At 44.7% G+C, this 144,179-nt stretch overlaps 6 protein-coding genes across 7 annotated transcripts in view; 1 reads left to right on the top strand and 5 right to left on the bottom strand.

Moving 5' to 3' along the window:
- Positions 1-31,261, bottom strand: part of LOC118771198 (matrix metalloproteinase-16-like) — a 40,114-nt gene extending 8,853 nt beyond the window's left edge. The window contains exons 1-7 of one of the 2 annotated variants that reach the window (XM_036519107.1): positions 30,752-31,261; positions 21,139-21,287; positions 20,576-20,590; positions 19,600-19,722; positions 16,360-16,664; positions 8,386-8,547; positions 5,031-5,245 (exon numbers count right to left, since the gene is read on the bottom strand). In XM_036519107.1, coding sequence (XP_036375000.1) covers positions 5,031-5,245; positions 8,386-8,547; positions 16,360-16,664; positions 19,600-19,722; positions 20,576-20,590; positions 21,139-21,287; positions 30,752-30,877 — 1,095 coding nt within the window. In that variant the 5' untranslated portion in view covers positions 30,878-31,261. The remainder of the gene's footprint in view (positions 1-5,030; positions 5,246-8,385; positions 8,548-16,359; positions 16,665-19,599; positions 19,723-20,575; positions 20,591-21,138; positions 21,288-30,751) is intronic. The other variant, XM_036519108.1, reaches the window with a different exon arrangement.
- Positions 31,262-86,536: 55,275 nt separating this feature from the next.
- LOC118771522 (C-C chemokine receptor type 4-like) lies at positions 86,537-87,475 on the bottom strand. The gene has a single exon (XM_036519529.1). It carries the CDS (start codon positions 87,473-87,475, stop codon positions 86,540-86,542), a length of 936 nt encoding a protein of 311 aa, XP_036375422.1. The 3' UTR covers positions 86,537-86,539.
- Positions 87,476-88,829: 1,354 nt separating this feature from the next.
- Positions 88,830-89,870, bottom strand: LOC118771521 (chemokine XC receptor 1-like). Its single transcript, XM_036519528.1, has one exon. It carries the CDS (start codon positions 89,868-89,870, stop codon positions 88,830-88,832), a length of 1,041 nt encoding a protein of 346 aa, XP_036375421.1.
- A 9,486-nt stretch (positions 89,871-99,356) lies between these two features.
- Positions 99,357-100,918, bottom strand: LOC118771406 (C-C chemokine receptor type 4-like). The gene has a single exon (XM_036519390.1). The coding sequence runs from the start codon at positions 100,471-100,473 to the stop codon at positions 99,445-99,447; it is 1,029 nt and encodes a 342-aa protein (XP_036375283.1). The 5' UTR covers positions 100,474-100,918; the 3' UTR covers positions 99,357-99,444.
- A 798-nt stretch (positions 100,919-101,716) lies between these two features.
- Positions 101,717-102,835, bottom strand: LOC118771519 (chemokine XC receptor 1-like). Its single transcript, XM_036519526.1, has one exon. The coding sequence runs from the start codon at positions 102,833-102,835 to the stop codon at positions 101,717-101,719; it is 1,119 nt and encodes a 372-aa protein (XP_036375419.1).
- Positions 102,836-113,540: 10,705 nt separating this feature from the next.
- LOC118770968 (FYVE and coiled-coil domain-containing protein 1-like) lies at positions 113,541-142,530 on the top strand. Its single transcript, XM_036518766.1, has 18 exons — positions 113,541-113,611; positions 116,654-116,737; positions 118,348-118,454; positions 118,927-119,052; positions 122,491-122,597; positions 123,956-124,099; positions 126,270-126,363; positions 127,172-129,223; positions 129,588-129,680; positions 130,595-130,692; positions 131,339-131,506; positions 132,096-132,239; positions 133,776-133,975; positions 134,722-134,875; positions 139,698-139,799; positions 139,968-140,178; positions 141,050-141,159; positions 141,311-142,530. Exons 2-18 carry the CDS (start codon positions 116,680-116,682, stop codon positions 141,384-141,386), a joined length of 4,044 nt encoding a protein of 1,347 aa, XP_036374659.1. The 5' UTR covers positions 113,541-113,611; positions 116,654-116,679; the 3' UTR covers positions 141,387-142,530.
- Positions 142,531-144,179: the final 1,649 nt, after the last annotated feature.

The following is a 144,179-nucleotide window of genomic DNA, read 5'->3' as shown; positions in this document are numbered from 1 at the left end:
GAAAGAGTTTGTTCAAAAGTGCTGTTCTATCAGAACTGGAAACCCCTGAAAAATTGTTTCATAAATCAGCCTAGTAATGGTGCTCGGCACGTCCAAGGAAATCATTTATGGAGGATTAATTTTCAAACGTGTTCTTGTTTCCCCTAGAAAGTCTCATATTAAATGTCAGGCTCCAATTAAATGCACCTGGCAAATGAATATTGTAATGTACATAACCAAAAACTGATTCCTGAACAGTACAGGGTAGCCTTTAACATGATATCAATATCTATAACACAGTATCAATAACACAAACCAATAAGCCCATCCAAATGACCTCTGCGACCTGTGAAACTCCTGTTCCCTGGTCCAGAGGAGCCCGGGGGTTTGTGGCTCTCTGTAAAGCAGCCCCCTCAGAGTGGAGCCGGGGAGAGGCCATGTGGTGCAACCTGCTAAAGGTGAAGAACGGGAAGGTGAGTCAGACCGGGAGGCTCTTCGGTGCGAGGAAACCCCCACGGCTGCCACAGACTCTCCCCCTGCCAAAAGCGAGCTGCTGGGTAACAGTGCTCCCTTCCCACTCCCACTTTCTGGCTCTCCTCCTCTCTGTTTTTGCTGAATCGGCTCGTTGCTCAGGGCGGGCGAGTGGAAGCAAGGAGACGATAATGAAATGGCAGCCCCGAGTCTAAGGTGTGTGTGTTTTTTTTCTTTTTTTATTTTGCTGTTGTTCTGCAGCCAGCGTGGGGAGCTGAGGCCAAAGCTCACAGGAAAGAGGAACCACAGCTGGAAAGTACGTTTTTGGATCAGCCAAAACCTCCCCGCCCTCCTGGCCTCTGTCTGGAGCTGGGAGCCCCCGAACGCCCCGCAATGTCCTGGGGACGTTTTGTGTCCAAATCGGGTCACACCCCTGTCCCACCTAACCTCACGCAGGCAGTTTTAGCAGCCCGCTGGGTTTGAGTTGAGAGCTGACCGTTCTCAGACGCTTTCGCTATTCCTGGACGAGAAACCGCAGGATAACTGAAAACAGATAACGTGGGTGAGACCCAACACGATTTTTGTTCCACCGTACGAAAAAAGCAGGCTCCTTTTATGCATTTCAGACAAAACAAAGAGCTCAGGCTCTGTGAAAAGGTTCTTCTGAGTCTACCGCAATCACAGAAAAGCCACACAGAAAAGCCTGCTTCAACAGCAGCAGACAACCTAAACACAGAGAGACTGTCCTGTGTGCGTCTGGTACAACTTGTCTCCAAAAGTCCTTATTTGGGTCATCACAGACCCTGCACTGAGCACGGGACACAGGTGTATCTTTCCCCCTGACCAGCCTAAACTGAGGGGTCACATCACCAGGTAAAGAATTCCACTCTGATTGGTGTTACCATGACGCCACAGTATTACCCGGGGTTTTCACACCTCATGCTGCCTTTGTCAGTGTTTTCTCAGAAAATGGCCATGGCTATAAAAAAAATCACACACACACACACACACACACACACACACACACACACAGGGCTGAGGTGTTGACAGTCATTTTACACACAGTGTCTTTAGAGCGTAATCCCATTGAGAAGCTGCATTGAAGACAGAGGGCTCAAGGTAAAAGCGAGTTTAAGGTCTGAGCTATTGTGGGGGTGGGGGGGGGAGCATTCAGCAGCTGCATGAAGGACATACAGAGTTTAGCAGTAGCTTTGAGGCAGTAGAGAGGTGGGAAGCAGAGTTGAGGTGGGGCAGCATTTAGCAGTGATGAGCTGGTTAGCAGAGTTAAGGTGGAGCAGCATTTAGAAGTGATGAGCTGGGCTAAATTACGGTAGAGGAGCATTTTGGCAGTAGTGAGCTCAGCAGCTGATTTAAGGCGGAAGAGTGTTTAGCATTAGTGAGGTGGGCACACAGTGTTAAGGTAGAGGAGCATTCAGAAGCAGCTATGTAGAGGTAGAGAGCTGGGCAGCTCAGTTAAGTAGAAGAGCATTTAGCAGCAGTGTTGAGGTGGTTTGGTGACAGTGTGGCACTACCCACCCGTGCCCAACTCGCTGGCTGTTTGGCCATTACAGTGGCAGGTGTGTGACCGGGCAGGCCTGGAGGGGTGCCCACAACGCCTGCCCGAGGCGGAGCTACCCAAAAATAGAACAGAGCTACAGTGGGCGCCCCAGAAGTCTATCCTACAGACACCGCACTCGGCGAGAAAAGGTTACCCAAAGAGAAGGAAAAAAAGAGAGAGAGAGAGAGGGAGAGAGAGAGAGAGAGAGATTGATGTTGTATTGAGAGGAGTAGGGGGACAAGCTGGAGGACAGTAAGGAGGTTCGGAGAGACTGCCACAGTGACAGACACCTTCCTCATCATTTCCCCATAAGCAAGCCGGGAATAAGCTCTAAAATCAAGTACTGCTGGCAAAGGCGTTAACAGCTTCGGTTGCGAAGGTGTCTTGTTTCCAGATCTCTCCTCACTCTGCTGACTGACGTGGATCCACACTGTAAACTGACAGAGCTGTGTAAACAGACAAACACCAGGAACGCATCGCACACGTGTCACCTGACAGGAGAACAGTGACACGCCCGTTGCACCGTGAAGCAGAGCTGTTGGTTGAGTTTGTTACTACTATCATCTCCGCTGTATGACACCGAGGGGACTGTGTGTGCATGTGTTTTTGCGCTTCTGTTTGTGTTTGTGAGAGAGAGAGAGAGAGAGAGAGAGAGAGAGAGAGAGAGAAGGTGTGTGAATGCTGGAGGACTTTGTGTATTTGTCTTTGTGGAGGGGGAGAGGGGCGTTTTTGCTAAAATAATATTTCAGTCTCATATGACCAAGGGCTGAGGCATGTTGCTCATGGCTGCTGAGCGAGGAAAAAGTCAAAGCCTCCTCCAAACACAAGCTCCAGCTCTGTGACAGAGCGCTGTCGCCCAGCACTACTCAGCTTTGATGCCTGGACACAGCCTGTCAGTCATATCTGCTAAACGCGATCAGCTACGGATGCTGCAGGAAAAAAAAGAGACAAACGTTTTTAATTAAAATCCTTGCTCAAAACTGGCCCCTTTTCTCTTGGTCTAATCCTTCCGCTTTCCACTACCGTGTGGCCCCAATTAAATGGTGGAGCTTGAAAGGCAAAAAAAGACAAAGAGAAAAACCCCGAAACCAGCCGAAAATTCCATTGCTCATTAGAGCGACATGACGGTACAGAAATAAGCCCTAATTACAGGACTGTAAAATCTCCTGCCTCCCGTCTTTCTTTCCGCCTGTTAATTGACCGCTGCGTGAACCTGCTCCCTGCGATTAGATTCCCTTTAAAGTTGCGGTCAGCCTTTGCAGTGGGAATTGCACCTGTGTTGCTTTCTCAAAGCCTGCATCCAAACCTAAACCACGCCCTTCAACTACAGAGGAGGCGGGAGAGTCAGGAACTAACTCAAAGGAGCGGGGCTCGCAAAACTAAAGGTTGCTGGTTCGATTCCCCGCTGGGGCACTGCTGGCGTGTCCTTGAACAAGGCACTTAACCCCGAATTTCATCAGTAAATGTCCAGCTGCATAAATGGATAACATCTAAAGGAAGTAAGTCACTCTTGATAAGACTGTCAGCTAAATGATAATAATGTACTGTAAAGGGAGGCTCCAAGCTCACTAAAACCGGCAGTGAAAACAGTAAAACTCTGTTCTACACAGCCTGGCTCGATGCAAACCTAAGAGACAAACAGGCTCTGCCGCACAGGATTCGGTGAGTGAGATGATTCAGGAGATGACTCCAGCTCTCCACCCCAGAGGCAGAGAAGGCCCAGGGTGGGTGTGGGCCAAACCGTGACCATCCCACGGCACGTCCCAGATGGAACCGTCTGCTCCCGAGCGGAGGGGGGGGGGGACACGGGAGTTCAGGACGAAACTCTCGCTCTACATGTCGTGTAAATCAACGATCCCCCCCCCCCCCCCGACCCAACACCCCTGTGCTCGGGTGCTGTCAGCTGAAATCCAGCAGGGAAACCGAATCCATCCCTAAGCCACGGGTTTGGATTAATACAGCTATTAAATTTCCTGAATCTCCTCTGCCCTCCCTCTCCCCTCTCCCCTCTCTCTCTCTCTCTCTCTCTCTCTCTCTCTCTCTCTCTCTCTCTCTCTCTCTCCCTCTCTCTCTCTCTCTCTCTGGCATTCTGAAAATTCGGCATCTTGAGCCTTTCTGGCTGTTCCAAGTACCAGGGCTGCCACAGGAGATGCCATGAGAGTGATGAGGTCGGAGGTTTCCATGGAGACACCAGCCTCAGGGGCAAACCCAGAGCACCAGAGAGTGCTGTTCTCTTTTTTTTTTTTTCCTTTTCCCTCCTGAAGTGAGTCGCCAGTCAGTACAGTGGACACATATCTCCAGCTCCGACCCTGGAACCAAAACACACACAGGCTAAAAGACGAGAACCCTCACTGTATGAGCGGGCCTTCCTTCCAGCGCTGTGCTGCTCGGAACGCCGAAATACACGGCGTGATCGAGGAGACGTGACTCAGAAGAAGCGCGGCTGAAACAGGCGTGTGTGTCAGAGCGTGATCGATGACATTCAGAGAAGGACGTGCCCTTTCCCTTTCACGCAAGTTCAATCCACCTCATGTCGCTAACCACCGTCTTCATAACCACACAAACACACCAAAGCTTCAGTTTCAGAGAACACGGGTAGTTAATATTTGATGTCACCTGGAAGCAAGTGTTTCTCAGTGTTAGCTGAACCTTGCCTTCCTTCAAACACATGGACAAAAGAATACCAGCAGGGCTGGATTTTTGAGGCCAAAAGTGTATGCATATTATGTCAAAAACTTAAAAGCCATCAGGGCAGATCAGTGGAGCTGGTAGCCTTCAGGTAGACCAAAAAGTTGTATCAATGCTACGACAACACAGTCAATCCAGGCCATAGCCTCCTTGAAGACTGGTGGGAACAATGCCTTGATACCCCGCCTCTGCCTGGCAAACAGTCAATCCCCTAACCTGTAACCCATGTCACTCCTCCCACTCTGACCCACCCACTGTCATCCCAGTGTCTCTGTGCGGGTCCCCGCCCCCCTGATGACCTCAGCAGCAGAACGCCCTCCCATTGGCCACGTACCTTGAAGACGAACATCTCTCTGCGCAGGATGGCCAGGGTGTTGAACCCGCCGTCGCAGATGTTGGGCTTGGCGTTGGGGTGGGTGGGCTTGTCACCGGCGGGCAGCCGGGGAGGGCGGGTCTGGCGGTCGTGCTTGCGGGGGTCCGAGGGGGGCGAGCGAGGGGGCGGGGCAGTTGGCAGCGGCCGGGTCGGCTGAGGGGCCTTGTCGGGGGGACCTAGAGGGAAAACGAGCACAAAAAATAGTCACCACATTAATCATGATAAACAAAAGCTGCGCGTTTAACCGTATCGTAGCAGTCGAAGGTTGGGACACACCTGATTAAGACGAGGAAATGTGCATTTTGATCTAGAGACTTACGCTTAAATGCTTGAATTTGCTTGAATGCTTGATGTCTTTACTATTATTCTAAAATGTGGAAAATGGTAAAAATAAAGATAGAGAAGTGGGTCCAAACTTTTTACTGGTACTGTACACAACCTACTGTGTGCAACCTCAAGGGTCAAGTTTGTTTCCTCCCAAAGGCAGGACAGGGGCTGATGGCTGTGGGCAGCATTTTACCCAACGAGACTAAAGGTGCTGAGTTTCCGAAGCCAAGAGTCCCTTAAGATAGAGAGGCTGGACAGAGAGCACAGAGCCGAAGACCTTTAACTGAACTGAAGACTGGCAGCTTCTGCATAATTTACGTCCTGAGCTTCGCGAGGGCCACAGATACACAGAAGTACCCGCTATATTCTGCTGTGCAAGGGTGCGAGTCAGTTTCCGAGACAACCGTGCAGGATCCCATTGAGTGCACATGTAAGGCACAGCTCAAGGGCCGGTTACCTCCCAGGAAGCTCAACGCTGAAATGGGGTCACAGTGAACCATCTTATAACCAGTAACAAAATCTCTGCAGGAACTCATTCTGTCTCTGACTCAACAAAGAGAGGATAAGGAACTGAGGCCAAAGCAACTATAAAAAAAACATTAAGCAAAACAAAGGAAAATAATCAGTAAATAAAAAAACCCTCATTACTGAGCAAATAAAAACAGAAGTGATTCTAAAACTTATCAGAACTGATGCAGGACCACAGAGCTGCAGAAATTTATTACAAACCCAACTGTCTGCTCACTGTAAGATAAGTGTGGTAGGAAAAAAATGTCTTTAAAATGTACCATCAGGGTTTTCAAAGGCTTTTTTGCCCCAAAGACAGCTGCAGAGAAAATCGTTCTCGTATTAATTTTTTCGGAGGAATAATCCACATGCGGAAGAAACATAATTATGGTGCAAAAATGATATTCGCTAAGAAAAAGTCATTAACCGTGTACAGAAAGCTGTTAATTGCATTGCAAAATCAGCGCAATGATTTACATATTCACCTACAGCTGTGTATTAGATATCATCTCTCTCCTCTCTGTCAAAAAGGAAAATATTCTCCTAGTAGTCACACCGAGCAGGCTGTGAAAACAAAGAGATCGTAATCCCAATCACATTATAGCTCTTTGGTGATAAAAGCATGCAAGCTGTCATCATATTTAGGAGAAAAAAAAGTTTGCTTGGGCTAATTCCTCATTCACGTTTACGGCTCAGGCGGATAAAGTACTGTAACTACGGTGTATATATAACCAAGCCCCAGCCAATCACTCAACAGGGATTACTACCAGTCAGAGAGATGATTAACACAGCCAATCGCTATGGTTCATTTATAATAAAAGTGATGATGTCATGCTGTGGACTCACTATGAATGAATGTATAATCCTCTTGAGTACACCTCTGATATAACACCCAAGGATTACATTTTAGTGTAATTGTTACTGTACCAGTGTTTTCCCATTGCCTAATTGATCAAGCAAGAAAAGGGATTTTGTTATTGACTGAAGTAAATCTCCTGAAATGGAGCCCACGTTACACAACGGGGAAATACAAAAGTCCTCTTTGTCTGACTATTACTGAAATCCCTCCAAATAAGAACTCCAAAGAGTTCTTCTTTTTTTTTTTTAAACCTGCAGGGCAAAGTGAGATGACGCTTGTGCTTTTGTTAACTGTGAAGCGCTGTAGGCTTGTGCCAGGAAAGAGAGTTTCTGAGGTGATGGCGGTCTCTTACTGAGACAAAAGAAGCACAAACAAGGCTCACTTGGAGCTTACTTGGAGCCCAAACTGAGCTCAGGCTGTTATCCCACTGGCCTAAGGCTGGTCACGTGCTGACTTGAACGTTAGCTCACACAAAGATCTTTCCACAGGTCACTCTGTCCCTCCTCCCAGCCCATCCTCTCTTTCTCTCCTTCTCTCCCTTCCTGCCTCTATCTCCCTCTCTCTTTCCACTACTACCTGTCTATCTTTCTATCTATTTCTCTCTCTTTCTTTATGTCTGAACCTCTCCACAGCTGCTTCTGCGTCTGTAACGCTCTCATTCACTGTCTTACTGCCTCCATCTCTCTTACCCACACTCAGCCTCTCTCTACCTCAGTTCAACTCTCTCAATTCCTTCTGTCTCTCCTTCCTCCTCTCTCTCTCTCTCTCTCTCTCTCTCTCTCTCTCTCTCTCTCTCTCTCTCTCTCTCTCTCTCTCTCGCTCTCTCTCTCTCTCTCTGTCTTTCTCTCTCCCCTTGGAGGTTGCGGGCGTGCCGCATAGGTCATCTCCGATCTTCTGTGTTATCTTCCTCCGCCACACTTCCCCCAACTCCACCACGTCCTTGGAGAGGTGGGGGGGGCGGGGGGGAGTTGATTGTGACGCTGGTGGTGTCGCCGCAGCGGACAGAAGGAACCCTTATCTGACCGGGGGAAGGAGCCCAACTCCCAGGAGGCTCGGGGTCCAGATTTTGGGAGAACCGTTCAATTTTCCCTCCGTTTGTAGGGTCCATCTGACTGTACCGTGTGAAACAGCGCTACTCCACTACAGCCAGCAACAGCAAGCTTCCTTTACCTCAGGAAACATGGCAGACGCTGTCCCTGTGACAGCCCTAGGCCACACGCAGACATTTTGAAAGCGTCTTGCAAGAGTTTGTCCTGAGAGCGCGTAGGCTCGCTCTCTGTAAATCGATCAGTATGTTACTTTTACCATTATGAGCTAAAATGTCTACCTAATTGGAGGCTGACATTCGTTTTCAGTTTACAGAAGGCCCAAGGGTATGACAGCAAAGTGATGAAGCCATTAACGGCAGTGTGAACGTGCTTACAATTTGGAGGTGTCTTTGGAGAGGGAGAGAGTGCTTTAGGGAATGGGAAAGCAGATTCATACTCAGCTGCATTATGGGAAACAAAGCCCCACCCCACTGAGCCTTTTATGCACTCTCGAATGAGACATGTCGTTAGGCCCCACAGACTCCTCCCGCAACCCCGCCCACCACCCTGTGACCCCGCCCACATTATTCCGTACCATAGATCTTCTGGATTCCCTGCAGGTCGTCGTAAGGCAGCTTGAAGTTCTCTGTGTCCATGTACTGGTAGAAGGGGGCCATGATGGCGGTGGGGTCGTTGGAGTGCTCCAGCCCCAGAGCGTGGCCCAGCTCGTGCACCGCCACCAGGAAGAGGTCGTTTCCTGCGGGGACGCGAACGCAGCGGGGTGAGTCCCACACAGTAGCCGCAGAGACTACAGCAGACGACTGGAGACTCAAAGCACACACATGCACACACCCCTCACACTCAGGCTCACACACACACAAAGGAATGACAAACCCACCACAGCTATGGTCATTCACTGAGCACATGAATCTAAAAAACAGTTACAGTCTGCCATGGTCACTCAGGGAAGCCAGCAGGGCCAGGACTCGCCTTTGCACGCACAAGACCTGCCAGAGGCCGTAAAAGAAAACACCGGCATTGTATTTAAATTTTAAGAGCCTTCCCGTGCTGCTGTAATCGAGCCCTATGTTTTATAGCCGGTGACCCAGTGAAATGGGGACAAAAAAGGCCTACAGATGGCACAGAAACACTCCATATGCCCTTCACTTCCTGTTCTGGGCACAGAATGTGAGCTCTGCTGGAGCACGGCGAGAGGAAAGAGATCCACATCGCCAGAGCTCCACCGTCGTGATCCCGGCCCACTCCACACCCCGGCAACACCGCCCCCCCCCCCCCCCCCCCCACAAAACACTCCCCGACTACCATCATCCTCACCCTCACTACACAGTCAACAGAAGTGGAGCCCGGTAAACTGCTGGGCCTCTCAGAGAGCAGGGCTGGGTCACAGACTCTTCTGCGCTCACTCAGTGGAGAGTGGAGATCACACTATTATCCGAAGCGATTGCTCCTCAAAACGGAACCGGCTCACATCATAACAATGGTTGATCCTGTGAACATATTATTGTCTTGCTCAAGAATAAAGCAACTTCTTACGCCCTAAACACTGTTTTCCTTAAGAAAAATTAATGGCTTATTGCACTTGTGTCTCTACCTAGCGTGCACCTTGTCTGGCCAACTATTGAAATTTGGTCATGCAGCACTTCTAATACTGTGACTCCATGCATAGCGTTTTCATGTGTTGCACTCTGCCTTATGCGTACGCTGCTTTGGATAAAAGTGTCTGCCAAATGAATAAATGTAAATGTAAGAATAGCATGACTAACCACATCACAGAGGTTTGACTTTCAGTACGCACTTACAAAAACATGAACTTTTTTTTTTTTTCTTAATTCTCATTGGTGTGTTCTGACACACCATCCTGGAATATGCCATGAATCATACATGATGTGCAGGTATGTCAAATGTATGAAAATGAGCGCCTGGAACCTGTACAGTAACGTTACACCGGCTGAGGAGCGTGGCGGGATTATGCAGGCGGTATTTATGGAGACGCGGAGAGAAAAGCGCGTCTTCGGTGAGTACACACACCGTGAAATGAGGATAAGCTTTTGAGGAAACAAAAAGGGGACCGAGGGACACATCTCCGGGAACGGTGAAACGGGGACACATTTCTATGGAGACAAACCCCCCCCCACCACCACCACAACCGGAGTGGCTTCTCCAGAGCCCGGGAGGAGCTCGGTGCGTGTGTGGATGAGCGAGGAGGAGTTCTCGTAGACCTCTTCTCCTCGCCAGCCCCGCTCTCCTTGTCTCCTCGGATGACACGAGTCGAGGGGGGGCCTGAGGACGCTGGCCCAGCCCTCCCCTGGGCAGAGAAGTCCTCGCGCACGACACACGTGACGAGGACACAGACAGCCTTCTTGCATCAGGCCTTTGCTTAATTAGTGCCTTTGCTGGGAGGTTATGAGAAACACAGTCCTGAGGGGTGTGTGTGTGTGTGTGTGTGTGTGTGCGCGCGTGTAAGGATGTCTGCTTCATTTTAAGAAGGAAAGGGAAGGAAAAAAACAGAAGAAACACGAGTTCCACTGTCATATGATGGGCTTGATGATTCGGGTGATGTTGTTGTTGATTTTTTTTTTTTTTAAGACCCTCTCACCTCCCGTTATCAGTCTCGTCTGGGCGCTCTCTGGCGCCCCCGCAGGGCGGCGTGGGTCGGGCCGTTATTAATGAGGTGAGCGTGAGCAAGGACGCTTCAGGGAACACCATCAGACCATTAATCTCCCCTGACTCACTGGCGGCACCGCGAGAAACACGGGCCCCAGGAATATTTATGATCCGCGCGGCTTATTTATCTATTCCATTGATTTAGTTATGCATTTATGAATGCCTTTATTCATGTGCTCATGCCGGATCAGGCTCTGACAGGGGGGAGAGGAGGGCCTTGTGTCCTGGATTCCTGCCCCAGGACCGCAGTGGCAGGCAACGGCGAGGCTTCTATTGCCACGACAACTTCTAATGGCTACACTGGCCCAATTGTAGCTTACCCTTGCACCTTCAGCTGACCCAAAAGAGCTGGGGTACCTGAAACAATGACAGGGATGAAGGGACACAAAGGGTAGAGCTCAGTGAGGACTCTGGGGCTCTGAGTCTCCCCCCACAGCAGGAACATCACACCAGGCTTAATCCAGCACACGCTCACTCCTCCATCTTTCTGTAGTATTCAGAAGCAGTTTGTGAAAGGAAGCACAGACCTCTTTCTATCTGTGGTATTCAGTAGCAGCTTATGAAAGGGAAAAGAGACAATGGTGGATATAATTGGGGGATTCAAAAAAACCAGATGCTTTATCCTGTCCTTCTTTTGTCAGGGAGTGAAGCTACCAGCTCCGACCGACACAGTGGCATTCTGTAGTTACTTTTCTCTTAGGCTTTGAAACGCACACAGCCGCAGCTGAGAAGCATTTGTTGAGTGTGCGGGACCGTCCCGTCAGAGCTCACCCCGCTCACTCTGAACATGGGCAGGGTTGCGGACTGAGACGCAGGCTCCGGATTGGTTGGATCGGACCCAGGCGCTTTGAGCACGGGCAGAGGCGAGAAGGACAGTGGAGATCAAGTGCGGCGTTTCGCCCTTCTCAGGGTCTCATGTGCGTCAAGCGACCCGCTCAGGTGACCTTCTGTGGATGAAACCTCACGCAAATGAGGGGCGTCCTGCTACCCACAGTGAATGATAATGGGGAACTCTGGCCGGTTTCAGCCACAGCCACAAACCCGTGTCACCAGCTAGATTCCCTCTGTCAGCACCTTACCACGGCTTTCAACCGCACATGGGCCTGATTCAAAACACCCACCCTTGGGTCTCAGTAAACCTTTTACATTTGGCATCCCCAATGAATCACCATTCAACCCTTTCTTAGAACACATCCATCTGCCCATCTATCCACCTGCCTGTATGTCTGCCTTATTATTTATCTCTTTCATAAAAAAACTGCTTATTATCTGTGCGTTAGGTTTTGCCATAATAAGCCGTGGATGTGGTCCAGAACGTTAAAGAATGTGGCTATCAGAGGCCTGAATCTGCAGCAGCGAGAGCAAGAAGCGAAATGGATGTAAGCAACTAATGAAGACACAGCAAATTATAAAAAGTCATTTCGAGGATGGATCGTGCCTACAGTGTACAGTGACTGCAAGGGGGGGGGGCGGCGGCAAATGAACCGATTCCCCAGGCTGAAATTTTGCCTGTGATGCAGTGCTATGAGTGGTCCTTAGAGCTGTGCTCTTCCTTCACGCCAATGTCTGCAGATGGCTTCTGCTATTACCATTACATTTACGTTATTGTCTGTGGTCATGAAGCTGGCCTCACAACATGCCCGGGGACAAACCGCACTCTGAGATAAACCTACGCAATCGAAAGCTTCAGGAGAAAATGGAGGCAAACGGAACAGAGTCCTGGAGGACAGCGCTCGGCTGGAGGCGGTGCGGGAGGCTGTGGCCACGCCTCGGGGTGTGACTTCACTGCCATGCCCCAGGGGGCGTGTCTACAGTGCAATAAATCTCCTCCCCCCCTGTAACCCCCTCAAGCCAGGGACGGGAACGTGGGGAAAAAGATGCCGCCTCTTTGGTCTCTGAGAGGTGATTTGTTTTTGAGGCTTTCAGTTAATTATGAGTTAATCAAAAGCCATGTCATAACTTTCTCTGGTTGGACACCCTGTGCAAGTGGAGACTCTAAAAACTGAGCCAGGGAGATCCTTGGTGGAGATAACACTGAGGAAACCTCTGAACTATCACCCCTACCTCACACACACACACACACACACACACACAAACACACACACACACACACACACACACATACGTACCCACCACCACCACTACCATAAGCTGAGGAGTTATTTCCTTTTATTTATTTTTGTATGCTGTGTTTTTCTTTTCTTAGCTGAAGTATGTGGAAGGGGGGAAAGGGGGCCTGATATCATAAAATCCCTTCACAAAGGTATGAAATCTAAATCAAAATAGCTATTCTCCATGAGTCTTTGAGAGTGCTCAGCACTGAAGCTTTGAAGCTCAGAAACATAGCTGGCATTGCTGGCTCATAGAGAGAAGAGTTCCTATGTTGAAACCAAAAAAATAACTAACCAGTTTGCAAACATAATGGCACATTAGCATCTGTGAGCAGCGGATGACCCCTGACCTACACATGCTCTGTAAACGAAAGCAGCGAAACTCCCAACCCCCTGCCCCCCGGGAGCATTTTTACCATCCCAGATCTCGCTCACGGAGATCGACTTTACCCAAAGCGCCCCAGATCAGCAAAACCTGTCTTATCATACAAGCTTTACGAGATTCCCAGAGCTGCTCAGGATGCAGGACAATCCCCAGCTGAACCGCTATCGGCCACAGACACTGCCGCACCCGCCGCTACAATGGCAACAGAGGGAACTGGGGAAATCCAATGAGCCGCAGCACGTTATCAGAGTCAGTGCGCTATGGGGCTTTGAGCTCCAGTTTAGGACCCGGGCTTGAGAGCAGTTTGTGTGTGAGGGATCTGCATTAGATGCAAAGAATGGGCCACTACTGCTACTGCTTACGGTCAGAAGTTTGGACACACCTACTCAAGAGTTTCTCTTTATTTGTGCTATTTTCCACAATTTTAGAGTAACAGTAAAGACACCAAAACTATGAAATAACACAAATGGAATTATGCAGTGACCAAAAAAACGAATCAAAATCTTAAATTACAGATTCTTCAGAGTAACCGAAAAATATTTTTAAAAAATTTTCTTGGAAAGAAGTTCATACATAGGCATCATGTCACTATGTTTGTCTAGGAAACAAATGTCAAGCATTTAAGTGTGAGTCTTGAGATCAAAATGTCTTTCACTGCATGCTTCCCATTATCTTAATCAGGTGTGTCCAAACATGACTGGTACTGTGTAATAATAGCAATTATGATAAACGGACTGACTGTTTTTATGGTCCAAACAGCAGCAATAAAAACAGTCACAGTGACAGCACACATCGATGCCTGTATCTATGATCCACCGTGCCGTAGGCCAGGCGTTTCAGTGGCCCACGCCAAACCTGCTGTCTGATAGAGCCTGAACCCTGTGGCAGAGAGATTCGCTCGGGGACAGGCCAGACACCTCCGCCCTAGCTACAGCTCCCTCGCGTCACCTAGCACTGTCATTCTGTGTCCCGCCGCTTTTTCTCTCGCTCTCTCCCCTCCCCCTCTTGCTCTCCCCGTCTCTCTGCTCCCCCCGATCTCTCTCTTTCTCTCTCCATCTCTGTCTCTATCCTGCTTTCCCCTCTCTCTCTCTCTCTCTCTCGTTCCATCTCTGTCTCCCTCTGTCTCTCTCCTCCTCCCTTTCTCTCTCTCTCTCTCCTTCTGTGTCTCTCTCTCCCTCTCTCTCTCTCTCTCCCTCTCTCTCCTCCTCCTCCTCCTCCTCCTCCTCCCTCTCTCTCTCTCTCTCTCTCTCTCTCTCTCTCTCTCTCCCTTTCTCTCTCTCTCCCTGTCTCTCTCTCCCTCCCCCCCCCCCTCTCCTGTGGGATTTCTGGCCGTAGCAGATGAATGAGAGGTCGTGCAGAGCAGCGCTCTGCAGTAAACGCTCTCAAACAGATCCCATCCGTACGCCAACAACCACTGCTATCACGGGAGCAGGGACAGGGACCGACCTCGTCCAATCAGATCAAAGGGATTAATGCAAGCGGGATCTTAACTCTGGGGAAGAGTGGCGACTGGATGCCTCACCATTCCCTGCAGAATGGGACTGTGCTTTCAGCGTAACATTACACTGTGATTTTATCCTCCTAACGCCCAGCGCCTCTTTCTCAGTTTTACTCAAGCCATAATTACCTGCAAAATAACGTGCGGAGAACTCAGATCTTCAGACAGATATGCTCTGCAGTTTAAATGGGCCGACAGCATTTGCGTTTGTTTGGTAGCTGTGCCACGTCATCACCCACATGTTTATGTCCTAACAAAGAGGTCCATGTAAAGACCACAGAGAAAAATCCATACAGACACGACAGGCCTAATAAGCTGGAATAATGACTCAGCTCAGCATCGATCCAGCCAGCAGACACCGTCGTGTTTTTTGCTGACAAATGTTTGCGCCACAACGCATTTATTACCTCTACGGCTTCATTGGACATGCGACCGCGGGCTTCCCAGCACAGAAACGGAGCAGTTACATACACATGCCTGCCCGCACATGCCTTCTGACATTTATGTTCTGAAATGTATTTCATATGTTTCATTCAGCATGTTAGCGTGGCTTTGTGAGTCACCAGTGTGTGAGGTATAACATTTTTCCAGGCCTCAGATCAATTCCCTAACAGTGACTCGTGCCATTTGCTCGCTTTAATGAACTAACCCCAGTGCCCTCCCCCCCATCCCCCCACTCCGTCCCCTGACTAACCATCTGTTCACACACAGCTATAGGAAGGCGCTACATGTACTGTGTGGACAGGTGTGTGTGTGTGTGTGTGTGTGTGTGTGCGTGTGCGTGTGCATGCTATGCCTTGCAATGGCACAGAAATTTTGCAATAATGTTATTCGCTGCTTGTGCTGAACAGGAGGGAAAACTCACATGGCAAACCCCGCTCAAATTCTATTTTTGGACCTGCCTCCACCCCCCTCTCCCCCCACCAAACACCTCGAGAATGCCGAGAGTGAAGGTTGCCACGGGGATTCTCTACAGCCCAAATCAGGGGGAAAGCTCTCCTCTTTGAAGTGCGGGGAGGTTGTAGATCGGCGCAGGAACAGCCTCTGCGTTAATAGACTACAGCGAGTGCGTTATTTCCACGGCCTCTTTACGCTCCCTGCTGCTGGGTTCTCGGTAATCGCGTCTCCATGATTCACGAGGTGCGGGACCGCGCTCTGTGTGCGGAGCACCGCGAGGCGGGTGTGCGTCCGCATTCGGGGCGCTCGGGATGAATTCGCCATTTGTTGCGGGTGCGTTACGCATGTTCGTCTCTGCTGCTGTGATCGCTAGCCACCCCCCCCCTCGCCCCCTCCCCCTGTCCCCGCCCCCATCCCGGCGGGGAGGGGTGCTCTAGACTGGAACGATCGGAGCTCCAGACACTGCCGGCCACGTGTAGACTGATTCACCGCCTGTCCTCGGATCGCCCCGGCCGGCCTCGCAGCTTCAGCCGCAGCCTACTGCCGTCTCCTTCTGCTGCTGCTCGGAGATGTGCCTTATCACCCTCCTGATCTAGCCTGTCTCCCTCTCTCCTCACATCCCTCCATCCAAAACCAGCCTGTCTCTCTCTCCTCATATCCCTCCATCCAAAACCAGCCTGTCTCTCTCTCCTCACATCCCTCCATCCAAAACCAGCCTGTCTCTCTCTTCTTACATCCTTATCTTCCTCTTCTCTTTCTTCCCTTTCCTAATCTACCCCCTCCCCCCCCCCCACCTTCCCCATAACCCTGTCATTATTTTCATGTATTGACCCCACCGTTCCGATTGCCATGTGTTATTTTTTTTAAAGCCCAGTTATACAGCTGGAAGTGCCCTGCTTGAGGCTGACACCGTGTCCCATCTGGGAATCAAACCAGCAACCCTCTGGTTATAAGACATGCTGTCTAACTACTACACTGAGCTGCAACACATACCGTCGTGGTTGGGGTTCCCCAGGGTCCAGGGCTCATCCGAGTCGAAGTGCGTGTCCCCCCCGATGCCCGGCCCCGGGAAGTAGGCGTGCGCCAAGAAGCCCCCCTCCCCGTCGAAGGGCGAGCTGTCGCCGTGGAAACCCGAGGCGAATATGATTGTAATGTCCACGTCCCGTTTGCCGTTCTCCAGGGCGCTGTAGGGGACGGCCTCGAAACGCAACGGGGTGACGTTCTGCCACACATCGAAGGCACGGCGGATGGCGTTGTGGGTCTCGGCCACGCCCACTTTGGGCGTGACGTTCTTTATGCTGTGGGGAGAGAACAAGGAATTGCAACATAAGGGCCCTGGTGGCGTTACGCATCACGGGAGTGTGCATGCAGAATGAGTCACTAGTCATTTCTAAAGGCATTACCCCAGACAATCATGTGGATGGCTTGCTCCATACACCTGACCACTGCATTAGCCTGTCCCCTTGCCATCAAGATCAGCAAAACTGTTCAGCGTTTGACTGTCACACATAACTGATACAACTGTGCATCATAAAGTCAAACCAGCAAATATGTCAAATTTTGCCAGAAGTATGGTGGATTAATAAGTAGGCTTACGTCAGAATCACATTTAACGTCACCAAAAGCATATGTAAGGCAGCCTGAGTTAGGTATAGATATGAATTACTCCACATACTCTGTTATTATTCTCAAAACAATTAAAGGGGAATGTTATATAAGTAATGACAATACTAATGTAATACTAAACTAATGCTGCTTTAGAGTTGTGGTTTTTTTTTTCACAAGGAGTTTCCAGTTTGCACTGTTTAAAATACACTGAGAATATAATGAATTTGGCTCGTGGAGCTGTGTCAGGAATATTTATGAGGACCAACAAATCATTCTCTCAGTCTAGTTCGCTCAAGTGTGATGACTTTTAAAACGTAGCTTTTAAAACTCATCTTCTCAAGCAGCTGGGAGAGAGGCCGCAATACTCCCTTTTAAGATGAAAAAGGACACATTCCGGAAATAGGGCTCAGTTCCTCCTCGACCCCCCCCCCCTCCACCCCTTTCTTCCCTCAAACCCCCCCCCCCCCCACCCCAGGCTTAGGAATAAACAGCACTGCATGCTCCGATCGGAGGGAAGAAACGGAACGTTCAAAGTTTTCTTTTAGAATTGCAATCCCGCCGGCCCGGGCTGAACTTTAGCATTTTGGTCTTTATCGCTCGCTGGCAGACCCGCAGGGGCGGAAATACTGCCGGCCCCGGTCGGCCATCCATCACGGAACCAGCCCGGCTTCCACTGCTATACGTCTCATCCAAGCAGATGAGCGTCCGATCGAATTAAACGAGGGCCAAATTTGAATAATGTGTTTAAAAAAACCCCTCATCCTCTGTCACTGCGGTCATTCATCAGAGCTAAATGGGGCAAAGAATGCCCCCCCCCCGGCGGTCGCGCCCACCAACCTGCACAAGACTGGTGCAGGAAATGAGAAAAGAGCTGCTTCCAGCTCGATGTGTGGTCAACACCTTTCCAATGCGCATCTCAGAGGTCCACATTGCTCAGGTTAGATTTTTATTTACTCGTCCTTATAAGGGGCAGCCTGTGGGGTTTTCATTTTTGTGTTTTCCTTTTAAACATACATGGCTGGGTTATTCACTGAAGCTATTCTGATCATGTGCCTTGTGCAAAGGCACAACAGCATTGCCCCCAAGTAGCTGTCATTGGAACCTGTAACCCTCTGTGTGCATGTGCAGTTGCTTGGCGACCACCTCACAGGGACGGTACGTTCACTGGTTTTATGTGATTCACAGTTTCACTGTGCTCTCTCATATCAGAGGAGGCGCTAGATGCAATGTTGCTGAGGTTTTATGATTCATTAGTGTTTCAGTGTGAATTACAAGCAGGGCCACACACACACACACACACACACACACACGCATACACGTGCACAGCAACAAAAACATTTAAAGCAGCAAAGCAACAAGCTCCACGCCAGTTGCTTATGGGTTAGCTCTAGCGCCTCTGGGAGTAAACTGGACTGGCTGCCTGTTTGAATTCTGTTTTCCTTCCATGAGCTGAATTCACATCTGCAGTCTAAGCTGCAATGTTATTTCAGCAAAACACACATTATATAAGTGGCTCTGCTCCATTGCTTAGCGGTAGGTAACATTTGTCTTTTTTAGATTGCATTTAGCAATTACATAACTGATTCAGATCATGCACAGGTTTGATTCAAAATAATCTTTAAATAGCAGCACGTGGCTCCATGGAAAAAAATCACTGAAAATTGGTGACGTGGGAAGGAAAAAGGTAATAAAACAGCAGAATGAAAAAAAAAAACAAAAGAGATTAGAATAAGAAAAATGACAAGGTCTCAATTTGCGTGCTGGATGAGATTCAGGGACTCTGAAAACACAAAAAAAGGCTCTTAATGAGATATGCTGGGCTGTTTGTTAACTTCCATGAACCAGACATGATGGCACCTTGCCTTTCTCTAAATGCCCTCGCTGCAGTTAGAGCCTGCAAATGGTCTCCGAGTTCAGAGGAGATTCACCACAGACCTACAACACTGCTAATGACATCATCCTTTTTGTAACCTCACCTAGCGCTGTACCATCATGGCCTACAGGGTGAAGGGCTGGAGCTCTCCCTTTGGGCAGGAACCCAAAGAGCCTGCTGTTCCCGGTCCAGATCAGCGAGACAGACAGTCATGTTGCAGTAATATCTGGAAAGGGAGCCTGCAGGGCTTGTAGTGTTGGATCCTATCCCACTCTCTGAGATATGCAGCAGCTTGACATTAAAACACCCCGCATAAATGTATTCCCAGTGCATTATAGGAAAATTATTAATAAAGTGGGAACAGGCAGTGAATGTAAATTTTAGAGATTTTGGTGCATCCCTTTGGCAGGAGACAGAACCCACAACCTACTGCCAGCACTCACCAGCCTCTACACCTCTAAGGCTTGCAGACATTGCCCATCTTCGCAGTAGGTGCTCTGATGGACAGAGTAACACGTGGTCTAATTGCTTAGGTTAAACATCATGGGTCATGGGTTCAAATCCCAAGTAGGACAGTGCTGTTTTGCCTTGTGTAAGACGTGTTCCATCATTGAAACATTCAGAAAAGTTTGGAAGTGTTCTAAGCCACTTCTTTTTGAAAAGGAAATAGATAATGTCTGGTGTTGTGGTGCCACGGAGACCGCACACCCCTGCCGTCACGCGTGGCGCACTACGCCCCCCCCCCCCCTCACCTGTACGTGATGTGCTTGTGCTGCCACTTCTGTCCCGTCAGGGCGTAGCGCCGCCTCCGCACGTTCAGTTTGGACGCGCCCCCCTGCTGGTCCGGGACGCCGCACCGAGGCCTCTTCATCCAGCTACGGGAAAGGGGCAAAGAGACAAGAGCGCGCGGTCAAGACACGGGGGGGGGGGGCCCCCACAGCTGACACATCAGGATGACATCACATCACTGACACCCCACCTGTGCGCTCATGTTACACCACCACAGCACTGCAAACCCACCCAGGCTAGGCCGACACCACACCCCTGCCCCTAACACCAATGCCAGGCAGTACAAGTGCTCAGCTAGGTAGAGTGCAGCGCTTTAATTTCACCACCCAGAATCCCACACATAATAAAGCACTGATTCCCCCACTGGAGTACTTGGGAGGTGCATCACAGGTTAAAGGAGGTTTTTATCCAGAACTGTAGTGCTCATTAGATTCTTACCTATGAGCAGAAAAGGTTTTGGTCAAACCTTTTCAGTCAAAGTTTCGCAGCTGCTTGTACTCCCACAAGCACATTGAAAACACGCACATGTAACACAATTTTCACATGCACATTATTTGGCCACCAGCCTCAAAGATTCATTTTTCTGTTTGTTTTTGTGGGTACACAGGGCAATGGTGGAAGTTTAGTGGGATATAAAAATGTTTGGGCACCTCAGGCTTAGAGAATAAAATGTGGTACTGTTTCTAATTCAAACAGAACATGGGGTAAGGATAACACCACCAACACAAAAGCCAATATTACAACCACTGCAACTACAACTACAATACAACGTATACCCACGAAGGCCTGTCCTGTTATATCCAAGCTAACACCCAACATTCTTACACTGCTACAACAGCATATTGTAAATGGGGTCAAAGATCCAGCAGGGAGAGAGATTAATTTCTACAGCTCTGTTTTTACAGCTATGAACACACATAATAAAAGACAAGGTCTCACCTCAGTGTGATATCACTACATCAATATACAGAGGCAAAAAGGAAAAAAAAAATAGCAACGATTAAGATCTTTCAGGGAGACAGTGTTAGATCGTTGAGGAAATTAAACATCAAATACAGGAGAAAGCAAATATATTCAATGTTTGATTCACACCCAGACATAACGTCTTAGAGCTGGTGACTTATCGTTTTCAAGGCTGCTTGGCTAAAACTGACTGATTAACTTTGATCATAGCAATATATTAGGGGCCGACGAACACCAGCAATTCTTCTCATTTTGGGTGTGTTTCCAAAGTAATCTTCATTAATGAAGTGAAAAAGACTCAAATGATTTCTGTCTTAAAACTGTTGAAATAAACTTCAGACAATGTGTAAGTGACACACGCCACTACACCACTGGCACACCAACGTGACCGTCACACTCCGGTCAGTCTGCGGTCATTCACATGCTGGGACCGTCGACGTCCCACAAGGTGACCGTGAGTCTGTGAGTCCAGGTTGTTCGGGCAGCGCAGCAGAGACACAGTGATCAGGATACTGGGGGTGCGGGGAGACGGTACTCACTCTATCGTCCTCCTGTCCAGCGTCCCGGTGACGTTGAGACCGTAGCGGCGCTGCATGGCAGAGATAGCGGCCTGCATGGTCTGGGCGGAGCGCAGCACGGACATGCGGTGGTCAGTCGGGGGCAGGTAGCCGTACCGCTGTAGCCAGGCCTGGGGAGAGAGGGGACTGTCACAGAGGGGAAGGAAGGCCGGGGTGTGCTTCTGTCCCACAGATACACGTGACCACACGGAACCACCCGCACGCGACCGCACACACGCGACCACACGCGACCACACACAGCCACACACAGCCACGCGGCCACACACGTCCACACATGACCACACACACGCAACAAACACACAACCACACACAGCCACACACTACCACACACTACCACACATGACCACACACAGCCACGCGGCCACACGCGGCCACACACGTCCACACATGACCACACAGCCACACAAAACCACACATGCACACTTATGGGTATACAGATGGACGAATGCAAACACGCAAACACATACAGACTCACACACCTGTACACACACACACACACACACACACACACAACCATTTTCACAAAATTTTCAACTGAACTTGTTGCACGGTATTTGATGAGCAGATAACTGACAACTTTCTCAACGTGAAGTTAGAAGCTCATAGGGACATATTCTATTTTGTCATTTTCCACTTGAATTCCATATAAAAGAACTCCACACAAATGACACACTTCCATCACTGGTGACATGACTGACAGTGAAATGTCTTTTCCCTTTCACTCCTGTGATATCTAATCTCCCCGTGTTGCGAGCGCATCACTACAGCAGGTTGAAGAACAAACACCACAATTTTTACACCTACTGACGTGGACAGAAATCCCCATTCTCACACGCTCGTATGGAAACGCGCAACACGTCGACACTTTTCCCCGGGTTTTATTTTCTCACTCTGAACTTGTAGGCAAATACTGCGGGAGGGTAAAAAATAAAAAGGTGTCCGTATCCACACGGGATGCAGACGCTGTTACAGCTATTACGGAACGCTCAAAACAATCCTCACAAGCATAAATCAAAATCGTACACGGCGTTAAAAATTTATGTCCCTCAGAATCAGCACAAAAAAATATTGCAAATGTCCCAAAACAGTCACATGGCCAAATAAACTCCATTCTCCTGGATTCTGTGCATTTCTCCTTTCTAATAACAGCACGCAAACAGCTGACTTGGCTTTTTTTTTTCCTGTGCTAAAGGATGCACAAGGTAGATGCAGCTGTGCATTCGCAGAGGCGCTGCATGCGGGCTGGCCTTGGGGCAGCTGGCTGCGCCAACTGCCAAATTTACACGTGATGTCATCGCAGCGTTGCCATGACAGCGCTGCCATTGCAGCAACGTGACAGCACTGCCCCAAATAGCCAAGACACTACGCGAGAAGCTGTATTTTTGTGCTGGATTTTTTTGGTCCGGGGTGTGATGTAGGTGGTGCTTCCTGCCTGGTCTCAGGGAATTCTGGGTAGGCCCATGGGCTGGGGTGTCTGCACTGAGATTCTGTTCTATCATGGTCCACTGGGGCACAGAGACAGAGCTTCCCTCACGTCCCCTCAAAATGACAGCCGTCACAATAAAAAAAAAAACAGATTTACAGAATGCATCTGAGACAGAGAAAAACACACATGACCTCTCTGGAGTTGCCATCTGAATGACACTCATGGCTCAAAGAGGCTCAAAGCTATTGCACACGTGCTCATATATTTACACATACTTACTATCATACTCTGACTAAACACACACACACATACACACACTTACAAAAACCCACTTACACAGAGGCACGAACACATTCAACAACCTCTAACACAAAAATACACATATACAGTGATACACAATGTACAAACACACATATATATATACACACACACACACACTCACAACACAAGCTGCTCAGAGCCATGTCCTCTCTCAAGTGTTGCCATTTCTATTCCTCCACTTGAGTAGAGATGAGCCTTTCATGCCGTGCTGTAAGGCCCTCGTTACGAGAGGCCTGGGCGGGAGAGAAGCAGCACACCCACACAACATTAATACACAGATTACCAAACGCCCACCACCGGGAGCTAAGCGGCGTGCCACAAAGGGGTGTTCAGAGGAGAGTCCTTGCCCCGCTCTTTGGTCTCAGGGGCACAAGTGCCAAAAATAAAGTGACTGCATATTTAAAAATTTAATTACGCTGGCAAAAAAAGGAAAAAGACGATGGGCATGTGCAGATACCGCTGGCATCGATGACAGGTAATAGATGAGGAATATGAGTAGAGGAGAGGGGAGGGTTGTTTTGGGTTGTGTTTCCTACACATATTGGGTGTTCTTTCCCACCCCCCCCCCCCAAAAAAGCCACCCGTGTCAGGCCTCATTTGCGAGCAAGATGGGATGATTTATTGGGCGTACCTTTGCGTTGCCTGAGAAGCAACATGGCTGACACACACAGACCCACTCAGAAAGGGCGCGGGACTTCCTGAAAGCAATGTTTTATGTTAACCTGAACGGGTTCCTACCAAGATGTGCACACTGGAGCAGGCCTGGCAGGGGCATCGCTGAGCTTGTATCTGCCTGACTTCGGGCTAATGAACCGCCATGTTAAAGCCTCAGTCCAAATCAGACTGTAGGGGAGGGGGGAGGGGGGAGGGGGGAGGGGGGGTCAAACCGTTAACGAGCGAAATGGTCTAATTGGCCTTGAGGAAAAATTACGGCGAAGCCCCCACTGTGAATACTTTATTATCTCTGAGGACCTTCTCAGTGCCGTGTCCATGGCAACACGGAGAGACTTGTTAACAGTAGTGACAGCATGCTCTCCAGTGACAACGGTGGGCTGTCAGCCTCTTTTGCTCCGGGTCACCACTGAATATCGGGGATAAAGAAGCAAAACTCTCCCAATACGGAGAGCAGCATTGTGGGACAGAGGGTGGAGTGGACGTCAAATTGGAAGAGTGGCTCAGAGAATAGGTGCCGTATCAAATGACCACGTTCCTAGCTGTAGTATAATAGCTGACAAGAGTGCCACTGAATGGCAAAGGCACACTCACAGTGACTGCTGAGAATCGTTACAGCTCTGTTGAAAGGGTAGTGTTTATGAGGGCATCAGTATGTGAGGTTGTGTTTGTGTGTGTGTGTGTGTGTGTGTCAGAGGCACTGCCCGATTAGCGCCCTTCACGTGTTACCCCTGCCCTCTCAGCTCACTGAATCTCCAGGAGATCTCGCTGCTAGATTTGACTAATTCAGCGGGAGGTGCTGCCAGGGTCGCCATGGCAACGGATTGCCTCGCCCTCTCCAAATGTTCCTCTTGCGTCACAGAGGCATTCTAACGCAGACATTCTATCATGACCAGATATTCAGCTCCAATGTTCCTTCCATCCTCCGTACAGGAATTTAGGGATCGGTAACAGGAGGCTCTGGCTCTGTCTGTGCTTCTGTATTGACTACGGATGTTCTTTTTTTTAAAACCGCACCCCTTCAAGAATGAGCTAGCCAATCAGAACACTTCTGGCTTCAAGCAATGGTACAGGCAGAATTTCTATGTATGTATTTCTGTGTATTAATAATCTGTAGTTTGAATGTGAACAAGCTATCAGTTGAGCCCATCAAACCATCCTAGACTGCTTCATGATGCTTCATGATGCTTCATTTGCTGGTTTCGTTTGAGGTTGAAGTGCCTACAAGCGCTTGCTTTTTCACGGAGAGAAAGAAATGAGCTCAAAAATTCCTTACTTCAGACCTGGAAACTGAAGCAAAAACAAACCACGCTGTGTTAACCACGCAACAATCAGAACCAAGGTTGTGTGGGCATCTCCTCAGACATTACGAAACCGACGCTTTGGTCACCACATGCTCTGCGGCTACCAACCTGATCCTTTCTTTCTAGAGAATACAGAAACACAGCATTCATCCAAGAAGGTTTATCTAAAACCTCCCCTTATCTCAGCCTGAAGTCTCTGTCATCGCTCTTTGCTGGTGGAGTAATGTGAGGTAGATGTCAATATGTGTGTGCTGAAGTCAAATCTCTACCTCCTAATGAACAGAAACCTCCAGCCTTCTTTTCTTGGGGGGAGCAGTGCTAGGTCATTTATTATATTAAACAAGTTTTGGCATATGAGTTCGTATGAAACAAACAGTCTCACAGAGATTGACACAGCACAGCAGTAAAAAAATGTTCAGTTATTCCTTGCCTGCAAACAGGCGGAGGAGAGAACACTGTTCTCCCGAAGGGCCAAAAAAAAAAGCGCAGATCATAAGAGCGAGTCAAACCCGGGGTCTGCATTAAAGATCATAACACTCCATCAATCCTGCCTTAGAGATTACAGAGGCCAGTCAATCCCAAATCTGCATTAAAGATCATACGGCTAGCCAATCTTGCGTCTGTAGAAGAGATCAGAACGGTCAGTGCTGGATCAGTGGTAAAACCACTTATTAGGCACCCTTCTTTATATTTAACCATTTCAAAACAGGAAAAAGACCCCTCCCCTCCCCACCCCCCTCAAAAAAGGTCCTCTCACTCTAGTGAGGCCTACGTGAGATTTCGGCATTTGGGTCTGGGGGCTTGGAATCTTTGCGCGGCATCATCGCCAATACTCCAAAGGAGAGGCTCCAGTTAGCATGGAGCACAATGTTGCTTTAATGTTGCTTGGACGTTACCTCACTAGCCTGGGTGGGAAAGAATAAATAAACAGAGGCCCTATTCATTTAAAAGTAATTAGGAAAGAGGCCGCTGTTGGCCCCTGTCTCTCTCTCGTGCATATCCATTGGCCGGTGTGCCTGCACCAGGTTTCAATTATTCAGCCTGGCTTTTGCGGTCTGGGTCTGCGAGGGAAACACGAGCGCTCGGCGGCATTCGGAGAAGTCGTCTATTGTTATGCTCGCAAAAAAAAGGAGCTGCAGGGCCGCGGCCACCGGTCTCGCGAGGTGCTCGAGTCGACAAATGCTGTCCTGCTGTCATATTTACGCACCGAGGGCCCGCCCGCCTGGCCCCTGTTTCGACTCCCCGCTTCACTGCGGAAGCTCGTCCGAGTTTCGCAGCCAGGCCTGATTAGAAGAGTCATGCAACGGCTCCTTCTGGCGCGTCCTGGTTTGAACCCGTTGACCGTGAAGGGCGAGGGCCTGCACGCGCGCGTGCACACTCTTTCTCTCTCCCGCGCGCGCGCTCAGTGCGGCGGGAGATTACCTGTCACCGCCTTCTCTGTCATCTCCTGTTGGGAGGGTTAGATGAGAAACGGCACACCGCTAACATAAACACTGCTTCGCTGGGGTGCGCTCATCCAACTGGCGTGGCTTTAATAACAGGAGTATGCTAACATGCAGCTGTCCAAGGGCCGAATGACAAAGGGGAAAATACAAGAGTCCCTATGCAGTTCTGCAAGCCCATTCACTCTCTCTTTCACTCTCTCTCTCTCGCTCACACACACACACGCACACACAAAAGAGATCGAAGGCACCGCCCTCTCGGATCTGATGCTGCTACACCTCTTCCCATTCAGAAAAAAGCCGGGCTTTGCAGCTAAGGTGCGGAGCCGTGTTCTCTTTCACACCGACAGCAAGGAGGGAGTAGCACAGCTGACTGCTTAATGCAGCTGGATCTCTGATGTGCTGTCGGTGGTAAGGCTGACAGGCCGACCGGATGCGAACGCTGCTGCCATTCCTAATGGACTGATTCACATTCAGGTCACTGTGGTGGACCGTACCCCTGACCGGGAAGACAAACAGCAGTTTCGGCTACTGAATGTATCCGTTCTGGCAAACACAAACAGCATTCGAGTATGTTTGTGTGTGTGTGTGTGTGTGTGTGTGTGTGTGTATTTGTTTGCCATACTGCAATGTAATAATTATACAGCCTCTAAACAAAAACAGAACATGAGCCTTATACAACTGCATGACACTGGTTCTCACTCATAGCAATATGATCAAAGGGGTAGCTGGCTGACAGACGGACAGGGCCACTGAAGAACTGTGCATTATTAATGCTGTTCGCCGAGCTATCGGCGCGTTTCCTTTTTCACACAGTGAGGAGCGGCGTTCCCTCACAGATAAGGCGAAGATCACATCCCCTGGACTGTGAGTGTGAGTGCGAGGGCCGGGCGGGCGCGCACAGAGATGATGCCCACATGCTGATTAAAAAAAACAACAACAGCAATGAAAAAAAACAAAACAGAAGCCTGCTGTCTTTCGGCAGGTCACGACCTCAGCCTCTCCTCCAATCACTGGCCAGGGTTCTCTCAACCCCCCCCCCCCCCATTCCTCCCCGCCACCCATCCCTTTAGGGGCCCCCTGTTATTTGGATGAGAGGAGACATCCCATCATCCCCCAGCTCCCCTCAGCGACACAAGAGAGCAGCAGCGCAGTGGGCTTTAGCCAAAGGTCGTCGTCTGACTCACCCAATCCCGGCCAACTTCACCCGGGGGGTCGCCGCCTGAGTCAGCCAATCGCGGCCAGCGGAGCCGCGGGGCGGCTGCTCTGCCCGCAGCTGTCGCTGTGCTAACCAGCTGGCGCGGCCCTTTTCGCCGTCACAGCGAGCCGCGGCGGTGCCGAGCTAAATCCCTGCTCTCCGCTGCGCCTGGCAGGACCCGAGCGCCACTTTTTTTTTTCTCTCTCTCTCTTTCTTCTTTTTTTTTTTTTTGTGTCGCCTGAGTTCATTTGTTCCTGTGAGCTTTGACGTCCCTCGGCGGAGACACTTGGAAGGGAAAAGGCACGGGGAAAAAAAAGGGTACTTGGCGTGCTAACAATGGCCCCACACTGCTGCAGGAACGCTAACGTGCTAACACGCTACAGTAACGTGAGGACACTGGGGGGGTGGGGGGTGGGGGGGATGGGGTGGTTACAAACAGTAGGGGCCTGTCCCGGTCAGCCAGCACGGGGGCAAGGGGTGAGGCGGGAGGGGGAAAACAAACCAGTCTGCCTTAAGTACTCCTCCCCTCGGCATCCGGCGAAAGGAAGCCAGGCCTGCTCCACACCACCTGACGGGCCGTTCCTATGCATTCGATATGTTAGCTCACGTTGACAGCGTGACTCACGGCCAGATCACAAAAGTATGGCCATATGGTGAGGAGTCTGTCCATAGGGTGGGAAGCATGCTCATGTGGTGATGTGTTCCTCTTTTTTTCCCACCATCTGTGTCACACTGCTATAGAATCCTGGCTTTGCGATGATGACATTTATTGGCAAAACAACATGAAAACAAACCTGACGCAAAAAAAAAAAAAAATCCATTAAAAAAAAAAGGCAAAGATGCATGAATTTACATAGTTTATTAGCTAGGCAGAAAAGGGGCATTTGCCAGTAGCTTATCCAGACACATAAAATTGATGATGTCTGGCGTTGCACATCTTACTCCATCTGTGATCTCTTCCTGTGGGGTGTTCACTGGTTGAATAAGGGTAAAATAATACCTAGCTCATACATTAGGTACAACAGAGGCGCCTGCCCCCCCCCCCCCCACCCCCACCTGAGAATCAACCCCAAAACGTACAGAGCGCAGTGCACGCACCACCAAACACAGCCGTCCGGCTCTGCATGACCACATGGGGTGCTGATGCAATGAAGGAGACAGTGATGTTGGTAATGAGGTAACAGCAGAGAGCGAGCGGCATCCCTTTTCATGGTGCTGCCTGTCAACGTGATACCCCAGGTAACCCGAGCACCGCCACACGTGACACTCGACGGCCTGGGGACAGTTGGCGTGCGTCGGGCCGAGCTGGTGGCAGCCCCGGTCTCTCTGCCCGCACGGACACGGCCGACACTCTCCCGACGCAGGCGGCCGTTGGTTAATTCAAAAATAAATGACGGGGAAAACGTATACCATCAGCTGGGGTGTCAGCGGTATCTGGTTTCACGTGGCTCTGGTTTCTGTCTGTCACAAAGCTGATGCGGGTCCGGTGCTTACAGCAGAGTCTGGACCCTGTGTACCTGGAAACATCATACTAGCGTGTGTGTGTGTGTGAGAGAGAGAGAGAGAGCATGTGTATGTGTATATGTGTGTGTGTGTGTGTGTGTGAGAGAGAGAGAGAGAGAGAGAGAGAGAGAGAGAGAGAATTTGTGTATGTGTATATGTGTGTGTGTGTATGACCATGTGTTTCTGTATGTGTGTGTGTGTGTGTGTGTGTATCATTAGTTTCTGCATACATTTCACTCAGTGTACTAATATGCAGCTTTTTACAGAGCCTTATGGCTACGGCAGCGAGTCCCTCTGTGCATCGGAAGTTTTGTGTCACCCTAAGTCTTAAATGAGGGCAGGACCGCCATCTGTCATTACAGTAATGCGTTTCTGTGGCATCCGAGAGCCCGGGGCGAAAACCAAGTTATTCCCAGACAGAGGCAACGGACTGTCTCTAACTGCGTGATCTATCCAACTCAATCTGCGCAAAATGAAATACTGCCTTCAAAGCGCGGCCATGAATAAGTAAATGGCAATATCGCTAATTGCTCAATTAGGCTGGAGAATGCATTTATTGAGTGGTTTGCACAGCAGTTGCCCACTTCATTTACGACTTGCCTTCGCATCGCGTATTAGCTTAGCTGGGGACCCTGTTAAGGGCCACTCGCGTCTCTTGCTTTTGTCATTTCACGTTGCTTACGTACCTCGCAGTAGGCTGTTAAGTTCAGCCTGGTGCATAAACGGGTTAAGACACTGAATCAAATCCAGTAAATTACCCACACTCGGGAGCCAAGCTCCTCAGTCCCGCCCATGAGGTTGCTAGCCCCAGCACCGGAGCCTAGTGCTCTAACCATTACTCTTTTACTTCTGCATTACAATGTGACATGCGTCGCGCCACGAGTCCCAGTGCAAATATGCTCCAGATAAGGCTACCTCCAGGGTTACCGAGGAATGCTGTCACCACCATTACAAGGTTTGGTTTCACCACAACATTTAACTAAACCTGCATGGTGCAATGCTGTATACTCAGTTAAGTGTAAAATATAACAGGGCACAGTTTGCAACACGGAGGTTTCATCTTCGTTATAAACTCCATGACCTCACAGTTTATACACACAGACACACAACGCAAAAGGCAATTCAAATAACCAAGATCAGACACGTTTCCGAAGCACACTGATGTTATAACACGTTTACAGTAGGGGTACAGTAAGTGTAACTAATACAGTCCAACAATGAAGACTTATTCACAGACATGCCAACGTGAGCGTGCTGTTATATCGGAGAAGACAGAACGGAGCAGTTCATTTACAACCTAACACGATTGCCGGTTAAATGTAATAGAACAGAAGGGAAATACTGACAGTATAAGATTCTAAGTCTTACAAGAGTGAGTGAAAAGCCATCCAATCATTTGGATTACAACACATGCAATACTTGTTATTTTGAATCAATACGTGCCGCTAATTATTTTAGCTATACCGCAAACGGCACAGAAAAAGCCTCGTGTTAGAATTAGTCGTAGTTACACCACTGTTGGTGCATTATTCAGAAGTGGGGAGGTCATTCGGCTTTTGCATCAGAGGAAAACTCAGTCGGCATAACCCTGTTTGCATGCACAAGAACATGGATGTCTGTCTTCAGGCAAGCACACTGGAAAAAAAATACACGAGTTTTACTTCATTTGAGCGAGAATGGCCGATCCGAGCATCATCCTCCGTCTTACCTCCACGCTGAACGGCTGCTCCTCTCCACACACGGCACATAATATCCACAGCAAAAACTGCAAGCACAACACCCCTGGATAAAAGCTATTCAAATGTCTTCTATTATGGAATGTTAACAGAATCATAATGACCCCTTTATTGTTTTTTTATTTACAAAAAAAGTCAACAAAACAAAACTAAAATTGATATATAAATCCCCCGTGTTTCAGATGGAGAAAAACATTGGTCAAGAGAATGGTATCGCTGCCCAGGCGAGTTTTCGTCGAGGAGGAGAGGGATGTAACCGATATCCCGAGGATACGATGTCGCGAGGTTCGCCGCATAAATTTCTGTCCTCCTCCTCTCTCTCCTTCTTTCTTTTGTCCGCAGTCGATACTGTTTCGGCGGTTGCAGGTTCGATGTTGAGATCAGTCACATTTGGCAGCTACTGTTTGGTTCCTGTACTCCGCGGCATAGCTGTCCGTTTTCAACCATACCTCTCCTCACAGCGCCTGCGCTCTACGCTTCCGAACCCCCAACAGCGCCGCATGTAACAACACTCCCCTTCTGGACTGCGCACAAGCTCGGCGTCATAAAATCTTGGCTCATGAGCCAAGCTACTGTATATGGATTCAGCAAGGGTGGAAATCCGACATATCTGAAGACAAAATTTGTACTTCCGAAAAAAAAGAGAAAGCCTATCGCTACGGTCCTCATAATGCCGGTTACATCATGAGAGAAACTATTTGCAACTTCATCCTCCTCTTTATGAGGCTTTTATAATAATAATAATAATTATTATTATTATTATTATTGTTATTGTTGTTGTTAAATAGTAGTAGCCGTGGCAGTAGTATGTGTGTGTAGTAGTTGTATTCATCTCATTGGATGTTAAACCTGATGTTGTAGTTTCCAATCTTCAGGTATTGATAGAAAACAGAAACTGATTTGATTTGATTTGATGTGGAGCTCACGGTTTCATTTGTTTTTAGCCATGAGAGTACATATGTTCTTTTGTCTGTGAACACTACGCTTTTGAAACATACAGTGCGATAAGTAGAGAACACAAAACCTTGCTTGTGAGTACAGAGCAAAGCTTTGTGTGATCGGATATTTCTCACATTGTCCACTAGAGGGCAGCGATACTAAACCTTCCCCGATTGCCTAGGGGAAGGGCATGATATATCCATGACATATCCACACATTGTTTTTTTTTTCATTTTCGATTCCTGTTTTGGGAGGGTATGATTGAGAACATAAGAGAGGTGAGACCTGTCATAGGCCATTGAATGCACACCTCTACAATACCTTTTATGGAAAAAACAATGCATACTGTACATATGTGCATAGATCATTTGACATCAGTTTGGCTGCAGTCAGAACTGGGATTATCACAGATTCAAAGGTACAGATGTATGCTTAGCAGATCAGACTTCATAGTTCCTCATCGCCACCTGCATTGATTATTCTAGGAAATGTAATGTAAAATGTTGCAGCTTTTGCTCTTTGATGTGGGGGTGACAGTGGCTCAGGAGATAGAGCAGTCGACTGGGGATTAGAAGGTCCCTGGTTCGAATCTGGCTCATCCTGGCAGAGTGTCGAAGTGTCCTTGAGCAAGACACTGAACCCCCAGCAGCTCCCAGTGGCCAGTTGGTAAGCCTGTATAGCAGCCTCTGCCACTGGTAGGTAGATGTGAGGCATATAACTGTAAAGCGCTTTGAGTACTCAAATGAGTAGAAAAAGCGCTATATAAATGCAGCCCATTTGCCATTTACCATCTTTTGACCTATTAACAAGTCTGTAAGACCTCTGGCTGTCCAGTGTTTATAGACATATGTGAACATGCTATATTACCACATTTGTGTAATAATACCTTATATGAGTAATCAAAATGGCTGTCTCTGTGTATGCTGGGCATTCTGTGCTTTCATCACAAAGTAATTGCAAATGAAGGCTTTATCCTTAGGCTTTTGGGAGTGTTGTTAGCCTGGTCTGATACTGTTGCTCATCCAGCTTGAATGGATGCAGTTCTGTTCTTTTGTGCTGGAAGTCACTCTGGGTAAGATCCTCTGCTAAATGAATGTAATGTAATGTAGTGGAATATTAACAGTCAGAGGGAACCCTCTGGAAGGCAGATAAACAATTTAGAAATCCCCCTGAATTTTTCCAGACAGGGTAATGCTGCAACAAGAAAAAAAATGCTCCAAACGGCCACCCAGAGAAACAGGCAATAGCCTAGATCCCCAAAATCACCACCCTGGAGATAATGAATTCAGTGAGTGGGTGAAGGTTTCTGACTGCAGCTGATATGATAGAGGTAGTTCAATCTAAGGTAACTGAGAAGGGAAAAAACACTGTCAAAAGTCCCAGTTATGAAACTTGCGCTGCATGTAATTAACTACTCCACTTCCTGCTCAGAGAAACTGAGACAACTACAGAATTCAGGACTGCAAATATTTATTGCCACCCCCAGATAACTGTGTGTAATAATACAATCTGAGGTGTGTGTGCTTATTGAGCAGTTCTGCACACGGCTGACAGACGACCTCATTTAGGCTGTCAGAGCAGTAAAGCTGATAATTAGAGCCTTTTTGGGAATGACCAGAGAGGTGCCTGAACCAAAGTCCATGCAGTTCTGGCAAATTCAGCATGACCAGCAAATGTTTAAATTCCTGCATTTTGGGACCATTCTCACCGATTATGCTGTTGGACAAAGACAGCAGTAATTTAACAGATATTGAGGCTAGAATATTACATTTGACTAGGCTGAGATAATCTGGCAATGAACAGGGGAACCAGTTATCCAGGGACACGGAAGCACACCAGCTCTGATGTTCTGTCCATCTATCTAGATCCAGGTCCTGGAGTACATCAGATTGCAGGAGTACTTATTACTGTAAACGATGCACAGTATGTGCTTTTGCGTGTGATCATGTGTGCCTTATAATCCGTGTCTGTGAGGTCAATGACAATCCCGTGTACTTTGCAATTTTAGCCTGGTAACAAGAGGCTCATCCACTCAAGTCGGGTCTCATCCAGCACATCCAATTATCTGCATTCTCTTTCCCCGGGCAGACATCTGTTGCATTGCCAAAGCCAGAAACTGTGTGCGCCCTTTTCTCTCGTCATGTATGATGCATGGTTTCACTTCCATTCTGATGAATTCGGTGATAACCACGTGAATGTGCATCCATATTCCAAAAATGACAAAAAATCAAAAAATCACGATTGCCCTGACAGAGTACTAACATATACCAACCTGTGATGACTTATGAAGTCCAAAATTAAAGAAATGCTTTTTTTTTTAACATCAAACAAGATACAATATGCATTGAAACAGCTCTTACTACCTTAATATACATAACATTTATACAGACATTCTGCATTGTAGAGTATATTTTTCAATACATGTCATTATAAAGTTTACTTTACAACATATGCATACAATGCTATCACCGTGATATATTGGTTATGTAATCTGAGAGACTCAATACAATCAGGCCTAAATTTAGAATGCCTTCCTTAGATTTAAGATTTCACATTATAACGGAGATTACTTTTTTTGCAAGGACACTGGAAGACACAGCAGCGAGTTTTCTTCAGCTTAGCGCGATGAGTTCAGAGGGGAAGAGAGATTAATTTAAACAGACCACTGATTTAGTGCTTTAAATAAATGCAGAGGAGGCAGAATCCACAGCGGGAGATAAAGAGGCCATTAGCCGCAGCGATGAGGTTTCCGTTCTCACGGCTCTCCGCACGGCGCGGCTGCCATGTCCGTGCAGACCGGACTCGATTCCAGCCCCTCGCTATAGCATCGCGCTAAGCGAACGCCGGCCAGGTTTAGCGTTCGGCTAAAAGGGGGAAATAAAGACAAGAGAAGTGTGTGCCGTTTAGCTCCTGGCTGTCTGTGGGTTGCGCAGAGGGAAGGATAATGGCACGTCTGTGACACACAGAGACAGTGCGTAAACACACACGGGCTTGAGATGTTAAAGAGCCACTCATGTGGATCTGGGTGGGTGAGGATGAGCAAATAGGTGGTGAAAATGAAACAGTTAACGAGGTCAGTTAACGAGGTCTCCTTTATGTTGGCAACCACACAGGTATCAGTGATTTTTGTAAAGCCATCTGGCATAATGGTAATCCACACATAGGTATATGATGCACTTGCTGCAAGACTGGATAACGGCGACAGCGTTGCATGCTGTGGTTAAGGAGCAGGACTTGTAACCAAAAGGTTGCCGGTTCGATTCCCCACTGGGGCACTGCTGCTGTACCTTTGGGCGAGGTACTTAACCCACAATTGCCTCAGTAAATATCCAGTTGTATAAATGGATAACATTGTAAAAGAACTATAACCTATGTAAGTCGCTCTGGGTAAGAGCGTCTGCTAAATAATGTAATGTAATAACAGTCCAGTATGGCTATGGAAAAGTGGACATGCTTTGCAAATTAAAGAGCTATCAAAAAAGGACACTGTGTGCCTGGGGTGTCGTGTACCATCTTTTTTTTTTACGGGTGTGTAAACGTCAGCACACGATTCAGAACAACCCATGTTTTTCTTTCTGTCCTCGCCCCAAATCCCATCTGCATCTGTCTCCTGAATCAGGAACTGCGCGGTCCAAAGGACGCTGAGGCCGTATTTTCCTTATGGTTCCATAAACAGCGCCGAAGCCTCGGCTGCATGTTTGAATGAGGCCGTGGGTAATTAATGAGACTGCGATCTGCGTCTGAGCTTTCTCACTGAAGGGGGCCCCGATAGCTGTGAGGCGGGGTCCAGGATAAATCAAGGAGAGGCATGTTTTTGCTTTGAGGGGGTGTGTGTTTGTGTCAAGGCCCAGTCTCGCTGAGAGCTCTACAGCCATGGCTTCACGTCAGACGGATCCAAAGTGTCTGAACAAATGAGCCACTGACCCAAGGACACGGCGCACGGGGTCAAGGTGGGCAAGCAGGCCGTTGCACTCTAGGAGGCAAAGTCAAAATTACAAGAAACTGTGTTTTTTTAAAACATATATACAGTATTTTACAACCAGACGACAAGACAAACATTCCAGCACTTGAATCTAGATCAGTGTGTGCACAATTCAACTACAGTGAGTCTTTAATGCAGATATGCATATGTTCAAGTGATAGCTTATTCACATTACAAGAAGACCAACCCCCATGAAAAAAACAGTGGACCATGATTTTTAAGTGCTTTTCCTCATTATACGATCCAAAATAAGTGTGACAGCACTCTGCTGAAAGACACCTGGAACTCCTCGGACATGGTAGCTGACAAAATGTATGGAAATAATGTGTGCTAATATGTTAAGCTTATAATGGAGTAGCTGGTCCTTCTACACAGAATAGAATGAAGACTGAAATTAGACCACACCATTGTTTTCACATTTCCAAAGAGAAGAGAATGCACAGAACAAGATCCACCATGAAACTAAAGGAGGAGAGTACAAACTAGAAAAGAGAATTCCTGGATAGGACAGAAGTGTATTATATCTGTATTATCTGGGTAATGATGGCCAACCGTACGTGTTGTCGTTGCTGTATGAAGTCAGAATGGGTTGAGGAAACATCACTTGCGAGATGTTTCCAGAGGCTGAAACTCGGCTGCTTTGACCTCTAGATTCGCGACTCGTCGTTCTCTGTTTCTGTGCACGGAGAGATCACGTGAAGTACCTCTGCAGAAGCAAAGCTGCTGAGCTAAGAGAAGGAGAAAAAAAGGCCATCAGCTTATCTCTGCCCCTGAATCCCTCCGCTTCCAGGAGTCACTTCGCGTGGTAGAGCGCAGCAGTGAGCCGGAGATGGAGTCTGGGAATGGGGTGCTGGGCAGAACCGACCCCCAGCCAAGATGGGGGTCCACCAGGACCTGCAGGAAGCGCAGGAGGAGAACCCAAATCCAAATCACATCTGAACCCCTATCCTGCTAGGAGGTAGTGTTCCACCACAGTGTCAATCTCCACTGCTTGAAGGTTGACATTGTTACAAGGTCAAACTCAGACTCGCTGTCATATGTGTGCTCTGTTCACTGCATCCATTGATGTTCACGAGCGTCCAGTCTGGTCAAATGTCACGAGCTGTGCAAACGTGGGCTGGAAAAACCTGCATCCAACTGCGCATTCAGGACTGCGAGACGTCTGCGCAGGGCGGAGCCCCGGCGGAATGGATGGACACAGAGGGACACGCAGGGAAACGGTTGAGTGAAAAAAGCGCTCTGTGGTCTTTATTTGGTCATCCTGAGATGCAGAACAGGTGCGACGAGGCCTGACCCTGTTTTCGCGAATGTGGCGGTGACAAACCCAGCCTAAAAAAACTGGGGCGCTTCACATCGTTTTGTTTACATTTCTTTATTTACTGCCAAGCCATCTGTGCGGTTTTGGGCATCTTACCGTTCCGCTCCCCCCTTTCCTCCCCCCCACCCGCCTTTTTTTCCCTTCAGTCTCCTAATGATTTCCTTTTTAGAGTGTGAAATTTGGAGTGGAGGGTGTATCGCCTCTCTCTTCCTCCTACATCCAGCTTCCAAGTGCCTCCGAGCTTCCTCTGAGAGCGCTGTTACTTTCTGAGCAATCGCTGCATCTGCTGCTCGCCTCTCCAAACCCTTCCCCCTGGCAGCAACCCCCCCCCCCACACACACCCATCCCACAGTGAGCCTCTGTGGCAGGAGAGAGAGGGTCACATGTTCGGGTCAATCGAAGACCGTTTATGCAAATAAGTTTTTCGCAAGATTGCCGGAGAACTGAGAGTGTTCTCGATATTTTGGAGAATTGACTGTGGAAGTAAAAAAGAAAGATCTTGATAGAAATTTTTTGAAAGGACATATTTATTGGGATAGTGGGATATTTGGTATAGAAACATCTGCATGTCCTAGACTTGCTTAAGTATTCATACTGGGAAATGGCATGGATGTAGTGTATGCAGAAGAGAAATGCAAATTATTCTTAGTCATTTTAAAATGATTTACAAATTATTTACTTTTTATGTAAATTGTGAAGATGGCATCTTCAGCAACATGGACAGTTTGTTTTCCTTCCTGGTTTGAATCGGTGAATGTGTGCAATTGTGTTGAGAACAGACCTGTGTGTCAGCATTTTACTGCTCTTGCCATAAGTTAAGCTTTTTGTCATTATTTTCACCTGTGTCAGTTTGTGTGCATGAGAATGCCAGCGTGCATGAGAACCTCTGCTCAGGGATTGGATGATGGGTTTATTACTTGATTGGCCGCACCTCCTACCAGGTGACATAAATGATGAGGATTGATGATCAGGGTAGAGCTAAGGAGGGTTGCTTGTGATTTTGCATTGGTGTAAATTTTATTTTTTTTAATTTTTTAATTTTTTTTTTTTTGGTGGGGCCTTTTTGAACTATTGGTTTTGTTTATGCTGGTTTTAACCTATATTTATAATTTAAGTAGTTTTGACATTTCCTCTCTTTTTAAAGAGAAGCATTCTATGGGAATTCTGCCAGCTTCACATGTGGTGCAAGCTGGAAACCCACCGCTTTTATTCAGTGAAATGGGCATGCAGTTTTCCCTGCAGATGCGACGCTAGTTTCCATTCGAGTACTTTTGAGTAGGTCCCTGCACGATGAATGTGCTCACTTATAAAGGCCTAAGCACTCTTCTAATGTGCAACCTCTCTGGCTGCTCATTTACATGTGAGGTGAGCTGACTACGAAATCAGGAGCAAAGCCATTTCCTCCAGTTCTTTCAACTGTCGCCCTATGTATCCGTTGCCATATGAAGATGTGTGTGTGGCTGTCATTAAAATGCGACAACCTAAACTGAGAAATGTAACAACTATATGCAATTAGTGTGAAATGCAGTGTCTGCAAATTGGGCACAATATTCCAAGTGTAATATTCCCCCAACGTGATCATCTTGTTTTGATTTGTACTTCAAACATAAAGATCAGCTGGTTAAAGCACAAAAGCACTTCCTGGACCCGGGTCTGAGTCTGAGCTGTGTCACTGGCTGAGAATGACCTGCATTGTATGCAATTGGCTCGGGGGGGGGGGGCTTGTTCGATTCCTCGCAGGGGCACTGCTGCTGTACCCTTGGGCAAGGTACTTAACCCAGAGTTGCCTCAGTACATATCAAACTGTGTAAATGGATAACGTAAAAATTGTAAGCTACATAAATGGCTCTTGATATGAGCATCTACTAAATGACATGTAATGTAACTCCAGTCTGAACATAATTTTAAATTTTCTGAAAGATCAGTGTTACCAACTGCAAATTTTAACCCTGGGGGTGGAGTGTATTCTGTAGGTTCTGCCCCCGAGCAGTGACCATGGATCGGTTTTGTCTGTCTGATATGTTTGATAATATTTTAGGCTTTTTTTTTTTTTTTGCATATTTGATCATTCGGATGAGGCATTGGTAAGCCTACGGTGGATCAGTTGTGGGGAAAAAAGCGCTTGGATCAAAAGCCCTCTCCTTGTTGTCTGTGAGACCCTGCTACAGGATGGAGCCAGACTTTTTCCTTTCAGCTCCGTCTTTCATATTTTCCACAGTGCTTCCTCATGAATGAATAAAAGGTCCACCAGGGATACACATACGGGCAAGGCGTATGACAGGCTGGCTAGGCAGTCACAGTTGAGAAAGGGAGGTGACTGAAATCTAATGCCAAGAGGAAGGATAAAGTCACCCAGGAAATGACACGTGCAGAATAGCTAACGGCCAGGTGTGGCCACTCTTATTTGGATATGCACAGGAATCGCATCTATGAAACAGTCCATTAATACAACAGCATGACGGTATTCAAAGGTACTGCTGAGAATCTGTACCAGTCAAAAGTTTGGACACACCTACTCATAGAAGGGTTTTTCTTTTTTTACTATTTTCCACATTTTACACTAATAATGAAGACATCCAAACTACAAAATAACACAAATGGGATTATGCAGTGACCAAAAAGTTTTGATTTTTTTAAACACATCTCATATTTAAGATTCTTCAAAGTAGCCAAAAATATTTTGGAAAAAATCTGGAAAGAAATTGATACATAGGCTTTGACTTCACTATTTATATTTGTCTAAGAAAAAAAAATTCAAGCATTTAAGCACAAGTCTTTAGATCAAAATGTCATTGAATGCATGTTTCCCATTATCTTAATCAGGTGTGACCAAACTTTTGACTTGTACTGTATGTAGGCAGTGGAGCTTGAGTGCCAGCTCAATACTTCCTTCTTTGTGTTCTCTGAGGAAAGATAAAAATGTCTGTTTGGTTCACCCCCCACTGCCATCCCCCGTGGCTAATAGAGACAAACAGGTTGCCTCTTTGGGTTGACCAACAAGGACCAAAAATAGACCCTAAGGCATCGCCTAAAAATAACCGGATCGCAATAAGCCCACGCGTTCGGCGGCGGCGGCGGCAGCAGCGGCGTGCGGAACAGACTGGGCTCTTACTTTTATAAGCCGATCCGTTCGGCAGGGATTTGTGGGCGCCATCCCTCCAAGAACCCAGCGAGGGTCTGAGGAAGTGCTGCGTCGGCCATCTGTGGCGCCGAGGTGAGGTGGGGGGGGCGGGGCGCCCTCCAAAACGAGAGGACACAGGGCCGGTGTCGGTGTCGCGGCCGAGGGCGTGAGGACACCCGAACCTGAGAACGCGGGGACCGCGTGGCGGGGGTGGGGGGGAGAGCTGAGTCACTCGGCGAGGGCTGCCTCGGGCCTCCCCCTGGGGTGATCTCCGTCATTCAGGAGAACAAGACAGGAAACTGCCGGGAATCACCTCGCATCCTTCTGCCTGGTCTGAAGGAGGTGCGTGTTTTGTGTGTGAACTTTCAAATCTGTGCACTAAAAAAGCGGCTTTCCCGCTTATCATTCAGTCCTGTGCCAGCTGCATGTTTGTAAGCTTCATTTTATTTTATTTCAAGCTTTATTTTATTATTTATTACCCTGATTAAATCCTCTCGCGCTGGACAACACATTTAATATTATTATTTTATGATACACAGGGTCTCTGTGTAAATGTCCCCTGAAGCTTGTAAAGCATTGGTCCCTCCCTCAGGCTGGGGGAACAGGAATACAGACACTCTTTCAGAAACAGAACCCGTTCACTTTTTCCCTTTTTTTTTCCTGTCATGCTACATCATCAAATCCAGGTGCTGACTGTTGGCTCGGAAGATTAGGCATGCGTCCCTACTCCCTCGATTCCTCTAAAGGAAATGCGTCAAAGCCCGTGTGTCACAGCACAGGAAGTGTGTCTGCGTTTCAACATCCCTGTATCGCCTGCAGGGCTGGTCTCTGGAGTGGGGCTGAGATGTGCTCTAGTGCACACCAGTCTAGAGTAACAACATCATAGTGCACAACAATTGAGAGACCAGGAAAAGGGGAGGACACTACAGTCAGTGTACCCTTTGTTTGCCGTGACATTTTGCTCACTATATATATATATTATATTATATTTATATATTTATTTATATATTATTATACATTACATTACATTATTGGCATTGAGAAGACACTCTTATACAGAGTGACTTACGTATGTTTCAGTTTTTTTTTTACGTTATCCATTTATACAGCTGGATATTTACTGAGGCAGTTCTGGCTTGAGTACCTTGCCCAAGGGTACAACAGCAGTGCCCCAGCAGGTAAGCGAACCGGCAGCTTTTTACGAGTCCTGCTCCTTAGTGTTTTGCTACACTGCTGCCCCAAAATGTAGCTATCATTTCAGGATGTCTTAGATTCTTAGGTACACTGCAGCTATATTAACTTCATCCTATATACATATGCCAAAAAATAAGGGAACATCAAATCTTTTAATACGAGATATCAATCAATATATACATCTATAAAAAAAACCTAAATACCTAAAATGCCAGAGGCTTTCATAAACAATATCCATAAATAATACTCAGCAGACTGAAATGGAAAACTAAGGGTAAGGTTGCTTAGTTACAAAAAGTCAGTGAGGAGGGATTTTTTTTTTTCTGGAAGGTATTTTATAAACGATCTTGTGTAATGGCTGGCAGGTTGTTGGATTACGTGGGATTTGATGGCAGAACTGGGAGAGAAGAGCTGGGCCTAAAAATGGTTTTAACACAACCCTGCCAAGGTCTATGGTCTGCCTGATTCTAATAAGTTGAGGGATTATTTTACATTTTATGTTGCTTAGCATGGATCCATACTTTTATTACATTTATTAATATGCTTCAACGGCCCTGTGATGGTTTTAATCTTATACGCAGTGTTAGTACCAAGCATCTGTGAGTGTGTAAGAGTGTTGTAAGGGTCTCTGAAACAGCAGATACATGGCACATCTAACTGCTCCCCTTGATGTTTATTCTCAAACATGTATTGAAACTTTAATTCATTTCAAGCACCAATTATTTATACATATCAAATGATAACTGCAGTGTAAATTGCCACCTGTTCAGAGATTAGCCCTGGATACCCTTGAAGAACCTAAGCAAAACGCTCAGTATTGAAATTGCAGTTTCAGCAATATGAAGTCTTTCACTAAATGGTTGTTGCTTAGTTGTACAAATTTAACGTGCCTCACAAGTACATTTTTTTTAAATTTTGCTTCTGTCTTGCAAACAGAAATGTTCTCAGTCAGTCCAGTCGTAATGTTTCGCCCATCAAAGCCTGAAACAGTTATAAGCAAGAGTTCTTTTTAATTTTTTTTTCTTTTTTTAACTGTCAAACTGGTGATGCCTGCGTAAGCATATAGAAATACCTTCAGAGCTGCAAACGAGCTGCTGACAGGCCAAAGCACACTGCAGACAGATTAACACAGACTGCAGTCATCATGGTTCAATGGGGGCAGAGGAGGACACTACAGTCAGTGCACCTTTGTTTGCAGTGACCTTTTGTTCACTAACCCCCTACCCATTCCCCCTCCCCTCACCCTCATGTCTCTTGTAGCTCTATTACATTACATTATTGTAATTTAGCAGATTCTCGGTTACAGTTTGCACATGTTATCCATTTATACAGCTGGATATTTACTGAGGCAATTCTGGGATAAGTACCTCGCCTCAGGGGTAGAGCAGCAGCGCCCCTACGGGGAATCAAACCAGCAACCTTTTGGTTACAAGCCCTGCTCCTTACCACTGTGCTACCCCTGTGAATGCTCCCCCTCCCTCCCTCCCTCCCTCCCTCCCCCCTCCCAACCTCAGTCCCCACACCCCTGCATATAGGAATTCCGTGTGAGGGTTCTGACCATAGAGGAGAAGCCCCTTGGTTACAGCGCATGAATCCTGGGCTGGATGAAGACATCCATCATCAAACTGAAGCATGCCCAAAGCATCATGGGAAGGAGCCACTTCCTCCTGTGTCAGGATGCAGAGCTGTGGGATTCTCACATGCTGCAGGATCCCGTAGCTGTTCTGTTCCTCCTCCATGATCTGCCTGCCTCTCAGTCCATTTAAATCTTTATGTTTTCACGACAGGAGGGCTTGCCAATCATGAGATTGAAACTGAAGAATGATTTGAATGTTTGCTAACGTGTGAAATATGTGTCAGATATGAAACTGCGCAGAACAGCAATGCTTGCCGCTGTCAGATGGAATGTGGCATGGAATTTCATGCACATTCTGGAACGCACTGGAATTTGACGATGCATCTTTTAAAACGTGTTCATAACAGAATAGTTTCATGCCAGAAATGAATGCCTGCATCTTATTTATGCCACTTTTATGCCTGCATTGGGAAAAAGCAATCAAAAAAAAAAAAAACAGCTCCCTTTTAAAGGTAATTTAACTTGCGAGTTTTGAGCAAGAAAAAACACTGCTCAACTCGTCGGCCGCGGTTTTTCCAGACCTAGTTTTGTGAAGTCCTGCATGCGGTTTTTGCAGCAGATAGCCCGCTTGGATGCGGACGCCTTCCGCGGCTTCGACTGCCTTAGATGGCGCGTTAGCGGCGCTGTCAGCTGGCCCAGCGCGTTACTCACCGCGCAATGTGAAAGTTTACTCCCACATCAATCTGCTCCTGGAGGAACTGACTCTCCGCCGTTCCGCCTGCTGCCAAAGGCAGCGTCTTATTTCGCACTTCGTCCTCACACCACTCACCCACAACTTGTTTACGTCCCCAGATGGACTCTGGTTTCAGACAAATAATCACTGTACTCTTTGAAGTTGTGAGGACGCCGCAACGTATAAGGATACGATTCATTTTTGTTTTATGTTACACATGTCTCCAGAAAGCATATAGACTATGTGCATGTGTGCATATGTGGGTGTGTGTAAGTGTAAGCATGTTTGTGTTTACTTGTGTGTGGGTGGGTGGGTACATGCATTTGCGTGTGCCTGTGTGTAAACACATGCAGGTGTGTGTGTGCACGTGTGTGTGTTAGGGGTAGCTGTGTGTGTGTATGAGACAGTGAGGTGTATACTTGAGATGTTATGATGTGTGTGTATGTGTAAGTATATTTGACCATTCTGCAAAACACGACACACACGTGTCTTTGGCTATCCTGTGAAACAGTATGTTAACATTACTCTCGATGGCTCCATATAAGATCAGCAGAACAAAGAGAGACACTGAGGAAGAACACACAGGCTTTAACAATGTGCCTCAGAAACAACCCAAACGGAGACATGTCCGGGTACCTGTGTGTGTGCTGGAAGCCCTGGAGATCAGAGGGAGCCGAGGCGACATGGCGGACGTCACAGGCATCCTGGAGGGGAACTCTGAGGTGAGACCGCGGGACAGGAGGGCGAAGATTTCACCCTTGGCGGTGAGAAAAGGTTTCCGGAAAGACCTCCCCGGGCGAAGTCGCACGTCCTCGGCACAGGCCAACCCATCCATTGCGATGGAAAAACGCCCTGCGACCTCTGACTCAGCCCCACGCACGTCTCACTTCCTCTCCACCCCCCCCCCCCCCCCCCCCCCACCACCACCACCACCTCGGCACGACCTCACTCCTCTTCCAGCAATGACAGGAATTCCAGTCCGGGAGGAGACAGAGAAGCAGGTCTGACTGAGAGAGGGATCCGCAATGTGCCAGACGGAGTGGCTGTGCCATTTCCCACATACCCAGGGTGAAATATCTGTGCATTTCCATATTCACACAAAATCTATATATACCTGCCTGCTGCGGGTGACATATCTGTGCATTTCCACACAGGTACAACATCTACATATGTCAACATGCTGCAGGTACAGTACCTGTGAATTTCTATATATGTACAAGATCTATGTATGTCTTTAAACTGCTTGGGTGCTAGCCATGCATTTCTGTACGCAGACGTCATGAAACCATGCATAATTCTTGACTGATAACCTTATGACCAATGATGAATCAGTGACAGGGACGAAACATGTTTCGATCTTTTGCCATTAAGAAAATTAATGTGTCTACTTCTCCTACAATGAATTGTTGTCAGTGAAATAAAGCTCATCCTGATGAGATATTCATCATCTCAGACAACAGTGTATACAGGGCAGCAGTGTAGCATAGTAGTAAGGAGCAGGGCTCGTAACCAAAAGCTTGCTCGTTGAATTCCTCGCTTCGGCGCTGCTGATGTACCCTTGGGCAAGGTACTTAACCCAAAGTTGCCTCAGTAAATATCCAGCTGTATAAATCAATTACTTGTAAAACTGTAACCTACGTAAATCACTTTGGATAAGAGCATCTGCTAAATGACAATAATCTAATGTAATGGCTCCTGGCTTCTACCTCCTGCCCAGATGTAAATATATATGGCTACTTAAGTAATCAGACCAGGTAAGTCAGAGGAACAAGGCTTGCCCTCCATCGGCTGAGTTTGGTGTCCATGCCATACAAGATTTGACAGAATATCTCATTTGGTGAGGTTGCTATGAATGCAATGACATCGCCCCCTAAAAGCCTGTTGATTGGATCGATCCACCCACGTCGGGTCTGAGACCAGAGAGGGGGAAGGAAATCGATGGTTTTGAGGTTACCACAGAGGAAAGGTACGAAGGGCCTCCGTTTGGAGTTGCCATTAATCTGAGTCTGTTTCAGAGGAGACGTATAGGAATGGGGTGACCCCAACAGCGGAACAGTGTGTCCCTGAAAGCACCGGAGGGGCTGTCTCTACGACCCCCTGTGTCAGAACGGTCCTGGGAAGCACTGCGGAGGTGTGTTGATGTTTCAAAGTTCTGCACTGGGGTGATTTACCCTAATCACTCCGGAGAACTCCACCCTTGAGCAAAGTGATCTATCCCAATGGCTGTGGGGAATTCCGTCCTGAGCCAGGTGATGTATCCTAATCACTCTGGGGGAACTTCACCCTGATGCGCCTCAGTCAGTCTGGGTAACTCCACCCAGAGCAAACATGCTGGATAACTTCCTCCAAAAGGCAGAGATGCAGTCCAGACCAGAACGTTCACAAACCTGACCAAAGCCTAGCAAGCTAAGAGCAAGACCAAAGACCACAAGACCACAAATCAATGGTGAATATAAACATTTTATTTTGACATTTCTTAGAATATAAATTTGGCCATGGAAGGCATTTAGAATTAAGAGAGAACAGTGAAAAAGCAAAAAGTGTTCCAATGGAAAAAAAAAATCTGTAACTTAATTAAACCCAATCAAAGTCTCTAGTTCATGCAATTTCCAAGTGCTAAGGACATCATACTTTTGACTGCCAATTTAAATGATCAAGGTTTCATTTTTTAATTTATCAGCTGTAATTATTATAATGAATTATTTATTAAGCAATCAGTCATTTTCCCTGTTGATAATGACAAAGACCGCAGTCTCATAAGGCCATATGCCGTGACTAAGACCCAGCTTGAGCCCATGAGTTTTCAGACCATGACCAAGTTCCTGGTTTATGCTGTTCTCCAGGGGGGCCTCAAGACTGCGACAATGACATTGAGACTCCATCACCGATAAAGGGATTACGGGATTCATTCAAAAGCCCCTGCCAGTAGCCTTGGATAAAGGAATTCAGCGCGATGTGCCTGGCAAAAGCAGAGCTCCCTCTTTCCTGCCGTGTCATTGTCCCGGCGCCCAGAGCAGCGGTTTGCAGCTGAGTGGCAGAAACAGGAAAGGCAGAGCGCTGACCTTTATTCGACAATCACCTTTAACCCAAATCTCCATCGTGCCGCGCCACAAACGGAGCGTGCCAGTTTAAATAATGGTCGCCTATCGGCAATCAAATGCCACTGTGCAGTTGTGCATTTCATGTGAAATCATTTTATTTGTGATTATAAAATGTGACTTTGCCATTATAATTAAAACTGTACAATGTACGCCAGTTTCAATTAAAATCACAATTATTTAGTGTTTAGTGGCAATGCAATTGCACTGCATAATGCAGGAGTGAGTTGGCTGATAATCCCTTGCTAAGAGTGGCAAGCCAGTTAATCACACAAAAAAGATATTCAGAATCATTATCGGTTTAAAGTTCTCTGGCTCCTCTATTAGTAGTTCACTGTCTCTTGGCAAATGGCTGCATTATGTGACACATCATCAGAAGAAACTGTGCGTTGCCGTCCTTTTCTCTCACAACTAATACTCATTCAGGAGCGGCTAAGACAGCTCGCATTGCGCTCCTGCTCTAATCGGAGGAGGTTGTGCATTGGTTGTCATTGGGTCCCGAGCCAATGGAGTGGATGCTGGAGTTCGGTGATGTTCTCTCTCACAGGTTGTTTGGCCCAGGATGTTTTTTTCACCTTGTTAGATGCGCGTCTCCAGTTAGGCCACTACGCCTAATGTCGCATCCAGGAGGGATTTCTGCCATGTTTGCATGGGCGTCCCAAGTGCTTTCTCTTACATGCTGCTCTCCTGCAACAGCAACACTTCTGCTGTGGTTTTGTGTGCTGTTCAGCATCAGGCCATCGCTATGTGTGTGTGTGTGGGTTCTGATGTGTGCTGAAGGGAGGCAGTGTAGCATAGTGGTTAAGGAGCAAGACTTGTAACCGAAAGGTTGCCGGTTCAATCCCCACTGGGACACTGCTGCTGTACCCTTGGGCAAGGTACTTAACCCACAGTAGAAATATCCAGCTGTATAAATGGGTAACATTGTAAAAGAACTGTAACCTATGTAAGTTGCTCTGGATAAAAGCGTCTGCCAAATGAATAAATGTAAATGTAAATGTAAGGGAGCTAATGGGTGCTGATGAGTGCCGATATGTGTCTATGGGTGCCAGTGTGCACCGATGGGGCTGTTACAGCACGGAGGTGAGCGGAGACCTTGTCTGTGCGAAGACTGCACTACAGAAACCGCGTCATTAAACTCACAGAGCATAGCAACCATCTCCTGCTGAAAGCAATTCTAGTGTAGGAGTAAGAAAGTGTTCAACTGCCCTTACCAGAATAATAACGCACACAAACGCACACACGTGCACACATACACACGCATAAAGACACACATGCACGCACGCACACACATACAGGCTGTTAATAAGTGAAACCGGAGTCCATTGCCTCAGGAGGATATTAAAAGTTCATTAATGCCGGTTTAATTTGGCAGAAAAAAAAAACTTCTGCCATCCTTGAAGGCCACGCCTCCGCGCCAGGACTTTCTGTGACACTTACTTTCCACATCGAGAGGGAGCGATGACATCAGTAAACACCACAACCTCCTGCAATCTGCTCCGAGTGAGTGAGCCTCATCGGTATGATCGCATGTTAGTTCTACTATTCGCTCAAACACCAGCTCCTCTCTCGTAAAAAATAGAGTAGTTTACCTTTCAATTACCATTCATGCATAAAACAACCATTTACTTTTCTGCAAACAGTGAAAAAGTTTTTAAAAGAGAAGTCTAGGGTACGAGCACAGCCGGGCACTCCAAATGGTACTGGTTGCTTTTAACGTACTGTATATGTATACCTGAGATGCACGCATACAGAAGTCAAGGTAAAATTTTCGTTGAGGCAAATCTGTGCATGTTTTTTTAAGCTTAATTGCAATTTATGAGACTGAACACGTGGTCCCCTACTGAGACGATTGCAGCATGTGTCCATATAAAAGAAAATAGCTGCATGCTCCTCTCAGAGCCGTGAGGCTGCTGGAAGTTTGCAATGGGAACTCCGGTGGCGGTAGCATGTGCGGTGGGCTCCGTTTGCCGCTCCGCAGCTTTGACATTAATTGAGCGCTGTGGAGTAAGGCAAGCAGATACATCTGCCAACGCCTCCCCCGCCTCACAAAAAAAAATAAATAAAATAAAACGCCTTCTCCATCTTCCCACGTAAAGACAGTTTCGTCAGCATCACGAGGTATTCGGTACCGCCATCTGTTGCTGCTGGTTAAGACCCAATAACGTATTGCAAAAGACTGGCAGCACCAGAAAACTGCCTTAGAAAAATGCTGTCTTTGGAAGGGGCCTGGATTTCACAAGTGAATATGATGTGATTGCAGTTCCTGTACGGAACCTGCCCTAATAAAGGATGGTGGCATTTACTGATTTATTCATTGGGTGTAACAGTTGTCGACTTGATACCACAACAGTATTTACTTGTTCTTGAGATGTGGCACTATGAAATTATTACGCAAACGTAAACATACCCATCTAAAACATTAAATGCTGAGAATATATTTTGGAGAGTACATTTGTTAGCTCAATCATTATATTAAAAATATGTAAACTATTGCCGGTTTCATATATTGCAATGTATTTCTGCTTTGCATTGATATATTTTACATGTATTTGCAATGTATTCTTGAGCTGAACAACATATTTCTCAGTATATTACAACATATTTCATTTTTTATGGGAAACATAAGACAGAACTGTATTTATCTCCAAAGTCTCTGAGCATTGGTCAAAGAGTTCTTCATTACTGTAGAGCTAGAGAGAGCTATGCCACAGGCTGATCAGCCAGGACAGATCTGGACTGTCCACTAATGGTGGAGAAGTTTGGGATATTACACCTGAGCATAGGGTAAGACGCCAGACAGTGATCAAAAACGGTTTCAAGCTCCAGACACAATCCCTTTCATTGAAGGAATACAGCCAGTCTTCTGTCTTTTGTATGAAATCTCTCCACTTGACAGTGGAATAACAGGACTCTGTGTTTTTGAGTCTTCCTTTTAAAATGCTTTGGAGCTTGCTTTTGAAAAGGACTTCAGTGTTTGCTGCTAGCGATACTGTGCATTCTGTGGTACGGCAAACGCTTCTAAATTTCTAAAGCAGTGCTTCTCTACAGGTGTTTCAGTTTAAAATCCTTAGACATAACAACTGGAGTGATGTTTTACACAAAGAATCATGTTAGCAGAATGGCATTTCCTTCCTTATTTTACTTATTTATTTTTTTTTACCAAGACAGGAAGCACGTGGAAATCGGACTTCAAACCCCATGCCAGTGGTTTTTTTCATGCATTCTCTGGGGGATCCTCTGATATTGCAAAACAACCCCCAAATGCCCACCATGTATTTTTCCAATTCTTTATGTCTGTTCCACTGCCTTTTTTTTCCAAAAATGTGAATTCACAGTGGAGCTGGGCTGACGTAACATTTTCATGGCGTTCTATTAAGGTTGCTATCGCGCTGATACAATGCTGCGGCAATGTTGTGAGAAGGTTGCACTGCGTGTTAGGTGAATGGAAGAGCTGTGCCTCATACAGAAGGGAACTATGGGAACTGACGTGAATCACACAAACGAAAACATGCAGCTTTGCTGAGTGGCTGCAATAACACGCTGGGAGTAGGTGGCCATACAAACGTGCAGGTTCCCTTCATGGGGTTGATGCAATATAATGATGTTAAGTTGCAGATGTTTAGTTGTGTAAACGCTGCATGTGAAATCATGAGAAAGACAGTTACTCCCACAAGACTTTCATGAACTCACGTTTTAATGAATGTTGTGAAAGCATAAAATGCCAGGTGGAACTACTGTGTGTGTGTGTGTGTGTGTGTGTGTGTGTGTGTGTGTGTGTTTGTGTGGGTGCTTGTGTGTGTTATATGTGCCTCGGATGCGAGAATAATAATGAGAAATCAACAGGTGTGAATGGTACTCCAGCAGCAGAACAAGACAATTAATTACATTTCAACATTTCTTCTTCCTTTAAGCGTTCACTCATTCCTTACTACCTCCGCTCCTTGCAAACGTGTGTCTGTGTAATGAGATGTAAAAAGGAAGAAAAACGGATGAAGAGAAGAAAATGGCCTTTCTGACCTTCGCTCTCAACCTCTGACTCCCAGGCATAAGTAAACGATAGATGCAGAGGCAGGGCTGAAGACATAAGGGGGCAGGCAGAGATGCTGATGGAGGCTGACTGGTGCCCTGTGCCTTGGGGGCGATGCGGTTTCCTCGGCACTGATATCCTCCCACAGACAGCCAGCTGTGACCTGCCCTACCCTGGTGCTGTTGCAGGGTTTGCATCCCCTGCCAAGCACATGCGAGGGAGCATGTGAGGGATGCTTGCTTTCTGAATGCCCACGTAGCTCCAAATCCATACCGGAGGGGGAAAGGTCTAGTTTATGCTTACACTTCCTTCATTTTACAAGCACAGAGGCCCTTTAAATATCCCTCAGTCACAACTGTTATAAAAGGTGGGGCAAATACTGCCTGGAAGCAAAATCACTACTACTACAGAGCTTTGGATATGCCGGGTGTGTGGATTTGCCTGTGTGTGTGTGTGTGCGTGTGTGTGCATCTGTGTGTGTGGATGTGCATGTCCCCGTTTGTTTGTATTTGTGTGTGCGTGTGCGCGTGTGTGCATGTGCGCGTGTGTGTGCGTGTGCGCGCGCGTGTGTGTGCACGTTTGTGTGCGTGTGCTGTGACTCCTCGTCACGTGCGAGTGGAGGTGAGTGCTGTTCTGCAGTATCATCTCACAGTGGCAGCTGGAGAGGCTGGGCCTGAGTGGGCCAGCTTACTCAGGACATCCACTGCCACACGCACAGACACCATACACACAGCACACAGAGCCAAACAGCTCCATATACATCTCCCTGCATAACCACTCTCCTTTAGGCCACGCTGTACGCTACCACACCAACACTTTGCGTGTCAAACACATGACAATCTTAAAGAGGGAGCACGCATACATCACATTACATTACATTACATTACATTCACTTAGCAGACACTCTTATCCAAAGTGACTTCCAGCACAGTAGAACATAAGTGTATCCATTCAAGCTGAATGAGCACCAGTGTCATCATCAGACCAGTATGTCGTCTTCTCTGATCGCATCCATCATGGTATTCAATGTTGTGTATATATATTCTTTACTCCTAAATAACACTTAGGGTATAGTGTGGGGAATGTCAGAAATTAAATGCTTAGCATTAGTCTGAGTTTTGGCTGCTCGGTAGCAGTGTCTCTGAGACGGACTTTGCCTCCTGCTCTGCATTTAGCTCCAGCCTTGTCTGGAGGTTTCGCGGCACGCAGACTCTCTTGCCCAGAATGTATATTATGGGAAGCAGACATATAAAACGCTTGTTCCTGTAAGACTCAGCTGGTCATTAAATCAGGCTCTCTCTCTGTCTCTCTCTCTCTCTCCCTTTCTCTCTCTCTCCCTCTCTCCCTCTCTCCCTCCCTCTCTCTCTCTCTCTCTCTCTCTCTCTCTCTCTCTCTCGCCGGGCCTTTGTGGCAAGCGCCCGCCCGCCGTGCCAAGAACACGCTGGCAGCTCTGTGGCCACCGCTCAGGCTTTCTCTCTCCATTATTTTAATTGCCTTTAACCCATAATCAATATTTACGGGCCCCGCTGAGGGAAGGGTGCAGGGCTAAGCATTCTCATCCCCTGTCTGTTTGATTTGATTAAACTTCAGCGGCCCCCCGCTCACGGTACCCTTCGTCTGAACTCCTTTTTGAACCACGTGTCCCCTGCTTTGATTTGAGAGCGGCCAAGCCCTGCGCACCTACGGTAACACAGAGAAACAGTCACCATTTCCCACACAGTCATAATGCAAATGGCTTGGAGTCATATGTATTATAGTAAGTGTAAGGCAATGCGTGTTTTAATTTGATGCGCAGACTTGATTCTGTACTAGCCACAACACCAGGACGGCTCATGCAGTGGGTAACTGAAAACCGAGACACGTTTCAGAGAGTTAATGCTACCTCGCTTGAAGAGAAACAACCCAGTGCTCTTCCTTCCCCACTTGTGAGTCCATCCATTTGTGAGGTCCCCCCCTCCCTTTCACCCACGTTAAATGGTTCCCTGCCCCTCTTCAACTTATATACACCATGGCACACAGAGATAAACCCAAGACTGCTGACGTTATATATTTCTCCCCTGCATATTGGCCTTTTGCATAAGCCACTAGAGAAATTAGCACCCCCGCCCCACTCCCTACCCCAGCCTCCATGGATGGAAACGGGTCAGGGAAGCTTTAAACAGAAAATAAATATGTTTTTAAAATGAAGAGGCATATTTAAGGGTTTTAAGGTCCAGTTGAATATTTTGAGGGGATTAGAGGGGGAATATGAAAGAATCAGCTATTTCTGCGGCTTCAGGAGACGGCTGGGGTCAGTCGGGCCTGCTGAAATCTGCAGGCCTGGTGCACTGTGGGGCCGATCCCATCAAGAGATGGGCTTTGCTTATCTGTCCTTTAGCCTGCAGCTGATGAGAGACGCTGGCCTGCCTCTGTTCACTGCTGCCACAAAACCAGCCTTTACATTTTCTCAAAGGCTTATAATAATCTCCCTTTTTTCTCTCTCCTTACCTCTAATGCCCTGAATAACATTTAATCTCAATCTGGTGAATTGGTCCAGATGTAACTGACAGCACATAGATTTTCTATTTATTAACACTATAATACTTAAATGACATGTAGGATATCCTGGTGCAAGCACTAATCTCTTTATTACTTATTTGTAAGGGATCTGTTTGGTGACAGGGTGAGTGCGCACTGCCCTTTTCAGTTAAACAACAATCAATCAAACAGTAATCATTTTTCTGCATTCTGCATCCATGATAGGTTGCAGTGTTGGTTAGAATGTAGTCTGCAACACCTTCTTTTCCTATGACGTCAATATTCATTTCTACATACAGTAGTTCCTTTGTGCAATACATTCTTGAACTGTATGCTTGTTTCTCATAGCTCAAATATGCATGTTAATTATTTAAACAATTTTTAAAAATGTACGGCATTCTTAATGCACTGTCTACACCAGACTGTTAACATTCAGTTCTTGCCTGCAGGCATCTGAATTTAAAAAGGAAAAAAAAAAAAAATCTGGCAACCTCATTCTGGAAACCTTAATCTGGCAACCTCAAACTCTGTTGGCAGAGGCAGGGCTTGCGGACGGTAGCAGAAATTGTTCCTCCTCAGCTGTCTGTGTCTTTGGCTGATTAAATGCTATCTGGTGTTGGACGCTGCTGCCGCTAACTGAAATGGTAAAAGTGTTCTAAAGCAATACATTATATCCACTGCTGCGCTGGTTTTTTTCCCCCTGTTGACTGACAGAACAGCTGAACTCTCTTTGAGACTGATTAATAGTCATGCAGCAAAGAGATAATTGTACATTTATAGAAATGCCACTAGGAAAAAAAATGCTATTTTGTTTTGTTTTGTTTCTTTTCATTAACACACTCTATCAGGCAGTTTGCGTTATGATATATTACGAGGACTATGGAAACACCCATACGGAAATTATAAATAGCCTGGAAAAACAGTTTATTTTCAGGGTAAATAGGGTTATTTCAAAAACATTAATTTGTTGTGTGTGTGTGTGCGTGTGTGTGCGTGTGTGTGTGTGTGTGTGCGTGTGCGCGTGTGTGTGTGTGTGCGTGTGTGAGTTTGAGTGCATGGTGTTGCATGCAGAGCAAAAGTCACGAAACCTAATTACTTTTTTGTGAATGTGAACTGCATATCGTACCTCCTTCGTGTTCTCAAAGAGCGTGCGTGCTCTGAATGGACTGTGTGACTCATCTGGATTTTGCTCTCAGTTTTCCCTCTCTTCTGTCCTCCTGGCCTCCTCAGTGGTTTCACTCAGTCAGTGATTAAGATTTTGGTTGTGGAGGTTAACCATGATTAACACTGAAATTCAGCAGAGACAGCTGACTACATTGGAATGAGACTCTTCTAATATTTGTCAGGTTAGTTTTTAATAATTAAATCAGATGTACAAGTGGCAAACATGCCAAAGTTGTCAGCAATGTAAGTTGCTGTGGGTAAGAATGTCCGTTAATTAAAATGCAATTTTGTATACCCAACAATAAGCCTTCTTAACAAATAATTCATCTAGTGCTGTGTTCTGAAAGTTTGATAAAGTAAATAATTTATGTATCTGATCTTGTTTAATTATACTCATTGGGATGATAACTTTGCAAGCTGTCTATTGGTAATTGTAGGAGCATTCAAGCTGTGCTATGCTGATGTATGATGAATATGTTCTATACGTGTGCCTGTGTGTTAATCAGAGGTGGAAAACCCTGGCTTCAGAAAGTAAAAGTCCTACCACGTATTTGTTCCACCCATGCACTACTCCAGCTGAATTTAATTAGCACAACTCCTCAGCCAGGTGGAGGAGCTAATCAGTGAAATCACCTTGTTTAGTGAATGGCTAGAGCAAATACATGGTAGGACTTTTACTTTCTGAAGCTGGGGGTTAATAATACACTTGCCTGTAGGACACTGGTCTGGTTGCTCTCAGTTGCACCATGGGAAACGTAGTGTGCAGGTGGCAGCTCTGCTAAACACAGTAAGAAAGTTAGAAAAACCGTGCTTATTAGTGAGCATTTATGCATCTTTCTTGACTCCAGTACTTTAGTGCAAGCCCCTAGATGTGATGACTGTCAGTAACCTACGTCAACTTGGAGTGTATAACCTGTGGGCTGTGAGCTGAGGATTTAATACCAGTGCCATACCAATATCCATTCAGTCTGATCATTTTTAATTGCTACTGCACAAAAAAGACAATGCAATCCTCTGAAATATTTCAGAGATGAAAGACAGTTTTTTTTGCTAGCTCACCATGAGTACCCCCAATGCATAATCCCTGACTCTCCCTTTATTTCTTTGCCCTGTGATGACTCTCACATCACCTTTACCACTCGCTGATCCTGGGTCAGTCGGTCACCCTCATGAGCAGTGACCTCACTGGCTGCAGATGAACAGAGTCATCAGGCATCTGTGCCGGGACTGCTCACCTGGCTCATTTCGCTTCCTCTGCCCTGGCATCCAAAAGGGCATAAGTAAGGAATGGCCCTGAATCACTGATCTTGGATCAGCTTTCAGATGTTCTGTGCAAATTGGTTGGACCATGGTGGGATTAACTGCAGGATCAGTGCATATGTGAACCACCTGCCTTGAGTGTGTCCTAGCGCCTTACTGGGTGGGCAGTGTGGCATTGTGGTAAGGAGCAGGGCTCATAACCAAAAGGTTGCTGGTTCAATTCCTCACTGGGGCACTGCTGTTGTACCCGTGGGCAAGGTACTTAACCCAAACTTGCCTCAGTAAATATCCAGCTGTATAAATGGACAGCATTGTAAATTTAACAGATGTAAGTTGCTCTGGAGAGGAGCGTCTTCTAAATGCCAATAATATAATGTAATGCACTGAAATTCTGAGAAAAGTAGCCTGACCTGATATCTCCTGGTATCCCCAGCACATAGTGCAGGTTGAAGCTTTGTGGATGAGCACCCAACATAATATACCCGATATGAATAGTCAATGTCTCTCAGGCACATTGAGACAGCTTTTAATAACATCTTTCAAAGTTCATCTGAAGAGCAACAAGCACACAAAAATGCATCACCTCGCGAATTGAAAGAGCAAAGCACTAAATGGCTTTTAAAAAATTAACATCGCAGTAATTAATATTGATTGCCTGAGTGCACATTAATATCACTCTGAGGTTGGGTGGAAAGCAAAAAGGACAGATTTTTGGCAGTGCCGTGATCCACCCAATTAAATGTGATTATCGTGATGGCTTAAGACGGGAGACTTGGACGGTGAAACACTTTCATAATCTTATGACGAATTTCACTAATGTTGTGAAGCTGCCACATCAAGGCTTTGACTCATTTTGAAGTATTAAAATTCCTTTTCTTTTGGTATGCAGCAGGTGACATTGTTCTTTTTCAGACTGTATCTTTCCTGACAGTACATCTGTGTGCTATTGGCTGTAGCGCTGTTGTGGGGGAAAGGGTAACATTAAGAGGCAAACATTGGCTGCTGTCGCATTGAGAACTGGCTGCAACACTGTCTGGCCATAGCTGAAGAAGCAGCCCTCCACAGACAATGAGTTGTCTGTGATTGGCTCTCCCTCCTCCAATGAAATTTGTGACTCCATTAAAGTGGGATAAAAACCTCTGCATGTAGCCAATGGCTGAGACGGTAAGACATGCAAGAAAGGGAGAGAGAGTTTATTGCTTGGAAATGATCAGAGAGGTAAAAGTATTACGGAAGTAAATGATCGATAGGCACAGGGTGTCATTGCGCTGAATGGGCAAACCCAGCGCTCACTGCATTGCATGAAAAGCAATGAGCAAATCTGCAAGGGGGAATAATTAAACGAGAGAGCACTCCTCCCTCTCTCTGACTACACTATGACCCTAAGAGGGCTCTGTGTCCATTGGATCTAATTACATCTGCTGGGCTGGGATGATCTGATTATCCATCCAGAGAGAGCGCAGGGAAGCTGGGTTTGGTGGAATTCACCCTGTACAGCGTTCACTGTGAACAGTTTCACATACAGGACTATACTCATACAAACATACAGTATATGGCACAGGAAGAGGCATATATATACACACACACACACACACACACATTCACATATACACATCCTTTTATACCTGACACATGGGCACCCTTGTGCCAGCCCTGCAGTCATGCTTGCTGACCTTTACAGTGATTTTCCTGGGACAAATAATTCAATTACATTACAGAACATAAACAAAATAAAACCTCATACATCCAGACCCTAGGGGTATGGACATCATTACACATCCTAAACAATATAATCCTTCAGTCTACATTAGAAAGTATTTACATTCATCAAACCTTCTCAGTGGCTCCATGGTTATTCTGAAAACCCAAAGACACTTTTTTGTGATTATTATTAGATTATTTCTGTACGCAATTTGTGCAAATAGATTTTTGGTCTTTGAGTGTTTCTGTCATTTTTATCTTCTCCTTTGTGCTTTTGTAAATTGACAGTTTGGCTTGTCATACCACAGATGTGATGACATGGGCAAGCTCTCTCTCTCTCTCTTTCCCATTCTTTACCCACACAATTCCAGAAATGCTGGCAGTCCCATTAAAAGTTGAATTAAAAAGTGGCACAAATTTGAAATCAAACAATAAGAACGGATGTCGTATGGAAGCAATCTAGTTAAACGGCATAATGAAAACTTTCTTTTCTGTCTCAGGGAAAGAAAAGAGCGTCTTCTGCTCTGTGAAGGGTTGATAACAGAAATCAGGGATTTTGCTAAATGACTGCACCATTGCAAGATTTTTCTTCTGCAAATGTTCTTTGTCTGGCAGCCACGGCAAAACTCTTGAGGTAGTTTCAGAATCCCATCCACATCACCCCTGCCCCAAGACGCTCATACCAAACAATGCACAGCCCAGCTATCATCTCTACCGGGGCCTGTAACCTGAAGGCACGGAGGCGGGGCACCGTTTTCAAGAATAAGTGCCACTTCTAGTAATGAATAGATGGTCATCCATTTGTTCAAAATTAAAGACTGACCCACAAAACTGACCTATCTCAAGAGGGGGTTGTGAAATTCCCAGAGACTGCCTCATCCTTCATGGCTCGGAGGGGGGGGGGTGGCCCTGTTAGTTTTCCTGCGGAGGGGCATTTGACAGAAGGAGAGGGTCTGCCAACATTTTTCAACCGAGCGGGAGAAGATTATGTAACTTCTATGTTCAGAAATAAATGTGCCACACGGCGCAGACAAATGAACAAATGTTATAAAAAGTGGCATTATTATCTCATTAAAGTGTTTGTGTGGAGGTAATGGAGAAAGTGCCATCTGTTTATTTGCGCTTATGCAGGGTACGAATGAACCCAGAGCCCGACGGGTTTGATTGAATTTTGAGCTCCTTGTAATAAGTATATTTGATTGTTTGATCGGCTGGAGGGCAAGCGACCAAATCCCTTGTTCTCTGAAAGAGGTTTGTTTCTTTGTAAAAACCTCACCGCCTTGACCTTCAAAGACAGCAGATCAGCCCATGGGCAGGCGGATATGTAAACGGTTGTTGATGCGGGCCAGAAGTTTGTTTCCCGGCGATGGTGCAGTCAGTGGACGTTTTCTGAAAAGTGTGTTTGATGCCTCAAGAGCAGGAAGAAGGCTAAAGAGGGGTAGAGTGAAAAGGGCGAATGCACAGGCTCCACCACGTCTGCAAGCGAGCCAGGCCGACTCCGCTCAGACACTGACAGGCCACTGTACACTGCCCCCTGACCTGGGTGTCAGTCAGTCTGGGAGGGGTCAGTGGTGGGTCAGCTTGCGTGCAGTCTTCTGATTTTACTTCTGCTGCTGCGATTGTGCGGTCAACCTGTCAGTCAGTGCAGCAAAGGCGGGCTGTAGTGCCCAGGACAGGAAATCATTGGCTGTTGGTCTGTGAGCAGTCATTGGTCGCTCTCTCGAAGGGCCGGCCCTGCATTTGTGGTGGCCTTGGCAAGACGAGGGATGTTGGAGTTTCCCCACCCACGGTGGCGCCCATGTTCACCGTCTATACTGGGCACGGGCCCTGCTCACTGCACCTGAGCACCTGCAATTTGACCAATTAGATCAGTCTTCTGTGGCTTTAACAGAGTAGAACAATCAGCCCACTGAACAGTAGCCCATCATGGCCGGTGTTGCATAGGAATCAGTTGAAGGTTTTTATATATAAAGATCTAACAATGTTTAAGAAGCAGTAGTATTGCATGCATCTAAGGTCTTTGTTGTTGCAGTGAGTATAGCTGAGTGTTAAGGAGAGCATTGGGACTTACATTAATTTTGTCGTAGCAACTGCAGAAAGCCATAATTATGTTGATGGTCCTAAGAATCTGAGCACTTAAACAAGCACATAAAGTATTATTCATGGGATTTCATTTCAATCATACACTATTTTAATCAGACCTTTTAAACGAGTTGAATCTGTTGTATGCTGTACATCCAGTACTGAGCCTTGCATTTTTTTGTTCTTAAATTAGATATTATACCTCTTGTATACCACCGCCCTGTGAAGTTTTCCTCTCAGGACGAATAAAAATTCTTCTCATTTGGCGTTTGTTCGATGTGAACAGCAGTGAGGAGACCGCCATTCTGGACCCTGTTGATGCCTCTCATTCATCTTTCCTGAGGTACCGAACCGTTCAGATGGTGGCTGCTGCTGGCCTTTTGCGAGCTCCTCTTGACGTGTGCAGCTGAGGGCCCGGTGAGGCATCTGACACAGTTCACCATATCGAGCGCCACACTGACTCACGGCACCACAGACGGCAGAAGGCTTGTTGTTTTTTTTTTCCCCCCTCTGCTGCTGATCACTTTCGATCCAATTTTCCTTATAAGGGGGAGCTAATGTTCGTCAGAGGCTCGCAGAGAACAAGCAACACGTTTATTTTTATTTTTGCAGCACACAGAGCTCCAGCTATAAGTGGGCCATCCACAGCTTGCATCAGAACGTCCCCACAATGCCGAGAACTGATAGGAACTCACGGAGCGTGTCAGTGAAAAGTTTCTTGAACCTCAAAACAATAACAATAACAACAACAACAACAACAAAGACAGCATCGATAACAGAAACGAGCACTTATGAAAAAAAGAGCAACTCTTTTGAAAGAGATGTCCAAGTCTTGCGTGAGGAAGACCTTTCAGGATGCAGACGGCCATCGTTTAGAACATTTCCCTAATAGTTATAATGGCTGACACTCTTCATAAGATCCCCACCCAGGCCTTATGAGGCCCTGCTACACAGGAGGTTCAGTTTGCCTGGGGAGAGCAATATATGTATTTATGTGTTCATGCATGTCCCTGTGGACCAGATTTACCTTACTTAGAGAGGTACAATGCAAAGCAACACATGTATTCTGTGGTTTATGACACTACTACAACTACTACTGCTACTGCTGCTACTACTACTGTGACTACTACCACTACTACTACTACTACTAATAATAATAATAATAATAATAATAATAACAATAATAATTTGACTATTTTTATCCACTGTTTAAGCTCATAGATGAGGCTGAATAAAATACAATTCCAACATCCCACCCCCAAAATGAATATTAATACAGCTTCTTCAGAGTTCTTAATCTATATAACCATATACTAGGCCTGAAAAGCCACCTTTTTAATGTCTACTTATCAGTTGTAAAAATTGCCATGGAAATGTATGGTGTATAAAACAGACTTTATTATTTTCGACACAATACCTAATGGACCCAATCTGCAAAATGCCCCCCTGGTTTTAATTCATTTATCCCAGTCATGCATATGCATATGGAGAATTTCTTATGTATCGGAGGCAAAGCTGCATGGCGTTACTATCCGCAGGAAACAGTTTTTAATTGCGAACTTCACCCACTACGACTGAGTTAGTGAATCCCACACACATTAGTGCAGGCTTTCAATGCCCGCAGTGCTCATACAACAACCCAGTATGTTTATCAGTGTGTGTGTGTGTGTGTGTGTGTGTGTGTGTGTGTGTGTGTGTGTGTGAGAGAGAGAGAGATGGAGAATGCAAGAGAGGTCTGTGAATGTGAGTGTGTGTGTGTGTGTTTCGAATATTTGTAGAGAGAGGCAAGTGTGTACTGCCAAGAGTACATGCACAAGCTGTCAGAAAACAGAGGTAGGTGTGTGTGTGTGTGTGTGTGTGTGTGTGTGTGTGCACGCATTTGCATGGCTGATTCTCACACCGTGGATGTATACCTTACTCTGCACTGTGGGAACTCTGTGGTGGGGGTGGGCGGGCATGAACTGTGTCCCACGTCTTGTGAGTGTGGCGTCTGAAGAAGAGTAGGAAGTAGAAGGGTCGACCGCTGTCACAGGCTTGGCCCGGGTGCCTCTGGGTAGCCATGTGACCTGCCTCTCAGTACTGCACACACTGTGACTTCTGCACATTAATACAATATGTTCATTGATTTCCTGTGAGCACTCGAGCTGGGATCTTAACGAATGGTGACCATAAACACCACACGGCGATACCATTTAATGTTGGACTACATTACTGCTACTGTGCAGCAGCAGTGATTAAACTCACGCTGTAACTCAGATTGAGGCTGTCAGCCATTCCAGTAAATTAATAAATGTGTGGAAATCATAAATACAGAGCTGATTACTTTTGAAACATGCATGTGTGACAGTGTGGTGTAGTGTTTAAAGACTGGGCTCCATAACAGGAGGGATGCCAGTTCAATTCCCAGGTGGGGCATTGCTGTTGAATGCTTGGGCAAACCTCTTAACATTAATTATAAGTCATCAAGCTGTATAAAAGGATGATACGGTAAATGTAGCTACTCAGGTTCCCTTGGGTTTCTGCAGAGCAAATTAATTATGGTCACTCAAGAAAGACTTTAGCAGGGCAAGGAATCACCACTCACTGTGCATGGAAACATCTATGTCACATTATTATTATTATTATTACTTATTCAGAGCGACTTGCATATGTTATAATTTTTACGTTTCCCATTCATATTGCTGGATATTTTACTGAGACAGTTGTGGGTTAAGTACCTTTCCTAAGGGTACAGCAGCAGTGAATTCGAACCAGCAACCTTTTGGTTACAAGTCCTGCTTCTTGCCACTATGCTACACTATCATGTGTATGCTTCAGATGTTCATCCATGAGCTGTCAGTGATACAAGGTTCCATGTGAAGGTCTCTGTCCAGCTCTGTCCAGAAACATTAACAGTGGAGGAATGCAATCTGGCATGGCCCTCCTTGTCGTCATCCGACAGAGAGGAAGTGTGTGGCTAAGAACAGGACATCCTGATGAACGGGGGCCTTGCAGGGTTTTCAGGTGACTGGGAATACATCCAAGGACCGCAGCCAGAAGGCCTGGGACCGCCCTGTCAAACAGAAATGATCACTAACGGTCTGAAGTTAACAGACCCGGCTCCCAGGCTGTTACATGTGCGGTAGTTCCCTGAATGGGTGGCAGTAGATGGAGGCCGGGGTTCCATTGTGAGGGCTGTAAGCCTTGATCTTTCACAATGCCATCCCATCCACTTTAACTGGGTCTTTACAATCTTTGTACAGCTAAGTATGATATTACCAGGTATTTTAAAACTACACACCTGAAGGGCAAAAAGCTACTTGCTAACACTTAACATTGAAACCAATAGTATATGCTAGTGTTTTGGAAAAAAGACATAAAGTAGGTTATGATACCAAGCATGGTGATATTAAGTGGGTTTATCTGTAAAACTAAAACTCTTCCCCCTCTTTCTCTTCATCGTGACTCTCATCATCATCATCATCATCGTCATCATAAACTTAGTTATATGTAAATTCTGTCTGTACACTTCTTCTAGATAAAAGGTGGCTTCAGTGAGATATCCTCTAGGTCTGTTTTCATCTAGCTGTCTGCTTTAACTGGAATAACCCTGCTCTCTGCCAGTAGCACCCCCCCCCCCCCCCCCCAAACCACCAGTTCATGGATTGATCTTCAGTCAGGGGAAGATGCTAATGTCACCAGGACAATGCCTCTGTCATCCCTAACCGAGAAGGATTAATTTTATTCCAGGAAATAATTTAGAGTAAAGAACGCTGGGATTGCATGGTGGCCTGCCACATACTGCACGATTAAAAAGAAGCATGTGCTCTTTCCCCTGTGGGTCTGCACCATGACAGTATGGCTCTGTGCAAGATCCACAGCTCACAAGTTTCCTCAGAAAAGCTGCTGGGGGCTATGTGAGCACCCTTTCCCACAGGGCTAACAGAACAGATTGGTTCCTTCTCCTCTCTCTGTTGAGATAGTTCACATTGTACAGCACAGAGCCGGTCCCTGCTGGTGGGAAGAAGCTTGCTGTGGTGAACGGAACAGGAGTGGCTTAATCCACACATACCTGGCAGCGGGAAGAGAGATTAATGCATTCAGTGCACTATGCTGCCCCCTGTGGTAGGATGCAGAAAACCAACTTGCCCCTTGAAAAGTCCCTCTTCTCGTACTAATTTTCTAAATCCTTTTTGTTTATTGGGGCTATTTATGAATTCCTTAAGTGAAGACAATTTTCATATGACTTTACCGAAGAGTGGAGAGCGAGAGAGAGAGAGAGCAAAAGGCAGAGGGATACAGAAAGAAAGGCAGAGCGAGGAAGAGAGAGATCATATGGTGCCTAATAGGCCCACTAGCTTTACCTTCCTCTTCATAAACAAGGAAAGGTCGATAACCCACAAACGTTTCATGCCCTCAGTCACCCAATTCTGACATGAAAGTCAGTGAAAGTGAAGGGGATTCCAAAGGTAGCCTGGCACCAACAAAAACACGTTCTTCACATGACTCAGCTAGTCTCTTGCAATAGTAAAAACTGTCCACGTTTTAAGGGAAGATAATCAGTTTGCTGCCCCCACCCCCCCAAAAAAAAAAAAACAGAGAGCAGGAAGGGAATGCCCCTCTCTCTGTGCCCAGCACCCCCCCACCCCAATGCGCTCGCTAAGATGGATAATCCCACTGATTCCCATTCACGCGCCCCAAATACTAAAGCAACTTTTCTTCCCCTCCTGTTTTTTTTCCCCTCAGTGTCTCTCCCTGCCATTATTACCTCCCGGCCTTTCACTTTGACGGATGGAGGTTGTGGAGGGGGAGCGAGAGGTGATGGAGTGCTTTATTGTGGGCGCTAATATATCATGTGCCGCTAGCCCCCCCCCCCCGATAAAGCAATCTCTACGCGTTCCAATAAAAACAACGGCGCTTGTTTTTTTTTTTTCCTCTTTTTTCTTAAAAGACGACGGTGCGTTGAATGCTGATGTGCTGTCGCCCGCCCTCTCCCCCTGCGGACCGCTAATATATAACGGCGGCAAGACAACACTCAGCAAAATGAGAAACGTGGCACTGTGTTTATTTATTTATTTTTTTTTATCACTGTAAAATACCGTAACAAATGCTGGGGCGGGGACTGGGCCGTGGCGGACGTGCTGGGACTTAAGTCTGAGTAGTCGCTGGTCCGTGCTGGCACGCGGCCAAAGGGCAAAGGGGTCCTGACCACTCAACAAGACCCTTATCGCCCTCCAAGAAAGTGAATCCTGCTGACTCCACCCTCATCTGTGTTCATATAATGCCTCTTACTTTATTTTGCGCTTACTTTTGAGAGGCTGCTTAAAGCAACAGCAGTGGCCCAACTGCAATATGACCTGGCATTCTCCTGGTAACAGACTAGAGGATCTCCTGAATTCAATTGGCAGTTGTCCTTAATTTTTACATACAAGCAAAGACAATGGACACTTTTTTCATCAATACAGGAACACTCTGTTTCTTGAGTTGTTGTAGCCATGGAACTTGCTGAACTGTGGGAAGAAGATAGTAATGCTTGCATTTATTTGTGAGTGAATGCTCAGGACAAATTTTGGTTGAGTCTGGGAGTAAGCTCACTAGCTGCTACAGCACCCTGCTGTCCCAGTCTTACAACCTTTATGCAGAATATCAGTAAAAAGATGACCTCCTCCAACAAATTGCCTCTCAGGGGGAAGCAGTATAGCATAGTGGTAAGGAGCAGAACTTGTAACCCGAAAGGTTGCTTGTTCAATTCCCTGCTGGGGCACTGCTGCTGTACCCTTGGGCAAGGTACCTACTCCAGAATTGCCGCAGTAAATATCCAGCTGTATGAATGAATAACATGTAAAAATTGTGCAAAAACTAAGCAAGTCGCTCTAGATAAGAGCATCTGCTAAATACCAACAGTGTAATAATGTAATGTAATATAACTGAAGGTTCAGCTCGTGGTAGCGTTTTGGTTAGTAAAGCGAATGACTGGCGGATGAAGAAGGGAGATCACTGCCCCTCCAAATCGTCAGGACGCCCGGGCCCGGCGGATCCCGTGGGTTCCGTCTGACGCAGCGGCCTGGTTTGCGCTCAGGTACCTGGCAGCCGGGTAGAGCGCAGGTGATCTCACAGAGGTGATCTGAGGCGCAGTCTGACTCCGTTGACCTGACTGCTGGGACCTTCTGTTCGCTGCTTTTAAATATCCTCGCAGCGAGACGTCCGGCACTCAGACCCCCCGCTCCGCTAATGCCCTCCCTGCTCCGTGGAGCGGGGAATAAATAGAGACAAAAGAACACACTCGGAACAGCGTGTCTAAAATGCTTTTTTTAAAAAAGATTTAAAAAAATGAAAAAATGAGAATCTATGCAGAAATGCTATCACACAAACACACGCGCGCACACGCGCACACACGCACACACAAATGCATAGCAAGATTATATTCACATACACACACACACACACACACACACACACACACAAATGCATAGCAAAATTATATTCACACACACACACACACACACACACATATACACACAAATGCATAGCAAAATTATATTCACACATACACACACACACACACAAACACAAATGCATAACAAAATTATATTCACACACACACACACACACACACAAATGCATAGCAAAATTATATTCACAGATACACACACACACACACATACACACACAAACACACACACCCACACAATGTATAGCAAAAATATATTCACACACACACATGTGTGCACACACACACGCACTCACACACACAAACGCACAGCAAAATTATATTGTTATCCTTTTCTCGTCTTCTGCTGAGTAAAAGCACTGGTAATGTTTCATGGCACCCTGTACAGCTGATTCGTTGATGGGCCAATACTCAACACTGTACTCAGTGAGTACAGAATCACTGATCAGCTTGTTGATTGAAATGGATGGATTGATTGATATTGACTCTGGTGTAAGTCAGTGCTGCGGTATGTGCTGTGCACATGCCATCCTGTACTGTATTGTCTTCACTGCAGTTGCGGCTCAGTCTAGGCTGTCCATGACTACTGGTAAGCCACAGACAGGGCACAGTATATAATGACTAAAGCAATGCTCCCAAGCCAAGCACAGTGGCTGAGGACCAAGGCTTGAAGCTAAGATGGTTGCAGGTTTTATTCCCAGACGCGGCACTGCTGCTGTATCCTGGGGGAATTTAATCTGACTTGCTTCAGTAAACATCTACTGAAATAAGATAGTCGAGTTCCTCTGGATTAAGGCGGTAGCTGTTTGCATGAATAATGCAGTGTAATGAGACCGTTGGCTCACGCGCTGGCAAAAGATGAGAGAGCCTATCACGGCTGCCCGAAGCAGCAGCGAAAAAGCTCACCAGTCACGATCAGCGTCTTTCAATGGAGCCTTTGACTGGTGTCCCTCAACCTGTATCCATTTTAACCATGAAAACATGTTTATTATTTATTTTTTGCTTTTTTTCTTGGTCATGCACAGATCTGCACAAACAAGCCCCCGGGAAATAAAGGGACACACTGAACTGGAATCTGTGCAAAAAAGAAAGAGTGCAAGTCGCCCCAAAAAAAAAAAAAGAAAAAAAATTCCAAAATACACTCTGTTCCATTTCTGAGCAGCATGTAACGGTTCCCAATCTTAATGAAATCTTAATAAGTGAGGCCCGGAGCCAGGCTTACTCATGGACAGGCTGTTCGCAGCAGATGCCCCCCCTCCCACTTCTGCCTTCAGTAAATTAAGAATCTGTGTCACTGGTACAGAACAGGACACAAAACTCCGGCCACTTTCACACAAGTTTGCCGAGTGAGTCGGACACGTCGCCGCCTGATGCCTCAAACGGTCAGCAGCAAACTTTGTGACTGCAGTCAGGTGCTGTTTTTGTCAGCCTGCTTGTTTTTTTTTGTTTTCTTTTTCGATTTGTTCAGGCTATTCTGTTTAATTTCCTAACCCTACCGCTACAGAGCAATGGCGTGGCATTTGACGGATGCCAGCATGGATATCTGTCTGACCGGTTAACTTGCTTCATGCACTTTTTCTTCTTATGGCCATGACCTGACAGCAGCACTTATTGGGAATTCTTTGAAGCCCAGCAATTAGAGAGTTCTGATGTTTTACACACACATGCACACACACACACACACACACACACACACACACACACACACACACACACACACACACACACATACACACACACATACACACACACACACAGACACATACACACACGCACACACTTGCATATCTCCAACGCAAAATAATAAAATCATGTCGCGTCATATATAATATGGTAATACCATAACAGATATTACTCTGAGAAATGTGTACATTATGTTCATTTACTGCATATATGGAATCACCACTCCATATCCAGTGCTAAACTGCTCTCATAAAAAAAAACAAAAAAAAAACAGAGCAGCTCTGCCCCATGTAATGACCTATTTCATGCAAACTCATCTACTGGTGAGAGCAAAGCGGGTCTCCCGTTGCTGTGCATAACAACAGATCAGACCAGGCCGTAATCTGCTTTTATGCACCGTCTGAAGTGCAACACTTGGTCAGTTTTTTGGTCTCGCCAATGAGGCACGTTAATCAGTGATCATCAATCAGGGACTCGGCGGAAGGTGAGTTTTAACCTACTGAGGTGGCGTTCGGGTCAGGCGCCGGTCACCCCCCACAGACACAACCCCCCCCAAATCCTTCCCCCACACAGTCTGCATGCATGCTGAGGGAACATTCATACTGTGCACTGGCTCTCCCGGGCCAATCCTTATTCTTAAAATAAGCAATTTAGTGTAACATAGTGGTAAGGAGCAGGACTCATAACAGAAAGGTTGCTGGTTCGATTCCTTGCTGGGGCACTGCTGCTGTACCCTTGGGCAAGGTACTTAACCCAGAATTAACTCAGTAAATATCCAACTGTATAAATGGGTGAGAGTGTCTGCTTAATGCCAATAATGTAATGTAATGTAATGTAAAACACCTGCTACACCCTTGAGGGTCATGAGTGTGCGCACAGCAGGGAAAAGGGGTGGACTGCAGCCGATTCGGGTCTGACGTCCTGCACAGGTGCTGGGATTGCACCACGGACACCTGAGGAGTGACATTTGGGGGGTGGGGGGGTTAACACTGTGCCACCCACTGGTCACTGATGCCACCCTGTAAAACCACTTCCCACAACTGCTGGACTCAGTTACATATTGTTAGCAGCATGTTGCCTGCACAGATAGAAATGTTTGCCGGAACATAGGATATATTAAATGCATAAGACCTTTTTTTTTTTCCTTGTCCTAGATGTATCGGTTGGCAGTTTGGACCAATTTGCATCTAATTGGATAAATCGAATCAGCTGATCGAATTGAGTTACATGTCATGATTGAATCTGTTCCCATTAATATCATTTGGAATGTAACAGAGGCTTGTATTCTGCTGTGAGAAGCTCTGTGGTAACAGCAATCCAATGTGTGCCATACCAAATACAATCTGATTGATCAGATTTGACACATGCACATTTATCTCACTTTGCTACATTGGAATGTGTACAGATTCTTCCTGCAGGAACAGGAAGAGACACAAATTATATATTACGTTGCATTTGCCTAAAAGATTCTCTTACTCAGAGCGACATACACAACTTCCATGGTATCCATTATTTTACTGTTGGATATTCACTGAGGAAGTTCTGGTTAAGAGCGTTGCCTAAGGGTACAAAAGCAGTGCCCTGCAGAGGGACTCGAACCAGCAACCTTTGGGCACTCAGTCGACTGTTTTGCTGGGCACACGGACAGAAACGTGATTCTTCCTGTTACTTTTGAAAAGCTTGTGTTCTGCTACGGCTGACTCTGTGAGAAGCCTTCTTCACCCATGAGGGAAGAGCACGCTGGCCCCCCCTCCTGGCATTTACACAGGAAGCGGGTGAGCAGAATGACCAATCCTGTGATGTAAAGGACTGGAGTGTGGGCGGGGCTGAGGTGACATAAGTATCACACAAAAATGCACCGTATTTTGGTGTGTGTGCATGTTTGCAAGCATGCACGCCTGCATCCACTGCATGGAGGTGTAGACTGTAATACTTCTGCAATGCCTGCAGTGCTGTTATTGTTGATTGTCTGACCTGCATTACAAAATGAGCGGCTGCATTAGCTTGCACATGGACAAATCTCCTGCAAAAGTGGAGAGAAGCATTTGTATCCATAGCAACCTCTGTTTTGCCTGTAGTCGGGGTGATTTTTCCAGCAATCATCGGACAAATAAATCATGAAAGATACCATGTACCATGTTTCTCCAGCTGATACATATGATGTTCACAATGTGGTTATTGCAACACTGGTTATTTTATTCATTACTTCACATAGAACCCATGACATATAACAATGTACCATTATTGCTGGTGGCAGTAACAAAACTTCACCACTGGAGGGCGGTGATGCACTTTGAGCCAGAGTCTCAAATGCAGTCTGTATCTCTCTAATATATATGTATGTTTGTACAAAAGTGAAATTGTGACAAAAAAAAAAGAAAATCCCACAAATCTATAACCATTATTGAAATTATGCTCAGATAAAATCTTTTAAAACACCCTTTGTCACACAATCACACTTATACATAACCATGCCAAGCTCACTCTGCAAATAAAGAGCCAAGTACAGTATGTAAAGCAAATATTTACTTTACCAAAAACAGGAAGCAGGGAGGGCAACAGATCAGTTCACTTCGCATTGTTTACATGTTTTAACCATGTATATGCAACCCATATGTATCTTATATGTAATAGCTAGTGCATTTATACAGTCGGATATATATTGAAGCAAATCAGGTTAACTAGTATGGCATACCAAGGCATAAAAGTGGCAGACAGTACACATTATTTATATTACAGACAGCTCATCACAATTTGAACAATGCAGAAAACCCCCAAATGGGATTCTGAATTTTTAGCAAATTCCAGAAAATACAGATTGAGGGATAAAAACATCATTTTACAATTACATTGCCTCTCTACAATTATATTGCCTGCATTTTAACTGGATGTTATGTTTCTTCTTTGAGGAAACATTGCAAGATTCTTTAGAAGACGGACATCTCATTGTGATCAGTGGCTGAGACACTGTGCCTTCCACACAGTCTCCTCATGTGGGATCTAAATGTCTTCTGTAGTGAGATACACAGAATGGGTTTAACACAGCAATGGGAGAAAGAAATCAGGAAAGAAATCCAAACTGCAAAAGACATGGAATCAGTATCATATTCTGGAATGACACGGTGTAATAATTGCAGAAGGCGAAACACAGTCCACACCACACTGTAAAATGCCACTATGCTGAAAACAGCTCTTACAGCTTTATCCTTTCTCTCTCCAGCGGTTTTAGACTGTGCTTGGAATATTCTGATGAAACAAAAAATAACCACACAAAGAAAAAGGAAAAACAAGACACCTTGTATCCATGTATACAGTTCAGATGGAAGAAACATAATTGGGATGGCTGCAGAACAGCTCACAGTCCAGGTGATGACAGTCATAGTGATTCCATAGCAAACTGCCTTTGACCCAGGGTCTGAGACCTGATGAACCACGATCAGATAACGATGGACTGTCATCATCATCAGGAGGAGGGTGCTGCTGTAGAATCCGGCATTGAAGGAAAAGAACCAAGCTAGTATAAAGCCCTCACCAATCCTTGGCTGTGACATTGGTCCAAAAAGCCAGCATAACAACCCAAGAGCAAAAACCAAGTCAGACACGGCCAGGTTTGCAATGAAAATATTGGTGAGTGATTTCAGCTTTTCATACTTCACCAGGATCACCAGCACCAGGGTGTTTCCAACAAAACTCAGCATGGACACCAGGGATACATACACTATGACAGCAATTGCATCTGGAATAAGAACAGAACAATGATTATCCTTCTATTAGTGCTCATACTCACAAGGGTCAGATTCTTCCAAAAGATAAAGACATTGAAAGAAAAATAGAATGATTACAAGACATACCAAACCAACCAAACCATCATAACAATGATGATAATGCATTGCACCCCAATTGTAGGAATTACTGATATAAGATTCAAGCATATGTTTGTCATCAAAACCAGTGTGACAGAATCATTCGTCTAGTAATGCTAGTCATTCACCAAAAGAATTAGTTTTAGATCACTTATATCATGCACAATGGAGTGTAATGGTGCATACCTAGGAAAAAAAAACATTTACATATGAATGTGTTTTATCCCTCACTCATTACCAGAGCAGTTACTATTTAACATATATTGTGAAAAAATAAGTTTAGCTTAAGGCAGAAATAACAAAGACAATAACAAATATAAATGGAAAACTCTCCTTTTCTAATTAATACCAAGAACAATGAAAGAAATACAATTGTGAAACTGGGCATTACACAGCCTGTACTGTCTAAGATTCAAAGTAAGGACAAGATAAATAAAAAACAAACAAAAAAAGGCTCCACAGCTAGTCATCATTCATTTATTAATATTAGTTGAACTGTGACATTACATTAAAACTAAATGGTGATATTCAAATAATCGACAAAAGTCAAGATATTTAGGCAGAGGATCATATGAAATACTGATCACTTAAAATACTGCATGTTCCACGTTAAGGAATTTAACAAAATTTTGCATTCCAGGAAGAAATGTTTATAACGTAAACATCCATTTTATCACCTTTATTTGAAATTCTGCTATTAAGAATCAACCACTTGTGAGAATCAGAAGTGCCCAAGATGGATGTGATTCTTATAAACAGAGGGCACTGTATTTGTAATATAATGAACATATTTCATTTCAAGTTTTGAATTGCTCACCTCCTTCCATGTTATCTTCTTAAAAACTAAAAATGAAAAATGATGAAAGAACCAAACAAGATTAGCCATACACAGATACTTTAATATTTAATCCATTTAACTCACAAAATTCAAAACACAAATCAGTATATTGATATGATTGTATATATAAAAATATAATATATGAGCTGATTTAAATTGGAAGATCAACAAATTGGCATGTGTTGCTGTGAAGGAGAGCCTTCACCTGTCCCCTGGAGACTGAATGTGTGTTAACTACTGTTTGTTCATGTTGATCACAAAAATTTAAAAAAGGGTGCTTGGACATTTAACATTTTAAAGTTTTTGAATTAACCAACCACCCTGTCACTCCCCATTGTTGTTATCCACATATTTTTACTTTAATTTCACCTTAAGACATACCCCTAAGATGTGTTTTCCTTGTTCCTAAGTGAGAAAGGACATGGAATATGATGACGCTACAAATTTAAGGCTTGATAAGCTATCATTCATTTAAAAATCAAGCCAGTTTAGCATTTTATCAATTTATGGACCCATAAAGTAGCTATTCATTCATTGTGTGTCTTGGAGGTAGCCCAGTGTGGAGATAACCATTCTGATTCTCAAGTGGGACAGGTATTTGTTCAAGTTCATTGTACTTACAAGCTTTAGGTTCTTCAGCTTTCTTTGCTGCAGGCAGGAACAGAGAGAGAAGCACACCAGAGCCCACTCCTTTATACTGAAGAGGAATAGAACATCACACCCAGGAAGCAACCAATCAGCTACTGATAATGCAAATGTTAATGAGGACTACTTATACACCATTACCCACCTAAACAAAACCGAATAAAACGGATTTGGATTCGTTATGTAGTACTGTGTTTCATACTTACTTCACAGGAGTTCAGCTGGAGAGGTGAGCCTCTTGCACAGACAGGAAATGCATGAATCTGAGAAGTACAAGAGAAGTAAAGCAGATGGTGTTCAATGGCCTCTAAGGTTTCAAATTAACCAACCACAGAGAAAAAAACCCTCTTTGTTGAATACGTTTTTGCTTTCATTTCACCCTAAGACATACCCCTGAGATGCATCTTTCATGTTCCTAAGTGAGAAAGCACATGCTGTATGAAGACAATTAACACAAATCGAAGGCTTGATGAAATATCATTAATTTAAAAACCATGCCTAGTTTGGAGATAATCCCTCTGTTCCGGTGGACCAAGTAGTAGTGACTATTAAACAAAACTTTTGATCAGATTTTGGTTATAAAGTAATGATGACCAGAGCCCTGCATTTTCTGTGGAAAGCACTGTTCTGCCATATGGTCACAATCAAGTTCTGAATTCTGCACAACCTAAATTCACTTTATGCAACATCCACCTAATGAAACTAAATATAATATGTATAAATTCCATACATGGTGGTATAATTCATATTTACTTCACAGGAATTCGAATGGAGTTAATTAATCTGAGACCCTCATGCAGTGAGCTGAGATGTATGCATCTGAGCAGAGGTGCCAGAGAACAGCAGAGGGCGGTTTTGGTGGTAATTGGGGGTTTAACAGGCACCAATGAGCTACTGAAAATAAGCATAGCATCATTTACTGGAAAACAAAATATAATGGCTGACCTCATATTCGTGGTCATGAAGTAGCACTGCTGAAAACAGACATGCATCTTTCATGTGACCATGTGAGAAAGCACGGGTTGAAAATGGAAAATCAATGCAAAATTAACACTGTATAAGCTATACTATGTTTAATAAATCAACACAATTCATCAGTTTTCTCTAATTTTAAGCCAGTAATTTGTTGATATGAGCACATATCACTGCATTTATTTATTAATTTGGTGTTGATGGGGCAATGGGTGTTGATGGGACCCTTTTAATCTGCAGCTGATGGACACATGAAGAGCAGGGGATTCAAACTCATGTCAGATCAATGACAAATGAATAGAAATAAGTTGCAGATGGACCTTTACTTGTACTATTCCATCCTGAACTACAAACTGCACATGCCTTTCACAAAGACCACACAGCAGATACCTGTCAAGGGATTTCAAGGTTGGCATTGACTCTGTACGTTTTTTCACTTGTGTTGTATTTTACCTCACTTGTAAGTCGCTTTGGATAAAAGCGTCTGCCAAATGAATAAATGGAAATGTAAATGTATTCAAATGAACAGCTCAATCAATCCTGACTAAAAACTCCGATGGAATACAGACCTATGTACACAGTGTTCCCCCAGAACCAGGGCTGACAGACACTGTTCTAGAACTTCTACACCACAACCAATTGCTGCCTCAAAAGGAGGTCATAAAGATTCTAAGTTAGAGTAAAGACCAGAAACCTGGGCATCTCCTGTGGAAACCACTGGGCATGATCAAGTTCTGAAGTCTGCACAATCTCATGCTCGTATCCAGCATCTACCTAAAGAAACCGAATAAAACATGTATGAATCCCATATGTTTCATATTTACTTCACATGTGTTCAGCTGGAAAGGTATTCTGTGAGCTTCTTGCACAGAGAGGAAATGCATGAATCTGAGAAGAAGCGCAAGAGAAGCAGAGTAGTAGGTGTTCAGTGGCTTCTAAGGTTCTGAATTAACCAACCACAGGAAAAAAAAAAACTGTTTGTTGAACATGTTTTTACTTTCATTTCCCCCATACAAAGATACAAACTAAGGTGCATCTTTCAGGTTCCAAAGTGAGAAAGCACATGCTGTATGAAGACAAATTAATGTGCAGTGATGCAAATTCATATTTAAGGATTGATAAAACATCTAATTTTCTGCAGGCAAGCCATAAACAGAGATGGGAAATGTTTTTTTTTCTTGTAAATAACTGACTTCGCTCATCAATTCCATTCTATAAGGGTGCATTTAATTCTCAAGTGATAATTGTCTTTGTCTGTGTGAACCAGCCCTTTGGGTAACGAGCCACACCTGCCTAATTAAAGGCCTATTAAATACAGGTGTGTGGCTGGAGAGCAGGAAGGGCTTGGTATGTTGCTCTTTCTGCACTCTTCTTTTGTGAGAAAAAAAAGCCATCTTCTACAAATCAGGAAAAAAACAGCTTTAAAGATATCGACATTTTAATGTAACATATTTCAAGACGAGAAAATGATTATTTCTCATTCGTGTGCACACGTATCATCTCCCTGATGAAAAAGTTCTCCTGTTTTTTTACAGGATACTGATGTTTGTAGTTACAGTTCAATAGCTTGTTGAACACATGAAAGCCCAAAATTGACCAGCAATAATTTCTGTATTCAATTAATACAGAACAAAACTTTCTTCTCTAAAACATAGCCCTTACGCTCCCCAGGATGACTGGATAGTGATCAGGAAGTGCTCGTGATGTTATCACATTTTTAATTCGTTCATTTATGTTATGATCAAGAGAGAAATAATTTAAATATTTACATGTTACATATTAAAATGCACTGTACCTGTTGCAGCTATACCGTTAGGGACTGTCAGAATTGTTCAACACACAAATTCCTTACCGTATCAGAATTTGATTTTGCGGCACTTTATGATTTACCCTCTGTGATTGGACCATGGCTCAGGAACATCATCCTATCGCTTGCAAACCACACCTTGAGGCTGGACTAAGAGCATCTTGGCGTAGTCGGCCAAACCAAATTAAACTGTGTATGCGTCTGTCAGGGGGACAGGGTAATGCTACACAGCACTGGGGCAAAACTGTGCTTTTTCCAGCATCATATGCAAATGTTACAGTTTGTTTCAGGAGTGTGATGGAGGAGCGAAATGCCTGGACTGCGAACTTGATAAACTGCTTGTATCAGCCTGACATGAAGTAAATGCTCTCTGTCTTCAAGTGCTAAAAGTGTAGGTGACCTACATCTACAGTAAAAATGGACAGGAAACTATTCATCAGAAAGTGAAATAATTTCAACGAGAGCTCTTGACAGATCAAAGCAGTTTACTACTGCCCTCTGCTGTACAGTATGAGAAACACATTTCATAAATGAGCGAGCGCTTGGTCATACTGTCATATGCCTCAAAAGAAAGTGCTTCCCCCGTTAATGTCATTGAGGAAGTTTCTTAAAACCAGTAATGTTGATGTTGAAGTTTTCAGCTCCAACAACAGGTATGGAGAGAAATGTCAGGCCACACTTAATGGTGATTTACATCATCATCATCATCATCATTACCTCACATTTACAAGGAAACATTCAGGAGCAACAGCTGCAGTTACAGGATCTTGGAGTGTTTATAAAATGACGCTCTTTGATGGACCCAGGCTTGGTGCAATTTACAGCACGTACCTGCATTCCTGACCTGCACTGTCACCTCATAGCCAGCAGATGGCAGAAGAACACAAGCAAATTCTGCAGTGGGGACTGTTGAGTCACAGTCATTGTGACTGCCATTAAACATTGTGTCTGAATGTTATTTACTTTTCCCTGTCACTCATTTCACACTAAAAACATTTTCCAAATGTTTTTTTTCAAGTTATTACTTATCAGGTTAGACTTATCAGTGCCATTTCAGTATATTTTCTGTGGTTGAGGATTTTCATTTTGATCCGTGTAAGTAATACCACGCCACACTACACCACAACTGCTTCAGGAGAGCAAAAATGTGTTTCCTTTTTTTCTCACAGTCATGGTTTGCAGAGTTTACTTGCATGACGCTGACTTCCCTTTATGCAGGTTATATTTGGACCATGTGTGGCAAATGCAGTAAACTGAAATAAAAAAACATGCTGTATTTCATCCTGGATTCACCAATGATACACCATGGCCCAGTTGTTCAAAAAGTTTAATCTGGATCAGAATGATCCGGATTTGGAAATCCCATGTTTTGCTATCCAGGATCAGGTAATCCATCTTGCTTTTGTGCCGGTTTTACAAAGCAACATTGGATTATATCACCCTGATCCAGATACAATTTTTTCAAGATTACCAAATCCAGATTACCAGTGCTCAGAATGGGACTACATATCACAATGTAGGCTACTAGCTATGTAAAGAATAACAGGTAGAATAGCCAGCGTGGGGTGACTTTAAGTGTTTTTATTGAAACTAGTAGAGACAGAAAACAGCACAGGGAGCGTGCAACATAATACTTGCCTGTATTGTCCTGCACAACATCGCTACCAGGCGCAATGTCCCTTTCTGTGATTATGTTTATGATGCACCTGAGCCTGTTGAAGACCCAGACCAACCTCCGGCGTTCTCTCAGAATGAGGGACTGACTGTTCCTGCAATAAGGGATGCAATTGTTAGTAACTACTTTTGACTGGTTCATCCCTGATGTATCATTGTAAATAATATGCAGTGATAAATGACAGTTAAAATTAAATATTTTTGTTTGATATTGACAGCTGTTTGGGGGAATTTTATAGGGACAAAATCCCTTTTTTTAACTTTACTGTAATGAAAGGTTTAATAGGTAGCCTAATGTCTACTTTATCTACTTTTACAGTTAAACAAATCAAGTGCAAAATATGAATAAATTTTATAAAGTTTGATTACATTTTGTTCCTGAAATCCACCCTGAATCCACCCTTCTGCTGGGATCAGGATAATCCTGATTTTTTGGATCAAAGGTATCCCAATCCTACTAAAAAGTTTTGAACAACACGTACTGAAGGTTTGATCCAGATCAAAACCAAGACTGGATTACGTGATCTAATCCGATTTCAGAATCCTTTTTTTCTTTTGAACAACCCATTTTCAAGATTTGATCCAATCCAATAGCCAGCTGAAACGCTGGTACCACAGATGGGGCACACACACTTGTCCTTCACATTCGTGAGGGAAAAAAAAACTCGCGTTCCCATTCCTCATGGAAATAGTAAGTTTTCTGCAGACATTCAGCAGACATACCCCTGCAAAAGCATAACCTCTGACCCCTAGTTTTCATTCAGATACAGTACATATTATTTACATTACAAAAAAATTGAACAATGCACAGAAACCCAAATGTAAATCTGCCATTTTATTTAGCAATTTTCACTCAACAAGAAACGTAGATTGATGGATATGGAACATCATTTTACAGTTTTTTTTATTCTTTTCTGGATTGTAACTGACACCTTGTTGTGATCAGAGGGTTTTATGAAATGAGCAAAAATCCACAGAAAACAATCAGTGGTCCATCTTATACTACCTTGTATTTAATACATAGTCCATTATGCTGAGTAGCTACATTTATCATAACATACCATGACATGAAAGCAGACATACCATATCAACAGCATAATCTGCAACACCCTGGTTTTCATTCCAGTGCACATTATTTATATTACTGACAGCTCATTACAATTTGAACAAGGCACATGAGCACAAATGGAATTCTGCAATTTTTCAACAAATTCCAGGAAACAAAACACACATTGATGGGTAAAAAACATCATTGTACAAGTATTTTGATTCTCTACTGGATTCTAACTGGTTATTATCTTTCTTCTTCGATCAAATAATACAAGATTCTTTAAAAGACGGACATCTCATTGTGATCAGTGGGTGAGTCACCGTGCTTTCCACACAGGCTCCTTATGCGGGATCTAAATGTCTTCTTTAGTGAGATATACAGAATGGGTTTAACACAGCAATGGGAGGAAGCAATCAGGAGAGAAATCCAAACTGCAAAAGACATGGAATCAGTATCATATTCTGGCATGAAGCGGGGTAATATTACCAGAAGAGAAACCAGAGACCACACCACACTATAAAATGCCACCATGCTGAAAAAAGCTCTTACAGTTTTATCCTTTCTCTCTCCTGTGGATTTGGATTGTGTTTGGAATATTCTAATGAGACAGAAAATAACCACACAAAGAAAAAGGAAAGAAAAGGTGACTCTCCTCCATACATCTGCCTGAGGATGAACAGCAAGTATGGCTGCCGAAAAGCTCACAGTCCAGGTGATGACAGTGATGGCATAGCAACCTGCCTTTGACCCAGGGTCTGAGAGCTGATGAACCACGACGAGATAACTATGGACTGTCATCATCATCAGGAGGAGGGTGCTGCTGTAGAATCCAGTATCCAGAATAAAGACTGTAGCTTTTCCAAGGTGATCACTATTCCTTGCTGATGACGTGTTGAGAAAGAGCCAGCATGACAACCCAAGGGCAAAAATCAAATTGGACACGGCCAGGTTTGCAATGAAGGCATTGGTGAGCAATTTCAGCTTTTCATATTTCACCAGGATCACCAGCTCCAGGGTGTTTCCAACAAAGCTCAGCACAGCCACCAGGGATAAGTACATTATGACAGCGATCGCACTTGGATCAACATAGATTGTAGCTGGATCACCAACATAATCATACTTCATAGTTGGAGAAACATGATAGTGGTCATACTGAGTGGGGCCATATTCTTCCACAAGATGAAAACCTTGGAAGAAAAATGGAATGATTACAGGAGACACCAAACACTGTTAATGACAATGCATTGTAGTCTGAGTAGTAAGTGCTGATAGAAGAATCACTTGCACCTAGTGATCAAAACATTGGAACAGGATCATTTCTATACAAACACTGAAAAACTCTCTTGTAACTCATTTGCTTAAAATAGTCAGTTTAAGCTCACTTTCAGCAAATGTAATGAGATACAATGGAGTGCAACAGTGCATAACATGTGAAAAAATACATTTGAATATGAATACAATGTATACCTATTCCTGCACTAATTACCAGAGCAGGTAATATTTACTATATGTTAATATATGTTACTATCTTCTTATTAAGATGAGACACTTTCCATTTTTGAATTTTTATTATATTCCATGACCAATGAAACACATAGATTGAAAAATTTGTTCTTACACTCTCTGAGGTTCTAAGAAGAAGTAAGGAGGAGATAAATAAAAACAGAAAAAAGTGGTTCCATGGTGCCAGTTATCATGGTGACGCTTAAATTATGTCTATTGAACTGTGACTTATGTCTTAATTTAGTTAAAGATTTGGCTTTGGTATTGATGCTCAAATAATGCCATTTGCAGGATATTCAAATACTCAACAAAGGTCAAGTTATTTTAATTTTATTTAGTAGAGGTTGGTATGAAAATATGGATCATCTGAAATACTGTACTTTACATTTTAAACAATTTAGCATTTTTCCATTTCATTTAATCTTTGAAAAACTAACATGAATTTTTCACACTTGTTAGCAACTCTTGATGGGTGTTATTCTTGTAAGCAGACAAGACACTGTACTTGTAATATAATATACATATTTTTTCAATATTTTATGTACAGTGCTTTTCATTTTTCAACCAAAGAGACTAATTTTGATTTCCTCACCTTCATCCATGTTATGAGTCATCCCTCCAGAAAACTAAAAATGAACAATGATGAGAGAAGGAATTAAATTTACAATGAAACACACACTCAGATATACAATTACACATTCGTTTTTTAGTAAACTGAAATCTACCACTGGTCAACTGAAGACTGAATACAGTTTATGAAACAGACTGTATATCCAGCTGCACTGGTGTCCGCTCCTTTTACTCAAGATCCACAGACCTGAGGTGCTGATAGACACATGAAGAACAGGAGATTCAAGTTCATGTCAAATCGATGGCAAATGAATAGAAATAAGTTGCAGATGGACCTTTACATGTATCATTGAGTTCTTCACTCCCAAATACACATGCCTTTCACAAAGTACACACAGTGGATACCTGTCAAGAGATTTCAAGATTGGTGTTCAAAGGAACAGCTCAGTCATTCCAGACTAAGAGCTCAGATGGAATACAGTACCAGGACTGAGAGAAACTATTCTACAACATTGGATTCTCCTGCTCCACAACCAATCACTGACCCCAAGTGAGATCATGAAAAACTAAATTAAAATGATGACGAGAAAACCACTGTTTTGTCGTATGGTCATAATCAAGTTCTGAATTCTGCACAGTCTAATTCCCTTCTCCAATATTCACTCGATGAAACCAAATACAACATGTGTGAATTCCACATGTGGTAATATAATTCATATTTACTTCACAGCTGTTCAAATGGAGTTTTAATCTGTGACCCTTGTGCACTGAGCTGAAATGGGTGCATCTGAGCAGAGAGGGTGGTTGTGACAGTTACAGGGTTTTAACAGCCGCCAATGAGCTGCCCAAATAAGAATAGCATCATGTACTGGAAAACAAAATATAATGGCTGACCACATATTTGTGGTGACAAAGTAGTGCTGCTAAAAATAGACATGCATGTGCCTATGTAAGAAAGCCCTTGCTGAATGTGTACAAAATTATCAATATAATAAATAAATATAAACTGAACACTTCACAATATAAAAACCGATCACTCCATTTATTTATTAATTTAATAATTAACAATTAATTTATTAAATTTCTATCATATTTTGAGTATGCATGAAAACAAATGAGGTGATGTCAACGGTTAAATCAAATAAATTGTTTTGATTGTAATCTTAGTTTTGAGGAGTTCACTAGCTAAACTACTTCTATATTTCTCTCTTGCCTCATGAAATTTTCAGCAGCTTTGCTAGCAGTTTCTAGCAGCAGACAAATTCACGTTGGGTGTACACTTTATACACTTAGCGTATTGTGTGACAATACAATTTGTTTGCACCACATAAGGTTATATGTAAATCTGAAAGAACGAATGTAACACATTCCAAAATTCAATGATCAAGAAGAAAATCAGGTTAACTACCATGACCAAGCAGAAAAATGCAGCGGACTAAATTCCACAACAGTTTAGCCCACAACTCCGGGACACAGTATTTACATTACTGACAACTCATTACATCTTGAAAAAAGCACAAAAATACAGTGTTTCTCTCTTTCCACAACATGAAACAAAATTGATGGTTAAAAGGAAAGTACCACACATATACTATGTTAATTCTCCACTTTTAAGAAACAACTGCATATTTTGAATCTTTTTTGAGGTAACTAAACTAGATTCTTTAGAAGACAGACATCTCATGGTCAGTGGGCGAGTCACTGTGCTTTCCACCCAGGCTCCTAATAGAGGATCTAAATATTTTTCATTACATTAAATTATTGTCATTTTGCAAGCACTCTTATCCAGAGCAACATGCATAGATTACAATATTAAATGTTACTCATCTGAACAAGTGGATATTTACTGAGGCAATTGTGGGATAAGTACCTTGCTCAAGGGTACAGCAGCAATGCCCCGGCAAGCCAGCAACCTTTGGGGTACGAGCCCTCTTCCTCGTCACTGTGCTACACTGCTGCCCCCAATTCCCTAGTGGAATGTACAGCATGGGCGTAACGCAGCAATCAGCAGAGAAATCACAAGCACAACAACCAGCAATGGATTTCTTCACCAGGTTTTTCCATGAAATGATCAAAAATCCACTGAAGGCAGACAATGGTCCGCACCACACGGTAAAATGCCGCAATAATGAAAACAGCTCTTCCAAACTCCTTTCTCTCTCCTTGGTGTTTTCGACTGTATATGGAATATTCTAATGAAACAGAAAAGCTCAGTCAAACCTGACTAAAAGCTCAGATGGAATACAGACCTGTGTACACAGTGTTCCCACAGAACCAGGGCTGACAGACACTGTTCTAGAACTTTGGATTCTCCTGCTCCACAACCAGTCAATGGCTCCAAATGAGGTTATAAAAATCCTGAATTAGAAGAAGAACCAGAAAGATGTGTATCTTCTGTTTGAACAATTGCTGTCCTGTTACAATCAAGTCCTGGTTTGCCCACAGCCTCACACCTATCTGAAAACATCCAACCAATGAGCTACAATGATAACCAAAAACCTCTGCATCTCCTGTGGAAACTGCTGTTCTCCCATATGGCTCTGAAATCTGCACAATTATACACATGCTCTCCAATATCCACGTAAGGAAATGAAATATATGATGTACAGTATGAATTCCTGATGTAGTACTGTGTTTCATACTTACTTCACAGCTGTTCAGCTGGAGTGGTATACTGTGAGCCTCTTTGAGAGAGGAAGTTCATGTATCTGAGCAGTGGTATCAGATTAAAACCAAGCAAGCTGTGGTAAAGTGTATTTTAATGGTATGTTTCGGGTCCTGAATTAATTAACCATGTTATCACTTCCTCAAAAAGCTGTGTTTCCTGGCCATTGTTTTTACTTTCATTTCTATGACATACTCCTAAGACTCATTTTTCAGGTTCCTCAGTGAGAAAGCACGTGCTGTATGAAGACAATTAACAGCCAGTTTAGCGGTTTTTATCACATAAGTGTTGAGATGAAGGAATCACTATGTTACTTATTTATTCATTGTTTGATTTGTATCTCGCCTCGTTTGGAGATGACCCCTCTGTTCCGGTGCACCAAGTAGTAGTGATTGTTTAACCAAAATTTTAATCAGATTTTTGTAATATAATTGAGTCAAATTTAATAGTTTGCCATGGAGTGCACTAGAGTGCAGGTAAAAATGATAATGGAAAAAGTTTGATTATAATTAAAAAGTCATGTTTTCTAAAATATGCTATAGGAAATGTTCTTAGTATATCAGCAGTTTGATAACGTGTTTACCCTGCATGTTTCAGAGTGCAGTTAGAGCTGTAAATTCCCTGACACAGTTGTTTAGTTTAGCATGAAAAGCGGAAAAGGGAAATTGTGCTGGTTTCTTCGGACTGTGAAATGGCTTCACACATCTTTGTTCGCCAGTTCACAGCTAAGTGTTAGCAACTGACACATAGCTACTATAAGACCTAAAGTTTGGTGCTTTATAAATTCTAAAGTTACATTGAACATTTTTTTGTTATTCCAGTTAAGGGTGATTCAGAGAATATGTTTTGGGGTAATGGAATATGTGAAAAATGTTTAGTCAGGTAACACTGTGCACATGTGCTTGCACCGGTTAGTTAGTAATTGTAATGTGTGTATTGTGAATATGGTGTCTCCGAATGGGCAGTTGGATGCTAGGCCTGTATAACCACTGAGCACCCAGTCACTGACCTACTCTGGAGCCTTAGGTGAACTGTTCAAAATTATTGTCGTTTTTTCCTCTTTTTTTTTTAATCAGCTATCATAAGTGGAAACCCTTAGCCAAATGTGAAATTGCTGGACTAATTTTTAATCTCATGATGCATGGCTTGGATGTAGACCTTACAATTGATTTCCTTGGTTTTCAAACTTGAGTAAGTCTTCAAATTTGTGAAATATTGTCATGAAAAGGTCAGACAACATCACAAAAACTGTCATTTTTGCCTCTTAACATGGACAGGAAAACCAACCGGAGACATGACAATATCATTTTAATGTTACATACTGTATTTCAAGACAACAAAGTGATCATTTCTGATGTGTGCACACACATTCACATTATGTCCTTGATGAAAAAGTTCTCTTGGTTTGTTTTACAGGATATTATTTATAGTTATTGAAATATAACCTGTTGATTGTACAATTGTCCAAAATAACCAGCAATAACATGGCAATTAGTAATTGATTACAATCAATCAATACAACAATTTCAAAACTTCCTTCTATAAAACACAGCCCTTGCACTCCCCAAAGTGAGCGGACAGTGATCCGGAAGTGCTCATGATTTTATCACATTTTTAAATTATTTCATAATAAACAGAGAAACTATTAAAATATTTATATGTTACTTATTAAAATGCACTGTGCCAGCTGCAGCTTTACAGTTAGGACCTGCCAAACAAGTTGTTCCTCACACTGCAATTTCCTGCCTCATCAAAATTCAATTTTGAGGCACTTTATGATTTACTCTCTGTGATTGGACCATGTCTCAGGAAAATCATCCTATCGCTTGCAAGCTACACTTTGAGGCTGAACTTATTTCTTGTGTAGTCAGCCAAACTAAGTTACGCTGACCCTTTCCACATGGACAAGCAAGTGTCCTAAAGTATATATACATTTGTCAAGGGAACAGGCTAACACTAAATACCACTGGAGCAGACCTGTGTTTTGCCCAGTATCATATGCAAATGTAAAGTTTGTTCTAGAAATGCCTAGAGTGATAAATTGATAATCTTTCCATATCACTGTAATGTAAAATAGATGCTCTCTCAAGGGCTAAAACTTTAGGTGACATCTACAGTAGAATTAGACAGGAAACTATTTATCAGAAACTGAATTGGTTTCCTTGAGAACCCCTGACTGATTAAAGCATTTTAGCACTGCCCCCTGCTGTACAGGAGAAGGAACACATTTCATAAACAAGCAAGAGCGTGTTCACACTGTCATATGCCTCAGAAGAAAGTGTTTTACCTATCCCTGTTAATGTCATTTGGAAAATTTTGTAAAACCAATAATGTTGATGTTGTTGTTGAAGTTTTCAGCTCAAACAGGTATGGAGGAAAATGTCAGGCCACACTTAATGGTGACTTACATCATCCTCACATTCACTAGGAAACATTCACGAGCAACAGCTGTGGTTCCAGCACTCTTGGAATAAGTCTGTAAAATGGCGCTCATCGATGGATCCAGGCTCGGTGCAATTCACAGCATGCTTGTGCTTTCCTGACCTGCACTGTCACCACATAGCCAGCAGATGGCGAAACAACGCAAGAAAATTCTGCGACGGCGAATATTGAGTCACAGCTATTGTGACTGAATTTGACCGAATTTTGAATTTGACCGAATGTTAATAAATTAGCAGTATTACACATTTTATACTAAACTATTTCTTTTTCCAGTTATATTTGTTTTCAGTTTAAAGAAAGGTGAGAGTCAGAAGCATAGTTTGTTATTCACACTTTCCCCTGGACTTAGGGAAGAAAAAAGAGATGAAAGTGAGATAAATATAAAAGATAAAATGATTTTTGTTGTCCCGTGACATAGCGCTAGCCCCTCATGGGTAGTCCTCGCTGACCTGTATCTGGTGGAGTGATGGATTGATACCCCGTGAGGGCAAACCCTCTCCCTGCATTTATGGGTCCCATGGCTAGCCCACTAGCACTCCAACACAGGAACTGACACACCTGAATGAAGTTCTTAAGCACCACGTCACAGACAATAAACAAAACAGAACATTTGGCAATCCATCAGATTTGAACAGCTCTCACAACAAGGGCATTATTACAAAACTGCAACTACACAGAAACAGTGCAGAGCATCACAGATACAAAAACGGCACACATTTTCACAGACACAACTGACAGCAGATACATACAGTGCAAAGAAACAGCCAAAAGTGACCACAATAAAAGGAATGAGATATTTACAAGCTTTGCTGGTTTGTCAAATTAGCAGTGGCCCAATACAGCAGTTGGATTGTATTGCAAAATGCAGCAGGCACTACAAGAGAATCTGCGGTCCTGGTCGGTCACACATACGTGTGGTGGGAGGTTGAGGCTCTGTGCCCGCTGCTCTGAGAGGGCTGGCTCCACGGGGACCTGATGGACAGCCTTCTCCCAGAGAGGTATTTCCAGAACTTCCCGCCGCCGAAGATGTGGAAGGCGGGATTCAGGAAGCAATGGCAGTAGGCCAGGGAGTGGCAGACGTAGTAGGCGTATTCGAGCGACTGAGGGGCATCCCAGCCCAGCAAAGTGAGGGAGGAGAGGAAGAGGACGATGTTGTAGGGAGCCCAGCACACAAAGAAGACCGCCACGATGAAGAATATCAGCCTGACCACCCGGTGGCGCTTCCCCGACCTGCACCTGGAGATGGTGGCCCAGATCCTGACGTAGCAGAAGAGGATGACTGTGAAGGGCAGGAGGAAAAAGAGCCATATCTGCAGGTAGTATCCCAGCAGCTCCCAGGCCAGGGGCCGGGAGGAGGCCTCACACAGCGTCCCGTCGTGGCTGACCCTTGTCTGTGAGAAGAACGCCTCAGGGACACTCGCCGCCACGCTGATTGCCCACAGCACGGCGCTCGTCAGTTTGAAGTAGCGCAGCATCCGCGCCCATGTGGCCGACAAGGCGTGTACCACCGCGATGTAGCGGTCGACGGTCATGGCCGTCAGGAACAGCATGTAGCTGTAAAATCCAAGAAAGAAGGCGCCTACGGCAAAGTGGCATGCCAGGGCCCCGAAGACCCACTCATGGAGGTGGTAGACGGCCCAGAAGGGGAGGGAGGAGGTGAGGAGAAGGTCAGAGATGGTGAGCTGCAGGAGGAAGAGGTTGGTGGTCTTCCTCAGGTCCTCGTGTCTCAGCAGCGCCCATAGCAGAAAGGTGTTCCCCGTCAGACTGAGGCAGAAGACCAGGCTGTATAGAACTCCTGAGAACGTTCCCCCGAATGTCTGCGGCTCATTTTTTCCCATGATAACCAAGTCTCCGTCATAATCCATATCATAATATGAATATTCTGTTGCGTTCTCGGATGTGTTAGAAAAGGGAAGGGTCGTAGTCTCGCAATCCATGCTTCTTTCCACAGCTCTGTAATCACTCAAGATTTACTGATGAGGCACTGAAAATAACAGTTGTTACAGATATTACACGCATGATGTCAGAAAGAAAAACAATAAAAAATTAATGCACTAATATACACAAGTGTCACATAATTCAAAGCTTTCTGACTTTATCATGCAATACTGGTTAAACTGATTGAAAATGATTGTTTTTAATCTTTGATTTATTCTTTTACTTTAGATCAGAATTCACATACATGAGTTTCTTTCTAGAATTGTGCAACTTACAGCAGATAAAATTTTGATTGTTTACATCCAATCCACCAGTCTCCACCAGTTAGAAATTCAACAGAGGAGAGTGTCTCCTTACCTCCAGCATTGCTGTACAAGCAGGCAGTCTGTCAGATATACATTTATGGTGACAGTAAAGAGGGGGAACTGCATCTCCGCAGCTGAGAAAATTCCATTTATGGTTCATCAGCAAGCTCATAGTGGGCTTCCTGTTCAATAATGAGCCCCTTCTGACATCACATATTTGTTGTCTCTCAGTATGACATTATTTACTTTTGTTTTTACTGCTCGTCCAGAGCAAGTCAGATGTTCCTTTTCCACATAGATCCTCTTTGCTGTTTTACCCTGAGTCATGACTCCACTTCACTGTCCAAAGTAATGCAGTGTAGACCGGCTTTGTCTTGTATTCAGAACATTATTGGTTTGATCACCAAGTGCTGTATCCTTGAGCGAGCGGCTTAACCTGAATTGCTTTGATAAACATACAAAAGTACAAATGGATAATATGGCAATGAGAGCTATATAATTTGACATGGATGAGAGCAGCTGCTTCAAATTCATTAAAACAAGAAAACATGTTTAAGGAAGAAACAGCAGAATTATAATCAATATAATATAATACAGAAACGCCATGATCCCAGAACACCCCTGAATCCTACATCCCCCTCTCAATGTGATATAATCAGATTGTCCTGCAGCCACAGTACACATACCCTACACATAGTTACAGGGGGTGATGCAGTCAGATGTTACGACCACAATGGACAGCAGCATTAACAGAAGACCAGACTCTTTCAGGAACTCAAACTAAAAACAAAACCTCCTGACCTCCTGTTGAGACAGAACAAAAACAGTCAGAAAAGTGCATGACTTAAACACACGCAAATGAAAAGAACCCAGTTGCCAACCCACCCCGCCCCCCATGCATCCCGCTGAAGGCATCAGCGTTCCCTCTAAGCCTGAGATTTGAGCTCTTTTAACTCCGTGCTCCGTGTCCGGGACCTGACATAGAGAGGTTGTCGGGCATCACCACCGCATTCTGAATGATGTTTGAGACGCTGTGCGCGGTGCTTTGCCTGTCGCCCCCTGCTGTTCGCCGCAGAGGATAGCGGAGGAGGAGCCTGGACAGGTGCCCCCTGAACTTTTGTGTGAAGGAGTACAGGAGGGGGTTCAGGCAGCAGTGCGAGTACGCCAGGATGTGGCAGAAGGTGAAGGCCGTGTCCAGTCTCACCATGACGCTGTTGTCGCCGCTGTAGACCACCTCGAGGAGCAGCAACAGATTGTAGGGCATCCAGCACACGAAGAAGGCCACCACGATGCACAGGATGACCATCACGGTCTTGTGCTTCTTCCGGGCGATGCGTCTCATGGTGACCTTGAGGATCCTGGAGTAGCAGAAAGCGATGATGCACAGCGGGAGCAGGAACAGCAGGCTAATCTGCAGGTAGTACACCACCTGGTGATTGGCAGGGCTGCCGGAGACCGTCTCACACTCCCAGCGACCCTGGCTATCCTCCCTGGCCTCCGAGAAGACCATGTCCAGCACGGAGGCCAAGATGCTGACCACCCACACGGCCACGCACGACACCCGGGCGCAGACCCTCCACTTCCTCAGGACCCCTGGGGAGCCGTGGAGCACGGTCACGTAACGGTCGACCGTCATGACCGTCAGGAACATCAGGCTGCTGTATTGGCCTACGAAGTAGGCGCCGCTCAGGAGCTTGCAGAGGACGTCACCGAAGACCCAGTGGGAGAGGTGGTAGGTGGTCCAGAAGGGGAGTGTGGAGGCGAAGACCAGGTCAGACACGGCTAGGTTCAGGATGAATAGGTTGCTGGTGTGTCTCAGGTTCTCGTAGAAGGCCAGAATGCAGAGGACCAGGGTGTTCCCACTCACACTGAGGAAGAATATGACGGAAAAGCACACAGCGGTCGCCACGCTGGTTGAGTAAGACTCCTTACCATTCGGGAGGAACACCAGGTCTTCTCCTTCTTCATACTCATCCGTCTCGTTCAGCATTGCTGGCAAAAGTGTGCTGACACTGACGTTTGGTAAATACCCAGCCGTGTCCATAACTGCTCTTCTGACAGTCACAGACCTCTTATATTACCCAACCTAACCAAAAGAGATTGCATCTATCATTCCTTGTCTAGTTTTTCTTGTGCTGAAGCTGTTTGCCTCCTGGGTTCAGCTTTCAACTGAAGGAATGGCGATCTGTTTCTGGTGAAATATGTGGTGGTAGCAGACAGCTTGCTGGATGATTTTCTGTGGCTGGTTTTTGAAAGAAAAAGGAAGCTCTCTCAAGGTCTTTTTCCGTATTTTAGTTGTCAGTCATTGCTAGCAAAATGATGAGTTAATACTGAACTCCAAGAACTAGAACTAGTACTGGGTAGGTATGTGTGGGTATCTGTGTGTGTGTGTTTGTCTGTGGATGACAGATGGGTAAGCATGTGTGCACAGTAGACTTATCAGCACCATGTGCAGTATATTTTCAGTGGTTGAGGTGTTGCATTTTCATCCGTGCAAGTAATTCTTCTGCACACTCAGTAAGTTTCAGAAGGACAAACATGTTTCCTGCTTTTTCACATAGTTTGCACAGTTTATTTGCACGCCATTGACTTCCATTTATACAGATTATGTTTGGACTACATAAGGCAAGTGCTGTATTTTCAAAACTGAAATAAAAGAATGCAGCACATTCACATTCTTCATTCTGGATTCATCAGTGATAAACTTAGCCGGCTTGTAGCTGTTTGATTGTCTTGAAACGGCCTTCTGCAAGACGAGGTCTCAGCATGACCGCAGACACAAGAAAGATGAAAGCTGGAAACTACCATCTGCACAAACACAATTTTGCCACAATTATATCTTGATTCCCTCTTAGAAACAGCAGTTTTACCATATCATGGGCCCACAAAGTGCCACATTGAAAATGTGGATCTAAATTATCATCTTTTTTAAGTTAAGTTAATAAAAAGGACTGCCTTGCTGAGAGAGATACACTAGTCAGGTGGAAAAAGCAAAAACATGCGACAGTGAAATTGTGGAAAATGGAAATATCACAAATCAATAACTTGAAATTCTTTTCAGTTTCTGCAATTGAACTGAATGGTAAAAATAATAAACTTTAAGTATCAGGACCAAAAGTTGTATTCTCAAACGCAAATTCTGTTAAACAACTTATCACACAATCACACTTACACATAAACAAGTCAGGCTCACTCTGTAAATAAAAAGCCAAATATTTAAAGCAAATATTTACTTTATTAAAAACCGGAAGCAGGGAGGGGATCAGATAAGTTCACTTTGCATTGTTTACATGTGACTTTGTTCATTATCCATTTTTATGTGACTTATTTATCTTATTTAATATATAGTACATTTGTACAGTTAGATGTTTACTAAAACAATTGAGTAGCTACATTCAGCCTGGCAGACAGGGGCATAAAAGCAGCAGACATACCATCTCAACAGCATAACCTCTGACCCCCTGGTTTTAATTCAGTATTTTAATACAGTACACAATATTTACATTACTGACAACTCAATACAGTTTGAACAATGCACAGAAATTGTTTTCTGCAGTTTTCAACAATTTTCACACAACAGAAAACATAGATTGATGGATAAAAAACATCATTTGACAATTATATTGATGTTCTGGATTGTGATTGACCTTTGATCAGTGGCTGAATCACTGTGCTTTCCACAAAGACTCTTTATGTGGGATCTGAATGTCTTCTCCAGTAAGATATACAGAATAGGTTTAATGAAGCAATGGGAGCAAGCAATCAGGAGACACATCCAAGCTGCAAAACCCGAATATACACTATGTTCTGGCATGAAGTGGAATACTGTTGTCAGAAGGCAAAACGCAGTCCACACCACAATGTAAGATGCTACTATGCTGAAAACAGCTCTTATAGTTTTATCCTTTCTTTCTCTTGTGGTTTTGGACTGTGTTTGGAATACTCTAATGAAACAAAAGATAACCACACAAAGAAAAAGGAAAAAGAAGATGCCTCTCCTCCATACATCTGCCTGAAGGTAATGAGCAGGTGCTGGAATGGCTGCCGAAAAGCTCACAGTCCAAGTGGTGACAGTGATGGCATAGCAACCTGCCTTTGACCCAGGGTCTGAGAACTGATGAACCACAACCAGATAACGATGGACCGTCATCATCATCAGGAGGAGGGTGCTGCTGTAGAATCCGGCGAAAATGAAAAAAAAAACGACATTCACAGAGACCTCACTAATCCATCTGAGTGTAATGGGAAGAAAGGCCCAGCATGACACTCCGACAGTGGAAACCAAATCGGACACAACCAGGTTTGCGAGGAAAGTATTGGTGAGCAGTTTCATTTTTTCGTACTTCACCAGGATCACCAGCATCAGGGTGTTTCCAACAAAGCCCAGCACAGCCACCAGGGACAAGCACACTGTTGTTAAGTACACAATCATATCTGCAAGAAGAATTGAACAATAATCTTCCTTCTGTTAGTGCTCAGAGGGGTCATATTCTTCCAATTCCAATTACCAGAATGCCAAGCACATCAAATATTTTGAGAAAAAATGTTTTCTGTTTAGATAAGATCATGCATGAATAAGAGAGACACTTGCTATTGACAAAACATGTTCCTCTTTTGAGTGACAACACTTGTCAGACCAGTGGGAGACATACATCTTGGTTTGGACATTATACAGCCTACACTGAAGAAATGAGAATATATGCCAAAAAAAGTGAATTTTTTATTTGCACAGGTAAGCTACCGCAGCACCAGTTCTCATTGAAATGCTAAATAAAAATCTAAGTCAAACTGATTTTTGTTTATTTAAATTAAGGACATTGACTGGGTTATTGCATTGTAGCTCAATGTGATATGCAAATAGCATAAGTTGTGTTATTTAAATCTATTTAGTAAAGTATTATATAAAAATAGTGATCACTTTAAATGATTCATGTTTAAGACATTAGCTAAGAATTTTGTAAATTTTATGAAGTGAAAAATGTCTTAAACATAAAAACCCATTTTACCCCCATTCATTTGGGGCTCTACTAAGAATTAGCCACTCAGATGTGTTTCTGTTAACTGTACTGGACCTTTAACATAGTCAATGCATGTTATCAGGAATGAAAGAACAAGATTATTTGTACACAAATAAAATTAAGCTGTACTTTCAGTTGTACCTGTTTTTTTTTTTGTTTTTTTTTTTTTTTAATTAGAATTTTTAAGAATATGATAAAAATCACTCTTAAAAACGATACACTGATTCTTTCCTAGTGTTCGGATTGACTGACATGTAGCTTCCCATTTATAAGGGAAGAGAGACGAGGTAGAGACTGAATGCAGTATGTGAAATAAATTACCTACTCAGCTGTGCTGGCGTCTGCTCCTTTTACTGAGGACCAAGGGATAGAGGTGCCTGTCAACCAGCACCTAATAGGAGACCAAAAGATTCTAGTTTATGTCAAATAAATGACAAATGAAAGGAAAATAATGCAAATAGACCTTTAATTGTATCTTTCTGTTCTGCACTACCAACTACACATGCCTGTCACAAAGAACACAGTGAATACCTGTCAGGAGATTTCAGGGTTGGTATTCAAATGAAAAGTCGAGTCAATCCTGACTAAGAGCTCTGCCAGAATATGGAGCGTATACAGTGTTCCTCCAGGAACAGTACTGACAGACGCTGTTCTGGAACTTTTAATTCTCCTCCACAACCAATCACTGGCTCCAAATGAGGTTGTAAAAACTAGAAACTTTGCATCTTCTGTGGAAACTACTGCTCTGCCATGTTTGTTATAATCAAGCTCTGAATTCTGCACAACCTTATCTCCTTCTTCAATACCCATCTAATGAAACCAAATAAAACATGTATAAATTCCATATGTGGTATTACAATTCATACTTACTTCACAGGTGTTCAAATGGGGTATAAATCTGTGGCCCTCGTGCAGTGAGCTGAAATGTATGCATCTGAGCAGAGGTGCAAGAGAACAGCAGAGGGCGGTTGTGGTGGTAATGGGGGTTTAATAGGTGCCAATGAGCTGCCCAAATAAGAATAGTATCATTTACTGGAAAACAAAATATAATGGTTCACCACATATTTGTGGTCACAAAGTAGCACAACTAAAAAAAAGATATGCACCTTTCATGTGACTATGTCAGAAAGTGCAGGTTTTATATAAAGAATTATTTTTATTATTAGAATTATCTTTATAAGATATAGAATGTTTTATAAATCAACACAGTTCAGCAGTTTTATAATTTTGGGCCTGTAGTGTGTTGATATGAAAACTTATAACTTCACTTATTTATTAATTTATTTGGTGTAGAAATAATTACTTTCCTGATTCGTTGGACTATCATCATATTTTAAGCATGAATGAAAGCAAATGAGAGAATGTCAAAAGAATTTAAAGCTATTTTTTTATTGTACTCTTAGTTTTGAGGAATTCACTGGCAAAACTAGTGTCTTTCTCTCCTGCCTCATGAAAATATCGGTCGGTTTGTTGGCAGTTTCTAGCAACAGATAAATATGATGATACGCTTTGTCTGTGCCAACAGTTGGGACTAAAGTTATGGTGATTTTGTCTCTTCAAAATTATCCAGAAAGACATCAACTGAATCTGCACAAGAAATAGAGTGAGAGGCTAACAGGGTTGCTGAGCATTGTAGTCATATTGCATTCTGAAACACTCAGCTATTGGTACAGGAAGCCCTTAGTAAAATGTTTTGGCTTTCTCTAGCTGCATTACTTGGATGTAGATCCCACGTTTGCCTTCATGTTTTCTTTCAATTATATAATTTCAGCTAAGAGATCAAAATGATACTATGTATCTCGCTTTTTGGAAAAGATAAGCAGGACTAGCAAACATCACATTAACTTTACATATATAATTATAAACATACTATTTGCAATGCTCACCGTACGTAATTCAATGATATTGAATGCTACAGTTGTATTGTTACTGATGGATGCGTTAGCAGGATATTGAGTGAAGAAATGAACTGGTTTTATAGCATAAAACGCAGACTGTAGACGATGACAATTGCACATAAATCTGAAATTTTCATGTGAATGTAACACATTTTAGAAATGATCATAATCAAAATCGGGATTGATTTGTTTAATTGACTTGAGCAGTAAATATATATATTTTTAAAATTTTTTATTTTATTATTATTATTTATATTTTATTAAAAATAAAAAACTGGGAGTGGATCAGCTCATCTCACATTACATATTTCTCTCTTTTTCCAAACCCAATACATGTCCTATATTTAAGATGCGGTTCATATATACAGTCAGGTATAGTACTTACTGAAGCAAATTAGATTAACTACCATGATCAGACCCAGGGTCTGACAGCTGATGAACCACACGCAGATAACAATGGACCATCATCATCAGGAGGAGTGTGCAAAAAGCAGTTTGCAGGCCACACCCTACACTTGAAAATCAAATTTGACACATCCAGGTTCACAAAGAAATGTGTTTGTGATTTTACGTTTTAATTCAGGTACAGACATTACCTGAGCGGTGGCAATGCAGCTTAAACAGTGCCAGGCATTTGCAGACTGATATTCCAATACTTAACATAAGTCATGTTATTAATGAAAGATTGCATGAAAACACTCATCACTTCAAATGTGTTCCATGTAAAATAAATTGGCAAGAAAGATTACTTAGTTAATTAAACATACTTTTGAAAACCTAGCCATCAGTGTATCTATTTGGAAGGCTGCTTTTAAGAATCAAAACATCCAAGACAGATGTGTTTCTCTTAAGTTGAGGACACTGTACTTCTAGCATAGTCAATATGCTTTATCAATGGTGCTTTTCAATTTGTAAAGTTTTTCATTCTTCACTTTCGTAATTCATAATTTTTGTAATCAGCCATCCCCTTACAAATCCTGAAAAAGTGAAACAGAAGGTGTAAGATTAGCTATACAGCTGCAGATAAATGTTTGCTTGTAACTTTCTATTCCAGACCCTCAAAAACACACGCCTTTTACAAAGGATATACAGTGGACGGCTGTCAACACATTTCAAGACTGCTGTTCCCCAAGGACCAGGGCTGAGAGACAACATTCTAGAACTTTGGATTTTCTGAGGCTACCACCAACCAGTGGTTCCAAACAAAGTCATGAAAGGTTGAATGAATGCCAGAATCCTGTGCAACTCCTGTGGACCCCATTACATCTGCATTCAAAACCGAGTTCTGAATCTCACACCTAGCATGCACCTGATAGAACAAACTCAAACTGATATGGATTCCATATGTAGTACTATAATTGATACTTGTGTTCAGATGGAGTATTTATCGGAGACGCTCGTGCAGTGAGCTGAAATGGATGCATCTGAGCAGAGGTGCAAGAGAACAGCAGAGGGCGGTTTTGGTGGTAATGGGGAGGTTTAACAGGTGCCAGTTGACCTAACCAGATAAGCCCAGCATCATTTACTGGAAAACAAAATATATTGTTGACCACATAGTTGTGGTCACGAAGTAGCACTGCTAAAGGCAGACATGCAAGTAAAACGCTTCATGTCATGTTTTTGAAAATTCTAAAATATGTTACAGGAAATGTTCTTAGGATATCAGTAGTTTGATCACGTGTTTAGCCCGCATGTTTTAGAGTGCTGCTAGAGCAGTTATTTCGCTCATCCAGTTGGATGAAGAGGAAAGGGAGAACTGCGGCTTTCTTCATTTCTTCACACGGTGTTCGGTTCAGTAGCTAGGTAGCTACTGTAAAATCTAATCTAAATGTTTGGTCAGATAACATTGTGCACGTGTGCTTGCACATGTCTGTGTGTAGCAGCGTGCTATGCTGTTGGTTATTTAGTCATTGCGTGGCAGAACTGAGGTTAGTAGCTCGTGTGAGCCCTGCGTAAAGCCCGTTGGGTAGCCGGTAGCGGGTAGCGGGTAGCAGGAAGCCGAGCAGTTAGCTTGTGTGCCTTTGGGGTAGCAGGTAGCCGAGCGGTTACAGCGGTCATGTCACTCCCTGAGACCTTCTTAGCTAGCGTTGTTGCCGGTATGGGCAAATTCCCTTAGCTCAACTGGTCACGACGCTGGTCATAAGGGGTTGGCAGCAGGCAGTGAGAACTCCTGTTCGAAACTCGCTCGCTGACGCACGTAACATCCAGTCAAATACCCAACGTAGTGTAAACCCGCTAAAATTGTAATGTATGTATTGTGAATATGGTGTCTCAGAATGGGCAGTTGGATGCTAGGCCTCTGAGCACCCAATCACTGAGATGCTTTGGAGCCAAAGTGAACAAAATCATCTTCTGTTTTTTAAGTTAGCCGTCATAAGTGGAAACCCTTGTTTAAGTGTGAAATCTGTTGACTCATCTTTATTCTCTCTTGATGCATGACTTGGATTTACTCAACATCCTGGATTTTCAAACTTCATTAGCTCTTCAAGTTTGTGTCATGAGGTGTACTCTTCGAATATTGTCATGAGAAGGACAGAGAGTGCATTTCACCAACCTTCTTTTCTGTGTCTTAGCATGATCAGAAAAATCAGCTGGAAACGTGTCAATGACACTCTAAAGTTACATATTTCAAGACAACAAAATGATCATTTCTGATGCGTGTGCACATGTTCACATCATCTCCTTGACGAAAAAGTTCTCTTATTTTGTTTGACAGGGTATTTATACTTCTACAGTTATTTAATAGCTTGTTCATTATGTGAGTCCCCAAAATACATAGCAATAACATGGTAAATAGCAATTAATACAGAAGTTTGCAGACTTCCCTCTGTAAAGTGCAGCCAGTACACTCCCCAAAAAAGAGTGGATAGTGATAAGGAAGTGCTCATGATGTTATCACATTTTCAATTTATTTTACAGAAAACAAAGAAATAATTAAGACATTTACATGTTGCATATTAAAATGCACTGTGCCAGTTGCAGCTTTACATTTAGGGAATGTCAAACAAGTTGTTCCTCACACTGTAATTTCCTACCATATCAAAATTCAGTTTTGTGGCACTTTGTGATTAACCCACTGTGATTGACCCATGGCTCAGAGAAATCATCCTGTCACTTGCAAGCCACAACTTGAGGCTGAACTAAGAGGATGTCATTTCTGAATTAGCCAGTCAAACCAAATTAGACTGACAAGTAAATATCCTAAATATGCATCTGTCAGGGGGACAGGTTAATGCCAAATACCACTGGAGTAGACCTGTGTTTTGCCCAGTATCATATGCAAATGTAAAGTTTGTTTTAGAAATGCCTAGAGTGAGAAATTGATAATCTTTCCATATCACTCTAATGTGAAATAGATACTCTCTCAAGGGCTAAAACCTTAGGTGACCTACATCTACAGTAGAATTAGACAGGAAACTATTTATCAGAAACTGAATTGGTTTCCTTGAGAACCCCTAACAGATTAAAGCAGTTGACCACTGCCCTCTGCTGTACAGGAGAAGAAACACATTTCATAAACAAGCAAGACCTTGCTCACACTGTCACACACCTCAAAAGAAAGGGCCTCACCTATCCCTGTGAATGTGATTTGGGAAATTTTGTAAAATCAATCTTGTTGATGCTGAAGTTTTCAGCTCAATCAACAGGTATGGAGGAAAATGTCAGGCCACACTTAATGGTGATTTACATCATCCTCACATTCACTAGGAAAATTCAGGAGCAACAGTTGTAGTTCCAGTACTCCGGGAGTATGTCTGTAAAATGACGCTCATTGATGGATCCAGGCTCGGTGCAATTCACAGCATGCTTGTGCTTTCCTGACCTGCACTGTCACCACATAACCAGCAGATGGCGAAACAACACAAGAAAATTCTGCGACGGTGAATATTGAGTCATTGCGACAGTTACTAAAGTGACTGAACGATATTAAATTAGGTTATATATATTAGATATTAGATCTATCTATCATTTTACACTATGTTAACACAATTTCCAAAACTTTTTTTTATTCACAAGAATATTCATTTTAAGATAAAAGAAACTGCTGACAACTTTTTTAATCAACAATTTCCCTTTGAATTGGAGAAGAAAAAACTGGTAAAAATGAGATGAAAGTAAGAGAACATTATTTTCTTTGTTGTTTACTCTGGAGTAAAGACTTAAGTTACATCTTTGTTTTGAGGGCTGCAAGCCCCTCACAGGTAGTCCTTTCTCACCTGTGTCTGGTGGAGTGATGGAGTGATACCATGAGATTCCTGCATTTTTGGGTCACATAGCTAGCCCACTAGCACTCCAACACAGGAACTGACACACCTGAATGAAGTTCTTAGGCATCATCTCACACGCACAGAACATCTGGCAATCCATCAGATTTGAACAGCTCTCACAACAAGGGCATTATTACAGAGCAGCACCTACAGAGAAGCAGTGCAGAGCATCACAGATACAAAAACGGCACACATTTTCACAGACACAACCGACAGCAGATACATACAGTACAAAGAAACAGCCAAAAGTGACCACAATAAAAGGAATGAGATATTTACAAGCTTTGCTGGTTTGTCAAATTAGCAGTGGCCCAATACAGCAGTTGGATTGTATTGCAAAATGCAGCAGGCACTGCAAGAGAATCTGCGGTCCTGGTCGGTCACACATACGTGTGGTGGGAGGTTGAGGCTCTGTGCCCGCTGCTCTGAGAGGGCTGGCTCCACGGGGACCTGATGGACAGCCTTCTCCCAGAGAGGTATTTCCAGAACTTCCCGCCGCCGAAGATGTGGAAGGCGGGATTCAGGAAGCAGTGGCAGTAGGCCAGGGAGTGGCAGACGTAGTAGGCGTATTCAAGCGACTGAAGGGCATCCCAGCCCAGCAAAGTGAGGGAGGAGAGGAAGAGGACGATGTTGTAGGGAGCCCAGCACACGAAGAAGACCGCCACGATGAAGAATATCAGCCTGACCACCCGGTGGCGCTTCCCCGACCTGCACCTGGAGATGGTGGCCCAGATCCTGGCGTAGCAGAAGAGGATGACTGTGAAGGGCAGGAGGAAGAAGAGTAATATCTGCAGGTAGTATCCCAGCAGCTCCCAGGCCAGGGGCCGGGAGGAGGCCTCACACAGCGTCCCGTCGTGGCTGACCCTTGTCTGCGAGAAGAACGCCTCAGGGACACTCGCCGCCACGCTGATCGCCCACAGCATGGCGCTTGTCAGTTTGAAGCAGCGCAGCGTCCGCGCCCGCATAGCTGAAAGGGCGTGCACCACCGCGATGTAGCGGTCGACAGTCATGGCCGTCAGGAACAGCATGTAGCTGTAAAATCCCAGAAAGAAGGCGCCGACTGCAAAGTGGCACGCCAGGGCCCCGAAGACCCACTCGTGGAGGTGGTAGACGGCCCAGAAGGGGAGGGAGGAGGTGAGGAGAAGGTCAGAGATGGTGAGCTGCAGGAGGAAGAGGTTGGTGGTCTTCCTCAGGTCCTCGTGTCTCAGCAGCGCCCATAGCAGAAAGGTGTTCCCCGTCAGACTGAGGCAGAAGACCAGGCTGTATAGAACTCCTGAGAACGTTCCCCCGAATGTCTGCGACTCATTTTTTCCCATGATAACCAAGTCTCCATCATAATCATAATATGAATATTCTGTTGCATTCTCGGATGTGTTAGAAAAGGGAAGGGTCGTAGTCTCGCAATCCATGCTTCTTTCCAAAGCTCTGTAATCACTCAAGATTTACTGATGAGGCACTGAAAATAACAGCTGTTACAGATATTACACACATGATGTCAGAAAGAAAAACAATAAAAAAATGAATACACTAATATACAGTAATATACAATATAATTGTCACATAATTCAAAGCTTCCTGTCTTTATCATGCAGTGCTGGTTAAAATGATTGTTTTTAATCTTTGATTAATTGGTTAACTTTTCCTTTACATCAGAATTCACGTACAAGAGTAATTCCTTTTTAGAATTGTGTAACTCACCGCAGAGAAAATTTTGATTGTTATAGCCAATCCACCAGTCTCACTCTCTCCCCCGCTCGGTTCTTATACAGGTATGTTAGAAATTCAACAAAGGAGAGTGTCTCCTTACCTCCAGCATCGCTGTACACACAGGCAGTCTGTCAGATAGACCTTCTGGTGGCACTGCACAGTGGGGAACTTCATCTCCGCAGCTGTGAACAGCCCATTTATGGTTCAGCAAGCACATAGTGGGCTTCCTGTTCAATATTGAGCCCCTTCTGACGTCACGTATTTGTTGTCTCTCAATATGACATTTACTTTGCTGTGCTGCTCATCCAAAGCGAGTCAGATGTTGTTTTTCGACATAGGTCCTCTTTGCATTTTTGCTCCGAGTCATGACTTCACTCCACTGCCCAAACTAATGCGGTGTAGACTGGTGATTAAGGGCTCGGTATTTTACCCAGAAGAATTTTTGTTTGATCCCCAAGTGCTCTATCCTTAACCTTAATTACTTTAACAAACATACATAAGTACATACGGATAACATGGCAATGAGAGCTGTATAATTTTACATGGATGAGAGCATGCTGAGCAAATTCAAATGAAAATAAGACATACATAAGGAAGAAACAACAGAATTACAATCAATACAGAAACGCCATGATCCCAGAACAACCCTGAATCCTACATCCCCCTCTCAATGTGATATAATCAGATTGTCCTGCAGCCACAGTACACATACCCTACACATGGTTGCAGGGGGTGATGCAGTCAGATGTTACGACCACAATGGACAGCAGCATTAACAGAAGACCAGACTCTTTCAGGAACTCAAACTAAAAACAAAACCTCCTGTTGAGACAGAACGAAAACAGTCAAAAAAAGAGCATGACTTAAACACACGAAAATGAAAAGAACCCAGTTGCCAACCCACCCCGCCCCCCACACATCCCTCTGGAGGCATCAGCGTTCCCTCTAAGCCTGAGCTTTGAGCTCTTTTAACTCCGTGCAGGCTCCATTTCCGGGACCTGACATAGAGAGGTTGTCGGGCATCACCACCGCATTCTGAATGATGTTTGAGACGCTGTGCGCAGTACTTTGCCTGTCGCCCCCTGCTGTTCGCCGCAGAGGATAGCGGTGGAGGAGCCTGGACAGGTGCCCCCTGAACTTTTGTGTGAAGGAGTACAGGAGGGGGTTCAGGCAGCAGTGCGAGTACGCCAGGATGTGGCAGAAGGTGAAGGCCGTGTCCAGCCTCACCATGAAGCTGTTGTCGCCACTGTAGACCACCTCGAGGAGCAGCAACAGATTGTAGGGCATCCAGCACACGAAGAAGGCCACCACGATGCACAGGATGACCGTCACGGTCTTGTGCTTCTTCCGGGCGATGCGTCTCATGGTGACCTTGAGGATCCTGGAGTAGCAGAAAGTGATGATGCACAGCGGGAGCAGGAACAGCAGGCTAATCTGCAGGTAGTACACCACCTGGTGATTGGCAGGGCTGCCGGAGACCGTCTCACACTCCAAGCGACCCTGGCTATCCTCCCTGGCCTCCGAGAAGACCATGTCCAGCACGGAGGCCGAGATGCTGACCACCCACACGGCCACACACGACACCCGGGCGCAGACCCTCCTCTTCCTCAGTACACCTGGGGAGCCGTGGAGCACGGTCACATAACGGTCGACCGTCATGACGGTCAGGAACATCAGGCTGCTGTATTGGCCTACGAAGTAGGCGCCGCTCAGGAGCTTGCAAAGGACGTCACCGAAGACCCAGTGGAAGAGGTGGTAGGTGGTCCAGAAGGGGAGTGTGGAGGCGAAGACCAGGTCAGACACGGCTAGGTTCAGGATGAATAGGTTGGTGACATGTCTCAGGTTCTCGTAGAAGCCCAGAATGCAGAGGACCAGGGTGTTCCCGCTCACACTGAGGAAGAAGATGACGGAAAAGCACACAGCGGTCGCCACGCTGGTTGAGTAAGACTCCTCACCATTCGGGAGGAACACCAACCCTTCTTCTTCGTACTCATCCGTCTCGTTCAGCACTGTTGGCAAAAGTGTGCTGACACTGACGTTTGGTAAATACCCAGCCGTGTCCATAACTGCTCTTCTGACAGTCACAGACCTCTTATATTAACCAACCTAACCAAAAGAGATTGCATCTATCTTGCCTTATCTAGTTTTTCTTGTGCTGAAGCTGTTTGCCTCCTGGGTTCAGCTTTCAACTGAAGGAATGGCGATCTGTTTCTGGTGAAATATGTGGTGGTAGCAGACAGCTTGCTGGATGATTTTCTTTGGCTGGTTTTTGAAAGAAAAAGGAAGCTTTCTCAAGCTCTTCTTCCGTTTTTTTAGTTGTTAGTCATTGCTGGCAAGGTGATGACTTAATACTGAACTCCAAGAACTAGAACTAGTACTGGGTAGGTATGTGTGGGTATCTGTGTGTTTGTCTGTGGGTGACGGATGGGTAAGCATGTGTGCACAGTAGACTTATCAGCACCATTTGCAGTATATTTTCAGTGGTTGAGGTGTTGCATTTTCATCCGTGCAAGTAATTCTTCTGCACACTCAGTAGGTTTCAGAAGGACAAACATGTTTCCTACTTTTTCACATAGTTTGCACAGTTTATTTGCATGCCATTGACTTCCGTTTATACAGATTATTTTTGGACTACATAAGACAAGTGCTGTATTTTCAAAGCTGAAATAACAGAATGCAGAGCTTCATTCTGGATTCATCAGTGATAAACTTAGCCGGCTTGTAGCTGTTTGATTGTCCTGAAACGGCCTTCTGCAAGACGAGGTCTCATCATGGCCGCAGACACAAGAAAGATGAAACCCAGAAACTACCAGCTGCATGAACACGACTTTGCCACAATTAAATCTTGATGCCTTCTTAGAAACATGGCCATTTTAATGCATTATGGGCCCTCAAAGTGCCAAAATGAAACTGTGGGTTAAACTTGTCATCTATTTCAAGTTTTAAAAGGACTCCCCTGCTGAGAGAGATGCACTAGTCCGGTGGAAGGAGGAAGTGAAAATTTCACACAGGATTGAGATTCAGATGGGAATGGCTGTGTGTGCAGTACATGCAACAGTGAAACTGGAAAAAAGCTCAATAACTGTTACTGAATTTTGTCTCAATTTCTACAGTTTAACTGAAATGGTAAAAGTAATAATCTTTCAGTTCCAGAACCAAAAGATCATGGGTTGTATACTCACATGCATATCTTGTTAAACAATTTATCATACAGTCACACTTACACATGAACAAGCCAAGCTCACTCGGCACACAGAGAGCCAAATACTGTATGTAGAACACAGGATATCTTTTACTAAATACATAAAGCAGAGAGGGCATCAGATCAGTTCACGTTGCAGCGTTCATATGTTTTATACATGTTTTATGTGACCTATTTAATATGCAGTTCATTTGTACAGTTGGATGTTTACTAAAGCAATAGAATAACTACATGCACCATGACATACAGTGACATAAAATCACAAACATAACACCACAACAGCATAACCTCTGAACCCCTTGTTTTCATTCTATTACCATTTTTTTTAGCAATTTTCACTCAACAAGAAACATAGATTGATGGATAACATCATTCTTCAGTTATATTGATTCTTTTCTGGATTGTAATTGACACATTGTTGTGATCGGAGGGGTTTATAAAATGAGCGAAAATCCACAGAAGGCAATCAGTGGTCGATCTTACACTACCTATTTAATACATAGTCCATTATACTGAGTAGCTACATTTATCGTAACCATGACATGAAAGCAGACATACCATCTCAACAGCATAATCTGCAACACCCTTGTTTTCATTCCAATATAGTACACACTATTTACATTACTGACAGCTCATTACAATTTGAAGAATGCACAGACACACAAATGGGTTTCTGCAATTTTTCAACAATTTTCACACAAGAGAAAACCTAGATTGATGGATACTAAACATCATTTGACAATTATGTTGATGTTCCGCTAGATTGTAATTGACCTCTCATTCTGATCAGTGTGTGAGACACTGTGCTTTCCACACAGGCTCCATATGCGGGATCTAAATGTCTTCTTTACTAAGATCCACAGAATGGGCCTAACACAGGGATGCAAGAATACAATCAGGTGAGAAATCCCAAATGTAAAAAACATGGAAGCTTCATCATGTCTGAAGTCGGGTAATATTCCCAGAATACAAAATGTAGTCCACACAGCCATGTCAAATGCCACTATGATGAAAACGGCTCTTGTAGTTTTATCCTTTTTCTCTCCTGTGGTTTTAGACCATGTTTTGACTATTCTAATGAAACAAAAGATAACCACACAAAGAAAAGGGAAAAAGAAGATGCCTCTCCTCCATACATCTGCCTGAAAGTAACAAATCGGTGCTGTGATAGCTGCCGAAAAGCTCACAGTCCAAGTGGTGATAGTAATAGTGTTGCCATAGCAACCTGCCTTTGACCCAGGGTCTGAGGGCTGATGAACCACGACTATATAACGATGGACCATCATCATCATCAGGAGGAGGGTGCTGCTGTAGAATCCGGCATGCAAAAACAAGCTTATAGCTTTTCCAAGGTGATCACCAATCCTTGATGGTGACATGGGGAAAAAGGCCAGGCATGACATCCCAACAGCGAAAACCAAGTCAGACACGGCCAGGTTTGCGATGAAAATATTGGTGAGTGATTTCAGCTTTTCATACTTCACCAGGATCACCAGCAACAGGGTGTTTCCAACAAAGCTCAGCACAGCTGCCAGGGACAAGTACACTATGACAGCAATCACACCTGCAATAAGAACTGAACAAATGTTCTCCTTGTATTAATGCTCATACTACACTACACGCCATATTCTTCCAAGCACATCAAATATTCTGAGAAAAAAGATTTTCTGTTTCAATATGTTCCTGCATTGTATGAAGAGAGATGGCTTGCTTTTGATGAAATGTGTTCCTTTTCAGTGTGAGACAGTTGTTGTCAAACCAGTGAAAGACATGTGTCTTGGTTTACACTGAAGAACTGAGAGCATTTGTCAATAAAAAGAAAAAAAAAACTAAACTAAACATATTTGAACAATAAGCCACCACTGCTGCAACTACCATCAAGATAGTAAATAATTAACGTGAGTCAAACTGATTTTTTGTTTGTTTCAAATTAGTTTAGGACATTGACTAGGCTATTGCATTGTAGCTCAAACAACACCAGCAATTTTCAAGGTGATATGTGTAGCAGAGCTGAAGTGATTAGCTCGTGTGAGTCCTGCGTAAAGCCTTAGGTAGTGGGTAGCAGGTAGCCGAGCGGTTGCTGCGGCCATGTCACTCCCCCGAGACCTGGTTAAGTAGCGTAAGGGCAATTTGCCTTTAGCTCAACTGGCAACGACGCTGGCCATAAGGGGTTGGCAGCGAGCAGTGAGAACCTCGGTTTGAAACGTGCTCGCTCACCGACCCATGCAACATCCAATACACAGCGTAGCAAGGTCCCACCCGTTACATATGCAGACAGTCAACATAAGTCATGTATGTATAATTATATTTATTACAGCATTATATGAAAATACTAATCACTTCAAATATGTTTCATGTGAGACATTAGCTAAGAAATTTTTATATTCCGTTTAGAGAAAAGTGTCTAAAATATCAACACCCATTTTACCCCTGTTCATTTGGAACTCTGCTTTTAAGAATCGGTCACTCAAAAATTAAAACATCCAAAAGTAAGTGGAGGAACTGGAGTGGAGTGGAGGTACTTTTAACAAAGTCAATGTATTTTATAAACATTGTTCTTCATTTTTCAAAGAAAGAGACAATTTGGATTTCTCACCTCCATGCATGTAGTAAGCCATCCCCTAGAGAACAACAGAAAAAAAAGTGAAAACTGGAAAGAAGGATTATCTGTACATAAGTAAAATTAAGCCATACTTAAATTTGTAACTGATTTTTTTTTTCTCAAGAAATAATTTTTTAAAAAACATAAAAATGACTGTTAAAATGATAAATTGATTCTTTCCTGGTGTTTGGATTGACTGACATGTAGCTTCCCATTGTTGAGGTGTAGACTGAATGCAGTATATGAAATGGATTACATACTCAGCTGTGCTGGTGTCTGCTCCTTTTACTGTGGACCAAGGGATCTGAGGGTTTACAGGTACCAACCAGCACGTAAGGGATACCTGAAGACGAGATTGTAGTTCATGTAAAATTAATGACAAATGATATTAATTTCCTGCAAACAGACGTTCACTGGTGTCTTTCTGTTCTGTGCTACCAACTATACATGCCTTCCACAGAAGATGTACGGTGGATTCCTGTCAAGAGATTTCAAAACTGTTGTTCAGTGGAACAACTAAGAGACTAAGAGCTCAGTTAGAACAGACTTTGGTTCTGGAGGAGCACTTTATACCAGAGCTGACAGACACTGTTCTCGAGCTTCTAATTCTCCTGCTCCATGACCAACCACTGGCTCCAAAACTAAAAACGATGACCAGAAACGTTTGCATTTTCTGTGGAAACCACTGTTCTGCCGTATGTTCATAATTAGGTTGTGTATTCTTCGCAAGCAAAGTCCCCTCTCCAATATCCACCTAACGAAACCAAATAAAACATGAACAAATTTCATAAGTGGCATTATAAATCATACTTACTTCACAGGTGCTTAGATGGAGTATTAATCTGTGATCCTTGTGCACTGAAATGTATGCACCCGAGCAGAAGTGGAAGAGAAAAGTAGAGGGCGGTTGTGGCGGAAATGGGGGTTTAACGAGACTATGAGCTGCCCAAATAAGCATAGCATCATTTACTGGAAAACAAAATATAATGGCTGGCCACATATTTGTGGTCAGAAAGTAGCACAGCTGAAAATGGACGTATAGCTTTCATGAGACCATATGAGGAAGCACAGGTTGAATGTGGAGAAATTAACACTTTATAAGCGATTTTAAATGAACACAGTTTAGCAGTTTTTCTCTGGACCTTCTTTGGCGCTGTAATGTCTTGATGACTACTTATCATTTTTTTTTTTTTGTATTAATTTATTTGGTATTGTGGTAATGATAACTTTTCCGAGTGGATAGGAACAGGTTAACCAAAATTTCTATAATTTTGATTATTAATGAAAACAAATGTGATAATGTCAACAGTTATAGCAAATAAATTTTTGCAAGTTCTTGCCTTATGAAATTTCATATCTTCTAGTAGCAGTAAATAGTAGTAAATATGACGTGATGGGATCACAGATGAGGCATGGGATTGCAATAGAATGATGGACTGAACACAATGTGATACAAAAAGGACCATAGGACTTTTATTGTGAAAGGTATGCACTGCCCACAGCAAAAAAAAAAAGAAAAAAAAGATAAATCTTACAGATAATAAAAACCTCCATTTGGAGCCTACCTGCACCTCCCTCAGTGCCTTGCTATGAATGGCCACCTAAGCTGGTTCCCAGTGCAGCACACAAATCCATGTCAGCAGGCAAGAGCACAGTTCATAATCAGATATCAATGCAGTTTCTCATACAAAATTATTCAGAATACAGATTCGGTTATCAGCTCATGCCATACAGTAGTCACTCCCTCCCTCTCAACAGTAATTCCCGCCTCCATTGAGAGATTGGGGAGCCTTAATTAGCCAGGAGAGAACTCATTGGTGACAGGTATAAGACTATGGTCTGGTTGGAAAATGTGGCCTGGGTCAGGTCAGCCACTCTGCAGGCACAGAGAACCCTTCCACCATTACTCAACTGGTCCTGTTACAGACATTACACTTCGTCTTCACCAGCTGTTTGGACTAAATCTGTACCTAGCAAGACTGCATAACTAAATCTGCCAGAGAAATAGAGAGCGGGGCTCTAACAGAATTGGTGAACATCTTAGACATATTCCATTCTGAAAAACTCGGCCGTTGTTAAAGGAAGCCCTCAGTAAAATTTGTTGGCTTTCTCCAGCTGCATTACTTGGATGTAGATCCCACAGTTACCTCTGTGTTTTGATATATAGAAGGTAACTGAATGTAAATATGAAATTTTCAGAGTGAATGTAACACATTCCAGAAATAATCATAATCAAAATCAGGATCTATTTGTTATGTTGAATATAACAGTAACAATAATATTTGCTCAGCAGGCATAAGAGGTGAAGGGCTATATATGCAGCATAACATCTTAAATAGCTTTTTACAATCAGAATCACACATTAACAGGGAGAGCTCATACTGGAAATTAAAGGAAGACAAAAAGCACATAGAGCATAAAAGGTCTTTTCTTATAAACAAAAAACTGGGAGTGAATCAGATCATGTTCCAGTACATAGTTTAGCTATTTTATCAAAAGTGATGTATGTGATACAGCAACTAGTAAGATACAGAATGGATTTAATACAGCATTGGCTGCAAGTAATCAAGAAAGAAATCGTAACTGCAACACGCATGGAAGAGTTATGTCCACCATATTTTGCCACAAAATTATTTGATATCCACAGAAGGCAAAACACAGTCCACACCACACTGTAAAATGCCACTATGCTGAAAACAGCTGTTATAGTTTCATCCTTTCTCTCTCCTGTGGTTTTGGACTGTGTTTGGAATACTCTAATGAAACAGAAAATAACCACACAAAGAAAAGGGAAAAAGAAGATGCTTCTTCTCCATACATCTGCCTCAAGATAACCAATCGGTACTGGTATGGATGCCGAAAAGCTCACAGTCCAAGTGATGACAGTGATGGCAATACCACAGCAACCTGCCTTTGACCCAGGCTCTGAGAGCTGATGAACCACGACCAGATAACGATGGACCGTCATCATCATCAGGAAGAGGGTGCTGCTGTAGAATCCGGCACCAAAAATAACAACTATAACTTTTCCAAGGTGATCACCAAGCCCAGAGGGTGACATGGTGGCATAGACTAAACCTGACACTCCAAGAGAAGAAACCAGATCAGACACAGCCAGGTTTGCGATGAAAATATTGGTGAGTGATTTCAGCTTTTCATACTTCAACAGGATCACCAGTACCAGGGTGTTTCCAAAGAAGCTCAGCACAGCCACCAGGGATAGATAAGCTGTGATAGCGATCATATCTGCGGTAAGAAATAAATGATGATTATCGTTGTATTAATTCTCATATGCAGAGAGGTCATATTCTTCCAAAATATAAAGACCATGAAAGAGAAATGGAACGATTACAGGAAACACCTAACACCATGGTAACAATACTATATAATGCTATTTAAAAACTACTTTGTAAGACTTGAGCAATCTGTTTTGATGATTTAATATCAACTCACTTACAATATGTAATACAATACTCAGTGGAGTGCAATGGGAAACAATAAATGAAAAAAGATGTTTTATAGATCTTTGAAGATCTTTTATATTACCAGACCACTACTAAATATTTTTACCAGCACACTAAATATTTTGAGAAGAAAGTTGTCCAATTTTCTAAATGTCTGCATGCAGGTCAATATTGCAGGAATAGGATGAGAAATGCATTAGTAATGATGAAACATGCTCCTTAATGATTGCTAAAAGGGTCCAATGACAGAAATCCATCTTGGATTGGGCATCAAACAGCCTATACTATCTAAATGTTTCAGACTACAGTGGAGATAGAAAAGAAGATGAACAGGCACCACAGCAGCACTTATCATGAAGAAACACAAAAAGAGATGTTTTAGTTTCATTAAAGACGTTAACTGGGCTATAGCATTATTGGTCAGACTGTGCCAGCTATTTGCAGACTAATATGGAAAAACACGACATAAGTTGTTACTTTAATTTTATTTAATAGAGGATTTCATGAAGATATAGGTCATTTCATTTCACATTACATAGTGAAGACATTAGCTAAGAATAATTCTAAATTAATTAAAGTAAAATATTGTTTAACACAGTTTTGAAAGAAACAGTTTTGCATTCCCCACCTCCATACATATCTGTATGTCCAATATATGCATCCGTCCTCTTAAAACAATCTAAAAATGAAAAGGGGAAGGAGGAACAAGATTAACTATACACAAATCATGCCTTACTTTATACCGAATTGATGTAATATGCAATAAAATTCATATATACTTTTTTAAATTTTATATATATATATATGTATGTATATATATAATATGGTATATAATAAATATATAAATATTACATATTATATACAATATATAATATTTATATATTATATATAATATATATGTATACACATACACACACAGATTGTTTTAATTCTCCTGTTCTACATCACTGCAATAAAAACTTAAATTATAATGATGAACAGAAACATTTTCATTGTCTGTGGTAACCACTGTCTGAATTCTATACAGCTTAATACCCTTCTCCAATATCCACCTAATGAAACCCAATCAAACATGTATGTATTCCGTATGTGGTATTATAATTCATACTTACTTCACAGGTGTTCAGATGGAGTGTTAATCTGTGACCCTTGTGCACTGAGCTTAAATGTATGCATCTGAGCAGAGGTGTAAGAGAACAGCAGAGAATGGTTATGGTGGTAATGGAGGTTTAACAGGTGCCATTGAGCTACCAAAACAAGCATAGCATCATTTACTGGAAAACAAAATATAATGGCTGGCCACATATTCGTGGTCACAAAGTAGCACTGCTGAAAACAGACATGCATGTTTCTTCAGAGTCAATACAAAATTAACACTTCAATTAACACTACCCTTAGGTAAGGTACTTAATTCAGAGTTGCCTCAATAAATATCCAGTGGTATAAATGAATAAGCATGTTAAAAAAAAAAAAAACTATTAAGTCGCTCTGGATGAGAGCGTCTGCTAAATGTCAAAAATGTAATGTAACGTATTGACAACATATCACAAGGACATCTTTTAGCAGCACCACCACAACTAGGATTTGAATAAGTGTCTGGTTTTCATTCCATTACAACATACATTATTTACATTATTGACAACCCATTACAATTTGAACAATACACAGAAACAAAAATGTTTCACTCTGCAATTTTCAATACACTTTGGACATACTTCATTGCAAATGAAATAATAGCTTTTCATGAGGTTGGCCGATATCCTATGTTGATTCTCTACCAGTTATTAATAACTGAATATTACTTCCATTTACGTTTACATTTATTCATTTGGCAGATGCTTTTATCCAAAGCAACTTACAAGTGAGGCAGAGTACAACACAAGCGAAAGCCATACGAGGAGTCACAATATTAGAAGTGCTGCATGACCAGGTTTCAATAGTTTGCCAGACATTACCTAATATGTCTGAAAAAAACAATAGAGGTCTTTAGAGGTTCTTTAGAGGTCAGACATCTCCTTGTGAAACAAATAGTCTCCTTGCATGCACCTTATTTTTCAGTGATATCATGAAATTTCTGAAAGGGGCCTATATCAGGCCATTAACTGCCACAATGCAGCACATGGCTCTAACAGTTCTGTCCTTTTCCTGTCCTGCAATCCTGAAATGTTTGGAATATTTTAACAACAGATTAAGCTCACAGAAGAAAAATGAAAAAGAAGACACTTTGCATCAGTTTCATGACTGAAGTTGATCAATGAAGTTCCAGCTCCAGGTGAAAAAAAAATGCAAATAAGTAACACTTATTTTAATTTGTGATATGCAATACAACTTAGAATTATTAAAATGCTAAAAGGAAAACACTTCAATATATGCATCTGAGGGGAAACAGGACAGTGATGTGTTGAACGGTTTCACAGACGCTAATGAGCTAAAAAAAAAAAAGACAAGTACAGTACCACTTAGTGGAAAACTAAATGAATTCATTAGCCACATATTGCATTTGTGCTATCAGTTTAACCTTACAAAGAAGGGCTGCTGAAGATAGGGTATGGATGTTTCATGTCACCAAACCGGCAGTAGGAATGTTTCAGCCTCCACCTAAGCACACAGTCTCTGGAAGCCAAAATTGCCGCCTTCCTATGCAAACATCACTGGTTTCTGACAATGTCAGGATTGGCTGTTATTGTTCCAGTTCATTTCCTTATGCACTTCAGCTTGAATCAGACACATCTGTGTCTGACAGTATGAGTCCCTATATTGCACATTGATGATTTTATCTTCTTTACATACAACTTTAATTAATTTGAACATGCACAGGCTAATTGTAAAATGTCTCCTGTTCCTTTTGTTATAATAGTTTGTGGAGTCCACTGTTATACCAATAAGAGCACAGATTCACTGTTCTTAAAATGACACTACAATCAGCTTCTGAATTCAATAAAACAAGCTGAGGCATTTTCAGCTTTTGCCTCAACATACTCTCATTCTCAAGATTCATTCTTAATTTGACTGGTAAGGACTACTGTGAAAAGAGGAAGAAGATACATATGCAAGTCAAGGCAAGAAATATCTTGAATTAATTGCTACCTTAAATTAAAGAAACGTTGAACATGTACAAAGACACAGCTTCAACTAAAACAATATTACCAAATTGTTCTAAATTGCAAGGAGCCATGAAAAATGTTCAAACAAATTAATATGCCTGATGAGAATTTCTGCCAGTATAAATGTTTTACGAAGACTCAAAAGACAATTGAATCAGTTTACATTTCATTTACATTCTTTTTTGAGATCCATTCTCAAATAATCAGTGTCATTCCGTTGACTCGGACACCGGCAGCCTCCTTTGCACTTTTCCGTCAACGCGCTGTCATGTGACACTGTATTTACGTTGTAATACACTGCAACCTAACTATGAGTATTATCGAGCGCACGTCTGCAGTCACTTTCCGAATCCCCGATTTTAATTCGCTTTCGCAGGAGTCAATCAACTTATGACCCCAGCTTCATGAGGAGCAAGTTCGTATTTACTGTAAACTAAACTCAACTAAAAGGGATCTTCTACCTCATAAGTAGGTTCAAGTTCGTTTTTTTCCTCTGCATCCCTGCCTGTTTCTGTGTAGACCTCCATGAATGCGAATGTCGTATTGAATTCATTTTTTTTCTTCAGTTATGTGTGACGTGAAGACGAAAAACTTAGCTAGCTTGCTAATTTAATAGCAAGTTAGCCAGCTGACCTACAAACAGGTGCAAGCTCGCTCAGATGTCTCAGATTCTTTCTGTTGTGCTTTATCTGTTGAAATGGTTTTACATGTCATAACCAAGTCAGTTGTGTGTGATTATCATTGTGAAAGGTGCATGTTGGGGCATTTTTTTAATGAAACGAGGAGTGATGGTTGGCTACTGAATCCTTCTCAAAGTAGAAGGTATTGTGTTTGCTGTAACAAGTGAGCCGGGATCTACCCTATACTTAACGAACTAACCAACGTTAACCTTTTTAACATTTTCAGAAACATTATTAAATGCAAGTAACGTGGCAAATCAACCATGCAGTGTGATGTTTGAATAAGGATTAGCCACTAGAGCTAGCTACCCTTGCGTAAACACAGAACTGCGTTTCCTAACGGGAGCTTCTTGTGAAGCTATAGCTCCTTAGCACGTTGTCTAAACACTATGAAGTCGCGTCGCTAATGTTGTTTTACTTACATCAGGTGTTTTTGCTTTTAAAGGGGGGCTTTGCTTTTGTGCAAGGGGAAACACGACGCTATATTTCCATTCAGAATCCCAACAAATAGCCAAGTTCCTGCCTGTAAAATGACGGAGGCAGGTGAAAGTTAGCCAGCTTTCTGACGGAGCTGTGACAGCTGTTTGCTCCGCTGTCCTTGGCCGGCCTCGGGTTGCGCAAAACTCTCCCGCTTTAATGCCATGCGTTGAAGTGTCCTCTTTCCCAGAAGGAACACATGTATAACATACCGATCATAGTAGCAACAAACGCAAAGCGGGGGGGGGGGGGGTCCTGTTTATCTGGTCTGGTAGTCACGTTTTTTTTTCTGTTGGCAAACGCCTTACATTTAAAACATGAAGGGACACAGGCGTATGGTTGCGTTATATTCTAATCACTTGTGCTGTAAAACTCGGCACTGTGAAATGTCGCATTTTCCGGAGACGTAATGGTGTTGTTTTGGGGTAGCTCTCATTGGCTGAGCACCAGAGACTTGTTTATTCGGGTGTTTCATTTCACCCTGAGGACTCACAGGTCCCATATGTGGACTGTGCTGTTATCAAGTGACAAGGCCTGACCATGGCGAGGAAGAAAAAAAAAAAACGTTCATTCCCTAAGAGTCCTGATAAAGGACTTGCATTCTGAAGGAGTGTACTGGGGTTCTGTGGAAACACACTTGTGTTCCGCAGGTGTCTACAGGGTTCCAAGGGGATGTAGTGGGGTTCTGAGAAAGTGCACCTCTGTGATGGTCTGCCAGGGTAGTTTGCCGTGGAGTGAATGAGAACACATCTTATTTTACTAACTTCCATATTTTTGATGAGGTCTTAATCCAATATCAAAAACTGTATGAGATGTAGACTTATTTTATAAAATTAAGTCGCAACTTCATTCTGTTAAGATTGTTGATAGTCACTACATTTGTCTTTGACAAATGAAAAAATGAAACGAACAGCAACATATGATACCCCTCGCCAGTCTGTTTCTCTACAAAAGACACTCCTCCCCAGACAGAGAGTGGTAGGTTAAACTGTCTGACCATTTAGCCACCAAGTTATTTTAATAAGTGATTCATCTTGCCCTGAATACTGGGAGATCCATAGAAAATTGGTCAAATTCTCATAAACTTGAACTGGTCTAATTTTACGGGGACATGTGGTCACCCCATCTGGAGGACATGTTCTTTTTTTTGTTTCCTCAATGTTAGGCACATCATAGGCTAAATACAGTCTAATGGTAGTTATCACATGTAATGAAAGCAAACACAAAGACATCTCAAAAATAGAGAGGCATGTCACATCTCTCTGTTTGAGATATTTTGAGATTTTTTTTTGAAATTGTCAATGAAAAGACCTACCATTGCAGATAGTTGAGGATATTTGAGGAGTAACAACTATAGACCTTTTTTTTTTTCTTTAAGCTGGCTGTCAAAGTGTGCGATGAGAGGTTACAGTGTTACAATTATGAGAAGGGGGGGAATTCATAGCAGTATGACAGGGTACATTTGTGATTTTTGGTTGACGCATTGGTGCTGGTTTGAGGTGGACTTGGCCAAGAAAGCGGAATTTTTGCATCAGTCCAGAGTTCTTCATTTAACTTTCAGTGGCCTGTAATAGCAGAATGTTTGCTACCCACCTGCATTAGGGTTTCTAAGGGGAACTTACTTGTGCTAGTAGTCTAACTTGTGCTAGTAGTCTGCTAATAGTCAGTGGTTACAGTCTGGGGAAAAGTAATTTTTTTGGACAAGAGACTGAGAGAAAATTGGGTTGCTAAGGGTTATGATCTGTATTGTTAAACATGCTTGCAACTTGCCAGTCTGTTTTTAATTTCAAATTAATTTTACCCACATAACACAAGATTGAATCTGCATGTGCATGCATGTATGCATATGTGACCATGCATGTGTGTGTAAATGCATATGTACATAGGTAAGCTACGGTGTGCATTTTTGCATGCATATTTTTTTTTGTGTATGCATGTAGGAAGGTGTGTGTTCATTGAGGATGCATGCATTTGCTTGTGTATGTGTGTACATGCATGTCTGTATGGATGGAAGAGGGTGTGTGTGTGTGTGTGTTTGTATGCACATGCATGTGAGTTTTTGTGCATGTGCACGTGCTTCCTTTTGTGTAAATCAGTATTCTTGTGTGCATGCACGAGTGTGTCTGCTTGTGTTGGCATGCATGTGCATGATGTGTTTGCTTGTCTATGCGGATATATACGATGTGTGCATATGCATATGTGTACCTGAACGTGTGGGCTTGTCTGTATGTGTGTGGTCCTCTGTGTGTGTGGAATACCCTGTGTTTGCCTGTTTGAGTGTGCGTGTGTCTGTGTGTGGATTGTGTGTGTAGACCTCTGTTTTGATTGATGCTCATGTTCCTCTGACTTGCAGACCGTCCCTTGACCCTGAGCAGGAGGATGGCTTCCCCGTCAGTTGGAGAGAGCCAGCTCCAGAGGATTATCAGAGACCTGCACGGTACAGAGACTGTGTGTATGTGTATGTGTGTGTGTGTGTGTGTGTGTGTGTGTGTGTGTGTGTGTGTGTGTGTGTGTGTGTGTGTATGTGAGCGTGTGTGAGCGTGTGTGAGCGTGTGTGTATATGAGCGTGTGTGTGTGTGTGTGTGTGTGTGTGTGTGTGTGTGTATGTGTATGTGTGTGTGTGTGTGTGTGTGTGTATGTATGTGTATGTGTGTGTGTGTGTGTGTGTGTGTGTGTGTGTGTGTGTGTGTGTGTGTGTGTGTGTGTGTGTGTGTGTGTGTGTGTATGTGTATGTGTGTGTGTGTGTGTGTGTGTGTATGTATGTGTATGTGTATGTGTATGTGTGTGTGTGTGTGTGTGTGTGTGTGTGTGTGTGTGTGTGTGTGTGTGTATGTGTATGTGTGTGTGTGTGTGTGTGTGTGTGTGTGTGTGTGTGTGTGTGTGTGTGTGTGTGTGTGTGTGTGTGTGGATGCACATTTGTGTGAAATGTGTGAAAAGAGAGTGACTGTGCATTTGCTCCTCTTCTGAAAAGTTGTGAAAGACCCCCTCTCTGTTGAGAGGAAATGATTCTTGCCCACTCTGAGTGATCAGAGAGGAAATGAATTGGAGCTGAATCATCTGCCGTGGGTAAATGGGCCCTGTGCAGTGAACTGGCCTTGTCTGTCTGCTACTTGTATTGCTTGCTGTTTATTTTATTTTTATTTTATTGCAATGTGTTATGGATTCTGTGATCTAGTGACTGATGTATGGTAGTATACTTGGCTACCCTTGTCTAGTCTCATTGCGGAAGTTAACTTAAAGTAGGGCTTGAACAGTGTTATGCTCACACTCACTGGTCTGGGAGTGTTGTTAGCCTGGTCTGACACTTGCTCATTCAGCTTGAATGGATACGCTTGTGTTTGATTGTGCTGGAAGTCGCTCTGGATAACAGCGTCTGCTAAATGTAATATAATGTAATATCTGTATGTCAGTTTAATGTCCCTCCTGGTGGTTAAATTCTTTCCATGTGGTTAAATAGGTCTTGCACAGTGAACTGGCCTTGTCTGTCTGTCTATCTGTCCATGTAGTTAGATCATCTCTATACAGTAAGTTTGCCTTGTCTGTTTATCCATCTGTCTGTCTGCATGGGTATGAGTGTGTGTGTCTGTGTGTGAGAGAGAGAGAGAGAGAGTGTGTGAGAGAGAGAGAGAGCATGCCTGTGTGTCTGTCAGCACGTGTGAGTGCTTGTGTCTGTGTCAGTATGTGTGTGTACGTGTGTGTGTGTGTGTGTGAGAGAGAGAGAGAGAGAGAGAGAGTGTGTGTGTGCATGCTTGTGTGTGTGTCAGCATGTGGGAGTGCTTGTGTATGTGTGCATGTGTATGTGTGTGTGCATGTGTGGGTCTGGGTGTGTGTACTTGTGTACGTGTGTGTGGGTGTGTGTTTGTGGGTCTGGGTGTGTGTACTTATGTACGTGTGTGTGTGTGTGTGTGTGTGTGTGTGTGTGTGTCTGGGTGTGTGTACTTGTGCGTGTACGTGTGTGTGTGAGTGTGTGAGTGTGTGTGTGAGTGTGTGTGAGTGTGTGAGAGTGTGTGTACACGCGCGCTTGCTGATGGTCTCTCCCTCCTGCAGATGCTGTGACGGAGCTCGGCAGGGAGCACAGGGAGGGTGGGGAGCCAGTAACTGATGACAGCTCCAGCCTGCACAAGTTCTGCTACAAGCTGGAGTACCTGCTGCAAGTAGGAGCATCCCCACAGTACCTGCTGCAAGCAGGAGCATCCCCACAGTACCTGCTGCAAGCAGGAGCATCCCCACAGTACCTGCTGCAAGCACTGCGTGAAAGCGTGCCTGTCATTTTCCCTGTAGCCTAGAGTGTACCTATCTCTGTGTCAAGCCTGGTCTCAAACTCTCAAAACGGAGCTTTGAAACTCCTTTATTCAGTAATATTTATGATGCGGTGAAAACAAGCTGTCTCACTGATTTGTTATTCAAACTGCTCAGTTTATAGATGAACTCTCACTGCCTGTGTCCCAGCCAGAGGCAAGACAAACTCCAGACTATGACATCACACTAAGGGCTAAATAAAGACTTAATTATATGCAGAGAGTTCACCTAGTCCTGACAAGAGGTGTGCTAATTATTATTATTATTATTGTTATTATTATATTCTGTTGTTGTTATTTTAAATAAGACCGTTTGTGTCCTGCTCAGTTTGACCAGAAAGAAAAGGCCACTCTCCTAGGCACCAGGAAAGACTACTGGGATTACTTCTGCCACTGCCTGGCCAAGATAAAGGGCGCCAATGACGGGATCCGCTTCGTCAAGTCCATCCCGGAGGTACGCACACACATACGCACACACGCGCACACACACACACACACACACACACACACACGCACAGGGATTAGTGCACCCCGTGTGATCATACACACACCCGGCTGGTGTTAGCGGCTCTGTGGCGGCACGGTCTGCAGAGCTGTGTTTTGGTGTCAGCGCTGGTGTTTCCGTTGTCTTCCATTTTTGGAGGTATGCAGCATGTGCGCTGGGACAGCCGCAGTGTCAGGTGGGTGAAACGGATGGTTGAGGGACTGTGAATTTACAGGCATCTGCGGTTGTTCTGTGAAAAAATAAAACCCAGGGAAAGATCAGTTCGATCTCTCAAAGCGTGTATAGTTTAGCCCTGTACTTTTTCCCGGAAAACTCTCAAGTAAATTACAAGCTTCAGTTACAGATTCGTGTGAAACTGTAAGCGTAAGGTAAATAGCTGACATTTATTAAGAAAATAGCCCTAGGTGCTATTCACTTTAAACAAAATCTCCATTAAGATAAGATAAGGTAAGACTTTATTGATCCCGAAGGAAATTATTGTGCCAGAAATTGCTCACATTACAGTATTAGAAACAATGAAGATAAAAATAAAGTAGACAAGCATGCAATAAATAAAATACAAGAAGGGAAAAAGAATATATAAATCCTGGTTTATTATACAACGTGTGTCAGGGCACAAAGGCTGTGGTTATCCTACGTGAGTGTATACGTGTCTCATGAAGCACCTCGTGAAGTTAGCTCTTAATAATGCACACTTACTTTCAAGTTTCAGACTGCAACAGATGTACGGAACCTACTGAATGATGGTATATAGATGGTATACGATGGTGTAGGTGGTATATTTACAAAGTTAGATGGTATCTATGTGGGTGTATACACAACAGAAATAAGTGGTTGTGAAATTCCTTGGTTTCCCTTCCGTTTCTCAGTGCCCGGCGGACATCAGCTCCAAACCCCGAACGTTATCCTGAAACTTAAAAAGCAGATGCATAGCGGCTGCCTGTATAAAAATAGACTTCGGAAACATCTCAAGTTGACATTTTTTTTTCTTTTTTTTTTTAAATTCTGCACCCTTATCATTGTGGCTAATGTGTTTATTTCCTCAAGGTGGCTTTGACACTTAGGCTGAGGTAGAGTGTTGCTGCAGCGTTGCGGCAAGCGTTATGAGAGTGTTGTGCATGTCGCGAGAAGCCGCACCCATGCAGCATCTGGCGTGTTTAGTAACGCTACTCAGAGTAATCCGTGCCATCTGCTTGTCACGGAATACAGCCTGCTGTCCTACTCCACAGTTCAGCGTAATGTCAGTCCTGCAGAGAGATAGGCTTCCTGTGGCAGATTCATACCATTTTGATGATAATCTGGTACATAGTACAGATGGAGTATTACTCCTCAGACCTTGAGTAATGATTTTAAAAAAATCATTGTAAATCTCCCAGCTATATGTTTGTCTTGAAAACGTCAAGCATTTTTTTTTATCATTTATTACACAGCGAGAGGTTTTTAGCAGCTGCAAAAATGAATGAAAAATGGTTATACAGAATTGCATCGCTCTTGTATTGAGTTTGAAATCTTCGGAATGCACTCACTGTCAGCTGACAGTGTGTAGAACGTTTGTAAGTGCATGAAGTATGATCAAGTAGGCAATGGGATATCTCTGTGAACATCTTTAATCTTTATGGCTGTACATTATGAAAAAAAACCTGACTGCTGTATATGTGCCATCACGCCTTCACACCCACTGTTGGTTACTTTTCTTGACTGACAGAAACTGTCAGTAAGGTAACATGTTTTATGCAGTTAAGCAACTTTCTCAAACCAGGCTTCTACTCAGTTTATAGCCTATGCATATGTATGTATCACGTACAAACAAAAGAGCTGCTGTTTTTCAGAATCATTGTAAGCCTTTATCTTCTGCACCAATGTTCCTGAGATACCATAATCCAGCTAGTCAGTAGTCTACCCTAGTTTTTAAATAACAGTGGAAGAGAATCTAAGCTCCAGTCAGACATTGCCTCCCTCTGTCTGACACTTCACCTGTCTGTCACCCAAACATAAATATTTACTTGGGCTATATTCGTTGCTTTTCCCTTGTGCGTTATAAACAGCGAATCTTCTTTTTTCTTCGGTGTCAGCAACTCCTAAAAAGGTGACATTCGTGAGGCTAAGCACCCTGTGAAGTAGCTTCGTACGTGATAGAACAACAGCTGGTTGGTTTCTGTTTGCGTCCAAAGGTGTGATTTCACACACATTACTGGTTTCAGAAACTCTCAGACAGATCGGTGTACACAGCCAGCAACGTATGCCATCTGTTGGAAATCGATGCCAGTCAGTCAGATGCAGCAAATTTTCACTGACAAAGCAAATGTATTGCTGTCTTCTGATTGGATAAGTCTGTGTCAATAGAATTCCCTTCATGTGAGCCACAAAAGCCCTTCAAATGTGAAATAAAAAAATGAGTGAGCAAATGAGTTGTGTATCGAGACCCATTGATGTCCCATCAATGCAAATAAGAAAATTTACAACAGATAGCCTTTTTGCCCTTATTTTATGCAAGGCTCTGTATAAACAGGCTCTGTTTGATACTTAAAACAGCTTCTGAAGTAGATGGCAGTCAATATGAGCAGAACTTTGCAGCCAGTTAGATTGATACTGGGCTTAATATGGACTTAACTGAATGTAGGCGAGTCTGGTACCCAGAAAATATTATATAGCCAAGTGATTAACAAAAGTGTTACACATCTGCCCTTTTCCTTCAGTTGAATCCATCATTTGTGTTAGCATAATCAAATCACCAAGACAAGCAGCGAGAGATGGATGAGATTTTGCTTTTCCATCAACAAAGTGAACTTTTAGCCATTTGAGTGGCCTCTCTGATAGCAGCTTGCAAGCTAGATTGTCTTTTAGCTTGCCACGTGGATGTTTTGTAAAGCACATGATTGGCAGAATACAATGTAAAAGGCTAACATTTCATTCTGGATCTGCCACTTTTATCTCTTATGCCACTGTACCCATTTAACCCATTAAACTGGGTCAAACTGCATTTGTGTTGAATAATTTCTCACATACTGCATGTCTTCTAAGTAGCATATTACTTGTTCTAATCGCATATCACCACTACAGTGTGATCAGCAAAGGGGCGACTGTTTTTTCTCTGATGTGTGATCACCTATGTTAAAAGATGAAGTACACACCTTCCTGACCAATCAGAAGGGAAGGGATGATCTAACCAATCAAGTAACCAGAACACTTGTCAGGGAACCCCCCCCCCCCCATCAGGGTAAGCTTGTTGGATCTAATGGATGGGAGTGGAGGTGAAATCCGTTGCCATGACGACGAGTCGCCAGACAGTGGGGGTTTCGCCGGGGGGGGTGGGGGCAAAAGCTCAGTAGGGCTCCCTTGTGTGGCCGTTTCTAACCCGAAACCCTCCCCTCCGTGTCCCCCCCCAAGCTGAAGACATCGCTAGGGAAAGGCAGGGCCTTCATCCGCTACTCCCTGGCTCACCAGAGGCTGGCCGACACACTGCAGCAATGCCTAATGAACCAGCGCGTCACCAGGTAAACACACCCAGGTCATACAGAATTGCATCGCCCTTGTATTGAGTTTGAAATCTTCCGAATGTCAGCTGACACTGTGCAGAGCTTTTGTAAGTGCATGAAGTATGATCAAGTAGGCAATGGGATATCTCTGCGAACATCTTTAATCTTTGTGGCTGTACATTATAAAAAAAAATAAAAAAAAAAACATGACTATATACACCATCAAGCCTTCACTCCCAGTATTGGTTACTTTAGCGGAGTGACAGAAACTGTCAGTAAGTTAACATGTTCTATGCAGGTAAGCAATTTTCTCAAACCAGGCTACTACTACTCGGCTACTACTGGAGAGGCAGCGTTTACACGCACTATGCTCACACACAAGCGTTCCAGTTCCAGGAGCGTGCTTTTAAAGTGCTCTCAGGTTCTTGCCACTCTTTAATGACAGACGCAGTTTGAACATTCATGCATCTGTGTTTTGGAAGGTGTGATATGTTTTCTCACACGTGGGGTCATTAAAAAAACATTGAGGTTTCAGAGTGGCTGAGCGAGCAGCAGTTGCCGTCTGTACTTTGTGATTCTGTACGTAAAATTTTTATTTGATGTTTGATTTTGAAACTAGCTTTTAAGTTGTGGAGATATATTTGGTATGCAAGTGAGAAGTGTTTGATGAAAGTGTTTGCAACATATTTGGAAAGGTTTTTCAGTAAAGGTTTTCAACTTTCCAGAATTGCTTGTTTTAACAAAAAAATACTTAAGATCTTAACACAACATATGAATTTGTCCCTTGGACTGGACAAAACTTCCATACAACAGTCCACTGCAATCTACAGTTCAATGATCATGGTCAGGTTACTATAAGACAACACCAATGCTCTGTTGGAGTGGTCAGTGTGCATTGGAGTATGTCAGTGTACAGTAGATTTACTCCAGAACAATCAACAACAGTAAATGTTAACCATAGGACAAATCACTTAACTCTAAGACAGGGAAGTTTACTGCCGGATACAGTTTACTACTGGACAGGAACTGTATCTGTGTGCAGTAATGTACCGAGGGTATGTATGGTGGGTAATGTATAAATATGTGTGGTTCAGTTGCCTTTTTGTGTTGTTTTAACTTTTAACGTTTAACTGTCTCTGATTCCTCACTTTTCTCTCGCACTCCCCCTCTCTCTATACCTCTCTCTTTCTCCTCCCTTTTCTCTCTCTTTCTCCTTACTTTCCTTCCTTTAATCTCTGTTTCTCTCTCTCTTTCTGTTTCTCCCTCGCTCTCTCCTCTTTCACCTCCTTCTTTGTCTTTCTTTTTCTCTCTCTCCCTTTCTCTCCGCACTCTCCCTCCCTCTCTCTCCGTTTTCCTCCCCCTCTCTCTCCTTACAGTGATTGGTACTACTCGCGTAGCCCGTTCCTGAAGCCCCAGCTAAACGTCGACATCATCAACCACCTGTACGAGCTCAACGAAATCCAGTTTGACGTTGCGTCCAGAGGGCACGACTTAGACTCCGCCTGGCCAACGTTCGCCAGGTAGCCCTTTCAGCGTCGGATCCTCACCACCAAAGGGTTAACGTCAGGACAGTGCAGCTGCGGAATTGCATGACAGCTAAAATCCCTTCGTTTCTACATCATTTAACACATCATTTAACAGAAATAGGATCCAGAGGAAGTACAACTGAGGGAGAGTACAGAGTTAAAGTGAAATCAGTCGGCAGGAAGCAACAGTAGATGCAAAATATTAATACGGGCGAATATGCAAAACATTAACGAGACAGCCCTGCTCCTATTAATGTTCCAGTTTTAGACTAGCAATATCAATATTTAAATGTTGCAGTGTTTATAATTGACATCAGTGGGCTAACTGTGAAATTTATTAGTTGTCAATGTTTTGGGGGAGGGCATAGGCCCACAGCTATGTTGTTTTATCAAATTAATTGACAAAATTAAAGGACAGATCAAGTCAAATGCACTGCAAATGCTGTATGTCAAGTAGTGATGAGGAGCAGGGCTCGGTACGGTTCGATTCCCCACTGGGGCACTGCTGCTGTAGCCTTGGGCAAGGTACTTAACCGACAGTCGTCTCAGTAAATATCCAGCTGTATAAATGGATAACATGTAAAAACTGTAACCTATGTAAGTCGCTCTAGATAAGAGCGTCTGATAAATGACATTAATGTTGTGTAGTCTTCTGACTTTTATTTTTTCCCAGCTTGTGCGACTGTAGAGGCCCCCTGTCCTCTCTGTCATGTGCAGTGTGTCTGTGATGAACGGATTTAAACTGCTCTCGGGTTATTCCCTGGAAAAGCATAAACCCAGGGACCGTGTTCATTTTGACAGCCTGAGCATTCATTAGTCAGCAAAACCCCCCAGTTAGCGTGTTTCCAGCACTTCTCTTTGCGCTGACTTCCCCGGAATCTTATTTCTTTCAGATGGTGCGGAAAGGGTGGGATTTTAGCGCCCGTTTCTGAGAATCGGCGTGAATTGTGATGCCAGTTAAGCAGAAATGAGGAGCAGTCTGTGCGGGTGAGCAGGAAGGACATGGTGTTTCCGTCAGGCGGTTTCCTCTGCGGGACACGCCCAGCAGCGCCCAGCAGTGCGTGCTTCCTAGTCCCTCGGCTCGCCAGCGCAGCGTCAGAGAGCACCGGTTTCCTGCTTTCTGTTCCCTGTCTGACGGCATTTTGGCTCTTGGCTTTGTTACAGTGCGCGAGTGAACGAGAGGAGTGAGCGAGGGACTCTGTGTTTGACGTGACGGCACAGAAGGACATACTTAAGGAGAAAGGGGTGTTATTTGGGAGCACGCTTGAGACAAGCTGTGCCGTCATCGTTCAGCGTCATTCAAGTGCCGTGGCTTGTGAGGAAGCAAGAGTGACCAAAAAAAAAAAAAAAAAAAAATGACACAACTGTGCGCAAGCTCACGGAGACGGCCAGAGCAATAACATCTGGAAATGATGTCAGAATTGCTGCTAACAGTGATCTAAGAGTGGCTAACACCGCACAGTTTTGAAGAATCACATCTTCTCCTGCACTGATTTTTCCAGTTATTTGCAAGCGCAGTTTCGAAACTGACAGCACAGCCAATCGACAGGAAGTAAGCTTAGATGCAAAATATCAGTATGGCCTAGTATGCAAAACAGTTCTGCGCCATTAATCTTCTTGTTATAGACAAGCAGTGTTAGTATTTAAATGTTGTGGTGTTCATAATTGACATCAACGGGCTGACTGAAATGTTGTAGTTTTAAATGTTTTGGGGGAGGGCGTAGGTGTGTGTTGCCTTATCAAATAAATTAACAGAATTAATTGACAGATCTAATCAAATCCACTGCAAATGCTGCACGAAAAGCGCAATTACCACAGTTACCCTGTTTTTCACTGTAGACTCAGTGATCACACTGAGTGATGGAAACGTGGGGCTCTGGGCCTGCCCACTGGGAGTTGTGTATTGTATATGCTTAGCTGTGTTGTCGATGGTGATAATCATAGTGATAGTCATAATCCTTTATTAATCTTTCATAATGCCAAAGCACAACTCCCAAGTGCGGTTTCCACGGTCATGTGGCAGGTAAAGTGAGCGGTGTGATGGACCGTGTTTCAGTGGTCGTGTTTTCAATCTGACCGCGGCTGACATCGGTCATCGGGCAGAATAGCATAGACCAGCGTGTGTGTCCTGAGGGTGAGCGTGTGGTGTGGGCGTGTCTTGCAGGAGGACTCTGGGATTGGCCAGCCCACCTGGCCAGCCGTGGAAGACGCCCAGTCGTAGCTCCAGCATCAACAGCCTTGCCAGCACCTTCTCCCAGGTGAGTCTGCGTCGCTGACAACTGATCGCTCATCTGTCTTCCGAGCAGCGGCACGGAGACGGCTCTGCACAGAGTCACGAGTAGCTGAAGAACTGTAAATAAATTTCGTGTAAGAGATTGTGAAAGGTCAGCCAGTCAAAATAGCCTTTTTGGACAAGCTGAGGAGGCAAACTAAGAACCACAGGCAGAAGCAACTGCGTGCAAACTGGAGCAAACTGCTGAAGCCTTTTATAAAGGTCACGTCAGTTAATACATCTTCTAATCCTCTAGATGGCGCTGTTCGCCACTTCTGATAACAGGAAGGTGTTTCAACACAGCTTTTCAATCTCTGTAGTGGCCTGGATAAGATACTTAATGCAAGCGTGATTAGCCCGTATTTTATAATATTGGGTTAGATTTAAAGATGAACATTTGAAATGTACTGAGTAAATTTACTGTGAAACAGGCTCCAGGCTCCCTTCACGGAGGGGTGGTCTGGGTTTGCAGTGTCATGCAGGTGGAATTTGGGGGTAAAGTTCAAGTTCGGTCACTTCCTATCGTCCGAATGGTTAAAAAAAAAAAAAAAAACAGCAATTGATGCAAGTTGCTCTGGATAGGCGTGTCTGCTAAATGGCAGTAAGGTAAAAAATAATGTAATTCCATTGACATGACCATTCACATTGACATGACCATCACATAGTAATAGTAGTATTCCATTCACGTGACCTGAAAGGAGGGCAGTGATGTCTGTCGGTGAGGTCAAAGGTTACAGCGGGCGCGCGGGGCTGATAAGCACTGACTGTGGCACGTCTCACCCCCCTTTCCGCAGGCGCCCGAGTTCCTCTCCAGCCCGGACTGCAGCCACGCCTTCCTGAGCGACCCGAGCGAGGCGCCCAGCGGCAGCGCGGCCGAGGACCTGCGCGTGGAGCTGGACCAATCGGAGCTCAGGCAGCGGGAGCTGCAGGAGCGCCTGCGGGGGCAGGAGGAGGAGGCGGCCGAGCTGCGGGGCGTGGTCAAGGAGCTGCGCCGGCAGCTGGAGGACAGGCTGAGGGAGGCGGAGAGGGAGCGCGAGGAGAGGGCGGGGCTGGCGGAGAGACTGGGGGAGGAGGTGAGGCGCAAGGAGGCCGACCTGAGGGAGAGCGAGGCCAGGCTGGAGGCGCTAAGAGAGAGAGCTGCGCGGGAGAGCTCCGAGGCCCTCCGGCAGGCGGAGGAGCTGCAGGGCGCCATCGGCAGGCTGCAGGGGGCGCTGTCGGGCAAGGAGAAGGAGTCCGGCGACCTGCAGGGGCAGCTGCAGGAGTTGCACAGCTCCCTGGAGGCCCGGGAGAGGCAGGCGGAGGAGCTGAAGAGGAGGACGCAGGAGGAGAAGGAGGAGCTCCTGCAGAGGTACAGTAGTCTGAAGGACTCCCTGGAGGGCCAGCTTCAGGACCTCACAGAGCAGCTCAGGGCCAAGGAGAAGGAGCTGTCCGCCAGCGCCAGGAGGGTGCAGGACCTGGAGAAGCAGGTGGAAAGCCTAGCAGGCGAGAGGGACGGCCTGAGGGGCAGCCTGGCCGAACTGGAGGGCAGCCTCAAGGAGCAGGCCGAGAAGACGGGGGAGTACAAGGCCCAGTGCGCCAGCCTGACGGAGCGCAACGGCAAGCTGCTGGAGACGGCCAAGAGGAACGAGGAGGCCAAGCGGGAGCTGGCGGAGAGCAGGGCGGCCCTGGAGGGCGAGCTGGCGGCCCTGCGGGCGTCGGAGAAGCAGCTGAGGGGCCAGCTGGAGGACGGCGCCGTCTCGCTGGACGAGCGGGAGAGGAAGCTGAGGGAGGAGAACCGGCGGCTGGACGAGAGCTTCCAGAAGGCCGCGCTGCAGAGGGAGGCCGCTGAGGGTGCGGCGAGGACGCTGGAGCGGGAGAGCGGGGAGCTCAGGGAGGAGCTGGTCGCTGCCAAGGCCGCCCTGGTGATCACGCAGGACCAGCTGCAGGCAGCCAGTGGCCGGATCCCCCAGCTGGAGAGGACGGAGGAGGACCTTCAGGCCCGGCTGCAGGAGGAGGCCGGGCGGTGCGCGGAGCTGCAGGGCCGGCTGGAGGCACTGGGGATGGAGAAGGACGAGGCGGAGGCGGGGCTGAAGGAGACGCTGAGGCGGGAGGCGCAGGAAGCGGCGTCCCGGCTGTCGCTGGCGGAGGGCCAACTGGAGCTGAACGCGCGCGAGGTCTCCAGGCTGCAGGACGAGGTGGTGGAGCTGAGGGCCAAGCTGCGGGGCGCTGCGGAAACAGAGGGGAAGGCCCGGGCCCAGCTGGAGGTGGCGGAGGCCTCTCGGGAGGAGCTGAGGGCCCTGGCGGAGCAGCTGCAGGGCCAGCTGGAGGAGCTGAACCGCGGGCACGTGGAGGAGCTGCAGCGCTGCAAGCTGGAGGAGGAGGCGCTGGCGGCGGAGAGGGACGGCGAGGCCCGGGCCCGGGCCGACCTGGCCTCCGAGGCCGCCGGCCTCAGGGACGAGCTGGCCTCCCTCAAGCAGCACAACAAGAAGCTGGCGCTGGAGGTGGGCGAGGCCAGGGACGGCCTCCACCGGGCCAACACGGAGATGGCCGAGCTGGGCATCACCGTCTGTGCCCTGACCTCGGAGAATGAGGAGGCGCGGCAGAAGTGGGCCAGCGTCTCCGCCCGACTGCAGGAGCTGGAGGAGGAGGGGGCCCGGGAGGTAGACCGGCTGACGGCCAGCATGGAGGCCCTGCAGGAGGAGAACGCCGCCCTTCGGGGGGAGCTGGAGGAGGTGGAGAGCCTCCGGGCCACGGTCCAGGAGCTGCAGGGAAGGCTGGAGCGGGCCGAAACCGAGGCCCGCGAGGAGGTCACCGCCATCAAGTTCCAGATGAGCAGCGAGACCATGAGCCACCAGAACCAGCTCCAGGTAAACGGGCTCCCTGGCACAACCCAGACTGCACCAAACTCGTAATTGCAACGTAAAATTGCAACATTGCAGCAATGTTTCCGCTACCACAACCACACAGAGACATTGTGAGAACCTCGTGTTGTGCTTTTGCTCCACAAGGCATGCATGCTTGTTTCATTGTTATCGCACAATTGCATTTTTCACAGATTTCATAAGCATTTTATCCTCAGAGGAGGGTCTAGGAAGTATGCGCACGCTGAATTCTTAAACAGTCAGCAGATTCCAAAAGCACACAGAACCCCAATTAGCAAAAAGCTTGTAAAAAGTCAGGAACTCACCATGAATGGTCAGGTCATGAGCCATTTTTTTCCCCTGTCTGCAGAGCCAGACTGAAGAGCTGGTGGGTGTGAGGGCGGAGCTGGAGGCGGAGCATGAGAGGGCGAAGCTTCTGGAGGCCAAAGTGTGTGAGCTGGAGGTGTGTGTGCACCCAGGGCAAAAAGCAAAACATTCATCTCAGCTGTGCACCTTGCGGTAAACCCAGGGAAGGCTTGGGCAATATGCCTGCAATGGGCTTTTCCATTTGATTCAGCGCACAGATTGAGACTTTCCCTGGCATCTGTTATCAAATATATTAACTTTTTCTACAAAATTTTTAATTTTTAAGAACCATTGAGATACACAGTACTTGTTAAATGGTAATTGTGAGGGAAAAGTTCCTCATCCACTTGAACTTGAAAAAAAAATGACTGCGAGATACAGACAGCATAATGTCGTGTTAGTTTGCTGTTGAAAGGTTTTGCCACTTTATACTCCTTTCCAATTTAGTGGCACATACACACACACACACGAAATGGTCTACTGCACTCTCATTGTGTCCTTTGTTAACGGTCGGGAGGCAGAATGAGACTCTTGAACTGTAATTGCTGAACCACGAGTGGACATTTTATCAGTTTACTTCTAATGAAGTAGGACGTGACTCTGAACCTTGGACCATTGTTGCAGTAGCTTTTTTTGGTCACGGGCTGTGGTAGCGCTGACATTTCTTCCACACATTGCATAAGTAAAATGTTCCAGCACGAGTTCTGCCATTTATGTGTGTGCTGAGGATTGTGCTGTCATTGCCACGAGTGCATTTTGCTAGTCACTCTCTGAGTCAAACAGGGTTTCAGAACTGTAATATGGAACATTTTTTTTTTTCGCTGTTTGATTTGTTGTTTGGCTGTAGTTGGGTCAGTGATACTTTGTGTGCCCATGTTAATTTGATGTTTTGTGTGTGTGTGCGTGTGTCCGTATGTGTGCGCGTGTCCGTGTGTGTGCGTGTCTGTGTGTGTGTGTGTGTGTGTGTGTGTGTGTGTGTGTGTGTGTGTGTGTGTGTTTGAAACTCTAAAGGCTGCTAACAGCGCAAGCTCTCAGCAGCTGCAGGAGAAAGGCCTCCACATCTCTCAGTCTGAGGTGCAGTTGCAGAGCCTGAGAGAGAGCTTAGCCAGGTGAGCTTAGCCAGCACTTCCCCTACACCCTGCCCTACACCTCTGTTTTTCAGAAGCGGCTCTGTAGCTCACAACCCCGGTACCCTTTCAGAATGATTCAGCTGTCCGCTGTATCTGTCACGCTGTGGAGCTCACCTCAGAACATACACTGTGTTTGCAGTCTTTAATATGTGTTCTGCAATGCATAGCTACACACAGTTACAGTGACACAAGCAGCAATATTATGTGTGCAGTATGTTTTGACAGTATTTGAATTATACGCTTAATTTTTTATACTGTATCTAAAATATTTTGCATTTTATAGTCAAACAGATTTATTTAAATCAGTCTCTCTCAGAATCTCTTTAAGAGTGGTGCTGGACCAGGGGGAGTGGCCTAGGACAGTCATTCAGTTCAAAAGGGATTTATTGATATGACAGTGACCAAGACATTTTCCAAGGCATGAATGCAGCCAAAAATCGTGAAACAGATAAGATTGTAAACGCAGCAGGATTATATCATATATATAATAGTAAGCATGTAATAGAAAAGCATAGCTGTCCCCTCCCACGGCCCCTCTCCCTGAGTCCTTGAGAGCGTAGGTGGCAGGTCTCTGTGTGAGAAGTGGGCCGGCAGCGGGGTGTGTCTCTGTGTCTCTGTGTCTCAGGAGGGAGGCGGAGCTGGCCGAGGCTCGGAGCGACAGCGAGGAGCTGCGCAGATCGCTGGACAGAGCCGCGGCAGAGAAGCAGGCCTGCGACATGAAGACCTCGGCCGAGATCGACGACCTGTACCGCACCAAGAAGAACCTGGAGGAGAGGCTCATCCAGCTCATCATGTAGGTCGCTCCAGAGGCCTCAGTAATGATGATAATAGCAATGATAATAACAATAATAATAATCATAATTGTCATCATCATCATCACGATCACGAACGTCTCTGCCCCCCCCCCCCCCTCCCCCAGTCATTCCAGAGGCTTCAATAATAATATTGATCATAATATGATCTAAAGTATTGTTGTCATCATAACAATAATAATAATGATAATCAAAAAACACATGTCATTCCTGTCTATTTTGTCCCGCTCAGTAGAGAAGAACTCTGTCCTGGTCACCCTGCTAGCCACTTTGTTAACAGGGTTAATTGAAGTTCTTTGCCCTCTCTCTGCAAGGTTATCACAAATTAGAACTCTCCCGGTTCTACTGAGGCAGCGTTGGCCTTGGGCTTTTTCCTTAGTTGAGATAACGTTGTGGAAACGTTAGACTGCTGCTTCGTTGAGCGGCTGCTTGTACCTGACCGAGGGGGCGGGGCTCCCCCATGGCCAGGTGGCTCGTAGACCAGCCCTCCCTCGCCTCCGGAGGGTGTGTCCGGCCCAGCGGTTCCTCGTGACGTCTGTGGTCCTCAATGACGTGTGTCGCCCCCTGCAGGGAGAAGGACGCGCTGTGGCAGAAGTCTGACGCCCTGGAGTTCGAGCAGAAGCTGCGGGCGGAGGAGGTGATGGAGCGCGACCCGGCGCACTGCGTCGGCTGCCAGAGCCAGTTCAGCTGGTGGCTGCGTCGGCACCAGTGCGGGTGAGTCTGGGATTGCTGGCGTCCGCGCGTGTAACACACATCGAAGAAGAAGGCGGCAGCACAACGTACTGGTAAAGGAGCAGGACTCATAACCCAAAGGTTGCCGGTTCGATTCCCCACGGGGGCACTGCTGCTGTACGCTTAACCTACAATTACTTAACCCACTATTAGTATCAGTAATCAGTAAATATCTAGCTGTATAAATGGATAACATTGTAAAAAAACTGTAAAAAACATTGTAACTGATGTAAGTTGCTCTGGATTAGAGTGTCTGCTAAATGCTTATAATGTAATGTAATGTAAAGGCAGGTGAAGGGAAGAATGGATCATTAATGAATACTCCAGTTTCCCAATGGGAAACTCAAGCTGGCAAAGTGTCACAGTTAACATACATGTGTCCTCGTGGTTGGTTTGTTGATTGTGTGTGGCATAGTGGAAAGGAACAGGACTCGTAACCAAAAGGTTGCCAGTTCAATTCCCTGCTGGGGAACTGCTGTTCTTGGTACTTAAAGTACAATTGCCTCAGTAAATATCTAGTAATGTTTATTACTAAGTCATTCTGGATAAGAGCGTCTGCTAAATGGCAAAAATGTCATGTTTTGTAATGTTAGTGTAATGATTTTTTCTTTGAACTAATCAGCCCTGAAAGTTTCACTCTCTTCCTGAGTAAACAGCTTTGATCTTTCGATTGCAGCTTGATGTGAAAATGCACTAATAAGGGCATCGGGCAAAAAGGAAACGCAGCACCAGAGCAAAGGCTGTTCCTTCCTGCTCTCAGACTATATTCAGTATGGCATCGTTCACCTTGGAGTGAAGTGTGTTTGAATGAATGCAATAATAAGATCATATGTAACTCAAGCTTTATCTCTAGTCTGGCTTCCTCTCTGTCTGTCCTGTCTATCCCTATTTTCTATTTTAAAAAAAGCTCTCTGCACTAGTTTAGCACTTTACTCAGTATCTTACTGACCTCTTGTAGTACCTTTCGATAACTACACTTGGTGTTGTGATGCGCTCAGTTGGAATTTGCTAAATGACTTAATGTAAAATGTAATGTAAAATAACTTTTTTGGAACTTGAAAGAAATGAAACAGTAGTAGTCAAAGATGCAGTGAGAGAGAGAGAGGGGGAGAGAGGGGGAGAGAGAGAGGGGAGGGAGAGAGGGAGAGAGAGAGAGGAAAGGGAGAGAGAGAGGGGAGGGAGAGAGGGAGAGAGAGAGAGGGGGAGAGAGAGGGGGGGGAGGGAGAGAGGGGGAGAGAGAGGGAGAGGGAGAGACAGAGCGAGGGGGGGAGGGAGAGAGGGGGAGAGAGAGGGAGAGGGAGAGACAGAGAGAGAGAGGGGAGGGAGAGAGAGGGGAGGGAGAGAGGGGGAGAGAGGGGTGGGGAGAGGGTGAGAGAGAGAGAGAGAGAGACGGGGAGAGAGAGAGAGAGAGGGAGAGAGAGAGAGAGAGAGAGAGAGACTGAATAGCCGTAATAAAAAGTGAATCTGGCGCCCCCTGCATGTGGAGCTGGGCTGAGCGTGGCTGTGCTCTCTGGCCAGGCTGTGCGGAAGGGCGTTCTGCTACTACTGCTGCAGCCAGAGCGTGAGCGGCCAGGGCGTGAGGAAGGAACGCCGCTGCAGAGACTGCCACGCCCAGCACAGCGCCGCGACCGCCCGCCATCCGCAGGGCGACGCCCCCGACGCGCCCGACACGCCCACCAGCCCGCTGTCACCCTGCAGACCCCCCCACAGCAGCCCGGGTGAGGAGGAGTGCACATACACGGACACACACACACACACGTGCACGTACACATACTCACATACATACACGTTGATGTATACACACACAGATACATGCACACGCACATAAGCATACGTTTCCACAAACACACACACACATATACACACAGACAGACACCCATACATATACATGTACACATATACATACACATAGATGTATATACACACACACATACATTTACACACACACACTCTCTCTCTCTCACACACACACACACACACACACACACAGTACACAAAATAGGCACAATATGTTTATACACACATCCTCACATGATACAAACAGTAGCTGTCTCACACACTCATATTACTCAACTTCCAAGTAAAACCACACAAGTTGCGCAATGTCCCAGTTGTCGATTGCAGCAGTTGTGGGTGAGAGCGCTTCTCTGGTAGGAGTGACAGAAGTCTGCGGCGCACGGAAAGTACACGTTTATTCACACCTTTCATGTACAGTCTCAGACTGCAATCTCAGGAAGATGTTTCCGCAAACACACAGAGCGGTTTCAGCACTGTGTTGCAGTGTTCCAGTCCGGTGTGTAAGTTCAGCAAGTTTACCCCCCCCCCCCCCCCCCAAAAAGTGCCATTTATAGAAATGATAATGATGGTATGATGTTGATGACATGGTAAATGAGATGAAAGAATGTTTCCGGAAAGGGCGAAGCAGTTAAGTTTCACAGGTGCTGCTCTGACCCCTGGGCTTCAGGGATAGGGTGGGTGGCCAAGCCGGACGACGGCGTCTTCGACATCATCACGGAGGAGGAGGTGAACGGCGTCTACGACACGGAGTCTCTGACCCGCATGACAGGGGAGTGCCTCGGGGGGGAGCGAGACACCCAGCGGCAGGGGACACTGGAGCTGTAAGTACCGCTGACAGCGTGCGCACGCACTCACACGCACACACACATACACGCACACACACACACACACACACACACACATACACACACACACACACGCACTCACACGCACACACACATACACGCACACTCATACACGCACACACACGCACACACACATACACGCACACACACGCACGCACGCTCATACACGCACACACACACACACGCGCACACACGCACTCACACGCACATACACATACACGCACACACGCACTCACACGCACACACACATACACACACACACACACACACACACACACACACACACACACACACACGCACGCACGCACGCACGCTCATACACGCACACACACACGCACGCACGCTCATACACGCACACACACACGCACGCACGCTCATACACGCACACACACACGCACGCACACTCATACACGCACACACACGCACACACACATACACGCACACACACGCACGCACGCTCATACACGCACACACACACACACACGCGCACACACGCACTCACACGCACACACACATACACGCACACACACACGCACGCACGCTCATACATGCACACACACGCACACGCACACTCATACACGCTCATACATACACACACTGACACACACACATACATGCACACACTCACACACACGCACATACATACATATACACGCTCATACACACACACATACACACACACGCTCATACACGCACATACATACACACACTGACACACGCACATACATACACACACACACGCGCACATACATACATATACACGCTCCTACACACACACACACACTCTCATATACACACACACACACACACACACACACACATACACACGTACTCTCTCTCACACACACACACACACACACAAACACATGCACACACTCACAAACACATACATACACATACACTCATACACACACTCACACAAACACATACATACATACACACACACACATATATTTACACATAATTGCATGCACACACATACACACACTCAGGCAAACACTGTGTGAAATACACACTGAAATACACACGGACCTCAGACATGCATCATACACATGCATGCGGCACGCAGTTCATGTGTACAGACCTGCATGCAGGCGTGCATGCATTACAGACATGCATACATGCATTCACACATGCAGATTTTTAAAAAAAAATTTATTTTGCATTGTCAATTGCTGCAATTTGAGACTGATAAATCTTGCACTTTAAGACTTTCATTGAACAAATGCTGCTTCTCACTGAACAATTTTTGCTGCTGTGACCACTACTGTCTGTTTATCTTTTCGATTTTTTAAAGTCTTATTCCTTTCCTCACACTCTGTCACTTCATACTTATATATTAATTTACTTACTTTGTCTTTAATGATGTGTTATTTTGTGCTTTGATTTCATGATTGCTTTTTCCTGATTTTATTATTGTTGTTATTACCGAAGCGGGATCCGAGTACCTCTTTTCAGTCCCTGTCATGTACAACTTGTCCTGGAATGACAATAAAACATCCTTTATTCTTTCTCCTTTATCCAACTGCTGACGTGATCAACTGTAGTTTTCCTCTGGGCAGCAGTGTACAGCAATAGGTGATGAGCGGGGCCTGAAGACAGAAGGTTGCAGGGTCAGTTCCCTGGTGGGTCAGTTCTGTTGACTCCTTCCGCAGGGTGCTTCACCTGAATTGCTCGGAAAATATCAAGCTGTACAAATAGGTAATACGTTAAAAAAACTGTAAAGTGTGCATTTCGGTCTGGAAAAGGGTGTCTGCTAAGCAAATCTGTAACATAATCACAATGGTCCTTGCCTTCCACCGGGGGAAAAAACAATCCCAGCGTTCACGTTGAGGTGGAAGCATTTCCTGGATCAGAGTTTATTTTTCCAGACCCCTTTAAACATTTACACCTCGTGAGCAGAACCTTGGTCTTCTCCCTGAACTTGTGCCAGAAGAGGACGTAAATGATGGGGTTGGCGCAGGCGGAGAGGGTGGAGATGATGTAGGTGGTTTCCAGGCAGGAGTTGTGTTGGCTGAAAAAGTCCAGGCAGACGCAGATGTGGCGGGGCAGCTGGAAGACGTAGAAGGTGGTGAGGAGGGCGACCACCACCCAGCACACCTGGCGCTTCCTGACCAGCCCCGTCCCACAGACAGTCCTGAGGAGGCGGGCGTAGCAGGCCGAGATGACCAGCGCCGGGCCCATGAACGTCAGCGTGAACTGGGCCACGAAGGTGAAGAGGCCCAGGAGCCTCTGGTTCTTGTCGACGACGCATTGCAACGTGCTGTTCTTCTCTGCCACGGCCCGGTGCAGGACGGCGTCGGGGACGGAGCAGGTGACGGCCAGCGCCCACAGCAGGCTGTACAGCAGCTTCCTGGGGAGGCCTGGGCCCCGTTTGGCCTGCGCTCCCGCCCTGGACGTCGCCCGCGAGCGCGACACCGACAGGCACTGGTGTAGGGCGACGCAGGCCAGCAGGAGGATGCAGGCCGAGAAGGCGGCCTGGTTCAGGAAGGTCACCAAGCGGCACCCCACGTCGCCCAGCACCCACTGGGTCATGAAGAAGAAGTGGGTGACCATCAGCAGGATGTTGGCCACCGTCAGGTGCAGCAGGCACACCTCCGTATTGGAGGGGCGCTTCTTGAAAAACGCCGCCACGGCGATGAAGAGCCCGTTGCCCAGGAGACCCAGGGCGAAGGTGAAGGTGTAGAAGGCCATGATGAAGCCTCCATTTGGCAGCTGGGGCTGGTGCAAGGACTGGTTGCTTGCGTTTGACATCGAGTGGGTTTTGAAGCCTTCGAAATAAAGAAATGATTTCAGATAAGACAAACATTTATTTCATTCTTAAAATTTTGACATTTCGGAGACGCACATATCCAGAGCGAATTGCGTAGGTTATTTATTTATTTTTTTTTACATGGTATGCATTTATACAGCTGGATATTCACTGAGGCAATTCTGGGTTAAGTACCTTGCCCAAGGGTACAACAGCAGTGTCCCAGTAGGGAATCGAACCGGCAACCTTTCGGTTCATACTGTGTTGCCATACATGTAACAAATACCTTTTTCCCCTCTGTTCTCACATACTGTTGTTGCTGTTATTGCTGAATTACGGTGTACAATGCTGTACTTACAGTGTCATTTACAGTATACACACACAGAGGATTCATGTGAATTGCGTATCTTTGTGGGTGAAGTTCCTCATTAGTTAAATTGAAGCTATGCTTAGCAGTGTTAGCTAAGAAGTTTAGCAAATGAGATCACTGAATTTTGGAGTTAAATGTAGATGTAAATGTGGAAGTCCTTGCATCTGTTGCTTGTAATTTAAGTGTACAGTAAATTTAAGTGTACAGTGCTTTGTATATTGACACAGGCATTTCATATACCCTCAGACTGCACCAGATACACCAAATTTCTTGCCTCTAGTCATTTGCCACTCTCACCCCCATTTCAAAGTTATACAAAAACCTCAGGATAACATGTAAAAATGCATTCTGAAAATCATCCTGGATATCGGTCAGCTAAATGCATGTATAATATGAAATCATGTAAAAAAAAAATTTTTTTAAAAGTTGGATTTATAATAACTGCAAGACTTACCAGCAGCCAGTGTGGATTGTTGGTAGCACTTTGATTCGATCTCTAAGAGGTGGCTGTTTTATACGACTGAGGTCATTTTGTCCCATTGGTGTTTCCACGGAAACCCAATCTGTCTTCTTCTGTGAGCCCACCCCTTTTGAAGAGAGAGATGATTATCAGAAAGATTAACTACACACCTAGCAGAAATTAATCAGAAAAAACAGAAGCAGCTGGCTACAGGAACTTGCTGCGTGTGATTATGTGTGTCACTCCTTGGTTCTGTGGTGTTTTTCCTTTCTAGAGACACAGACATGCGCTCCAATAACAAGCTCAGTCAAGCAGTCAACCCAATCAGTATGAATGTCAGATTTATTGAAACATACGATTTACATCAGGATTTGTATGCTGCTTTTCAATTTTTTTTACTTCCCAAAAACAAGGTTTTCTTTTTCTTTGTAAAAACCACAGTAGTTCCTGTGGTCTAGAATGGTAGTTGTGTAAGAATTATTTCCTTTTTGGGCAACAGTGTGACAAAATGAATCTTAGATCTGTACATGCATGAGCAGCTGTTGATGATTTAGCTAGTTTAGATTTATTTAGCTCCTGAGAGCAGTGACACATACCCACCCCTCCCATGGAAAACAAAGGCTGTGAGTCATCGTCATCGTCATCGTCGGCTGGTGACATTGGGCTGTGATCGAAACCGCGTCATAGGGCTCAGCCTGCTCTCAAGACGAGCGCCTTACCTATTGAGCCACTCACTCACGCTGAGCCGACCCAGAGTGGGCCACCGGGCTCTACAGGGTACCATCTGCTGGCAGTCACAAACTAGTATTAGCCAATCAAAAGAATGTATGGTTGTTGGGTTGACTACAGAGATTCACTAGCAGGATATGCTGGTTCCACCCATATTGTGGTTTCTGAAGCCGTTCCCATCACTAGCAGTAGGACCCAGGGTTAGGAGGGCTCATGACTACAGCACTCTGCTTAGAACTGCTCCAGTATGTTCTCCCTGAGGCCAATTTGTTCAAATCACCAGCACTCCAAGTAAAGGCCAACTAATATTAAAGCACCATGTAAGTGTCCAGTGGCAGTACATTATACTTTTTAAATTTTGGCCCCACAGAAGCCAAAAAGTGCGACCACGTTGTGTTTTTTTTGTTCTTTGGTTGTTTCTTCTATGAGTAATCCCAGCAGGGGGCGCTGTACTGTCTCACACACACTCCTATGTCTTATTGTTCAGGAGCACCAGCACCAGCACAGACGCAACCCCAGATGACCCGGAGGAGCCGGCGGCTGTCGTGCAGGATGCTGAGATACACCTGCTGAAGTCAGGAGAACTCACGTGAGTCGGCCATTCTGCGCACCTGAAATTTACCTGCTGAAGTCAGGAGAACTCACGTGTTACTGTGATGTCATAGCTGTAACTGTGACGTTGTGGGCCTAACTGTGATGTTGTGGGTTTAATGGTGATGTTGTGGCTGTAACTGTGATGTCATGGCCTATGAGGCAGGCTGACGGTCCCCCTGACGGCCGAGGAGATTGCACAGTTCGGGGACGGCTCCCGGGAGCTCTTCATCAAGTCCAGCTGCTACAGCCTGATCCCCGTGACGGTGAGCGAGGCCGGGCACACCATCAGCTGGGTCTTCTCCTCCGAGCCCAAGAGCATCTCCTTCAGCGTGGTCTACAGGGAGACTCCCGACACTCCTCTGGAGCAAGCCAAGGTTAGCTCCCCCTGTGCGCCCTACACCCCCCACCCCGATTACGCACTTACCTCGCACACCCCCACCCTGATTGCACACAGAGCCCTCGCACCCCCGCCAGGGTTGCCTGCTGTCCACCAGGCTTCAACACTACACTGGCAGCTTGGTTATGTGACGTTACACTGTAAGTGCTGTGTCTGGTGCACATCTGGATAAGAGGGTGAAGCCTTGGGTGACTGCTGAGAGCACTGGGGTGGGGGGGAAGCAATACAAAAGGCACTGAGGGGTGAGGGGAGGGGAGACATGAAGGGGGGGGGAGAACTTCAGGAGGGGGGTGTCTCACTGGGGGACAGAAAGGAAGCAATTGTAACCTTTGTTCTTTAAAAATATCTGTACTGTTAAGTTTTTTTTTTTTATTACAGCATTAGAATAATGATTTCGAGGGGAGGTGTTGGGCCAGGGAAAAAAACACAGTTTATAGAAGTTACAAGCACAGATAGTGATAGTGGCTATACGTTTGTACAGGGAAGGTCTCCCTGTTGCCTTCCTTACCCTTTGACCACGCACATGACTCTGCAATCACTGATCAATGGCCAGCGGTATGGTGACTGTTGTTGGTCAGAAGGTTATTATTATTACCCACCTATAACCCCATTGACCTGTCAGGCTCTCCTCTCTGTTATCATTGGATAGGCTCTTTTCTTTTTTCATTCTTCTCATTGTTTAGTCTCTTCTCACTGTTCTCACTGGTCAGGATCTTTGTTCTCAAAAGTCCAGCTCGTCTCTCTCTACTTTCATTAGACCAGCTCCTCTCTCTGTTCTCATTGGTGGAGCTCTTCTCTTTGCCCTCACTGGTTTAGTCCTTCCCTGTGCTCCCATTGGTCCTCCCCAGGTTCTGATCCCGCTGACTCGCTGCAGCTCCCACAAGGAGACCATCCAGGGCCAGCTGAAGGTCAGGAACGCTGGGACGTACACCCTGATCTTCGACAACTCTTTCTCCAGGTAAGTTTCCCCCCCCCCCCACACAGGTGGCCTGTGTGGATCGCAATAACATGCTAAAGGAGGTCCTCCATATCCTCTTCACTGGCAGTTCATCGGTTAGCATTCGTTAGCTTTCTCCAGAGGTCTCATTTGTCTACCGCGCTCTCCGCAGGTTCATCTCGAAGAAAGTTCTCTACCGTTTGACGGTCGAGAAGCCCGTAATCTACGATGGAAGTGATATTTCATAAGCAGGACGTTTTCTCCTTCCTGCCCGTTTTCCTCCTATCCTCCCCCCTCCCTTAGCCCCCCCCCCCTTCCGACCAGAGCGGTGGTTCACCTTATCCGAAAATTGGAGAAGTGAAAAAGGGAACAGGCCGGCTTGGTGCAGATGCAAAATTCTCAGGCACTATGGCGTTATGCGTTATAAAATGCACTGCGTACGCCGTTGCTTGTCTGCCCTGCTCTCGATGCTCGAGGCGATACCTGAAGTTGACGGGACGTGTCACTGCCCGGTGCCAGGTTTCCATCTCGTTATCTGTCCACCTCAGACAAAAGAAAACCAAAATGAATCAGGCGGAAGAGAAGTGGGAGGGGGAATTGAATAGTTATGAACTCTAACATAGCTGGAAAACATGCTGTTGGGAAAATGCTGTTGCATGTAGCGTTAACCCGGAAACTATGCACTACAAAAGAATACCCACTGGTACCTATTCAACGTTTACATTCATGCTGATAATCTCCCTTAAAGGGAGAGAGTGAAGAAAATCTACAATAAGGGGAAGATAAAACTAGTGCACGCTGGAGCACGCTCGCTGGTGTTCACACGCACGTAGCACAGTGTCAGAGTGTGCAGAGCCGTGTCAAGCTACGTGACTGAGTGCTGGGAAACTTAAGCTAGATGGGTTTGTGGGATGTTGCATGAGTACAGCGTCTCTGCTTAGAAGTCATTCAGGAAACTGGGGGCTGATAAAAAAAAGTCATGTGAAGACTTGTACAGCCACACAGCAATGGAGTAAGGGAATTGCGTAATCAGAGTTTTTTTTTTTCCTTTATCTGTAAACTGCAATTTACAAAACTACCTGTGAATTGGGCTGACAGTGAAATACGTGCAAGCACAACAGCCACTTCAGCTCTGGGCCGTGTTAAATCCAGCCTGCCCTCTTGCTGGAAGTTACATGACCTAGTGCTGTTGACTGTTGCAGTTTGTACATAGAGCCAGTTGGCTGTCAGCAAGTGAAGAGAGATCTAGTTGTGTCAGGTGTGGAATTTGTTTATTTTTCAGTGGGTCAAAGTCTTGATCAAATTCACTGTAGAGACCTCCTCAGTAGCATTATGACCACGGATGTCTGTTACAATATTGAAATGGCGGGAGCTATGATGTTACATTACCATGAAATGTCAGATCTCTGTCTGCGTTAATTGTGTGCTAAGTGTGTGGTAGCAGAATGTCAGTTAACGACTTAGTAATCATTCACAGAATATTGAAAAGAAAATGTTAGAGGTCAGCTGCTTTAAACACTGTTTCTGTGGCTCTGTAGGTACTGTGACATGGCGGGTTTTGTGAGCTTTGTCGCTCTGAATGGAGGTTTTTATGTTTATATTGAGAAACAATTGTAAGCACACATGCGTGCCCACAGACACACACACGTTTCAGTTTTGTTCAGGTTCAGAATGCAGGGTTATTATACTCTTTTACCTCTGACTCTATGAAATCTCTGACCCTCTGAAATCCATTTACTGTCACTCTTAATACTTTGAGTCCTTTACGAATTTCTCAGGTACAAAAATGCAGTCAGTAAGCACTGTAGGTGTTGCCACAGTAATGATGTGGCAATATATATGTCTGCTGTAGGAAGGAAAGGGTTTGTTTTTCTTTGGAAATTTATTTAAAAAGGAGCGTCAGAGCTCAAAATTTGCACTCCTTTTGTACCTCTGGAAACCAAATGTGTAACGCTATCCACTGTCAGTTTTGACGCTAACTGTGCTTCATTCAGGGTCTGAGGTGAATCCTGCATAAACAGGATTTCACAGTATCTCTTTGCAATAAGGGCTGAATATAGAGGGGAAAAATAGAACCTGTTACTGGGAAAATAGGAATGAAGGAAATGCTCTATTTTATCTTGTTTGGATTACTAACTTGTGCATTTATGTAGAGCCAAAAATAGCAATATTGTCTGTTCAAAACATGCACTTTTTGACAAAAAAGACACATTTTAAGCTAAACCCATTAAGCCTTTAAAAAACTTTTCATAGTTTTTATGCAGCTCTTGAATTGTAGTTTATGAGGGATGTTATGGGATTAAGCAGTGCCCCCATATGGCCACACTGTAAATGAATGGTCGATACTGGAAATATTTGCTGTCACTGATTTTCATGTTTTGTAAGCTGCTTTATAAATGAACTGTCAATATCAGAAATATTTGCTGTCACTGATTTCCATGGTTTGTAAGCTACTTTATAAATGAATTGTCAATATCAGAAATATTTGCTGTCACTGATTTCCATGGTTTGTAAGCTACTTTATAAATGAATTGTCAAAATCAGAAATATTTGCTGTCACTGATTTTCAAGGTTTGTAAGCTACTTTATAAACGTTAATAAAAACTTGGATGAGGAGTTGTTTTTTTTTTCCTTTGCCTCTTGTAATGTGTACTCCTTTCTTGCTCCTCTAAGACCTTCAGATGCAGTAGTTTTTAGCATTGTCTAAAGTGTAGCAAAGTGGTTTCATCTAAGAGAACCTAAAGCAATTGGGTCAAGCCCAGTGAATTACACCGTGCTGGTTGAGACCTGTGGCTCAGTGCAAAAAGGGTTTTCCACTGGTTCCATCCATGGTCCTGGAGCCACCCAAAGCCACTGTAATCTCTTGACTGGAGAAACATCAGCATTTACGACTGTAGTGTGCAGCCTTTTGTAATGTGTTGCATCATTCTCCACTGCTACATAAGATCACATCATCACCCACTTCGGATTTTGTTTTTAGTTGTTGGGAAAATTGGGAAGTCAAACTTACTACCCACATGGCTCTCGAGAGCTCTAATGGG

Source organism: Megalops cyprinoides, chromosome 24 (genome assembly GCF_013368585.1).
Source record: "Megalops cyprinoides isolate fMegCyp1 chromosome 24, fMegCyp1.pri, whole genome shotgun sequence".
NCBI classification, from domain to species: domain Eukaryota; kingdom Metazoa; phylum Chordata; class Actinopteri; order Elopiformes; family Megalopidae; genus Megalops; species Megalops cyprinoides.
Note: the sequence above shows the minus strand (reverse complement) of the source record. Positions and strands in the feature narration are given on the sequence as shown.

Coding starts and splice junctions, on each gene's coding strand:
- LOC118771522 (XM_036519529.1), bottom strand. CDS start 87,475: ATGGGAAAAAATGAGCCGCAGACATTCGGGGGAACGTTCTCAGGAGTT.
- LOC118771521 (XM_036519528.1), bottom strand. CDS start 89,870: ATGCTGAACGAGACGGATGAGTATGAAGAAGGAGAAGACCTGGTGTTC.
- LOC118771406 (XM_036519390.1), bottom strand. CDS start 100,473: ATGGATTGCGAGACTACGACCCTTCCCTTTTCTAACACATCCGAGAAT.
- LOC118771519 (XM_036519526.1), bottom strand. CDS start 102,835: ATGGACACGGCTGGGTATTTACCAAACGTCAGTGTCAGCACACTTTTG.
- LOC118770968 (XM_036518766.1), top strand. CDS start 116,680: ATGGCTTCCCCGTCAGTTGGAGAGAGCCAGCTCCAGAGGATTATCAGA. Junction 122,598..123,955: donor ATGAACCAGCGCGTCACCAG/GTAAACACACCC, acceptor CTCTCCTTACAG/TGATTGGTACTACTCGCGTA. Junction 129,681..130,594: donor CCAAAGTGTGTGAGCTGGAG/GTGTGTGTGCAC, acceptor GAAACTCTAAAG/GCTGCTAACAGCGCAAGCTC.